The sequence below is a fragment of the Podarcis muralis genome, chromosome 12, assembly GCF_964188315.1.
Source record: "Podarcis muralis chromosome 12, rPodMur119.hap1.1, whole genome shotgun sequence".
Lineage (NCBI taxonomy): Eukaryota > Metazoa > Chordata > Lepidosauria > Squamata > Lacertidae > Podarcis > Podarcis muralis.
The window spans coordinates 27,641,840-27,765,563 of record NC_135666.1 but is presented as its reverse complement, the minus strand read 5'-3'; the positions used below and the strand labels follow the sequence as shown (position 1 = coordinate 27,765,563).

General features: G+C 39.8%; 3 protein-coding genes across 16 annotated transcripts; 2 read left to right on the top strand and 1 right to left on the bottom strand.

Moving 5' to 3' along the window:
- Positions 1-2,797: 2,797 nt before the first annotated feature.
- On the top strand, positions 2,798-10,553 carry LRRD1 (leucine rich repeats and death domain containing 1). The gene is made up of 5 exons (XM_028751147.2): positions 2,798-5,212; positions 6,675-6,873; positions 7,425-7,586; positions 8,473-8,593; positions 9,106-10,553. Exons 1-5 carry the CDS (start codon positions 2,837-2,839, stop codon positions 9,284-9,286), a joined length of 3,039 nt encoding a protein of 1,012 aa, XP_028606980.2. The 5' UTR covers positions 2,798-2,836; the 3' UTR covers positions 9,287-10,553.
- A 477-nt stretch (positions 10,554-11,030) lies between these two features.
- CYP51A1 (cytochrome P450 family 51 subfamily A member 1) lies at positions 11,031-21,282 on the top strand. Its single transcript, XM_028750230.2, has 10 exons — positions 11,031-11,276; positions 11,770-11,868; positions 13,029-13,205; positions 14,195-14,321; positions 15,447-15,621; positions 16,781-16,900; positions 17,283-17,478; positions 18,376-18,471; positions 20,132-20,300; positions 20,748-21,282. Exons 1-10 carry the CDS (start codon positions 11,112-11,114, stop codon positions 20,933-20,935), a joined length of 1,512 nt encoding a protein of 503 aa, XP_028606063.2. The 5' UTR covers positions 11,031-11,111; the 3' UTR covers positions 20,936-21,282.
- A 787-nt stretch (positions 21,283-22,069) lies between these two features.
- On the bottom strand, positions 22,070-122,868 carry AKAP9 (A-kinase anchoring protein 9). 14 transcript variants are annotated; one of them, XM_028750218.2, is made up of 51 exons: positions 122,497-122,863; positions 108,344-108,598; positions 103,546-103,590; positions 98,471-98,524; positions 97,931-98,101; positions 95,467-95,622; positions 94,619-94,816; positions 91,041-93,461; positions 90,334-90,544; positions 89,237-89,316; positions 88,836-88,941; positions 87,807-87,904; positions 87,020-87,122; positions 86,159-86,357; positions 84,024-84,114; positions 83,313-83,387; positions 81,706-82,059; positions 80,846-81,070; positions 79,121-79,261; positions 78,549-78,649; positions 77,121-77,329; positions 65,432-65,658; positions 58,635-58,797; positions 53,963-54,175; positions 52,221-52,259; positions 50,505-50,737; positions 49,293-49,412; positions 47,254-47,430; positions 47,043-47,147; positions 45,545-45,697; positions 45,144-45,323; positions 41,265-42,332; positions 39,784-39,930; positions 39,029-39,490; positions 38,104-38,161; positions 37,832-37,953; positions 37,100-37,291; positions 35,835-36,023; positions 34,968-35,112; positions 33,702-33,897; positions 32,757-32,907; positions 31,252-31,920; positions 30,314-30,519; positions 28,439-28,550; positions 27,799-27,975; positions 26,578-26,778; positions 25,436-25,668; positions 24,619-24,704; positions 23,887-24,010; positions 22,790-22,929; positions 22,070-22,637 (listed from the first exon to the last, which is right to left on the bottom strand). In XM_028750218.2, the coding sequence occupies exons 1-51, from the start codon at positions 122,542-122,544 to the stop codon at positions 22,594-22,596; spliced, it is 11,673 nt and encodes a 3,890-aa protein (XP_028606051.2). In that variant the 5' UTR covers positions 122,545-122,863; the 3' UTR covers positions 22,070-22,593. The 14 variants fall into 14 exon arrangements, with proteins under 14 accessions (XP_028606051.2, XP_028606053.2, XP_028606054.2 ...); XM_028750220.2 differs by having other exon boundaries at positions 98,492-98,524; XM_028750221.2 differs by lacking the exon at positions 122,497-122,863 and adding an exon at positions 109,610-109,729.
- Between the last annotated feature and the right edge of the window lie 856 nt (positions 122,869-123,724).

Below are 123,724 nucleotides of genomic sequence, written 5' to 3'. Positions count from 1 at the left end.
AATTCTTAGTATTCATACTTTCCTCACTTTTGAACTTCCTCACATCTTCCGTTCCTGCTTTCCAGGTTTATAAAATTCTAAACAGCAAATTATCACCTTGTTTCAATTTCTTATTTATGTTTTCCCCATATTATGTCTCTAAATTTAAGTTTATTTTCCAAATGCTTGAATACTTAATTAGGCATAATATTAACCAAAAAATATTAAATACTTAATTAGGCATAATATTAACCAGAACATATTTTCCATATAGGAGGTCCCAGGTTCAGTCCCTGGCATCTCTAGTTAAAAGGATTGGGTCACAGGTGAAGTGAAGGATCCCTGCGTAAGACCTGGAAAGCCACTGCTAGTCAGTGTCTTTTCTGACAGTACTCCGGAAGATAAATATTCTGACCTCATATAAAGCATCTTTTGTCCCAGATCTGTATATCTAAAGAAGTGTGCGTGCACACGAAAGCTTATACCAGAACAAACTTAGTTGGTCTATGTGGTGCTACTAGACAATTATTATTATTATTATTATTATTATTATTATTATTATTATTATTATTATTTATTATTATTATTTCAACATATACATTGTCAGACTAGGAAGGGAGAGGAGGATTTAAAAACGTATCTCATTAAATGACTGGAATCAGACTAAAGCATGGAATTAATCTCAATGTGCCACTGAATATATAGCCATACATTGTTGTATTATATTTGGGTTGGCTTGTCTGAAAATATATGGATAATTACAATATCTCTTGTGTATTCTAAAATGCATATACTTACAAACAATTATCCTCTTATTTCTTAACTTCAAAAATGTTGAAAGACTTAACTTCAGCACACAATTATTCAAATGGGACTTGAGCAGCAAACGTAACAAGCAGCTAAATGTGAATGTGTGTATGGAAGCAGGCCTCCCTATTTATATATCCAACTAAATGAGCTGTTACTCATTTTTGTTGTCCTGCATTCATTTGAGAACCAGGAAACTACAGTGCTACAGACTCTTTCTCTGTTTGTTTGTGTGTGTGTGTGTGTGTGTGTGTGAGAGAGAGAGAGAGAGAGAGAGAGAGAGAACGCGCGCCCTGGTAATGTTTAACTTTAGCTACTTGATTAGAATTTTCTTATTTATTTTCAAATAAATTTAATGGAATAATATCCTGGCTGAGTTCTTAAAATTCAACTGACAACTATTTGCTGCTTCCTAATTTAAGATATCTAATGCATGCGATATAGAAAGTATTATAAACTTGTGCTCCCTATATTCAGCATGCCTTGCTCTCTTCATATATGCAGTCAAACCATGAATCAGGATGATCTGGACATGCAAAACTTCAAATTTCTACCGAGCCATGAATTCATAGCAGCTTTTCATAAGACGCTCTGTCCCCCTTCAGACATTTTCTTACTCACTTTGGTTAACTATTGTATAATGTAAGAGTGGATGCGGGTGGCGCTGTGGTCTAAACCACTGTGCCTAGGGCTTGCCGATCGGAAGGTCAGTGGTTCGAAACCCCGTGACAGGGTGAGCTCCCGTTGTTCGGTCCCTGCTCCTGCCAACCTAGCAGCTCGAAAGTATGTCAAAGTGCAAGTAGATAGGTACCGCTCCAGTGGGAAGGTAAACGACGACATGACTCGGGAAAACTGTCTGCGGACAACCGTCGGCTCCCTCGGCCAGTAAAGAGAGATGAGCGCCACAACCCCAGAGTCATTTGCGCCTAGGCTTAACTGTCAGGGGTCCTTTACCTTTACCTTTACCTTTACCTTTAAGAGTGGCTGCAGAAGAAAGGAAACCACAGCAGCCACAATTAAGCACTGCACCTGCACTGAGCTAATCCCAGTTATGGCAGTTTGTGTCTACACTGAACAGACATTGCTGATTATCTCAGAAGCAGAACTTCACGTATTAAAAGCATGATTTCAGGGAAACTTTGAAATCTTAACCAAGGTTAGATCGTAGTGGAGCTAACTGTGATTAAGCACAAGACTGGCCTGCCTCACAAGGTTGTAAAACTGAAGAAGCCAAAAATGCTAAAGCATCCTGGAGACAATGTGATCCACATTTCTGTTGCACAAATAAGCATTTAGTTCCATTTCTCTTAACCGCCAGATGTTTTGGACAACAGGTCCCATCGTCCCTGAGCACTGGCCAAGCTGGTAGCGGCTGATGAGACTGTAGCCCAAAACATATGGAGGCTGAGCATAAGGCTGAGCTAGTCATTCAGAATACTTGGATTATTACTGCGCTGAAAGTCTACAACACCTACCAAGGTAATTTTAGTGGGCTAGCAAAGCAGAAGAAATATATGGAGCAGCGGTAGGGAGCCTGTAGGCCTCCAGAGATTGCTGGGCTGACTACAGCTTCCATCATTCCTGACAACTGGCCATATTGGCTGCAGCTTATGGGAGTTGAAGTCCAACAACATCTGAGTGGCCCTTCTCCTTAGATCTGGCAAAATTGGTAATCCTCTCAATTATGCCCACAAGTGGCAAAACTGTATTGTAAATATCTGCCACACTTAAGCATAACTGAACTTGCTGAATTGCTTTTCAGTGTGAGGAGAGAAATGGGCCAATCAGGATTATGCTGGGACGGAACATCCACTTGAAACGCAGCGGCAGTTGGGAATTCTGAGAGGTGAGATAGGAAGGGAATGTTTTCTAACACATTTGTTTCACAAACACTGCCGCTTTATATGACAATTTCATCAATCCTGCTTGATCTCAATTGTTTAATATTTAAATTCACTGCACATTTTTCATGCTGTTGTCTGTTGTTTCTGTTTCCTTTTTCTATAGAAGGCTGGAATGAGCACATACTTTCCAGAATAAATCTTCCATCATGTCTGGGGGGGAAGAAGAGCAGCCCCCCAATATAAATCCAGAGGGAGCAAATGAAGAGGAGCAGCCCCCCAACACAAATCAAGAGGGAGAAAATGAGGGGGAGCAGCCCCCCAATATAAGTCCAGAGGGAGAAAATGAGGGGTTGCAGCCCCCCAATATCAGTCCAGAGGGAGAAAAGGAGGGGGAGCAGCCCCCCAATATAAGTCCAGAGGGAGAAAAGGAGGGGGAGCAGCCCCCCAATATCAGTCCAGAGGGAGAAAAGGAGGGGGAGCAGCCCCCCAATATCAGTCCAGAGGGAGAAAATGTGGAGCAGTCGGCCAGTTTAAGTCCAGAGGGAGAAAATGTGGAGCAGTCGGTCAATATAAGTCCAGAGGGAGTATTTGAAATCTCTCCAGTGATTTCTGAAAATGCCATAATGGAATTATTAGAAAATCTTGATGCAACTGAAGATTTACCAAGTCCAGTTGATGGAAATCAGAGTGAATCTAGTCCTGATGACACTACACTTAAAAAACCATCCCCAGAAGCAGATTTGAAACCAGATGCATTACAATCAGGTATAATTTCGTCCACAAGCATTTCCGCTGACGAAAAGCCATGTGTATCCAAGGAGTGTCTCGTGGAACAAATCATGGAAAGCTCTTTAGAGGTTTCTGAAAAGGTTATTTCACGTTCCACAGAGAAACTGCAAATGCTTAAAAAGCTAGAGGGAATTTTGACGCCTGACACAATTAATGCTGAACTTCTTGCTTATCTGTATGCTGAAGGATTAAGTGAAATCCCTTCATCTTTTTTTGAAGGGCGAGCTAGGAGAAGTTTATTACAATCTTTTGAGAATGCTACGATACCTGAAATGGGATTAGCAGAGAGGCTGTCTGAAATGATTGATGACGGCACCGTTCAGCTAAATGCTAAAGGGCTGCTTGAAATTCCTTCAGGCCTTTTTGACATTCAAATGTTAAAGTATTTGCATTTAAACAATAATGAAATCAAAACCATACCAAGAGACATAAGATTGTTTACAAACCTGGAAATATTATCCATAGAAAGAAATCAGTTAACATCTTTACCTACTGAAATTTCCCTACTTCAAAGTCTTAGAACTTTAAACCTCAGTCATAACCAAATATCATACCTCCCTGATGGAATTTCGAAACTTTCAAGACTTAAGTGCCTCTTATTAAGATATAACAACATTGAAATGTTTCCTGCTGCTTTGGAAAAACTTGAAAAATTAGAAATTTTGGATCTTAGTGGAAATAAACTAACTCTGCCAGACACAATGACTACCATGAAAAGTTTGCATATGTTGTACTTAAATTCCAATAAAATGTCTATATTCCCAAAGGCTCTCTGTTACCTTCCAAATCTATATAAACTCAGTATGTCAGATAATCAGATCCAGAGTTTACCAAAAGAAATTAAAGAACTCAAAAATTTGAAAGAACTTTCGCTAAATAACAACAAGCTTATATTTTTGCCTGTACAGCTCTTTCAACTGATAAATATAGAAAAACTGAGACTGGATGATAACCAGTTGGAAAGTCTATCTGATAAAGTGGAGAATTTACAAAAGCTTCGGGAACTCAGTCTTGCAAAAAATTTATTCCAAAATATTACAGAAAATATTTGCAGGTGTACTAAACTGGAATATCTGAACCTAAGTGATAATCAGCTGAAAATCTTTCCTCCCAATCTGTACAAATTAAAATGTCTGAGAGAACTCTACATAAGCAGAAATAAACTGATCTTCTTAGACGAACAAATAGCATACTTTAAAGACCTTTCAGTTTTAGAGATATCAGGAAATGCTTTAATGTACATCCCTGTTGAAATAAAAGGCTGTACAGAACTTATTAGAATTGATTTGAGTTGCAACAAGCTGTCCTTGTTTCCAGTTGGACTGTGTGCACTAACTGCTCTTAAACACCTAAATATCAGCCAAAATTATATTTCAGAAATAACAACTGAAATTTCATTAATTAAAAACCTGCAGCATTTAAATTTTAGTAAGAACAAACTGCCCTCATTTTACATATACTTGTGCACTCTTACCAAATTAAGCTACTTAGACCTAAGTAACAATCAAATAAGTAGTGTTCCAATAAATGTTCAAAAAATGAGGTCTCTTCGGGTTCTGCTGTTACACCATAACAGATTCGTTTTGTTTCCCAGGGAGTTGTGTGTGCTAAATTGGCTTAAGGTACTTGATCTTTCAGAAAATAAGATACAGGTCATTCCTTCAGATATTAGTCAAATGCAAGAACTAAAAGACTTAAATCTGTCAAACAACCAGTTTGCATCATTTCCAAATGAAATATGTCAGCTTTCATCGCTGCAGAAATTAATATTGTGCCAAAAAAGTGGATTGAAGGTAAGATGGCATTTAAAATATAAGTTTGTGTTATACATAACTTTGTACTGTATACCAGTCCTTTGTAACAAAGTTTGCACTCATCATGTGTTTTTCAGACTCATCACAGCCTGCATTCAAGCTGTGCACACGCAACCTACATTTGCCTTTGAGTAAACCCAGGTTTCAGATGTTTTTGTATTGCTTACATACTTGTAAATAAATAAATAAAAACATCCTTGACTGGAGGCAACAAAGCTAAAGCGACAGAACAAATCCATGAGAAGCAATGCCTCTTTCAAGTCATTTTCTGCTCTCATAAAAGCTATTGCCTGTTGTTACCCCATGCAAAAGTAATTCAGGAAAACGTGGTGTGTTTTTTTACATAGTTCCATGTTGGACCAAGGCAGAGCAATAAAGTCCTGAGGAGCTAAGGAAATCAGGGGCCAAGAAAATTAAATCTGTAGCAGGGATTAGCACCAGGGCTACTTCCCTTATTATTCAAACCATATTCCTGAAACCTTTAGTTTATGTTGCTGGTCTGGGTGGCTATTATACAGTTCCATCCTTTGACCAGAACTTAGTTTGCATATCTACCTCAGCGGTTAGAATGAGCAAGTTCAGTTTCACCAAGTTCACTGAATTAGTTTAAAATCGCTGAACTACCCCTGAAAATAGTTCCTGTAATTGCTTACTTTCAACAAGTTCCAGCTCATCTTCAGGTTCATTATATTATATGTGCATTTTCCTCTTTAGACTTTGCAGGGCTTTAAAATTAAAGACCGTAATTGTTGGGGGGAAATAAATTAAACAATTCACATTCCACTGTGTGTACATTGGGGTATTTTCTTAGTCTTCTCAAGTATATTTCATACTTCAGCAGAGCAGATCGTAACATTCTGAATGCTGGGGTTTTTAAAATGGGGATCGTTTTGATGAACTTGAATCAAACTGTGAATCGAACGCGAACTGAACTAGTTCATTTTGTAAAGGGACAAATGAGAACTGGAATTACTTCCTCTTTGGACATGTTGAACTTGAACTAGAACTAGTTTCTTTGTTAAAAAATGAACTTTCCCAGCACTGATCTACCTGACACACTAGACATTCAGTACCCACTGTGGGCTTGAGTCATAGGAACATAGGAAGCTGCCTTATAACAACTCAGACTCTTGTTCCATCCAGCTCAGTAACATCCACACAAATAGAAAGCATCTATCAGGGTTTTAGGCAGCAGCCCCTCTCAGCACTATCTGGAAATGCTACGTTGCATATTCTTGTGTTTTTCTATTGTAAACTGCTCTCTGATCCTTCAATGAAAGGCAGTATAGAAATTTAATAAAATTAAAAATAAGTGCTAGGAGTGACCTTGGGACCTTTCTGCATGCAAAGATGTGTTCTGCCACTGAGTTTCCCGAATAATGTAAAAAGCCTCTCTTTATAAATGTGTGTTGCTTAACTCTTTTGTACTTTTTATTCCCAGTTGAAATCACTTTCAGAAGAAATATCAAAGCTGACCAGCCTAAAAGTGCTTGATGTATCTCATAATGAATTACAAGAAATTCCAGAAGGCTTAGGGGAAATAAAAAGTTTGGTTACTTTAATAGTGAATAACAACTGCTTAAAAAAGCTTCCAGTGAATTTTTCAACACTCCATAACTTACAATGCCTGAATCTCAAAGGTAAGGATTTAAATGTTTAATGTCATAAGAAAATTCAGGCATAAAATGCTATAGTCCCAGTTCCAATGTCAGCAGTACCTGCGCAAAAATAAGTTTCCACTCCAATCAGATCAGGTATAGTGAGTACACAAACGGCTTCCTCAACTGGAACATGTGCATGTTCCATCAACCAGCTGCATGTGTTATTCCATTCTCTATGTATCAACCTACATGCAGGAGTTGCAGGAGTACAACTGAAGGACTCTAGCATTCTGCTCCTGTTATGGTCTTCCAGGCCAGAGCAGATGAGAACAAAAATGAGAAGGAAAGTTATAAAATTATGATTTTCTTGAAGAGAAAACATGCACCTTGAAAACATGTTATTTTTTTGTGGTTGCTGTGCTTGAAGATTGTGTACATCCAAGATGTTTGTCCTCCAGGTGCTTCCTAAAGAGACAAGCCTTTTACATAAGTTGCTAATGGTACTATCTATAAAGTGGGACAGTTGCCTGTTTGTGTCCAGAAATGCTCGAGATTAACATAATGCAAACATTATCCATTTATTTTGCCAGAAAATAAAATGCTACATTTGCCTAGCGATCTGCACCTTCTTCTGGAACTGAAGGATATAAATTTTGATGAAAATACTCTGATCAGACCTCCGCTGGAAGTCTGTAAAGCCAAGCAACTGCTCCCCATAACACGCTACTTAGAAAGCGCTGATGAAAGAGATGGTAAGATTAAAATAAGTTTCTCACACCATCACTAGGGATCTTAGATCAGGGATGGGGAACCTGTGGCCCTCCAGATGTTGCTGAACTGCAGCTCCCACCAGCCTCAACCAGCATGGCTCACCTTAAGGTATTCTGATACCCTGAGCAAAATATAGAAAGACAGGTCTGTCCAGGCCTCCTGAAATCCTGGAATTCTTAGACTTCATTGCCCATCCTTGTTCTGTGGCATGTCTATTCTAACAGGGTCCAGATCACCTTCCATTCTATTATCAGAAATGCACAAAACAGCCAGCTTCACTTTGCAGCTCTCAGTAAGTCCCTTCCCAAGGTGGTCCATCAGCTCATCTTGTCCACTGCCTATCCAGGTCACTGTTGCCTGCCCTTTCCTTGCTTCTCCATACCATGAGGTCTCTATCTTTTCTTCACTCCCGCATATTCCACAGCAGCAGAAGCATGTGGTGGGTGCATGCAGGGAAGTTAAATGTCAAGCATTAACAAAAAAGATGGCCTCATCCAATTTCCCTATGCATCCACCTAAAGTTTTGTCTGTTACAGTTAATAAACCAGGGGCAGGTGTCTGTGGCCCTCCAGCTGTTTTGGAGTACAACTCCCATTAACCTTGAGAATGCTGGTGGGAATGCGGGGCTAATAGTTGGAATCCAGCAACCTCTAGAATGTTACAGGTTTCCCACCTTTACAAACTGCTAGCTATCTCTACACATTTCCAGGTATGTTAAAAAACCAGCATTTTGGCTCTATCCTCCCTGCCCATCAAAGTATATAATTAACACTGCCACCAGTTGTTAAAAGAGTAAAGTTCCTTGGATTCATGCATAAAATCATATGAAACTGCTGTTCTGTAAAGTTTATGATTTGCTTATTTTAGAAAAAATCTTGGAGAAAGTTCTGAAGACCATTGCTAGCAATATCGCGTTTGAACATTTTGAATTTTTTTGTCAAAAACTCCAGCTTAACAGTACTGTAATCAAAACAATAGAAACTGACAGGTTAGTGATACGTAAAATTTATTTTTTTTCCCTTGGAACAGGTTCTGCTAATTTCATCCATTTGGTTTTTATGTTTTATGTTTTGTAGATTCACTGATACACCTCCCCGTTTAAGGGAGCAATCCTAAGCCCCAATTCATGCTCCTGGAAGGTGTTCGGTTTGGGTGGAAGCCTGTACCCACTAATGGTGCAGATTGCTTGGGAGTTAAGCATGCTGCTGCCCCCCTCTGGTTTTTTTTGGGTGAGGGCAGAACACGGCCACACAAGGATTTTCTGGATCCTAATCTGGCCCACTGACAAGCGAGGGGTCCAGTTTGGTCCCCTCTGCTGCAGCCATCTTGAGCTGGCACAGCACACCCTCTGAAAACTCTTGACTGCCCACCTGCCACCCTGACCTGCAGGAGCCAGCAGGGTTGTGGGTGTCACCATCATCCCCAGGGCCACGTGACCCAAAGTTAGGATTGCTGTGTGAAGGAGTTTAAGCATCTTCTCTGTATATTTTTTTCTATTAGGACTCTTTTGTTGGAAGAAAAAGTTACTCAGGCATTGAACCACTGGAAAACTGCAAATCAAAACCTGTCTCCGGCAGCCATGACAGACCAGTTGATCAGAATACTAACTATGGCTGGCCTGTATTACCTGACCAACAAAGTGAAATCTTTAAAACTCTGTTCAAGACTGGTAAAGTTCTAAAGAGCAAATAATATTGGTATTTTCAGTTCTGTTGCTTGGGCACATAAAATAAGCTGAATAAAACTACCTTGTCAGGAGTCAGTAATTTACTGTGTTCAATGAATTGCTATTGCTGCTTTCAGTTAACTCTGATTCCAACCAGGCTTTTAAAATTAATTTTCCTCTCATGTTTTTTATTACTTACACACACACACGAAACAACACAAACAACAAATAATGGGTTTCGGTCACCAAGTAGAAAGCAAAATCCATTCATGACATGTATACAGCAGAAAATAATAGCAGCATGTTACGTTAAATAACCAGGCTAAAAAGATGTAGGAGTTACAGGGAGTCTAGGTTGCTCTGGATGAAAGTTAATAAACAAACATCAACTGATCAGTACCGAAAGCATAACAGCGTTGTGCAAGTTTGTCAAAGTAATGTTGTTTGCGAAACGCAAGTGTGGCGTTTGCCTCCTAGATGGGTTATAAGGAAAGGGTTAAAATGGGTGTGATGTGATTGGCTAGTGAGAATACAAGGAGGGAGTAAAAGTTAGAGTGGGAGGTTTTGAAGGTCAGCTGAGGTTTGGGAGTTGGGAGTTGAAGAAGGAGGATTAGGTGTGGGTTGGTAGAGTTGTATTGTGAGAGAGTGAGAGGAATTGTTAGGTTGAGTCAGATAGATAGGTGGAATAATCAGTTTGGAGTTGTTAGGAACTAAGATTAAGAAACTGACAAGAGAAAAATAAACTGAAACCATACGCTTGTTCCTGCATTTAAAAATAAACTTGATTATTTGTTAATGTTAACAACTGTCTGGACTCCGTGTGTCCCTGTGAGAAGCGGGGTGGTGGCAGGGAAGAAAGCAATCACAGTGGTGGCACAGGGCCAACAGACCGTCAAACGTCCGGGGGCCCTGTGTGTTCGTCACAGCAAGCTCTATAAGTACATGAAGATCTTTAGAATTACTGGGCAAGGTTATTTCTTTGCACCACAGGCTGTATCAGAAGAACATCTTTGCCACTGTGCCTTTGAACTGTTCCCATTATTTTCTCCCACACATCCTAAGTCATGTCACACTCTTTACTCTTGACTCTTTACTGGGTCTTTACTGCATAGAGTTTGACTCTTGCGTCTAGGAGCTCTATAGACCTTGATGCAAAAAGCTTTTTATTTTCCTGTATGCTGTGGCACTGTGCATGATAACAGAACAGCAATACGGTGGTCTGGAGGAGAAGAAAACCCACAGCCTGGTCTGCTTCTGTCTGCTTAACAGAGACTGGATATATTTCAGTGTATCTGAAGAAGTGTGCATGCACACGAAAGCTCATACCAAGAACTAACTTAGTTGGTCTTTAAGGTGCTACTGGAAGGAATTTTTTTTGTTTTGGATATATAAAGAAAGAATCAATAGAAGCTTCTCACAGCATAGAGACGAAAGGTTTATCAGGACTGCAGATGAAATAAGCCACCCGGGTGGGGGTGGGGGGGCTCCTCCGCCTGTGCCCTTTTGGCTACTAAGCATGGCTCCGTCTCCTTTTCTCCACAGGTGCAGCACCCCGACCTCTTATCATGGGGTTGAGATTATTATGGGAGACAGTTTGGGAAAACGCCCGCCTCACCCTACCTCAGGGCGCCTCAGCGTCCGCCTCCTCCAACCGCTGCGCCGCCGCCGCGGTCACCCTGTGGCGGCGCGCTCGCCGATTGGCCTCCGCGCCGCGTTCGTCAGATGGGCAGAGATCGGCCCAGCTCCCGCCGGCGGAGGATAGGCCACGCCCCTCCGCCCGGCTTCTCTCGGCGTCCGAGTCCCCGTCGGTCCTGGTCCTGTGTGCCTCAGAGCCGGGAGGATGATGGCGGCGCCGAGCTTGCTGGAAGCGGGCTACTCCCTACTGGAGAAGGCGGCTGCTGGGAGCCCGCTCTCCCTCTTGCTGGCCGCCTCCGCTTTCGCCCTCGGCTTGGGATATTTGCTGCAGCTCGGCTCCCGGCAGAAGAAGATGCCCAGCGCCGGCCAGGTGGGTCGCGGCGGGGGCGGCATTGGGTGGGCAGAACTTGGACCCGTGCCGGTAGTTTGGGGTCGCAGCAAACCTGGGCAGCGGGAGGGGAAGCGGCGGGTCCTTGCAGCAGCTGCATCCAAGCCCAGGCAGCCGCCGCCTTGGAATGGGCAGCCAAAGGAGGAACAAGGGCCCTCTGTGCTTGTGCAGAAATCCCCCTTCCTCAAGCGCCTTTGTTTTGTTTCCAGAGAAGAAATCAGAGTAAAGAAATCAGAGTAAAGATTTAATTTCTTTAATTTCTATAGATGCGTGTAGGTGAAAAGGTGGAGATTCATAGGGGCGGTGCTGTTTCCTGATTCCCATCCAAAGCGGAGCATTGAATATCTGTCATCCTTTTTTTTAGAGCCAGCCTTGCTGGTTAGCTCAGTTGGTTAGGTCGCGGTGCTGAAAACAGTTTAGTGAGAGCTGCTTTTTGCTAAACTATATAACAAAAGGCTTTCTTCTTCTTCTTCAGAATTACCCACCTTACATTTCGTCGAACGTCCCCTTTTTGGGACATGCGATTGCATTTGGGAAGAATCCTATCGAATTCTTGGAAAACGCCTATGAAAAAGTGAGTCTATAATCATTTTGCGGTATAAGTGTAAGGGCTCCAAAGTAACACAACTATTCAGAATCCTTGAGCTCAAATATTCAGCTGAATGAAATTCCAAGACTGAAGTCTCATAGGCCAGCCATGCATCCCATGCAAATATGAGAACCTTGATGCTACTTTTAAAAAATGAAAAGCTGTTTTAGAAGATTTTAGAATGCAAAAGTGCAGTTTGAGTTCTTTCTCTGTATCAGCTCCTAAATCCTCCTCCAAGTGGCTTCACCTCATCTTGTGTTGGGGTTTCTGTGGTTCATCATGGAGGTTCGAGATCTGAGTTCTTCTCATGATTGGTTATGCATTTGAGTATATTAGCCTATTGAGACTAATATTTGGTGCAGAGTGATAATAATGGTCTGCCCAAAATCTTAACTAAAATAACAGTAAGTTACCGGTAAATCAATATTCACATTAGTAGTAAATGAGTGAACAGGGATGTGGTTAACAACAACACTCTTTTCAAAACCAAAGCTACCATAGGGTAATATCCAACTAAGTCATGCTTGGGGTATTGATAGAAGGAATCTAAGTACTGGTTTCATTGGGTATGAATAACCTTGGATATTAAATGACATGAACAGATGCATATAATCTACATGTGGTTAGTATAACTTTTTCTATGGGAAGAAGAGTGGGGTAGAATTATAATTGGGTGGGCCTGGTGAATCCCTGGCCATTGTCTACTTTGTCTGGCCATTGCCCATCTGTCTACTTGAACAAGTTTAAACATTATGTGCAATTCAAGTCTAAGTGTTTACTTGGAAGTATTTACATACATACATACATACATACATACATACATACATATATTCTGCCTTCCAAGAAGCTCAAAGCACTGTGTAATCCTACTCTGATTTTATCCTCCCAACTACCTCGTGAAACAGTTACCGTATATTGTGCCTAAGGTTGCAGCCTAGACACAGTAGATGTCTAGGTAGATGCATTTTTGTTTTTGTTTTTGCTTCTTATATACAGCTATTTATGTTTTTTAAAGCAGTTACTATACATTTTATGGATTTCAGTGAAAATTCTCACTATCTTTGCTGTATGATAATAAAGTCACATTCTTGTACGCTTCTGTTCCCTGCCCCTTCATTTCCTACCTTCTCGGTTTGTCTCCACAGTACGGTCCTGTATTTAGCTTCACAATGGTGGGGAAGACGTTTACATATCTCCTGGGTAGTGATGCTGCTGCTCTGCTGTTCAACAGTAAAAATGAAGACTTGAATGCAGAAGATGTGTATTCACGGCTAACCACACCTGTCTTTGGCAAGGGAGTAGCTTATGATGTACCCAACCCAGTATGTGTTATTTCCATTTCAATTTATTTACAGTGGTACCTCTGGTTGCGAACGGGATCCGTTCCGGAGGCCCGTTCGCAACATGAAAAGAACGCAACCCGCAGCGGTGCATCAGCGCACACGCAGGTTGCGATTTGCCGCTTCTGCGCATGCACGTGACATCATTTTGCACTTCTGCCCATGCGCGAGCAGCGAAACCCGAAAGTAACCCTTTCTGATACTTCCGGGTCATCGCGGGATGTAACCTGAAAGAATGTAACATGAAGTGCACGTAACATGAGGTATGACTGTACTTTCATGATACATATGGAACACAACAAGTTGCTGCAATAACAAAACAACAGAGTTAGCTTCAATTACTGTATTGTTGCCATATTCAATCTAATACAATTAGCCAAACTAATTAAAGAAGATGAAATAGGAGATAGTACAATTTTATAGCTGAATACCCACTCCAGGACTGCTGATACACTCTATCAGGGTGCATTGTATCACTTTATAGTTTAACTAAAGCATAGGCAAACTCGACCCTCCAGATGTTTTGGGACTACAACTCCCATCATCCCTAGCTAACAGGACCAGTGGTCAGGGATAATGGGAATTGTAGTCCCAAAAATATATGGCGGGCCAAGTTTGCCTATGCCTGGTTTAACTTATGGTTCACTTCAGAAAGAAGTTATTAGCCTGAAGGCATTTTATATAAAAAAAGGTTTGGATAAAGACGGTTTTTTTGTGCATATGTAAATGCTTCACAGTCTGTCTTATTATGTCCTGAAAAATTGCCATCTTTGCAATTAGTTCTATAATGTATTATTGGCACAAGCCAGCCAAAGTGAAACTGATTCTGATGTGGGAAGAAAGTGGAGCATGTGTGCCTTACTTTCTCCTACTAAAATTAGTGGCAAACAAGACCTTACCTTTTTGCTAGTTCATGCCTAAAACATACAAGTTGAATATTTTGTAAATACAGCATTCTTTGCTTTTTAAAGGTATTTCTGGAACAGAAGAAGATGCTTAAAACCGGGCTGAACATAAGCCAGTTTAAAAGCCATATACCAATAATTGAAAAAGAAACTATGGAATATTTTAAAACTTGGGGGGAAAGTGGAGAAAAAAGTAAGTATATAGGTTGAAATGTTGTGCTTCTATTTGACCTGGGTCATTCTGGAACAAGCGTTGGTGTATCAGGTTGCAATCCATTATTTGTAACTTCTTAGGTGTATAGAATCCTATATCAATAACTTCAGGGCAAATAAAATACCCAGTTGCTATCTTATGGGCAACAAATAATGAAAGAAAAATGGCAGGAAAAATAACACTATGTGCTCAGTTCCAGACCTATTTTTGCATAAGGCTTTGGTGCTGGTATGGAAAAGGAGTTTGGAAGGTTTGCCTCCTGCTTTTCCCTATGCACGTTGCTTGAGTAAAAATTGTAGTGAATGGCTACTCATTGGCTCCATCGTGATGGATGACTGTTTTTGCTTTTTCCTCCTTGTTATAATGACCTGAGATGATTGTTTGAAGGGTATACTTTAATTTTTTTTAAAAAATATTTTATTGAAATTTGAAAAAGAATACAAAGATTAATATCAAATATCTTTTTATCAAGGCCAAAAACCGATCTAAATAAAACACAAAGAAGAAAGAAAGAAAAGGGAGTACTTTCAGAACCTATTCTAGGATTAATGTGAGCCTTGTGTGATGTTTTCATCCAATTTGAGCTATTTCATCCCTATGTAGGACTGAAAATACACATGCAACCAGTTCTGTTCAAACAACCTGATGGCACATTTCATTAAAGCATGTGGTCAGGAATGGATTTACCGGTAGCTCATGGGTCTGAAGTTTCTAGGTTGTAGGCTCTCAAGTTAGATGGGATTTTATAACCCTGTGGGATGGATAACTCTAAATCTGGCTTCAGCACATTTCGTCTGGCCCATTCCTTACAATGTATTTTTAAAAAAGAAATCTTCAGTAAATTCTGTCACACAACCTCTCCCACAGACAAAGGTAAGATACTCACAAGATAACAGGGTTACAAGGTACTTTTACGGCTGCCTTTTACTTTATTTTATTTTCCATGTAAAAACCATTTGCAGCATCTAGAAACAGTAGCTTCTGCCACACATGGCGAAAATGGACTGTGTTCATTTATTTTTGAGGTTCATTTTGATGGTAAACCTGAATTCTCCCTCTGATTTACTGAATTCCCATTAATGTACTCTTTCCCTCTATGCACAGACTTGTTTACAGCACTTTCAGAACTAATAATTTTGACAGCAAGTCACTGTTTACATGGGAAGGAGATAAGAAGCATTCTTGACGAGAAGGTAGCACAGCTCTATGCCGATTTGGATGGGGGATTTTCTCATGCAGCTTGGCTTTTGCCAGGCTGGCTGCCTTTGCCCAGCTTCAGGTACTGAGAAACGTGATGAACAGGGAATTTAGTTAATCAGATATGCATTCTATAGATTTTATCCTGCCCTCCATAAGGAGTTATGGGCTTTTTATGCAGTTCTCTTTCCTTTGTTACACCATCACAGCAACCCTGTCAATTAAATTGGTCTTAGTGATGTTGTACTTCAGGGTGGAGCAGGGATTAACATTAATTATGTTGTGCTGTAACCTGAGATACTTAACTAATGTTTCAGTAACCTGAGATACTCACTAATGTTTCAGTTCAATTCCAGTTTACGCTACTATACTTCTTGATGTTTTGTTTCTTTACTGAGTGCTGCTAAAACAGAACACTTAGTATTTAGCTTAAATATTAATTTGGTTTCACAGCATTTATTTTCGAATCTATAGCCACAACATTCTACGTATGAGTCAGTCCTGCCTAAGGACCTCTTTGCTCTTTATGTGGTGTGGGAGCTGCTTCAGTGCAGCCCCTTGCCAGCCCATGGAGGTCCGCCAAATTCCACTGTTTTCTATGCCAGTTTTGCCCTGGTTTTCAAAAGGGGAAATACCAGCATGAGAAGGGAGCAATCTCCATTTAAACCAAAACAAAGCCTCCATTACTGTTGGTGCTAGAATAGAATGTGGCTTGTTTCTCAGCATGCCAGTGTTTGTCAGGTATTGAAAGAAAGTCCCACCTTTCAGGTAGGAGTATCACATTAGCCCAGGGGTCAGCAAACTTTTTCAGCAGGGGGCCGGCCCACTGTCCCTCAGACCTTGTAGGGGGCCAGACTATATTTTGGGGGGGAAATGAACAAATTCCTATGCCCCACTAATAACCCAGAGATGCAGTTTAAATAAAAGCACACGTGTAAAAAGATGCTGATTCCCGGACCGTCCACAGGCCGGATTTAGAAGGCGATTGGGCCGGATCCGGCCCCTGGGCCTTAGTTTGCCTACCCATGCATTAGCCTCTCAGTAAGTACACTCTTGTATAGAATTGTAGGGTCAATTTAGTCTTTTAAGTTTGTGTAAATTGATACAGCCTTTTAAGGAGCAATGCAGGCAACATGCATGCGTGTTGAAATTGGAAACTGATATGTAGAATTCAAACCCTGTAGATAAATTTTTTCCCCTTCTAAACACGCTGTTACTTACATGGATTGTTTTAATTTCAGGCGCAGAGATAGAGCCCACAATAAGATAAAGTCCATTTTTTATGAAATAATTCAGAAACGACGGAAGTCTTTGGCAAGAGAGGACGATATGCTTCAAACACTGCTGGATGTTACCTACAAGTACGTGATGTAGCAAACATGTTGCTGTTAGTTCCAGGAAGGTCTTTTCAGCTCTGAGTTTCCAACAACTTTTTATTCAGGAAGATAAAATAGCAGCAGAGCAACTAGTAGCCTGACTTATGCGAAGCAGAGCAGGCTTTTTTGCAGTGCCAACCCTGCCCCTCACTGCAAATGCAGTGGAAGGGCACAGTATGAATATTTCTAATAAATTGTCCTAGCAATCCTGAAATGATTCTATGTATTTTGCTTGAATTAATTTGAATTTGTTTTAGCAGAAATGGACAACAGCAGCCACCCAGAGGATTGTGTCCATGAAATCTGTTTTTTGACTTCCTTGTTCAAGTGGCACATATGACCTGTGTTGTCTGTTTTTAAAATCTAGAGATGGCCGTTACCTATCAGATGATGAAATTGCTGGGATGCTTATTGGGCTGCTGTTGGCCGGTCAGCACACATCTTCGACTACAAGCACTTGGCTTGGCTTCTTTTTGGCTAGAGATAAATCAATCCAGGAGCGATGTTATGGGGAGCAAAAAGCAGTGTGTGGGGAAGACTTGCCTTCATTAAGCTATGACCAGGTTTGTAAGTTCTGTAATTCCTTTTAATCATTTCTGTGTGAATGCATGCAAGTTCCTTAAATGTTTAGGTGGAATTAGTTGAGAGAACAGGTTTTTAGAGGGCTTTTTAGTTCTTGGTTTTTAATTATGAGTGAAGTTAAATCCCCTAAATTGGGGGGGGGGGGGCAAATTGGGGGGCTTTGCTATTTGGCGAAGCCATGTCCACCTTCCCTGCATGTAATATATGATGCCAGGTGTGGGGCAGGTAAAGGTGAGTCATGGCTGAAAGGGAGCTTGCAGGCAAGACTGATTGGCAATGTCTGCAAAGCCATTTACAAAAGTGCTATTTTCCACAGTTCTTTGAATGGAGTTTCTGAACATCTGACAATCAGCTGCTTCTCAGATCTTCAGGAACCTCCTTGAAAGCCTTGTGTAAAGTAGCAGGCAGAAGAGGTCACTTGCCATCGGTCAGAATAAGGATGAGTGAAGATAATTATCTGGCCCGCTGGGCTAGAGAGGTTCCTACCCTTGCCCTAGCTCAGTCAGTAAAAGCATGTGACTCTTAATCTTAGGGTCATGGGTTCAAGTTCTACTTCGGGCAAGAAGATTCCTGCATTGCAGGGGATTGGATGGGAAGGTCCCTTCCAACAATTCTATGATTCTAGGTGTAATGAGAGTTAGTTTGGACCAGAGTTAAGATTGAGCAGTATTATGGATGCTAATGTAAAATTACACGCCAACACGTAGTTTCTTTTTCTCCAATTACATAGAGGAAAATGTGTTTTAAATTGCTTTAGTTCTGCTGGAAGATAATGATCTGCTGTTTAGCTTCATGCTAAATTATGTTTCTTTCGCTAAAGGACATTATCCGTATAGATATGCACAAAACCGACAAGGTTTGTTTTTACTCATTTGTAGCTCAAAGATATGACTTTCCTGGAACTTTGCTTGAAAGAAACATTAAGACTTCGACCTCCTATAATGACTATGATGAGGATGGCTAAAACTCCCCAAGTAAGAATCTTTGTTTGTTTCAGCGATATGTTAAAGCAGAAATAATACTTGATGAGGTGGTAAGTGGAATGTGTGGTGGGGCAGAGCCACCTTCCTGCCATTGCTGCTTCTTCTTCACTCCTGCTGGTGAACTGTGACTCTGACCTCACCCCTTCTAACTAGGTAGCAGTGATGTCAAGGTGCCACTACTGACCAGAAGGGTACGCTCCAAAAGCAATATGAAGTTGCAAACATTACTTTTATTGACAAATAACAGTACAAAAGGTGGAATAGTTCTAACCTCTTGATTTCTCCCCTTCTAAATGATGCCATCAGTTAAAGTAACCGGGCAGACACAGTTATGTTTGAGGTTGTTGTAGTACCTAAAACTTAATACATGGGCAAAGTAGTCCTTGGAGACAGGGTTGAAGAAGAAGGGAGTTTGTGGCAGATGAGTTAATGCTTACTTCCAAAGCCCTGCTGTGTTTATACTGGCCAGGGTGGAAGGTTGGGGTGGAAATAATCTCCCTCCCAAACTACATCAGCTTGAGGGTGGGAGTAGGGTTGTGGCTGGTTTGAAGATTTCTAAGTAAAAGAGGAACTAAGGGTTTCCACAACATGCCCCCTTTCCATTCAATACCATCCTTGGAGCACTAACAGCAGAGGAGTGGCTATGGTGGAGCTTTTAACTCCCACAAGGAAGGCTCTAGTGCTGGACCTCCCTTTCTGACTGCAGAGAAGAAACCCTGTGCTATCCTATAGCCTCTCTGCTGCTCTTCCAGGAGTTCAGGACTGCTGCTTGCCTTAAATTATTTCCAGCAGTTGGCCGATTACTGATGTGCTAAGCAATATCTTAAGGACATTTCAGCATCTTTGTTAACTACCCTGGTATAAAGTAACAGCTCTGCATTTAGGCCCCAACATACTTGCGTTGGTTTTTGGTTAAGTAATAAAATATACTAGGTATACAAAAAGAGAATTCCCTGGATGCCAAGATTCAGGTTCGGGATAAGTACTCTTTGGTGAAAGAACCCCAGCAGAGATTTAAGACCACAAAACACGCAGCAAAGTGCTGTTGGGTCTTTAAAATATTCCATTCTAAGTTGCTTCCAAAGTTCCCCACTTCACTTAACACAGAAAAAGACTAGACGTTTGGTAAATAAAAAATGGTTTACTAATAAACTCTTCAATAGACAGATTCATCTGCTTTTCCATACAGTAGTCAGAATAGGGGGTAGTAAAACTTAGGTTCTAAAGTAGTGTTTCTAAATTATTTGGTATAGACACACCAAGGCGGCTGGCTTAAGCCATGTGGTCTGAGCTTGGAGCATCTAGCTTAGACTCCCTTATTGGTAGAGTTCACATGCTGGAATGGAAAGAACAAAGGCTTGATCCCTTCCTCCCAAGGTGAGAGGGGGAGTGACCTAGCTAAGCCAAACAGGACAGCTTAAGCTATGGTCTTAACCCCAATGCATTAATTAGACTTAAGCATATTGGTTATAGGAGGCTGGATGTCCCACAACTTGAGCAAACATAGAGAATTGCCTTAGCTGGGATAGTGATAATACATTTCTGTTGATGATATGAGTGGTACATGAATAGTATTAGTAAATCAACTATCCAAACTTTTGATGGGTTGGATTTGAATGTACACTTGATAAAAGTGTTTTCTTGCTTTTAGACAGTTGCTGGGTATACAATTCCACCTGGTCATCAAGTTTGTGTATCTCCCACTGTCAATCAGAGACTTAAGGATTGTTGGACAGAAAATGTAGATTTCAAACCAGAGCGTTATCTCCAAGATAACCCCGCAGCTAAAGAGAAGTTTGCGTATGTGCCGTTTGGTGCTGGTAAGTTGGATGTAGTAGATGTTCTGTAAATAAGGGATACAGTCATTGCCACCTTCAGTCATTTAAAAACAAGCAAGCAAAAGACTTTAATTAAAAAAATTAATTTGCGGCATGGACACCTCTGTCGGTCCTCATGTTTTGAAAAGTAGAGTATCAGTGTCTCTAGCTAATCTCTTGAAAATGCAGGCACTTGGCTAATAAACAGTAACTGAGGATCCAACAGGTTAAAGGCCTATCCCACAGCAACCCGTTTTTGTCCCCATGAAGCAGACCTTGTTACACCCGCATGGGTGGGTTTTGTTTGCAGGCATCCAGTTTTGTGGCATCCTGTGGCCCTTCAGCCCCCCCCCCAGGAATTTAGGATTGCTCCCTTATACAGATCTAATTTCTTGGTGGTACAATAATGTTTGCAAATGTAAAATAAAGACACTTTTAATTTTCTTTTAGGTCGTCATCGTTGTATTGGAGAGAACTTTGCTTATATTCAAATTAAGACAATTTGGTCAACGCTTCTGCGTTTGTATGAATTTGATTTGGTGGACGGTTACTTCCCTACCATAAATTATACAACTATGATCCATACACCCACTAACCCTATCATTAGATACAAAAGGAGATCAAACAGCACTACATAGCTTCTTGCAGCTGAACTGAAGGGACATTTCTGTACAAGTTATGTGAAGACAGTTAAAAGAAGTGGCTGTTCCTAGCCTATAGTATTGTGAAGAAGTGTGGAAAGTTTGTGCTATTGGGAGTACTAAGTGGGGGGTGGGGATGTTTGCTTTTTATGTTCCTATCATTTCTTACCCTGTACTTCTGATTCTGTAATGTGAATGTGTTCTAATATATGTGCCTTTTAAAAGAAAACTATTAATCTTTGGTAGGTTTAGAAATACAAACCACAGGTTTTTAAAATGTAAATGGATTAATGAGAATGTATTTTGGTTTCTTTAAAATGTTGGGATAAAAAAATAAGATCCTGCTTCATTGACTCCAGTAGTTTCACTCTAAACTTGTAAAAAAACCTCGTCTAGTGGAATGCTGATTAAGCCAAAGATGACTAATCATGAGAGCTGTAGATCATAGATGTTACTATTTTCCAGAGGTGACTTTCTGCCTGTGGCAAAGTTCCACTTGCAAAGCACTGGATGCAACCCTTTGTTTTTAAATTGGGCAATGCCAAAATGACACCTTTAATGTAATTTACAGTTAGGCAATTGGGTTGAGATTAATACTTTAGATCTTTATCATATGTTACTAGCGCAGAACATTTTTACTTACACGGTGTCTTATCTTGGTGTGCAAGCAGTTTTGGAAGAAAGCAGAAGGCTCTCATGGGTGTAGTGCCCTCAGTATGGACTGGGAGTAGAATAGAGGAACAACCAGGTGACTTGTTCACACCTGAGAATCAGACATTCTCCCCCTTCCCCACAAATGCACAAGCAACTCCCCATATTCTATTTGTGCGTGATCGTGCACACACAAGCTGGGCGGGCAGCTGATGCGTAGGGAAGACGCTTCCCCTCCGACTCACGAGGAGACCACTGGGGCAGGTCTCCTGAGCAAGGACGACTCTCCAGGGTGTTTTCCATTTTGCACATTTTCATGTATGCATGTGGGGGCCCGGAACATAACCCCCGTGTAAATGGGGAACCACCTGTAACAATAAAAATGTTGTAGCGCCTTAAAAACAGTATTCTTGTAGCTAGTCAGAAGAATGGTTTTTTTTCCAGCAGACATAAAGTTTCAAAATAAATTTTGAACACAAGTCACATTTAAAAGGATGAAATCATCTTTATTTCAGTACTTTGACAAAATACCCATAAAATTCAAAACTTCTACCTTTACAAAAATAGGTCTCTACGGGTGATATTTTTTCTCTGCAGTGCCAGTAGCAAATAGGATAAAATCATGAAAAGTCCTTCACTTATAGCCTTATCAGAAACTGTTGTGCACACTTGGGAGCTACACACTCGGCAATCTCAAGACATAAACATTTCAACCTCTCAAACCGCCTGATAAATACACTTTAAATAATTTAATTGTTTAAATTAGCATTCCACAAATATACATGAAATTTAATGATCGGTTTCAAATGTCCACAAAAAGTGCCTATATACATAAGTTCCAGTCTTGGTGAAGATGCCAGCATGGTGAACTGCATACAATCATTGAGCTGTGTTCATGTTGGTCCCACAATATACACATACGAAAAGCACAGCAGCAGCAGCAGCAGAGTTGCAAAAGGCATTTCATCTGATATCACTACCAGCGGTGAAAAAGGTCACAAGGATTATCTTCTGATACCAGAATGCAGTTGAGTGTATGAAGCAGGTGCTGTGGGCCAAAATGAAACACATTAGTGGGTGGTGGTGGTGCGGCTTTGACACTAACAGACTTCCTGAAATTAGCACAACGATCGGTGTGAACAGCAGTTGTTTACAGAAATACAAACTGGAGTGCAATAATTTCAAAAGAGCAACGTTTACCTGACTGTACACTGCCAAGCCGCCTCTGCAGAGCCTCCAGGCGGTTGATATAATCTGTTAAAGCCCTGTCAGGATCATAATTCTGCAGCTGAGAACATGCGAGGGAGACTGGGCTTAAATCGGTGTGGATGCCCTGGTACCTTAGAATGGAGAGAGAAGCAACAAAAGAGGTCAGCTGGTGTTGTAAAGTGCCTTCAGGTTGTAGAATGCGACAAATACTGCAAAATAAGCAAAACCCTGTTCATGATTACTGAATCATACAAAGATACGATACAGAAACTACGCCAAACAAGTGCAACGGGTATGTCAATATACAATCCTCAGGCATTTATGCTGATCCTTCTGTAAAAGCCATAATAACTTCCCTGCTGGCTGTGAAGCACCAGGCACTCTGACGATGCTATATAAAATAACAAGAGTACAAGAGGGCAGCTCCCTCCCCAAGCAGCTTCCAATCTAAATTCTGACACGGAGTATTGGGTTGATCAGATCAAAGGTCCAACTAGCCAGTCATCCTGTTTCCAACTGTAGCCAATTACAAGCCACTGGGAAGTCCATAAGCAGGACGCAAAGGTCAATTCTGCCTTCCCGCATCTGGTACTGAAAATGTGCACAGACTTTAATGGGGTGTGTAGATTCCATTTATGAATTTGTCTGATCCCTTTTAAAAGCTATGGAAGTCACTGGCCCTTGCCACAGTAGTATGTGGTAGGTAAATCCATTCATTGATTATGTGGTGCAAGAGAGCATATGTTCAATTGCTCCGATTCTACTACCAATACATTTTGTTGGTTGAAACCCCCCCACCCAGTTCTAGTGTTTGAGAAAGGGACATGCATTTTTGGCATTTTCTCTCCTTGTAAGCCAGTATTCATCCTTATATCCTTATATATGCATGACAGCCCGAGGAATGGCTTCCTTGGTCAAGTCAGGATCCAGCATTCCGTTTCCAGCAAAGTTCACAAAACATGGCATAAAGATGACAGCCTCTCTTAGCTTGCTTTGTACCCAGTACCTCTGAAAATAGAAGCTACATGCTAATTTGCTTCAGCAACCCATCACAGACATGCAAGTAAAGAACAAACACTGATATTTACCTATGCTGATAGCTTAGAGGAGATCTAAGTGATTCCAGCTCTGATCTAGATCTGTAAGATGAATGCCTATGTTCTCCAAAGAGCTCCAGACCACCAGGGAAGGAATCCGGTCGCAGGTCATTACCTATGTAAACAAACAAATTAACTTTCTGCTAAAGAGAAGCAGCAAATTAAAGACTCCCATTTCTGCACACCAGCAGCATTTAATGAACTTGTTTCTTGTAGCTTATGGGTGAAAATCATTGAAGCGGGTGGCCTTGTTTACAAATCATGCTGTCACCGTTCCAGCCTATGCTGCAGCCATGAGGGCTTAGAAGTATCACCTTAAACCCGCAAAGCTTTGTTTAATTTACAACCCAGAAGCTGAGCCTTTCCAAAGAGGTCAAAGTATAATTTCTGGGCTTTGCTTGCTGAGCATTCAAATATTGTGTTCAAAACTCTCTTCTCAAATCAACACTATAGACACTCTTCTCTCTCTCCAAAAGATGGTCATGGTAACACTGGTGTGGTCACTTTAAGATCACCTGAGAACCACCAACAAATGATTTCAAGAAAGCTATCCTTATATATGCATGACAGACATACACACACACCCTCTTCTCTGAATTGGTTTTTGAGGGACATTTCCCCCAATTATTGGGGAAAAATTATCTCATTGCTAACCTTAAAAATGAAACACTGGTCTCTAGGACTGCCAGGCCTTAAAAGGGAATCTGTCAAAAAAAAATTTACCTGTGTTCTGGCTAAAACCATCTCTGTTGATGCCTGTTAAACTATAACCAGTTACTCGGTGCCATCGACGAACTAGAAACTTCATTCTGCAATTTGAAAATGAACAAAGAAAGACTTGTCTAAACAGTTCTGATGCAAACAACAGGATTAGAATTCTCCATAGACACATGAAACAGTCTACATAGCCAATCTCTAAATCAGCTAATGCAACTTGCTGGGCAGAGCAAACCAATGGCAGTGGGAAAGAAGTGCCAAATCTGGAGGGCTGTCAATCTCAGGCCACCCAGTGTCAAAGGGAGGGGGCTGTGCTTTCACTTATCAGGAGAGCTGAGGATTCAAAGCCGCCTCTTGGCCTGTCTCCCTGATCAGCTTTGGAGAAGAGACAGCCACAAAGGTTCCTGCATGAAGAGGCCTCCAGGAATTGAGTTCTTTCTCTGCTTTCAGAGAAAGATCATAGGTCCCTCGGGATGAACTTCTAGGGACCACAGCACTGCACCTCAACACTGTTTTTCTAATACATTTTTAAAATAATGTAGGCTTGTTTTTTGTGAATATAAACATAGATAAACTAAATAATAAGTTGTACAATTAGTGACATTCAGGAGAGAAAAATGAATCATGTTTCCTTAGGTACTGCAAGTAGAACACATGCCAGAGAATCTCTTGATTTGTTTTCTGTCCGTAATGCGTAACTTTGGAGTGACACAGGGGCTCAGATTTAAATTGAGTGGACACCTACTTTCATCATTTTATTTCTTTACACATGCAGGTCATGTATTTGGTTCACTTTATACAAAACAAGTGTCCTGTATCATACCTTGAAATTGCGATTAATACTCTAACTGCTGAGCGGAACCGAGTGAAACTCTTTGAACGGCGGGTGATCACCTCTAGGTCTGTGTAGGAAGGCTGCCCACCCATTCTGGCAAGGAGGGATAAGGTGGCGTCTTCACACTCCTGAAACCCGCCCAATAAGAGCAGCAAATATTTCTTCTGGTATATGAGAGCCTTCCGAAAGCTCTCTGCTCTCAGATATCTGCCATAAATTCTCTAGAAAGGAAAGGAAATAAAAAAATGTATTAAGAAATAGCACTCTCTGTCATGTCTGATGTCCGAATGGAGGTCATTCTTTCCACCTATCCTAGGCCAGGAATGGGGAATTTTGTTGGACTACAACTCTCACCAGCCCCAGCCAGTATGGCCAATGGTTGGAGATGATAGGGCCACAGCTTCCCCAGCCCTGTCCACTACCCATGCAGCTCCTGAAGTTCGTATTGCAGTTTGAGGAGCTGCAACTTCAACCTTAACTGGCAAAGCGAAAAGGCTCCACTTGAATGCAGGATCTTGTTCCTCTGAACTTCAACCAAGTGCAGAATGGCCTTTTCCTTTCATTTATCCGAAGGAAAAATCAGAAGAAAAACAAAAGAAAGGAAAGGAAAGGAAAGGAAAGGAAAGGAAAAAGAATTTGGATTTGATATCCCGCTTTATCACTACCCTAAGGAGTCTCAAAGCAGCTAACATTCTCTTTTCCCTTCCTCCCCCACAACAAACACTCTGTGAGGTGAGTGGGGCTGAGAGACTTCAAAGAAGTGTGACTGGCCCAAGGTCACCCAGCAGCTGCATGTGGAGGAGCGGGGAAGCGAACCCAGTTCACCAGATTACGAGTCTACCGCTCTTGCAGACTAGGATGTGACAGGCCAGGGCTCAAATCTCCACAGCCTTGAATCGAGTTTGGGCCAGTCACAGTCTGTCAGCCTAAGCTACCACACAGAGTTGTTACAAGGATAAAATGGCGAGTGAGAGAATGATGAAGGCCACCTTGAGCTTCTTGGAGAAAAGGTGGGATATAAATGCAATAATAAGCATTTTGCCTCAGATTAATGCAAGAAGAAAAAATCAAGTAATATTCTTAACAATAGAACAAAATGTCCAAACAGCAGGCGATGAAAGGCCTCTTACCTTTAAAGCAGCATTTTCTGAATCTGACCCCAGTTCTCTCAGAAAAGCCTCATTCCTTAATTCTGCCCTCAGTTTGGCCAGCTCTGCTTCGGCCTGCTTCAGGGACTGTTGCAGAATCAATTTCTCTTTGTTCCAGAGCTCTCTTTCAGAAGCAAGGAGAGTATCGACACTTCCTCCATTGTTCAGCGACAGTCTGAAAGTCTTGTGAAATTTCAGAAGAAATGCAGAATTAAGTCCACCGCTACCAAGAAGGCAAACACCAATTTCAGGGAGGCATCTTCCTCAGGTCTAGGAGGGGAGTAAAAGTTTAAATCTCCCCTCCAGCAAACGACAGTAGCTCGGTGGTACAGCATCTTCCTTTGTGTGCAAAAAAAGTCTGAAGCTCAATCCCCCAGCATCTCCAGGTAGGGCAGGGAAAGAACCCTGCCTGAAATCCTGAAGGTATTGCCAGTAGGTATAGACAAAACTCATGAGCTATACAGACCAACTGTCTGACTCTGTATAGGGCAAGCTTCCTAAACCTGCTAGGATCCTAAACATTGTTTACCAGCCAGCTAATGAGTGCAGAGAGAACGCAAGAGAGCTCCTCAGCTGGTCGGTCATTTGGTGCCCATGGAAACACAGCCAAGCAAGAGGCGGGTGGGGGAGAGAAAGCAGCCATTGATCTGGTTCATTTCCTGGACCTTGTTGCCCGAGACAAGGCAGAAGGGCTTCAAATCCTATAGGGGACTCTTAATGATACAGTCTGAGAAAGATAGGAGCATGGCCAGCTGCTAGACAGCAGAATATAGGAGACACAGGAGAAGTGGGAGAAGGTAAGGGCAGGGATGGTGAAGTTATTTAGTCCCAGCCATTGAGGGAACAAAGCTGGGTGTTATGCCCAGAGGTGAGCTGGCAACGGAAAGGAGTGACCTAGAGGAAGAGCCAACAGGCATCCCTGTGATGAGATGGGTCTTGATTCCAGTAGGGCAGGGTTTCCCATACTTGGGTCTCCATCTGTTGTTGGACTACAACTCCCATCATTCCTAGCTAGCAGGTCAGGGATGATGGGAACTGTAGTCCAAAAACAGCTGGAGACCCAAATTTGGGAAAACATGCGTTTAAAAATGTGCAAGTTAACTGCAATGCACTCAGCTTAAGAGATGTATGACTCAGTCCATCTGGAGGAGTACTTAAGGTGAACTGAAGGATTATTTATATTCAAATTAGGTAGAAACATACCGAGTCTCCACACGCGCCTCTCTGCTGGTATCGTCTAAGCTCCTCCTCCAGTTTCATGACTGCATTTCTCAGATTGTTCTTCTCCTCGCTCAGTCTGCTAACAAACCCAGTCAATTCAGCATTCTGTTTTAGTAATCTTTCAGTCAATGAAGCAGAGGGTGGCAAGTCTGAACTTATCTAGATAGAAAAACAAGTAGTTTTCGAGTAGATCAGTTTGGCTCCCAAGAATTTTTTTTTAAATTATACAAGATCAGGAAAAGACTACTCACAATTGTTCTTTAAATCAGCTTTGGAAAAACTTGCATGAAACAATGTAACAAAATAAAACAAATTAATATACCTATTTTATTATTTTGCTAAATTTTGATCTCTTGGGAGCCACCTTGACCTCCCTGTATGGAGTCAGAAAGGCAGGAATAAATATTTTTAATAAATTAATAATAATTTTTAATGGATAGAGTCCCATACTAGGGTAAACTGAGTTTCAGCAGAATTCAACAGGACCTATGTCCACAGAACGATGTGTACAGAATTCACAGAAAATGTAGCATGTTTTGAATACACACGTTAATTTATCAGGCATACATACTTATGACATTTTGTATCAGAAATGTCTTGAATAAGTGCTAATTTCTCTCACCTCTGCTTCCAGGTTGGGCAAGCCAGACAGCATTTGTAACTGCAAGATAACTTCTTCAATGTTATTTTGTATTCCAACAAAGCCATCATCATCTGCTTTTTCAAAAGGTAATCTGGAATAAATAAAAACAACTGTTATTTAGGTAGAGTAACAGTATGCATATAGGTATAAATGTAGCATAATGCAAGAACTGGTACCTAGTTTTCATTTCTGTAGTCTAGCTTTCAGAATTCTTTAACATAAAATTAATACAAAATAATTGCAAATCTAAACTGTGGCTAAACGCTATGGCATCTTCATGGTCTACATCACTGTCCTGAAGATTAAAACTTTTATTCAAGAATTTATGCCATTTTCTCCTGGAAAGCTGTTCTTTAACTTATACCAGGGGTGTCCAAACTTTATTCAAAGAGGGCCAGATTTGATGAAGTGAACAAGTGTGAGAGCCAACCACAGTTGTTGAGCTTTTTTAAGGGTTTTACCCCAGGAGATTGCCACAGGGACCGGATTAAACCGACCAGTGGGCTGGATTAGGCCTCCAAAACGGACTTTGGACATGCCTGACTTATTTCATATATAAAAAAAGGATAAAGGACCCCTGGACAGTTAAGTCCAGTCAATGACGACAATGAGGTTGCAGCACTCATCTTGCTTTCAGGCCAAGGGAGCTGGTGTTTGTCCACAGGCAGATTTCTGGGTCATGTGGCCAGCATGACTAAACCGTTTCTGGAACAACGGAACATCGTGACAGAAACTAGAGCGCACGGAAACACTGTTTACCTTCCTGCCACAGCAGTACCTATTTATCTACTTGTACTAGCATGCTTTCGAACTGCGAGGTTGGCAGGAGCTGGGAGAGAGCAACAGGAGCTCACTCCACTGTGGGGATCCGAACTGCCAACCTTCCAATCAGCAAGCCCAAGAGGCTCAGTGGTTTAGACCACAGCGCCACCTGTGTCCCATTCCTGGTTTTGATCCCCATCATCTCTAGTTAAAGCATATGGGGCAGCAACACAGGATATGATTTCTGCATGAGATCCAGAGAGTCATTGCCTGCCATGGTAAACCTCCCTGGGCTACACGGACCCATAATGGTCTGCTTCTGCACAAACCGCTTCAACTCAGGCAGTTTATTTGGGACATCATGAAAGGGAAGAAAACTGTTACTTTTAAAGTTATTACCCCTGGAATTTAGCGGCACAAGTCCGTTTGACTTCCAAAAACGTTCAAAAACCAAGGTGCGGCTTCTGATTGGCTGCAGGAGCTTCCTGCACTCAACCGGAAGTTGCGGGAGCCACTCGGACATCAGGGTTCCAAAGAATGTTCGCAAACCGGAACACTCACTTTCAGGTTTGTGGCGTTCGGGAGCCAAAACGTTTGACTCGCAAGGCATTTGTGAACCAAAGCATGACTGTATTTAGCTAAGTTGCACTCAAAGGAGATCTATTGAAACTAATGGACCCAACTTAGTCATGTTTATTTATTTCAGTGGGACTCCTGTGAATAAAATGTACGACTCTGTGCATCTTGGAATGGGCTGCTCCACCTCAGTCAACAAAATATTTTACCTCCTCGTATTTAAGCAGGCGATTCATACATTTTGGCATTGGTAGGTAGCCAAAGTTTACATTCAGAATGACCTAACCCCAAAAGGATAGCACTTTTCTGATGTCAATCACAAAAGCACGTTATCTCCTTCTGAAACAAAGGGAGGATCTTTGTCGCAAAGTGAACACAGTCAATTAAATTCCACAACCCCCAAAGTGTGGCACGCTGCTAATATAAAAGAGCCGACCACCTTAACAATAAAAGGGTAAGCTGAGTCATTGGTTTCTGAACATCCAGTTATTGTCAGTAGTAAGAAATCACTCTAACCTTTGGGCAGCTTTGTTAGCCAGATGTTTCAATGTGGAAGACACACTTATAAGCTTCTGTCCAATCATCTGCAGATCTTGAGATTCCTTGGTAGCATCTCCTATGCCAACTAGGGCAGAATAGGACAATTCTTTTGTTTCAACTCCTCCAATTTTCTGCTGGAAAACCCACTTTCTGGTTCGCTCATTAGATGTATCCCTAGTAGTCTGTACATGCAAGTGTGGGGGGAGAGATTGAATTTCCTTATTTAGTACAAAATCCTATTATTGAATTAAATGAAAGGACTGATAGGACTATCTTAGACATGTAACATTAAAATATACCAATTTGCATAATTACAAAGAACAAATGGTGATTTCATTTAAATAAAGGCTGCATAAAAAAAAACCAACCCAACTATTAGTAGCTTCAAGCTGCATTCTTCATGACGCAAGGCTATTTAGAAAATAATTTTCAAATAGGTATACAACATGTACAAGGACATTAGCTACATAACAATATATGAAATATCCTTGACCACTGTATAACTGGCTTAGATGAAGTTAAGCACCTCACAAACTTTTAGGTGCTGTTTTTAAAAACGATCCTACTTATTTTTGAGCTATTGTTATCTGTAACTGTTGCTGGCTTTTATTGGTCTTTTCTTTTCCCCTTTTTAGTAGATTTAAACTTCTTGTAAGCTGCCCTGAGCACAGTGGAAGGGCAGAGCATGAATTATCTTAATGAAATTTATTAGCATTCGCCATAGCAATTTTTGACAAATGCTAGGAGAGCTTAATGAAATACCTAAAATTTTGCTTTCATTGTCCTTCATTCCCCCCAATGAAAAGCAATTTTGATTCATGCAGTTAAGACTCAATGATCTAGAAATTACCAATTTTATCGGGCAATTAAAATCACTTGCAATTTTGAACTTTATGTTCTAAAAGCTACCATACCTCATTTAGATTCTGACATACTGCTTTTTCCACTTTTACTCCCGGCTCTTCTCTCTGTTCTCTTTGCTGCAATTCTTGGATTGTTTCTTGCAATTTCTTTTCCTCACATTGCAGCTGATGAACCTGTTGTCTCTTCTCCCCAAGCTGCCACTGAAGATCTTCTACCTTGGATTCCAATTCGTGTACTTTTTTCTGTGCCAGGATGTTAGCATCTTGCTCAGTCTGTAGAGCTTTTCTTTGCACCTGCCTCTCCTTTTCCATCTGTTGTTTCAATTGCACAACTTCCAATTTATATTTCTCAGTTTCGCTAACCAGGGCAACTATACAGTCATGCTTTTCGTCCAGTTGTTTTTGCAGATCCTGGAGTAATTCTTCAGCTGGTGTAAGAGTTCCATCCTGACTTTTCTGGTCAGCTGCCTGAAGCTGGGCACAAAACTCTTTCTCCCTTTCTAGGGCACTGTTTATCTCAAGAACCCTGAATCTCTCAGATTCCAGAAGTACCTGAAGCTCAGAGTTACAGCTGCGCTCCTGGGACAACTGGGCTGCATTCAACGTTTCTTGGGACTGGATCTTCTTTTGCAAATCAGTTGACAGCTCTCTCTCCAGCTCCAAAAGATTACTCAGTTCCGCAACTTTTTGTTTCTCATTTTCAAGGGAATATTTCAAATCCTTCCAAAAGGAAAAAAGAAAATCATACACAACTGTCTGAATGAATCTGAAAATACAACTTGAATGTTGACACTACTGGGGCTGAAGAAGATCTTACTAGATGTGATTCTAATTCAGGGCTTAACCTAATGCTGGAGTCTCTTCATTAAATATCCCCCCGACTCCAATAAAAAGGATTAAGGTACATATTACAGATGCAGACCTGCAAATATCTCAGCTTAAAAGTCTTGTTAAAAGAAGAAAGTCCTCTGCTGTCTTTTTGGTGCCTACTGAGAATGTGCTGAAATGTAAATTTATTTCTGACAACTTGAAGGGATTCAGACTCCCACCTGCTGGCATATCAAAAAACCTCAGGCATCATTTGGCAGCCAAGTAGATTTAAACTTGGTAAAAAGGAAGAGGTGGAGGAATAGTTCACATACTTATTAGAAGTATACGGTCCATCATGGGAGAGACTAGCATGCTGGAACACATTCCTTGTATGCACAAGGTCAAGGGCTTACTTCCAGGCATCACCAGTTAAATGGCTCAGATATAGCAATATAAAAGACCACTGCCTGACACTCTAAAGAGCTACTGCTAGTTAGAGTGGACAATACTGAATTAGATGGACAAATAAAAAGTCCGACTTTGCGTAAGACTGCTTCTCATGTCCCTAAAAGGATGAACATATGGCTTCAGGTACTGAAACACACAAGGCCACACACTGTCAGTCAGTGCAACGCTTCTACTTCCACACCTTGCTTGCTGCATCATTATTTAGTTAGATAAAATCTATAGCTCTGTATAACTACATTCCGCACGCTCAGAATGTTTTAAGGGTCAAGAACTGTTACCTCAAGCTCTTCTTTTCCTCTTTCTTCACTGCGTTCTATTTTAGCCCTTTCTTTCTCCAACGCCCATTGAAGCTCTCTTGATTTCTTCTGTTCACTTGCCATGGTGTCCTTGAGCAAATCTAATTCAGCTGCTTTCCCCTTAAGTTCGTTTCTGACAAAAGTCAAGACAAGGTTGCCTTTATAAACCTTTTTCAAGAAAGTAACTAGAACAGGATAAATTATTCACACGTGTGTGGACACTAAGTGTGAAACTACATGTTAAAAGGGAAACATTAGGTTGTCAATTTCATCTTTGCCTCCTAATAGTAATGGGGGGTGGACATTTGTTTAGGATGTACTGAATCCTTCCTTGTCCACTAATTCGACATCATCCCAACCCTTGGTGTTTGTGGAGTTAACATGTTGTTCCTTGTAGAATATTTTTTCTTAAGCGTCAGCAAAACGAGGCAAGTCAATCTAAGGGATTATCCACCCTTACCTTTTGCCCCTCTTTCCAGGGTTTTTTGTGCCACAGATGTTTCCCCATGTAAACCCGCTCTTTAGTGGTCAATCATAGCAAGCGTTAATTCAGGTATCTGTGGATTGCTATTTTCTCTGATTGACCTTTAAAGAGTAGGTTTTCGCAGGCAAAGCTCTGGAGTGAAAAAAAGAAAAGAAAAGAAAAAAAGGATGCTAAAACATGGAGCTTTAAAGCACAGACTGTGCCTGGAAAGAGTAGAAAAAGCTCAGTGTGAATAAGCCCTGATTTAAGTAATTAAACAGATTAAATAACCAACCTCATACCACATTAGCTATTATAGCTATTACAGTTAGAGGTCATTGGTTTTTTCTATAATTAAAAACCAGAGAAGTCAAACTGACTTTGTATAAAAACTTATGGATATATAATTTATATTGACATTAAACTTCAGATTTATTATAGGACCCAGCCAATGAGAATCTCACCTGATGGCTTCCAGATCTCTTAAGTGCTTATGCTGGGCTTTCAGTGTAGTTTCCAGTTCCAGTTTAGTCTGTCCAAGTTCATTCTTCAGTTCTGCAACCATCACCCTCTCAGAATTCAGCTGCTCCTGAACCTCAGCTGCTTTGTCCTTTATATTACTAAGCTCCATTTGCACTTCCATGTTGTACCCCAACAATTCTAGAGAATATACAGTCAAACAATAAGTAACTGACTATACACACTAATCCTTTATGATCGGAAAAAACGCCCTGAGCAAATGGCTGTAGCAAGTCCAATATACCATTTATAAAACACGTTTCAACAAATGGTAGCAAAGAAACAGGTACACATACATATATGTCAAGAAAGGCAGCATTAGCCTGAAGGAACAGGAAGAGACAGTTCTTCCATGGCTTTGGGATATCGCCAAGAGGGATTTGGCTCTCCTTATTGCTCAAAGGCAGGAAACAATGTAACTTCACAGGAAGTTGTGGACTCTCCCTCCCTTGAAGCCAGTTCCTTTCATGCCTTCACTCAGAACAGACCCTTGACATTCCTCTCTCATCTTCAGTCTTCTCCTTCCTTAAGCTTTTTGGCAAACAGTACTGTATTGTGACTGTTTACCTATCAGTATGTTAGATTTCTTTAGTTAGTGTGACTGTCTCTGTGCTTGCCTCAGAATTGCTCTTAGTCACAAACAAATATCGGCTTTATTTTGCCCTATTAAGTAAGCCACCCTCTCCTCAGTCTGTTGTCTATTCTCTGCTTTTCCTTGTGCCTCTTCATCTAGGCAAGCAGCCTTCAAAGATGGGAAAGGCTTTGGGGAAAAGCACCACCTCACCCACCTCCAAGGCATGCGTGCTTCAGAGTCTGTCATCCAGATTCTCAAGTGTTGCAAAGGTCGAGACGTAAAATGAGGGAGAAGGTGCCTAATGAGGTAGACCCAATGGCACTTGAAATACAGCGCTCCAACTACTATCTTGCAGGTACAGTTCAAAGCGGTAGCAACTGTGTGCATGGCTCAAATTTGTCCCACATTAGACAAGTTTCTCCTGCGGCAAGGTAAACAGTGTTTCCGTGCGCTGCTCTGGTTCACCAGAAGCGGCTTAGACATGCTGGCCACATGACCCAGTAGCTGTACGCCAGCTCCCTCGACCACTAAAGCGAGATGAGCGCCGCAACCTCAGAGTTGACCCCTAACGGTCAGGGGTCCCTTTACCTTTATGAATATATAAGCATACACAGCAACACAGAGTCTTATAAATTACCATGACATTTTGGCTCCATTTCTAGTTCTCCCCTTAGATCAGTTCTTCTGTTGTTCAGCTGAGCACGCAATAAATTGATTTCCATTAACAGACTTCTTCTATCCGCATTCTGAATGCAGTCCACAGCAGTTCTCTGAAATATGTGCTGTTATCAATTAGAAACAAAAGAACGAACAAGAACACCAAATGAGTGAGCAATAACCCAGATTATTAACTAAAATGTGTCTTCAGTAATCACAATTTAGCAAGTTATTGTCATCTCAAGCATTTTATACGGAACATTGTGTTTGCCGCTGAAGAGCACATAATGCAAAACATGCAGGATTTCATCAAGGGATCAGTAATAACTATTAATGTTTATAGTTTTATCATTTCTGTGTGGTGATCTTCAGTAACAAGTCTTCTACTTTTCTTAAACTATATTTCTATAAAATAAAAGCATTGTGGTATCACAATAGCATGACACTACATCTTTATAGAATGCTTTTCAATTTACATTTTTAAATGAAGGAAATATTCCTGTTGCAGTGCAATTCTATATATATCTACTCAGAAGTAAGTTTCAATGGAGCTTAGGGGGTACAAAGGTATAGGTGTGCAGTCAAAGATGGAAAAAGTTTATAAACTACAATTTTGGAGTTGACTCTCTGGGAACAACCTTAGCAACATGGAAGGCATTTTCAGATGAAGCAGTATATAAATTGTTCCCCCAATAAGCTTTTGGACACTGGATTGACAGGCAAGACTATGGAGCAACAGGCAAGACAATTGCTAGGATTTAAAACCGCAATGTGAAGAGCTTCTGTAGTAATTTAAAAGTTTGTCAAGAGAGAATCACAATTTTTGCCATACATAAGTAAGTCTTACCTGTTCTTGAAGTCTCTTTTCCAACTGATCCATGATCTCCATTACATCTCTAATGCCCATTTCAGCCAATTCCATTTGAAACGCTGCTAGAAGAACATCCTTTTCTTTTTGAAACACTTGTTGAACAGCATACAGAAGTTCAGCTCGCCAATCTGAGACACCTTCAGAAGATTCAGATCCTGCATAAAACTACAAAGGCATGAATGCAATTAAGTAGTCATATCATCACGTCAAACTTTTTTGTTGTTAACTTTCATTGATCCGGCTTTTAACTTATGCATACTATTGTGGTCATCAGTAATACTCAAAGAAGCTGCATATATGTTTTGAGGTGGTCCAAATTGCTGGAACAGATTCTGGGCTAGCTGTGGTGGTGACTGGAGTAAAGCTTGTGGTAAATGTTGTAGCAGAACATTTGGAATCTGGAGACAACTGCACTTCAGTGTGTTAAGTGTGACAACTGGGGCCTGACGCCTCCAATAATATGTGTGAGTGCTAGGTCCAGTTTTTGTAAACAACTGAGAAGCTGAGTAAACTCTCAATATAGTTGTTGTTGGGTTTAGTTTTGCTTAGAGGGCCAGGGAAGGTGAGCCGTATTGCAACCTCCCGTTCATTTTAGGAGTACTATTGTGCTGGATTCTGCATTAAACATTGTCATTCTTGACCCTTTTGCCCTTTGCTTAATTAAAATAATAATTAAATCCAACCAAAACTGTAACAAAGAATATGACCACATTCTCAGTTTGATTGCTTTTGTATATGACTGGCTAGTCTTTATTTTTTGTTATTTTGGTCTTGGCTCTTCTGCCTTCAAAGCCACTTTTGAATCAAAGGTATTTGAAAAGCTGCTTGTGATTTTGGTAGGTTACTGTTCAAAGCAGAAAAATCAGAGGTCCTGCTGAGTGTGTACAAGCTCTCTGGAGCTTGCATGACTTGGGCTGTAATTCTATATAATTCTATATAATTCTATATACAGTCCCACTGAACACAATGAGATTCACTACTAAGTTGACCTGTATAGGATTGATTTACATATGGCAAGAATTAGATCAGTACTTTCTTATCTCTGCTTGCAATGGCCAAACTTAAAAAATCACTTGCATACGATTTAGCAAGGATCTCAAATTTACTTGCAGTCAATTTTTCGCCCTTCACAGCCCTCTTCTATCAAAGAATGCACAATGAATATTTCACATTAACCTACGTAAAGAAAAAGGCATCTAGTACAAACCATGAAGACTAAGCAGTTTTGCGGTTATAATTACCTCAGTGTCCCTGTGAATCTGCATTTTTGCAATTACATCCTTCAAAGATGAAACAGTGCCCAAGAAAGCCTTACGTTCTTCTAGCCAAAATTCTGGGCCTTGTTTAAGGGAATGTACGTTACTTTCCTTATAAGGAGATTCTGAAAGAGAGATAATCTGTTCACCTTCCCGATGAATAGCTCTCAGCAATCCCTGTTAAAAAAAGAAGACAAAAGCTGTTATAAAATCATGCTGTTTGCTGTTTACCATTCTGAGCACATCATATCAAATCAGCCATGCAAAGATAAAGGGGCAGACCAAAGACAATGGGGAGCCACTGTCCCCCTATGTGCTCAAACTTGCACGTGCCTTGGGCTTGAACACTCTCTCCCTACCTTCATGGCTGTAAAGAAGAGATTGGAAGCGATCACTTTTCAATAACCCAAAGATCCTCATTTTGCCCTACTCTTTGAGTTTATGACTTGCTTTGAAACCATAGTTTTTTTAAAAAAAAAACAACACCTCAAATTTGGAAATAAGGGGGAATTGTGATTTATTTAAAAATGGAAGTGAAAGATTATAATTTTCTCCTCATTATGCTCAAACTGGCCCAGAGCAATGGCTATAACCAAGAGGAAATGTTGGCTCCTCAAACAGTATGTATGTTTTTCTGTTTCTACATCTCCCCTCTAATCTCTGTAATAGTTGTTGCAAGGATTCCAGATTATACTGGTATAAAATCCCTTTATTTACCTTTATTCCCTTTGGAAGAATATCTGTTGATTCTTCACCTTCATCTCCTATTCCTTCTGATACAGCATCTGATCCTTGGCTTGGTACAAGATATGCTCCTTGGCTCCAGTCTGAACTAGAGTCTAAAACAGGCAAATCATTGGGACAAATCAGCATGGCTTCTGGAAAGGGAAATACTGCCAAACGCAGCAAGAGACAGGGGACATTCTCAACCATATTTGGAGATAGTGGGAATTGAATCTGCATGCGGAGAAAAAACATTGTTCTCTTACCACTGGAGCATCCATCTCTAGCGTTAGAAGATGAGGGTTGCGCTATTCCAGGGATCCCCTAAAATTCGAATAAATAAATAAATCTAAAGATCAAGATTGAGTTCACTGTAATAAACTGATGAACAGAAAACAATAACAAAAGCAACCAGCACAACTACTAGTTGTTGTTGTTGTTTTTAAAATACAACCACATTTCATTATCATCTACAAGGTCAGCACAAAAGCAACCAACTTTCCCAGCTTAAATTCAGCCTGCTTTCAACAATTTATAACATCTCTGCATTCCAATTTACACCAGCCACTGAAAGTTAGAGGAAAAATTATTTGAGGCCCACTTTAAAATGTTGATTCCATTAAATCCCTGACTAGCACTTCATTTTATGGGAATCCAATTCATGTCCCAATAAGCTATCCACAACCTTTCTATAAAAAGAATAATAATAATTTATTATTTATATCCCACCCATGGAGAACTAATCAGTATTCCTCAACAAGGGCAGATTCGTTCCCCAAGGGCCTCCAGATGGCGAGTCCTACCATAAACCCTTTCAAAGCCCTCCCAGACCCCTTTCCTTATACCCTCCCTCTCCTCTTATCCCTATTAATCCCCAGGGAACCCTAAATAAGGCAGCTATTTCCTATGAAGAGTGCTAGTTTCAGAAGCACCATATGTGCTCACTTCTAATAGCCACGAGTGCCACAAAAAGAACATCATCATCTGCACCATCTATGGAAGCCCGCAAGAAAAAGGTTGGACATTTTCCCCACATATCACTGGATTCCCCTGGACTGATGAGAAATTATGGAAATTTATCTGATAGTGATAGAACTCCATGAGGCTATGACTGCTGCAACACCCTTGTAGGCATCCTGCAAACCCTCTTATTGAAAATGGAAGTGTTGTGACATTATTCATAATACACACCTCTTTATCTCTCAGGGCTTCTATGACATCCTTCAAAGTGTTACATTCCTCCGTTAATTCCTGCACTACAATAAACTGCTCTCTTTTTAGTGCATCCGATTCCGAGATATGCCGGGTCTCCATATCCATTATTTCAGCAGCATGTAGCTCCTGCATTTTGTCAATTTTTTCACTGAATTCTTTGATGATTTCTGCAACTTCCTCTGCAGAACACCCATTCTGTAAATCAATCTGAATTTCCTCATTTTTGACAAGGAGCTGTGAAGTTTGGTTGCAGCTGTTGATATGCAGAGCTTTGTCAGTCTGACATGATGCATCACTTCTATTGATACAAACACCCTCTGACTTTTCAATGCACTTTTCCTTTCTCACATAATTTTCAATTTTCTCTTCTGCCTCAGCCAGCTTATCTTTGGTTTGCCTTAGATCTTCTTCAAGACGAAGTAAACTTGTTTCTTTTACCTAGAAACGGATCAGAATTACAGGTGTTTCAAATGCCTTTTTCAAAGCATCGAGTTTAAAACATCTGAAGTGGTTAGGGCCTTGTCAAAAAGTCGGACTTTTATTGTTGGCAGCCAGTGGCCATTACAATGTAACTCACAAAAACAAAGAAGGGAACATTTATGTGGAAAAACATCGTGTATATTGATATAAGAATAAGAATACCACTCTTCAACCAAACAGTCTTTTATGAAAATATTACAAGCAATCATTAGCTCAAAAATGAAATAATTATGGCAATGTTCAGTTCTTACCATTAACTGCTCATTAAGTTTTTCTGCCTTTTCTCTGTAACTATTAAGCTCTTCCTTAGCAGCAACAGACTCAGCTCTGATTCTCTCTAGTTCAGGATCATCAGACAGTATATTTCTTTCTTTGTTTTCACTCAATTCTTTAGCCACCTGCACAGCAATGTATAAAAAAACCCCAATTTTGTGACTATAAGCCCATGAATGTTTTGCTATTTGCTACTACAACCCTGATATTATGATTCCTCATGACATAAGCTGTGTAACAAAGCTTTAAGTAGTTCATTAGGTTGCTAACCAATGAAATCAGGACCATGCAGCTAAGATGTGGTGTCTCTGAAGCGCTCTGGATCATTAAAGAAGTCCACCGAAGCATTTGAAAAGGCCACTGAGTACTACAATACAGATATTGGCCTAGTTAGGTGTGCGCATATTCAGCAGGTCGTGGTGAGTCATAGCTTTCCACAGGCTTCCTCAACCTCGGCCCTCCAGATGTTTTTTGAGACTACAATTCCCATCATCCCTGACCACTGGTCCTGCTAGCTAGGGATCGTGGGAGTTGTAGGCCAAAAACATCTGGAGGGCCGAGGTTGAAGAAGCCTGACTTACCACATCATGTATACCAGGCCAGTATTACCTTTAGCACTTAGAGCACAAGAGTATGGCATTAAATGGAATAACCTAAAGCTACGATTCCAAGAGTCCATGCCTAGCAAAGTGCTTCTTTGAGTGTGCTACAACTTGTCTGAAGCTACTTTCATTGAATCAGCAAGAGAAAATGTCTACTCATTTTCAGCAGCGGTTATTTGAAGGGCACAAGCAGTAGTAGTTGGTGGGCAGAGCAGGGTGGTGTTGCGTATCTTGCGTCCCAATGATGGGGTCACTGCCCACTACTGGCGGGCAGCGGGGAAGCTGGCATATAGCAGGTGATGCAGCACCGTCAGTCTGGAACTCCCACCACTTGCCTGCAATGCACAAACCTCTCCACTGCCTTGTTCCCTCCCCATCTCAGAAACTAGCAAGAGACCCAGGTACTGGGAAGCCAGGTAAGCAGCTCATTCCCACTCCATCCTGCAGATTGCTACTGGCTACAGTGGCTGGGGCACAAAAGGAAACCAAAGTATTTCCAGCAGGCGGGTCTTTGGAACCCATCCTCAGAAACAGTAATACTTAACTGGATGACCTTTTAGAATTTACTGAAGTATATTGATGGGAGGGTGCTTCTTTCTACCTTGCACAGTTATGCAGCTAGTATTATTATAATCTGCTAGAACTGGCAATAGTTCATGATAAGCAATGCGAAAAGATACAAGTTTCCTTACAACTGAGAAATCTGCTCCCCATTGTGCAAGGAGACTTGATGAACTATTGCAGAAACATTTTTGGTCATGTATATGGTGTTTTCCAACATCACCTCACCCATATTTTGGGAAAAGTCACCTACTCCATAAAAGAAGAATGAGCAGCCATTTTCGGGCCACACAAACCTGAGCAGTAAGCGTTTTTTCTTGCTTAGAACTCTTTGCTTTCTCCTTTTTGTGCTTTTCTTCTACTTCTGCTAGTAGTTGATGAAGTTCAGCAAGTCTCTCTTCCTTCTCCTTTGCTTCCTTCTGTGCAATTTCCACCTTTGCTTTTTCTAGCTCCAGGCTGCTCTGTGCACCTGCCAGCTGGCTCTCCATTTCCAAAAGTTTGTTGGATAATGAAGATAATATAGAACCTGCATCTTCTCCAGGCGTGCTGTTTCCTTTCTCCGCTGAAATAGTTTTTATAGCTTCTAAGGCGTCTCCTGAAACCACCTGCATTTCTTGGAGAAGTTTACTTTGCTCCAGAACTGCTTTCAGCTGAGCTTGACTCACAAGGGCTGCAGCAACTTTCTGCTCAAGCGTTTCTTCCAGCTCTGTTATTTTCTGTTTAAGCACCGCTGACTCAGCCTGGGCTTGCTCTTTTAAAGCCGTGAGCTGATTGCAATGTTGCTTTAGCTCTGAATCCTTTTCCTCCAAAGCCTCTTGAAGCTGCTGCAACTTTGTGCTGGAAGAATCTTTGGCATTTTCCTCCTCATAGCCAAGAGGGGTTTCATTTTTTAACATCTTAGTTTTCTTCTGACTTTCAGTTTTCAGTTGGCTTGATCCTCGTATTTCTGCCACACCACTGTCCATCTGCATGTTTCTGTGTATTCCTTCCTTTTTCTCATGTTCTTTCTTGAATGCATCTACTTCTTTCTCCAACTTGCCCATCTTTAATTTTGTTTCCTCAAGTTCATTCTTCATGACAGAGACCTCTACATCTTTATTTTCCACTTGTTTCACCAAAGCTTCCTTTTCTGCCAACACGACATCAAGCTGGTATTTTAAGTTATCTGCATCTTCCTGAGTCAAAGAAAAGTCCAGAGGTACTTTGTGCTCAATATTTGCCAACTCCTGCTGGAGTTTTTCGATAACGTCATTTAGCTGCTCGAGTTCCTGTTCGCTGTTTTGCTTCACACGTTCCTGATCGCTCTTTAAATATTCTATTTGGGCCTCCAGTTCCCTTATGTGCTCATTTTTGCCCTCAATCACCTAGGTGGTCAAAGAAATAAAAAATATTTAATTATCCAAAAGAGGTAGACAGTTCTGGAATTCATTCCAACAACTTGCTTACATAAACAACAACTCATATTATCAATATATGATTGATTGCATAGTGCCAATCAATCCACCTTCGCATGGAAGTTTTAAAAACCAAATGTTTCTGACAGTTATTTAAGAATTTTGGTTTGTTCAAACATACACTTCATAGTATTTTCCACTTAAATGTTTCAAGTTCTGGAAAAAATAAAATTCACTGTGTTCAAAGGGACTATATGCAGGACCAAGCCGCTTCATAGTGCTTTTTGATCAATTATGTCTGCAGATATACAAGCAGCTTATAGAGTAATTTGTGTAACTCTAATTCAGCTGATATTTTCTCTGCCAGAACTATTCCTATATCTCAGCTCCTCAGCTTCATTCTAGTTACTGAACTCCCATTTGCCATTTGCAAAAAAGAACTCTCCAGAGTGCTGGTTATTTCAACAAAACCACCGTTATATCCCTAGTCACTAGAACTTAACATTCTTTTCCACAGTCCAAACATACAACAAAAAAATGAATAAGTAAGGATCCTGATCGGTCTCCTAAGTTACAGAATCATAGGGTAATTTCCACATCTTCCTACACGGATGAAGTTGCTATATTATCTAAGTACCGTCATACCTTGGAAGTCAAACGGAATCCATTCCAGAAGTCCGTTTGACTTCCAAAACGTATGGAAACCAAAGCACAGCTTATGATTGGCTGCAGGAAGCTCCTGCAGCCAATCGGAAGCAGTGGAAGCCCCGTGGGACATTTGGCTTCCAAAAATAGTTCGCAAACCAGAACAGTCACTTCCAGGTTTGCGGCGTTCGGGAGCGAAAACGTTTGAGAACTAAGCTGTTCGAAGACCAAGGTACGACTATATATGGTTGGAAAAAAGAGAAACTCATACAATCAACACCTCATATCTTTTTTCTTTTTTTAAAAAAGTGGGATACATTTAACAACGTAAGAAAAGCCATGCTGGGTTAGGTCAAAAGCCCACCTAGTCCAGCATCTTGTTCTCACAGTGGCCAACCAGATGCCTATGGGAAGCCCATAGCACTCTCTCCACTTGTGATTCCTGGCATGCATTCAGATGCATACTGCCTCTAATAGTGAGAGAGAACATAGCCACTGTGGCAAGAAGCCATTTGACTGAGGGAAAAAAAGAACTGGGGACTATTCAAAAGCTGTGAAATCATGACTTTACAAAACAGATGTAAGAGATTTTGTAAGGGGGCGGGGAAGGACACTATGAAGTAGCAGAAGAAATAAAAATAAAAATAATAAAGCATATTATTTCACTGGTGTATTACTATGAAGAAGGCAAAATGATCCAAGAGATAAGTTGCCAACCATACAAGGACTGTTCCAGAATTTTATCTAAAAGAAATCTATTAAGAAACAGGGGAAGGTGTAAAGACCAAGTAAGAAGATTCAAATTATTCAGACGAATAATTTAGAGGAAGATAGAAGTAGCTAAATGGGGAAGGTGTGCTTTAGAAACCTCAGGAAGTGTTTCAATGCTAGGAATTCAAAGTCAGAAACAGAAAGAGGAGTATAAATAGAATGAGTTCAAAAGACCAATGTAGAATAGCTGAAATATTGGTTTTGAATAGATGACAGTGATTGATTTATAACAACTTCAAGAATAGAGTTTTGGATGGACTTTGGCCTCACCTAGTAAAACTCTTTCTTTTTGCTTTCTCAGCAAAGGATGCAGAAAGCATTTATTAGCCACCACAAAAATCTTAAAATCAAAAGAAATACAAAAAACAACAACAACTAGATGGAACCAGAAAACTCAGAAGCTCTAGATATTTTACATCTTAATGATACAAGATAAAATCACAGGATTTATGGGAAGCACTACAAATAATTGTCTTCCTCTTTCCAAAAGATATAGCAATTCCTGAAAAGACATATAAATAAAGCTAGTGAATTCTCTCTATTGCTAATGCAAAGGAGGCTGTGTGGAGGACTGGCTACGTAACATAACTTGAAGAACAAGTAATATATCTATATGAGTAGCAGCAGTAGTGATTTTAGGCATGTAGTCATGAATGGAACAGAAATATGGGATCCTGAAATTGAGGGGGGGGGGGGAGATCCAGAACAAGTTTCTCTTTTGAAACCTGAAAATAGCAGGAATACTATTATAACTTGGAACAGAGAAATATTATGACTCACTAGATTTTGCTTTTCGAAGCACTTTGTTTCACAGTAACTGGCATCAGCACTCTGAAAACTATTAAAAACTGGTCTGCCTTTTGTGTTTTGCTGTAAAACACACACTGACACTCTATCCTAAGTTTGCAAGAAGAATTCAGCAACTTTCTAGAATCACAATTTCAGTTATGAAACGTATTTTTTCTGTAAACCTCTGGCAGAAATTAGGCAAAATCCAGCAGATGGCATTAGAGTACAACCCATTGTATAAATACTTATACTGGAGATGATACATTTCATTAGCATCCTGATAATCACTACTCAGATTATGTATGTTTATATTGCTCCAGTTATCCTACAGAGGAATTGTGACTAAAATTGCACAATTATCTACCACTACACAGAAATTAATATTTCAATAAATATATCAAGAGAAAGCAGAATTCATGAGAACTGTATTTTGAAAATCAGGACATGGGTTTCTAAATGCAGTGTGACCTAACCCACGTTCTAACACCTTAAACTATTTGGCTTATACGGAAGTCTTGATTTTACATCTCACAATGAAAAGAGAAGTTCCCACAAAAGATTCCAAAAACCATGTACTTTGTTATCTGTTGTAATTTCAAGTTGCTGTTGCAGTTTTGAAATTTGTTCATGAAGTTCATTTATTTCCTGTTCCTTTTCCTGTATGATCTGCACAAATTTTCCAGCAACTGCATGATGACCCTTTATAGAAGTATCTTCAGGTTTCTGGATAGCTAGTCCCATTTTTTCCATATCCTCCTACAGACAAAAAAACAGCGGCAAATAATGTAACTTGTGTTTCTCTCATTCTTTTCCATTTACAAGATGAATATACAGATATATATTAATATATTCTTTTTAAAAAAGAAGAAACCAGGATGTTATGTATTAAAAGTTTTAAAACCTCATGATTTGCAGATGTGTTCATTCAAGAGAAGAAGATGTGTGGGAAATACCGGATTTCCTTTCCAGATAATTACCTTGAAAAATTTATTCTCTTGCTCAAGTTCTTGTTGTCTTGTAGTGGACTCTTTGTGCTGGATTTCTAATTGCATGTGCAACTGTTGTACTTCTTCGTTTTTGTTTTCTAGTTCCTCACGAAACTGCTCTAATTGTTCTTCAAGATTTATGATCTATATACCCAAGGTAAGTGGCAAAGGGATAATATATTTTAAACAAACAAAAACCATAAAAATAAAAACTGTTCTGCAATCTTACGACCATACTTATTTTCAGAAACAAATGTTTGTATTTAACTTCTAATTTTAAAGTCTTTTTAAAAAATACTCAATTTTACAGTGAACGTGGAAAATTATGGATGGATGCTAGCTCATTTCTTCTATTCCCTCATTCTCAATATAGCACTAGATATACAATGGCTACACACATCCTGAAGATTATTCCAGAGACGTTGTTCCTTCAGGAAGGTGACAAAGGACCTACAAGAGCTGGTGGGGCTATCTGTCTGTGGCTGAGGGCACAGTCATTCAGCACCCTGAGATTTTAAATGGGCATCCACAATTATATCAGGATGGTGATAGCACCCTGTGGCCAGAGAACATTGCAGTGGGCTCAATAGTAATACGAAACACCCATCAAGTCTGGTGATGAAGCTGGATAACTGCAGATGACTCAGGTTTTTTAAGAGGCAACTGTGATCTCCAAGGCTAAAAGTATCCAAACTGACCAGGTGGCTGGGTATGGGGAGACCACAAGTTGTGTCACAGGGTCTGGAAAAGGGCATGTGCTGGCCTCTTCCAGACATCATTCCCCTCCACAATGAGCTAAGCAACATTTGAGCTGGCTTATATCTAAGGGACGCGGGTGGCGCTGTGGGTTAAAGCCTCAGCGCCTAGGACTTGCCGATCGAAAGGTCGGCGGTTCGAATCCCTGCGGCGGGGTGCGCTCCCGTTGCTCGGTCCCAGCGCCTGCCAACCTAGCAGTTCGAAAGCACCCCCGGGTGCAAGTAGATAAATAGGGACCGCTTACTAGCGGGAAGGTAAATGGCGTTCCGTGTGCTGCGCTGGCTCGCCAGATGCAGCTTGTCACGCTGGCCACGTGACCCGGAAGTGTCTGCGGACAGCGCTGGCCCCCAGCCTATAGAGTGAGATGGGCGCACAACCCTAGAGTCTGGCAAGACTGGCCCGTACGGGCAGGGGTACCTTTACCTTTTTATATCTAAGCAGCAGCAGCCATAGCATACCATGGCCCTGCCTTTGCCTTGGGGCTCCCAAGCTATGTGGTCGCATATACATTTGCCATGAATGTGGTATGTGGCTCTCTTTGCTCCTCTTACCTCCACTCAGGGGGGACAGTTTCATCTAGGCCACATGTCTGGCCCGCAGAAGAAAGCCAGGCTCATACAATGGAGCCATGTGACTATTCTGACCCTCTGCACACTCTGCATCCTGTGAAGTTGGACTGAAATGAATTATATGAAGTATTAACTTATCTGCATAATTGAAAGGGATACTCTACCTCTTTTTCTTTCCTGTCTACAGCTTCTTGCTCAGCCTGTAACTGTGCTTCAAGGGGCAATTCTCCCCTTATTGTTGTAGAGCCAAACTGCTTCCTTTCCTCCACCTTTAAAGTAAGGATATTAGCTATCACATCTCTTTAATTCACAATTAAACAACTGAATGTTCTTGTTGATAATAAATATATAAAAACATTGTCCACAAAAAAATACCTTTTGCAAACTGTCTGCACTGATCATTAAAGCTTGTTCCAGTTCTCTGATTCTGCACTCTAATTTCTCAATTTCTTCGTTCCGTTCTTGCACATCTCTCTGAAGTTGCTCCTTAGAGAGCAAAAGCTCACTGCATTTGTCTGTTTTTTCTTTGAGGTGATTTGTTAACTGCTCAACCTGGTGACAATAGGCAGGAACGATATTTCAAACCTCTTGAAATATTAAGGATGAAGAACTCGTTTGATGAAGGCTCCAGAAGATGTATGCTAATGTAGGTCATAAGTTCAAACACAAATTTACTGTAACGTTAACCGAGTTAAATTGCGTAGGAGAAAAAGAGGGAGGAAGTAAGAAGAAAGCTTTCAATCTCTGAAGTATTTAGGTACAAGGAGCTACTTAGTAACCAGAAGCCAAGAGAATAAAGGCAAGTAAGATGGAAGACTCAAGAGAAAGCACATTGAGAGGAAAGAGAGGATGTTGGCCGCCACGCATACTGAAATGGAATGTTCAGTTATGAGGCAGCCAGAAAGACCTCATTGAGAAAGAAGTAGTAATTGGCCAAAGAAAGATAGCAAGTGAAAACCAATTAACAAAACACTCCCCAGTGGGTGGACAGCTACCAGTTCAAACTGTATGTACAACAGACAGAAATTACGCAGAAGCTCAAGCCTGCCAAATTAAAAAGGATGTTGTTTCACAAACACAAATTAAACAAAACCCAAGAGTGAGTTCTTGAACTCTTAAAAGATTTATTTCAGCTTTCACAGGTGGACTATTTCATCTGATGAATGAAGGGTTATCTGCAACTTCTTCCAGATTAGAGACTGATGTATGGATAAACATATAGACAGACACAGGTAGGCAGGCAGGCAGACAGTTGAAGGGGGGAAAGAACACTGGAGTGCAAAACCACGATTACTTCCTGAGATGATATGGTTGCTGTGATTATTTTATACGAATTTGAGATTTGCACAGAAACATCGTAGAACCACCTTTGCCAAGATACTGCTATAACTCTGTAGATTAGTCCCATTGCTGGGGCTAGTGGCAGCTATAGTGCAAAACATCTGGCAAGCACCAGGATGTTTGTGCTGCAGTTGTACCCATAGACCTTTGGGTCCACGGTTTGCACTTCCCCCACTTTATCTAGTCTCTCTGTGGTGTTAGCTGTGAACCTGACAAAGTGGGCTCTAGTTCACAAAAGCTTATGCTTCAATAAAAGTCTTTAAACTTGCTTCAAAATGTTTTGTTTTTATTGAAACAGGTGAACACGCTTCACCCCTGGAATGTGTCACAAATTAAAACTATGTCAGCTATGTCTGCCACATGGAAAAACACTGCCCTAATTCAAGAAAGAAAGATAAACAACCATAAAAGATGCATATCTTTCTGTATTAATGATAAAAAGCAAATTTACAAAATTCTAAGTTTTCCCTTTCATTATCCCTGTTCAGTAAATAGAAATCGTTTATTCAATCTTCCCAGTGATTCCCACAGAGCCTCTGCTCCAACCCAGTTTGCATACGGCCTTTGGAACTCACTTTGATTTTGTAAAGGGTGTTGACTGACTGCATTGGGACTATCATTAGGAAATGAATGAACTAAAAACCACACCTGAAAAAAACCTGTGGTTTTGGCTATTAATTCTACAAATAAGTGGTTATAATAATGTGTAGCCCAATTGCATACAATAGACCTTAATTGTTCGAAGGAAATATGTGAAGGATTGCAGCCTTTAGCTTAATTCAAATCTTATTTTTCTGGTTTGTTAACTGACATTAAGACAGAATTCCCCAGTTTGACTGTAACAAAGTACTCTGGCTTACTGCGAGACCAGATCTTTGTGCCAAAGCTGGCATGCAATTGGGAGGTAGGAAGGGTGACAGAGGAACATGTAGTCATGACACTTGTCCATGGTCATAAACAAAGGATTATGAAACCTTGGACAATTGTCCAAACAGAAGACTTTATTTTTGTACATTTTCAACATTTCAGTTTATGTATTTATGGTAAAACAAACCAACAAACCTGTATCTTACCTCTCTGTTTTGGTGTTCATTGACTGGCTGAAATCTCTGGGGAATCTTAAGCTGGTGCTCCAGTTTCACAATCTCTTGCTGGAAAACATCTCTCTCATGCTCCCTATCAATTGCCTGTTCCTGAAAATGTAACCATTATATTTCTTATGGCAAACATGTTCAAATGAACTTCAAAATTAACTCATGGTATCTTGTGTAAATGAGTGTAATGATACCGCAGTGCTTCTGCTTTTATCAATAACACACACACACACACCTCTGTTACCAGTAAATAGCAGAAGTCCACAGAAAATCAACTTTCTAGTTGGAACATAACCACTGATGTTTTATCAAAGTACTGTAGTCAGATGGCTTATCTTCCTTATGACTATGAAAATGTGACAGGCACTGGGCCCAAGAAAGCAGGTAGATATTTGGCACATGCCTGATTGTCTATATAGATTTGTGGCAGGGCTGATAGCAATACATTTTTATACACAGTATAGTGCCATTGCAGACAGCCAAGGCAGAAACTAAATATTGTAGATGCTTGACAAAGCACTGGCAATTCTTTTTCTGGCACAGAGCTTAATGTGCTTGCTTGTACTTTAGGCTACTCTTTAGATATCAACTCAAATGGGCCACCTTAATAAATACACAAACACTTGGGGCCATCTCTAGAATACAGTCATACCTCATGTTATGGATGCTTCAGGTTACATGTTTTTGGGTTATGGACCGTGGGAAACCTGGAAGTACCAGAACGCTTCAGGATGCGAACGCTGCCAGTTGCGGACGTGTCTCTGTCACAGATTATGTCCGCAACCCAAGGTTCCACTGTACTATGACTAATGATTCTCTATTACTCATCATGTCTGGAAAAATACATCTCACACATTGTTTCATAAGATGGCAGGGTGTGGCTATGTGCTCTCCTAAAGTATTTTTCAAGGTCCGAAATATTTTTTTATTATTATCAAGTCTACATTTAACAAATTTTAAATTCTGAAATTGTGATCAACGTTGTTCTTCATTCCTTTTAAGAACACCTACATTTTTAATTTGCATTAAAAAAAAAGTAATCTGCATCAAAATGTAAAAACGCACAGAAAGCTTTTTTAATGTGCAGTACAGTATTAACTAAATTAGAGTATGGTCTTTTTGTCTCTCTCCCACTTTTAAAAAATTCTGTCATATATGGCTAGCAGGATTTGCAACCCATCTCTTACTTACATCTAGAAATTTTTTTGTTTTCTCAAGCTGTTTCTCCAGAGCTTGGTTTTGTTGCCTTAGATCCATCAGTTCTGCATTTTTTTCATGCTCCAGTTCCAAATATCGGCTGACTTGCTCCTCTATATCAGTTTCCAGTGCCTTCACCTGCTTTTGAAGGTAGTCATATTCTTTTTCTGCTTGCCGCTGCACCTCTATTTTTTCCTTCATGAGCTTTTCTGTTTCCGCCAGCAACTCTGTTTTATAAAGGCATCAGTTGTTGTTTCGGATAGGAATAGTTACCTTAGCCTATCAGAACAAATTCACTCCCAAAACAATGTATTCATGCTATAGTATAATAAAGGATGGAAATAGGTTTGGGTTTTACCAGAATTATGTGGTATCTCTCAATAAAAGGAGGGAGGTATGGAAGGAAGATATCACAAAAAAGTCATACAAAACCCCAGAATGAAAGCTGAAACACTCTCAGTTTACTTTAGGACACACCAATTTTAATGATTAATCACGTATATGGGTCACCGTAACAAATCATAACTGCATATATTTCATTCAGTACTGGGGAAAATGTATGATGGCATTAAAACCCAACTGTCTTCTCATCCAGTAGGACTGATCCAAGTAAACAAAAAAAATGGTCCATGAAATGGCACATACAACGTTTAAATGTGAAAACACTATAGACCTTCACCTGGTGAGTTATAGAAAGGACAGCGAAGGAAATGTCTTACCTGCAACGGAGATTTTCTGTCATCGGTGTTGTGTTTAAACACCTTACTTCCCCCATCCCCTGCCCTTCAGTTTTAAAAAAATGCTTTTCACAATGTGGGAAAATGCTATCATATTTACGGCCTACAGTGGCATGGGGTTACTGGAACAGATTGCCTTCCAATGCCACTCCAGTCACATTGGATTTTGGAGGCCATATTGGACTATCTGGTGACACTGATACTTGCTGTGTCGGCAACACTCGTTCTGGGATTTGGGCTACATTAACGTGAACAGGAGGTACATTGTGATCTCTTCCCAGCAGAGCTAAGGCTTCCAATACACAGAGTGGACATGCTTAGTCAACTCCCACTGAATTGGGCTCATCATGTACATATCTCCTAACATTTTGTATAGCCAGAAATAATATCAGGATAAACGCTTTATAATGTGATTCACCAGTATAACAGATACAGATACTGCAATCACAAAATGCTTGTTGATTTTTTAAATGAGGAATACTGCAGAGTAATGGACTTATGGATAAGGATCTTTTATCATATAAATGAAAGAAAAAGAAAGAAAAAAGTCACCAGATAGTGGCCATTTTGCATTACACAATACAGAATATTTGGGGACCATCATCTTACATCATGCTTGCTTGCTTAAACATCGTATGTCAATACAGAAGTCATATTTGGCAAAGGTATTATCAACCAATGTATTTGCAGCTTTCAAAGCAAAGTATTACTACTACCTGTGCTCGCAAACTAATCGACTAAGATGATGGTTATTAAATGAATCTGCTTCACTTTACTAATGTATTGCACTTAGAAATTGTGAGCAACTGTCAAAAAGAAAGTTGTGAGTATGAAACACAGTATCAAAGCTGCAGCCCAGTATAAGTTAATGTCAGTAAGCTGAAAGCCCAAAGAGAGACCATGATTAGCAAGTGTCAGTAGCTGTTAAATCTGCCACCCAATGAAAGATTGGCCATGCAATATACAAACACACCTGCTTGGGAAGCTGCATCGACTGCAGCATCTACTAGGCCTAGGAGAACAGAAAAAAAACAAGAAGCAAAGTAATTCACATGCCATCTATAGCTTTCTTAAGGTGTAATACTGTATAAGAAAAATGAAGTTGAAGACAGAATGCTGAGTTCAGTGAAAATGCCTGATGATGCAAGAAATGTGTCATTAATCTGTTAAGTACGATAGTTACGTGTTTTTCTACTATTTTAATGTGGAATATCCATTTATTTTTCCACAAAGTTTCATGAACACACTATAGATGTTCCACTGAAAAGCCCAGGTAACATACCTGCTATTAAATGTACTGATTACTAGATTATTGCAAAATAGAAACCCACATCCTAATCTTGATAGTTTTACATGATACGTTTATTCAAACGTAATTCACTCACAACTACCTGTTTTGATCATTATTGCTTCTTCGGCTTTTTTAAAAAAAATCTAAAACTTCACATGCTCCTTATAGAATAGAGATGATATTCTTAAGTTAACACCTTTAGCATGTCAATGTACTCTTTACAATAAACACTGTTTCAATAAGATGTCTCTTACTGGGGGAAAAGAGGATTAAAACATTAATTTGCTTTATGAAGGCAAATATTAGTTGAACAAACACTTAAGCACATTAAACAAGCTTTGTGTCTTCTTTTTAGAAGCTATCCAGCAAAAAAAAAAAAAAAGCACAACAGAATACAAAATTTAAAAAATTAGGGGTTTTGCTTCCTGAGCAGTTTCTTTGTGGGGGGAAAAGAGACAGTATGAGTATTTTTATATAAAAATCAACTTATACACAATCTTCCTACTCATCAGTTTCTAGCAATCATCTAGTGAATTGGAACACTCTTCAATATCTATATGTATTTCTCTAGTTACATTTAAATATTCTATTTTTTGGACAAATGTGGTGTTATAGTTACAATGTTGGGTTTAGGTAAAGGAAAGCCCATCTCAGTTCACTAGGTGGCCTTGGGTAAATACAATAATTTAAGCTACCCTATTTCACAGAATTTAAAAGGTAAAATGTTGTTCTGAAGGAAGAGGCAGCTGAAAACATAACTAATATATTTTAGCTGAAACAACATTCTGATTGGGTTGGACTAGATTACCCTTGGGGTTCTTTGCAACTCTACAATTATATGATTCCATGATTGCACCCCAATATTCCTTATGTATGTTAACTGGACCTAACCATAAACCCATGTGAAGATTCAATTCAGCTTCCCCATCTGATTGTAAATGCCTTCATCCTTTTGGAAATGTTACTAAGAAAAGGTACATGAATCCTTTGGGGTGAGGAGTTGGGTTGTTAAAGAAAGCTGATATGATCTCTTAACTGAAACATCCACTTGCGATAATAAGAGTTTGGATTGTTCTCTCAGTGGGAAGGTGGCATCTATTGATATGTGTGTGTGTGTGTGTGTGTGTGTGTGTGTGTGTGTGTGTGTGTGTTTCAAGATGGATTTAATCCCACCAATACTATTTTTTAAAAAAATATTTCTATAGGCATCTTAGCATGGTGCCCTTGTTCTCTGCTTAAGGCAAACTGGTGGATTTTTCATGTTTCTTTTGCGAAGAATGTAAGGTACTGTTGCACAGAGGTCAGCTGACCTGATAGGAAGACATACCCTCCCAACCAGTTTTACAAAAGTGAAGTGAAAAATCTACTAAATAGTAAGTGGTAAAACCAGATACGATCTTTGGAAGACTGAGGGGAATACATACGTTGTTCTACTGGTCCTGCATCAGCTTTCATAGCATCCTTTTGTCTGAAGAGTAACTCCTTCTCTTCTTGAAGCTGCTGTCTCTCAGCCTCTAGTTCCTGCAATTTGTTACCTGTACAGAGTAGCTCTTGCTCAAGATGGTCTATTGCATCTGTTTTTTCCTGGATTTGCTCTTCCAGAAGTGATTTTTCATCTGCATAGCCATCAATAAGATCTTTAGGAACAAGAAAAATACTGAAATTAACCACAGTGGTTTCCAAGCATATATTTCAAAGAAAAGAAAAGTTTTAGAAAACATGTTGACAACTCTGACCAGAATATCAACAGCTGTTGAAATAAGTGGAAGAGCTTTATCCTATGTGATTGAACCTAGAGTATTTTTTGCCTTCAATTTCAGCTTCACATTCCCAAAGTGCCATATATTTAATTAAATTTGTGAGACAGCTTCTTCATGGGGTGGCAACATAACTGTATGTCTGCATGTATGTCTGAGTAAAATGCGTGCATGTGTGTATTTGACTGTCATGTTCACACATTCATAGGTGATGATGGGATTCAACACACCATCCGAACAGGCCTAAAGATCTTAAATTCAATAAATTCCAAAGAACCCTACTATGTTAGTGGGCATAACTACATACTAATAAAAGTTGCTTCAAGGTGTTCATTTATCTGTAAAGTGTTTGGGGGTGATGAATTTTTACTAATAATTTCTTCCTGAAATTATGTATTAAAACTTCATAGACATAAAAATAGGTAGGTCTTAAATTGGTATGAATTATACTAACCCACTTGTTAACTGTTCATAATTTTTTTAAAAATACACGTTTACTTTTCCAGCTGTTTTAACAGAATTAAAAAACTAGTAAATGTCTTTAATTAATTATTTCAAAGGTTTTGCATATTGTATACAACAAAATGGGCTTTGTCTCAAACACCTTACAATGCCTATTGCAAACACAATGGCTGCATTCACACAAGAATGCACAGATGGCTCCCACTTCACATCCCCCCTGGCGGGAGCAACAAATCACAATTCCTGGCTTAGCGTTTCACTGAACAGCGGTCACTGTTCCGTTCCAAACTACCATGTGAGGGCAAGGTTTCTTTAGTATAACGTGTGTCTGTGTAGTTATGATAAATGCAATGTTCTCAAAAGGGACAATAATTAACAATATGCTCATACTGAATCTATTATTATACTTAGGAAAATATAATTAACCAGCAATTAGTCACCCGCCACAGTTTAATGCATCACTACTGCAAATTAGGCCAATGTGGGGTTTTTTGAACCACTGAATTTCCCCCAGCATAAGATTTGTTGATTTATGGGCTCCCAGATTAGATGCATCAATAAAAGGGTACTTCAACAAGTCTTCACATGTTAAAGTTGGTTGTTTCATAGTTGAACAAACCTGAATTATGAGACTACAATGCCAGCAGTCCCTTAAAATGATAACGTGAAGATTTATAGAAATGTAGATAATGTACCACACCAAAACCCAACTCAGATGAAAGCCCATTTAGTATGTTATGCATAAAAAAGCATGTTTGGCAAGCCTTGGTATTTTGAGGGAACACAAACCTACAGAACTTTATTGCCTCTTCACCAACACAAGAGCTAAACATTCCAAGTACGGTACTTTGCTGCGTTATTTGCCCTTTCCCACACTTTAGTCCCACTGAATTTTCTACTGAGTTAGATTTCTTGTAAACATGAGAGAATTTGAATTCCTGTACTTGGTTAGGATTCAAAGGAATACTTTAGTTATGTCCAAGGAGCTATGCTAGTCTGGTGGATATTTTCCTTTTAAAAAGCTGATCCCCAACTCAAATCAACCTTTGCTTCTCTCTCTCTCTCTCTCTCTCTCTCTCTTATTTTACAACAGATATGCTTTTTGATGGTAGTGGTGGGGTGGGAGTGTTGATGCTAGGTACATCAAACAAGTTGGGCCTGCCTTTGAATCTCAATCTTTTTCATTACTTTCTGAAAGCCTATAAACTTGCTCTTTAAGTAACAGTGGCACCAGGATCTACCAGCCCATGTCAGCCAAACTGATATACCAATGTATAGCTTATGCATCTGGTTACTTGTCCTAGGATGATATTACCATATGAAAAGCAAACTGGACATGTCATAGGACGTGTGGGGAAATGGGTGTGTTTTATTAACAAAACCATTCGATACTATTCAACATAACTCAGGTGGTCAGAAAGGCCCAACAGAGACTTAGTTGGTCAGAAAGGCCCAACAGAGACTCCATTTCCTCAGGGTCTTGTGAAAGAATAATGTTAAACAACAACTGATCAACTCCTTTTACTGGTCCACAATAGAAAGTGTCCTTTCATATTGTATCACAGTGTGGTATGCTGGCCTGACAGCCGCGGACAGAAAGTCTCTACAGAGGGTGGTGAATACAACACATGATATCATGGGCTGTCCCTTAAGTCCGCTAGATGACATCGCAAGGGATCGTTGCCTTAGGAGAACGAGAAAAATTCTCAGGGATGACTCACACCCCGGCCATCACCTCTTTAATCTTCTCTCCTCGGGCAGGAGATATAGAAGTATAAACAGCCATACCAACAGGCTAAAAAATAGCTTCTATCCATGGACTGTTTGGCTGTTGAACAGAAAATAACATAGTAAAATTGACTTGTGAGGTGGTGTGTTGTTCGATAAGAGATTGAGTATTTGGGGGGGAGGGAAGCTCAATTAATGTTATTGTACACAGGTTGTACAATGACAATAAAGGCATTATTATTATTATTATTATTATTATTATTATTACTATGTGAAGCAGGATTGTGTATATGTGCACATACTTTAGAGCTGTAGACACTACTTAACATGTAAAGAGGGTTTTAAATCTTGATGACAGGACAGAAGGCCATAATTTGGACAATTTTTTGTATGAGTGCACATTCATCATTAGAATTCTACCAAATGAGAAAGTTTGCAGTAACTTTTTTTGAAAATCAAGGTGACAAAACCAGAATTTAAAGGAGTTGGCTGCTGTAATGTCAGAGGCTGTAAATACTGCTCCCAAGAAGCAGTCATGAATCAGATCTTTTTTTAAAAAATATGGCACGCAATTTCATGAGAACTGCCCAAGGGCACATTAGTAAATCACAAACCCTCATTAGAAAGTAGTGTTTATCTTAAGGAAAAATGCAGTTCCACAGATTTCTTTTGACAAATTTTGCAAGTTTGATGAATACTGTTTGTTTTGTTGTTAATAAATAGTCTGAAGTAAAGGTATTTCTAGCACAATCCTATCAACGTTTACTCAGAAGGAAGTCCTACTGAGTTCAATTAATCTTATTTTCTAGTAAATAAGTTTAGGACTGCAGCTTTAACACACAGTTTGTTTTTTTGTGCTGCAGAAAGCAGCTAATAAGCAACAAAAGAATACTTTTAAAGAACAATTCTAAACATCATTTTTTTTAAGAAGCAAAGCACAATTATCCAAAAATTAAAATAATTTATTTGGCTTTTAGTACAATGTAAGTAATCTATTTTTGTATCAGTCAGAATTTATTTATTAAATGCCAATGTACAGCCTATTAAAGGACAGGTTCATATGCTGATTTCTGTGAATGGTTCAGTGCTGCCAAATTCTGGCTCTTTGATTTATCAACTAAATCATTGACCCATGACTCAAACACCTGTTGATTAATTCAAAGGCTCATTCAAAATCTAGGATCAAATGCATTTCAAAGGAGAGCTGGCTGAAAATTTGAAGTGCTGTAAAAGAGAGGCCATCCACCAGCTATAACATGACTTTCCTTGTATTTAACTTTTTTATAATTAGTTAACAAAAAAGTTGTTTTAAGTTGAGCCCTAGTTTTTGAATCTTGCCTTTATGCCTTGCTCAGTAAACAGAACTTTTCACAAATAATCTGTGTCTTACCCTGCACTAATGTCTATTGAAAGAACGAGTACAATGGTGATAGGTTTCTATGGCAACGGACATCCTGTTATACAGGTTTAACAGATTCTGAATCATACACAAAATGTGATATTATGAGTAAAGAGCTCATTACTCCTACTGGTGGCATGCAAATTGAGAATATTTACAATGATGAAAGCATCGTCTATAAAATACGCCAGAGTTGAACCAACCATGAAAACCCTCATTTTGCAATTTTCTCATCAATAAATGCTCAAGACACTGCTGCTGTTCATTACAGAACAAATGAATGATAATGATGGTCTTAGGATATAACCTTTAATGTAGTTTAACTTGAAGCACAGGTTGAAAAAAAAGAGGTTAGATTATACACTGCAGAAGATTCTGAAGATCCTCTCCCCCTTATTTCCCCCTAACCTTGGCACAAGATACTCATTTTTTATTTTATTCTTCATTTCTGCTCTCTGTCTGTCTGTTTCGCATTGTGGCTGCTTTCCTTTCTCTCAGAGAGGTATGAATTAATTTTGTTTTCTATTTGCTTGCACCTTCCTTTTCTCTACTGCTGAAAAAGAAGGATAATTTATCCATAACTACCTGAAAATTTGACATGGATTCAAGAGATCACTAAATCAGTTGCTCTATGATTCTGGCAATTTTTTTGGGCGAAGAATGCAAATACTGCAAACACTGACATAACGAAGAGGATTTGCTATGCCTTAAACATTTAAAGCCTTATACAGCAGATGAATCATTACTTACTCTCTGCTTTGCTAAGCTCCAAAGCCAACTGCTCTCTAGCTTTAACCTCTCCATCGAGTCGCTCTTGCAATTCCTCCTGGCATCTGAGCAATTCAGTGGCTTCTTGTTCCTGTTTAAAGGACTCTCGCATCAATTCTGTCTGTGTAACTTTAGCATGTTCAAGCTGTGCGATAAGAGAATGAAAAAGGTTAAAAATTTGATGGTTTAAAAACCAGGTCTTATACTGGAAACTTGAAATTGTTGTGGAACGATAAATAATCTGGAAAGGATCGGGCCCTTTCATTCATTTCTACAGACTTCTAAATTAGAGGTTTATTGGCCTTACACAATATGGTCAGTAAGATAAGTAAATACCTGCACACTGCAGTATAATCAATCAGTGTCACATGACCATATCCGTGTCCAAGTGCCGGAACTTGACACTTCCTAGCTTACGTCAACTTATGAGAGGCTCATTTTAATGTTCATTACAAACTTTCCAGAACGTAATGGAATCCTCAGCACATACTACACATATTAGCTTTTGCTACAAATTTTATACGACAGTTCCTAATTAGGATGGTTGAAAAGGAATGTGGAGCAACGGATTTCATGTTGCAAATAATAATTCTACTTCATAAGAAACTTTGGTGTTTTCCACCAAGCTCAATTAATACAACAAGACATACTACAGGGTAATATTTACTGTGCAACTCCCTCAGATCAAAGGTCGGAGAACCACAATGAAGCAGAAACAACCCTATAGGCAAGGTTCATTAGGCTCTAAAGCTCTTAAACACATATGAATTAGTACTTGAAGGGAGATGTTGTTTCCCATTGTATATTTTCCATCCATTGTTTAATTTGTGGAAATGTCACCTATTTAACTAACATAATTTTAAAAAACAAACATTGAAAAAGTTCATTTGCCCCCCCCCCAAAGCAATTCACCTCAAAAACCAATAGCTCCGAGTCAAAAATCCTGCCTGTCTCTTTTGAATAAATCTTTGAGAAATGATGAAGAACCACCTGCTGTAATTATCAGACCAGAATCACAGTATAGACTTGGGGGAAACAATATTTTTCAAGCCATGTGCTTAAGGTAAGTAAGGATATAGCATGACTTTACTTAGAATTTGTAAAAAAATAAAATTCTTAGCTCAGTTTAACATGTGAAAAAGTTCAGAGTCTAGCTGTTAAGGGCAGGTAAGGCTGCTGACATTTCACGTGCTACTCAAATTACAAAATGACAAAACACATATTTGTTTAACTGCAGGGAAGGAAAGAACCCACACCCATGTTTTTATAAGTATGGTGAATGTGTTCACATATTATGTGTCTTGTAATACTATATTCCTCATAGAGCATGGCTTTATCAGGGGGAAAAGCTCTTCTATTTTTATCAACTGTTTTAGCGTTAACAAAGCTAAGGTGGTTGTCGCTGGTTAACAATGAAAACATGGGCCAGCAAGCAAAATGTCAAGCAATCCATGCAAACAGAGTTCTAATGCTAAAGCTTCCTGCAGCAGTATATACTTAGGGTTAATTTTTTTCTCATCCAGCAACGTGGCTTGGCTGTGTGGAAGGGCTCTCAAAATCCAAATAACCGCTGTCTGGATGATGACAGCTGCACTCATGGAGAACTTCTAGTTTCCTCCACCACCATCCCAAGGAAGGGGAGAAATGTAGGTATCCCAGCCCCATCACTAAATCTAAAGGCAGTAAAACTATACCAATATATATAGAGAGATAGAAGTACACCTCACAGTACAGGTCTCAAGTCACCTAAGTCTGTGCACATATCGTACATTTAAAGCACAGGAGTCTCCCCCCCCCCAAAAAAAAATCCAGGAAACTGTAGTTGATTGGGGGGGGGGGGAGACACGTGCTTGAAATATGCTTCAAATGCATAGTATGCACAAAGCCTCAGTCAGCACATTGTGCCAAAACACAAAATAATATTTCTAAAGGTTATTTAAATTGTACTAAAGATTTCTCTATGCTTGATTACATGGCAGATAACGATACTTAGGATTATCAAAAATTCACAGGTGCATTTTGCAGAATATACCATTGCATCTTAGTTTAAGTATGCATTTGATATATCTTATTAGAAAGTGACATTAGTATTTCCATTACTTTCTGTTTCTCCACTCTACACTGAAGCATGGCCAAATTAAACTATTCACTACTAAAGCAGCACATGCAACACATTGCCCAATGTGGACATTTGATCCTCATTTTGTTATGTGCCTCCTATTATCTATTATAACAATGTTGCATTCAGCTTTGGGTGCAAACAGAACCATACATTCATTGGAAACGGTCTTTTTATTATTAAAGTATGCTTTTTGCTACTTTGCAAATATATTTTACTGAAAGGCATGGAGGGGGGAATCAAATAAAATCAAATAAACAAAGAGAATAAATGTGATTGTTAAATAATAGCATGGCTCAGATACACAGCTGTCATATCTTAGATTTAAGTGGCAAGCACTAAAATAACAGATACCTACAAATATGTTACATCTGTGCCTGCTTTATAATGTCAGTACTGGCACTGCATGCTGAATTCAATTCTACTGTAGTGTCCATAATTTAAGAAAAAAGTTTCATTAGCTTTGTTTACAAAATAAAAAACTGCTTTAGATACAAAAATATTATCAAGTACAGTATATAGTTTAAAACTTTCCCATTACCATTTCTGCCAGCATGTAACACACACACACACACACGTGTACAGCAAGATTAAAATTCCTTCAGGTTATTTCATACTTACTGAATAAGGGGGTGTAGGCAAAGAAATTTTGGAAACAACTCTTACTCTATGCTCATTTTTCCTGCGCCTAAAATGAAAAATGGAAGTATTGACAACTACAGAGTTATTTTCATCCAACTCTTCGGCGAAAGGAAAAGGATATGGTAAAGGCACACGAGATTCAACTTCATATGTATCTTCTTCCTCGCTTTTTTCTGACTTCAAGCCACTGAATAGATTTGATGCCCAATATGTACGGTAGGAATCCATTCGAGAATAACGTTGCTGCCCTCGCTCATCAGATAGGGCTATTTGCCTTAGCTATGAAAGGTTTCAATATACTGACAAAAAATTGCAGAGAAGTTCACCAGTTGTCTGACTGCTGCAGAGAGCCAGGAACTATCAGTTCACATCCGGATAAGTAACCCGCAAGTAAGGAGAAGCCCAGGTAAATATCAACTTGAGAAGAAAAGAAAGTGTCAACATTTGCAGACTTCACTGAACTACGACTTTCCCCCTCAGAACCAAACTCGAAAAGGTATTTCAAACAAAAAGAATTAGTAATGTGAGGCAGGCATTCATTGAGGGAACAAGGTATCTTCATTATTAGACCATGTAACGACAAGCAACAGGCAGTTAATCAATCCATTACAGCAAAAAAAATTGCAGCAATTGTCAATTGAAAAAAAACAAAACAAAACACCTGCTACAGTGAGGTCAAAAATACAAAAAGTGGCATACTATTTGGCTTTGATTACTTTCTTGAAAGAATTCTCCTGACGTTAGATAAAACTTCACTGTGCAAAGTGAAAGGCTCACTCTCTCTCAATGCCTCTGTTGAGGAAGAGGTCAGGACAATGGGAGTGGCTTAATTTCTTTACTGCAGGTACACAAGCCGATGGAATTTGAATTAGCACACCCACAGTAAACCTTGCCCGACAAGATTCAAAATCCAAGTCAGAGAAGAGAAGCTGTATTCGTAAGGGAATAAAACAATAGCTTCAAGACTAAAAGACTATTTTCAATGCTTTGTAAAAAAGAACATTTCTAAAATACAGTTGCATCTCCAGATCTTTAATGTTGACAGCCTGAAAAATACTCCTAGCAAGGTTTTTCTTTCTATTAGGATCAATGTGCAAGTCCATGAATTAGATGATAGGTCAAATTCATACTGTTTCTAGATTCTTTTGGCACAAAGATCACCTTATCATCACAACATAGTTCCTTTGGAAGTTTAAGGGAGATGAGGGAAGATAGAAAGGAGAATAAGATTTTGATTACATCCTTTGGAGAAGCAAGTTGTAAAATGATGCACTTATTGTCCATTAGAAAATAAATCTTTCATTTAACTTGCTGGGCATTTTCTGCTTGTTCTCTTGCAAGAGAGTCTTGAGAAACTAAGTTGACAAAATTAAACTTGATAGACAGATATGAAATAGAATTGTTGTTGTTGTTTAGTCGTTTAGTTGTGACCAACTCTTCGTGACCCCATGGACCAGAGCACGGCAGGCACTTCTGTCTTCCACTGCCTCAAACTCATGTTGGTCAAACTCATGTTGGTAGCTTCAAGAACACTGTCCAACCATCTCGTCCCCTTCTCCTTGTGCCCTCAATCTTTCCCAGCATCAGGGTCTTTTCCAGGGAGTCTTTTCTTCTCATGAGGTGGCCAAAGTATTGGAGCCTCAGCTTCAGGATCTGTCCTTCCAGTGAGCGCTCAGGGCTGATTTCCTTAAGAATGGATAGGTTTGATCTTCTTGCAGTCCATGGGACTCTCAAGAGTCTCCTCCAGCACCATAATTCACAAGCATCAATTCTTCGGCGATCAGCCTTCTTTACTTCACTTCCATACATCACTACTGGGAAAACCATAGCTTGAACTATATGGACCTTTGTTGGCAAGGTGATGTCTCTGCTTTTTAAGATGCTGTCTAGCTTTGTCATTGAAATAGAATAGTACATTTCAAATTCTAAGATGTATCTGATCCATTCACCTGTTTCTAAGAGGGATGGAAGAGCTCTCATTTGAACACAGAGATTCGTTTCAAATGCATTTAACAGACTGAGGCTATAATACTATGATGCAGGTTCCAAGTTCAAATGTGGCACCATTTTGAGGCATGCAAGAAATGTGATTTCTTTGTTGAGTACTAAAACTATGCATGCTACAATTTATTGCTTTTTCCAAAAGTCGTTCTAGGTTTCAGGTTCAAAACTAACCTTTTTGATACGGACTATTTTTGAAAGGGAAATATTCAGCACTGAAAAACTGGATTCAAACTTGGTGTGCACATTCATGGCACCATTCTAAAAGTTCAAAGTATTTGAGGAAGAGGGAGAAGAGATGGGTAAACACCTAGGTGCAATGACTCAAAATATTGCAGAAAAATATTGAGATGGAAAGATAAAAGGCTTCCAATAGGATAAGCAGGTTGAAACAATTCCAATGAAACAACGTTAGGATGCAAGACCTATTCAATCCTACGATTCACTAGTTTTTAAAATGAAGTATTTGCTTTCTAGGAAAGCCAACACTGAAAAGACTGCATTGCAAATGAAATCCTATTGCAAGTTACACTGGCATACACATATCTTTCTGGAAATAATAAGAATTGTATAAACACTAGTTGAAACTGGGAACAACTACACATTCCACACTTTGAGGGCACCGATGGTATACGTCTGAAGGAATCCAATTTACTTCCTCACTTTGAGGTACTAGACAATGTTTGTGCACAGCTTCCCTGTACCCAAAGAATTGGCCCTTCAACTAATTGATACACACACCAGCCTATAAGAGTTTAAATCCACAGAACGAGAAATATCTGCTCTCCCAAGGAAGGAATGATCAAAGTCATGGCAACCAAAGAAACAACTTTCAAACAATTTGATTTAGCTTCTCACAACTTTGAACTGTTTACGTCATTGTCTTAAATACAGTTAAACATTTAAATGAAAGAAACCTCTGAAAACATAACAGAGACTTCAAAAGATCTGAAAAACTTACCACAATCCCCCAAAAATCATATACAATTGTAGGTGTACCACCACCAGAAGGGGAGATGGAGGTGGAAAATCTATACACCTGGCTCAACAGACAAACAGGTATCAGGGCTATAGATACCTTTTAAAGAGATGCTAATGCTTACTTTTCTAAAACTATCCTACAGCACTATATAATATATAAGGATGTCATCATGCTGTGGTTTGCATGGCCAGCAACAGATGGCTCTGTGAACTACAACGTGAAGAAGGAAAAGCAGTGTTGGCAGTTGAGGATGATGGAAATAGAGAAGGGGGCAGCCCATGTAAGTGAGTGAACAGGCAGGGGACAGTGCAGGTGAGCAGGTGGCCCAGATGATCAACACAGGTATCAGGTAGCCTAGGCAAGCCACAGAGGAAAAGCCAGGGCAGCTCCCCAGCAACCATTCTCCCCAGGAACCATGCCACTGCCCACTGATATTGCTGTTTTGGCCTCAGCAGCATTGGAGTAGAGAAGGAAGTAAGCAGATGAACATGGGAACCCCAAGCAGGCAGCTGAGGAACAGTCGGGACAGCACAGGGGAGCTGTTGAACAACCATCCTACCACTTCACTGCTCCTCAACTTCTGCAGCTAAGGCCAAAGCAACCATGTCAGTGCGAGGCAGGGAGTATAAGCGGGGGGGGGGGGGGTCTAAGGGAGAAGGTGTGGTTGGGATAAGTTGCAAGGAGAAGGGGGAGTGGAGCTTGGGATGAGATACAAAGGGAGAAGATTTTCAAAACCTATACTGTCTCCAATAGCGTTTTGCAACCCGCTCCTCAATACAGTGGTACCTCGGGTTACATTCGCTTCAGGTTACATATGCTTCAGGTTACAGACTCTGGTAACCCAGAAATAGTGCTTCAGGTTAAGAACTTTGCTTCAGGATAAGAACTGAAATTGTGCTCCGGCGGCGTGGCAGCAGCAGGAGGCCCCATTAGTTAAAGTGGTGCTTCAGGTTAAGAACAGACCTCCGGAACAAATTAAGTACTTAACCCAGGGAACCACTGTAATCTACTAAGGATATAATTAAGGAGTGCTACCTGATTGGTGGTTTCGTTTATTGTTTCCAGAAGTTTTTTAACGGCTGCCTGAAGTCGAGAACTGATATTTAAAACCAGCTCTTCATTTTTGGGGTCTACTTCCACTCCAGCAAAGCCATGCTCCGTGAGGTACTGTGAGAGTTCAAGGCCTTCATCTGTGACTTCTGACCACATGCTAGGGCCATCACCTTCTACATCGCTGCCATGATACGAAGACGATGCCTTTTCTACACAAAAATAATAATAATGATAATAATAATAATATGAATAATGGTGTCCTGTAAAGCTTTTTGGTATTAAAAATGGTAAAACAGGTTCATATATATACAGAATGAATTATGATCAAATAAATAGTACAAATACACATATATAATAATATATGGCTATACTTACAGTGTAAAAGCAGGACATCACAGCAACAACAAAAAATACATTTTGCACTAAAAGTTACACAAATAAGGTAGAGAGAATGTTAGCAAGCAGAAACAGGCAATAGAAAAGGAGATACTAACAGAAGAAAAATATTTTTGTAGCATGCTATAGTCTATTCCTCTTATAGCGGGTACATAACTGGAAACTAACCTTATTGGCTTCTGTTAGTGTGTCCCAGTTTGGAATAAGCAGCTGCACATTGCAAGCATATAGAATGTAAGCAGACTGCACTTCAGTACCACTTTGAGCCATAACGTTCAGATTATGCCCTTAATAAATTACTATTGGGCAATTAAATCAGGGAACTATTCATGTTGACATCAGGGTTTGTTTTTGTGTTTGTTTGTTTAAAAAGATATACCAAGTGGGCTGCAATTCTATGGAGGGATATATGGGTTGGGAAAAAATTATTCCTGCTCTCAACTGGCCTGCTTGGGGCCAACTTTATCTCTCCTTAAGTCTCCTCCTGGGAAGTCTACTCCCTTAGATTTCCCAGCAAACGAAATATAGTGTCTGCACCACTAGTGTAAATTAAAACAAAACAAAACAGCACCCTGCCTCTGTGTTTACCCAATGTTGCCTTTTACTCAGATCTCAGTTTTGATCAGTATTTTCCAGTTTAAAATTAAAATCCACTGTCAGTAATGAAGCCAGCAGCAGCAGTTTTGCAAGAGCTTTCATGTCCAAAGCAGCAAAAAGGAAGTCCTGGTTCAGATCTATGATTTCACGTCATCAATAATAGTCAAGGACTAAAGCACAATTTCTCCATTAGGTTGCAATGTGAACCTGTCATTAAAAGAAGAACTGGAGGCAGCTGGGTAGGAAGAGACAAGAAGGGAACGCACAGGCACACTCTCTCAGGCCTTTAGGACTGCAGTTTTCTCAGCTCTGTCTGAATCAGGACCATGGCAAGATATAGGAATAATTTATAGTGCCCTCTCCTCTTTGGTGAACTAGTCAGTATGAATTGAAGTAGGCACCACCAACACATCTTGCTTAGGCTTTCAGAGCCTTGGTGTACCACTTTTTATAACATCCATGAAATATTTTCCTTAATATGAATTACTGTTACATATCTCCTTTTATAGTTTTCGTAAGGCCAACGTAAAATTCCGTAAAACTGCAACACTCCATGAACAAAAATAAAATAACATAGTTTTTATATGAATGGAATGAATAGCTGGATGAGTGTCAAGTTTACATTCACATGGCACCTTTCATCTGCACAGGATGTCAAAGCACTTTACATGCCCTGCAGGATTCAAACTCAGAGCCATCAGCGTGCAGTTCCCTTAGGGATTTGCTGGCAAATGTTTTCGGCCAACTCATTGCGCAACATTTAGGATGGATTTGGAGAAAGGAAGAGTTTAAAAACTTTCCAAACCCTTCTTAAAAAAAAAACAAAAGCAAAAACTTTCTACAGACTTAACCGCTCACCCTTTTTACAATATGCAAAGTGTTACTATTCCATCAGGAGGTGAAGGGCCTCCTGGTGTCAAAGCGTATTTACTGCAGGAGCTTTAATATCCTCAGAGTAGAAAGGACCTTTGAGATGCACATCCAGGATACTGTTTGGTCAATGTTAATACATTGGTTAAGGCTGAGTCGAGGGGAAGCATAACCCCGTACTGAGCCACCGACACCACTTACGGACGCAACGGATGCTCTTTGAAGTTCACCCATCTTTAAGTACTGACCAGGTAAGAGACCCTGCTTAGCTTCTGACAAATAAGAACCTGGAGTACAGTAAGCAGAGCTACAGAAAAGATACAGTCAATTACAAAGATATATTAGTTACTGCGTATTCTAAGCTATGTGCAAAGTCCAATGGGTATATATTACTCTGGCCCAATCCACAACTTCATTACACTGCATGCCATTGCACAATGCCCCCTCTGACCCAGGAAATAGAGGACACCCAAGCTTGCAGCTTTGGCCATACGTCCTCACTATTAGTCCTTCTGGGTAGGGCATTAACTTCAGAAGGTGCATCAAGTATCTGTAGACCTGAGGAATGGCTGTGGGTTAAGAGTCTAGCAGTGCCATGTAGTTCAGCAAAGCTGACTCCGTTGCCAGTTTAACTCTTGTCTTCCAGCTATATCATGCTTTTCATGGAAACAGAAATGCACCCTTGGTCATTTAGGTTGCAGGCTGTAGGTTTGCTTGCTTTTGTAACCCCCCTTAAGTAACATGAGATTTTAAAACTGTTGCTAACTAAAAAAAAACCTTTAAACTTATCCTCGCAGGGAAAATGCATGTAGTTCACATTAATCTACCATACCCTATAATCTAAGTCCTGACAGGAATTTTTTGCTGAGCTTGTATGGCTGGATGTATTGTGCTTCAGTAAGCTACTTTAGAATACAGGATGCTATTTTCATAGAATTACACAGATGTGCAAGAACATTTGAACTTCTTAAGGTCTATGAGGTTTTCATGCATCAAATCAGCAGGTTTTGTGCTGACTTAGCCTTTGTTTTAAGCAGCTCATGTTTTTTCAAGTGTTTATACATACAATTATGAAGTAAATCTCCCTTATGTATTCCAGTGGCTGAGGGGCTGTGAAAGGATTACAAATATTTTGAAGTTACGTTTCTAAAGCCTTGTGTTGGCTCTAGCTATTTATTAACCAAACAGCTCTAAGATTGTGACAATTGGTATGGGGGGCAGCTCCTGTGATTACATGGGACCCGTTTATGCCCTGTCCTAATGGAAGCTGAGCCAATGGTGGGCCAAGAGCTCATACAATCATGCTTGTTCCTCCATCTGGTACCACACAGTGGTGCCAACACAGAGGGAAGAATTATTTTCTTTGGTTCACCTCAGGCTATACTTATGGGGCTGAGATGTAGACTTTGCCTCAGTTTCTGTCAAGTCTATGCAAGTGGAGGCTGAATAGCAACAGTGGGGTGAACGCCTTGGTGTGAACAGGGAAAGTGTCAGTATGACAACAGACCTAAAACAACTTCCCACTCCTCCACACCTTTGCAGTTTGATTCTGGCTGTTAGTTCATAGAAGCTGTGAGTGAAGGATGCCATTTTAGGTGGTTCAACACCAGAAGCTACCTTCCATTCCTAACTGTTAATAATGCACAGTCTAATCTACTGCACTAACAAACATTAAACCTGAATAATGCATGTCGGATGGCCAACTACTCTACTCTTTCTTTTTTATAGAATATTTAGCTAATTTGTGGTAGAATAACACCAATTCCAATGAAACCTGTGGGGTGTTACAAGCTTTTATCATTCACAAAGGAAAAGCTGAACAGGGACACTGTAAAATAACTGAATCATTGAATGCATCATGAAGGTTTCAGCAGTCCATGACATAAGCTCTCTATAAATAAGCACGAGTTGCTGGACGTCTTACATTAATGTCACTTCTATTTCATAGGTTATATAGGGGGACCATACCTTATCAAATATGATCCTTTCTGTGTTGCGTTTGGTGCTCAGACATAGCCAAATCCCAAACTTTCCCTTGCCATTCCGTCTATCCTGTTCTTAAGCTTGCTAATCTTTCCAATTTATTTACCTGTCACGAGTTCAGAATAGTTTTGCAACATATACGTTCTGTCTACTTTCCTCTGGCTTACACATACAGCTTCACCCTACACCAGTGATGAAGACGGCTGTTTCTTTACCTATCTATAGTTGCTGACCACACCCAAAAGCAAGCCTTCCTTGAAGAGTCCAAAAGAAGGCCTTCATTCACACACCCTCTCCAAGAAGCATCTCAGTGAGTTACAGTACATAAAACCAAACAAAGCATGAAGTGACAGATTATGCTAAATATATGATAGCATCTTAAAATCAATTTTTCAGATTAAAGACTTATGTTTTAAATCCGCAACTCCTAACAACTAGTTTTATATGAGAGGGTGTTTCTTTGTATTTCGATGCAGATTTAATTAATCACACAATTTTTGTAAAAGCTTGAGATTTCTCTCTTCCTGTGCAGTAACTTTTATGCTGTTGACATCTTAACAGCACTACTCTTTCCCTCTTATTCATCCATGCCTTTAGGAAGCAGAGTCATGGCACATTAACCTGGCTTGGACGTATTCCAAAGTTATTGTATTGCTACATGCATAAACACGAGGGCTTATGTACATACCACAGCTGCAAAGAGATCAGAAGGTTTTCGCTTCAATTTGCAACAAACTATGCTTACTTATTCTGTCCAAACCTAGACAAACTGTGGTTAATCTTAATTATGATTAAGGAAACAAACCAACTGCAAACCATGGCTTATGATCTGGGCTTCTTTCTTAAACCTAAACCACTAAGCACAGGTCTCAAGTTGAGAAAAAAATAGTTGAAAACAGAATCAAAAGCTTCCAATCTCATCCCTGAGAGTTGAGATAAGCTTACAGACCCATTTCTGTAGCACTAAATAGTGGCCTAGCATTATGTCAACATACAGCCACTGTCTCCAGATACCCTTTCGTGCTTAAAGGTAAAGGGACCCCTGACCATTAGGTCTAGTCGTGACCGACTCTGGGGTTGCAGCGCTCATCTTGCTTTATTGGCCGAGGAAGCCGGCGTACAGCTTCCGGGTCATGTGGCCAGCATGACTAAGCCGCTTCTGGCGAACCAGAGCAACGTACGGAAACGCCGTTTACCTTCCCGCCGGAGTGGTACCTATTAATCTACTTCACTTTGACGTGCTTTCGAACTGCTAGGTTGGCAGGAGCAGGGACCGAGCAACGGGAGTTTACCCCATCGTGGGGATTCGAACCGCCGACCTTCTGATCGGCAAGCCTTAGGCTCTGTGGTTTAACCCACAGCGCCACCCGCGTCCCTTAGTCATTCCTCATAAGTGATGCTTCAGATGTGATATCATTCACACGTGCAAAGCATTTCCATCTATGAAACAGCGCGTAATCCATGTGTACACAGTTGTATACGCCTGAATTTTTCGACATGAGTATCACATGGTTTCCAAAACAACAGAATTGGAGGGAGGAACTGAAGTCAGAAAATATGCAACCAAGAGAAACTAGTTCCCCCAAGTGCCATTTACCAAAGCTTATCACGTTTCAGAACCAACGTTTTATCTTCAGGAACTCTGGTTTTCCTTACGTCAACAGATAGGCAGTGAAGTGTAGGTGGGTTCCCACAAGGCAAGACACAGGGATAACAAGAACCTTTATTGAACTAAAAGAACTTGACAACAGGGGCAAAGCAACTGCTTATATACATTTATGAAGGCTTGGGCGACTCCCACTCCCAATGTGATTGGCTGTCTAAACTTCCAAGCTGCGAATCATAACTCAGAGTTTAAGGGCCAATGCCAGAGGCCCAAATCCTGAATTGTTCTGTGATTGGATATCCCGTATCAAATCAGAACACGGGCTCAGAATCCTTAGTCCAGACTCAAGCTCAGGCAAACACAGACCACAGCAACACCGGTGTAAGCTGCTTCAGAAAGTCTAAGATTGCTCCTGAACAAAGAATTTTGCATTAAATGTCAATAGTTAAGAATAAATACAATATGTTTACATAGCAAATGTTTGTGTAGGTGCACCAACACAAATCATGGTAGCCTGCATATGGCTTATATGTTATGTTTTACTAGTATTTGACCCAATTTTGGGTCTTCCTAAAAAAAGCTCAACTTTCGGGGTGTCCTAGTTTTACATGGAGGCACTTTCTGCATTGGAGTTTTGTCTTATCTGAAAAAGTCTTCAGTTCCAGACCATATAGCATTCTTGTATAATACCACATGCAGTTCTGTACTATTGTGCAAGCACAGTGGTAGATAATTATTTGCAGGCACAGCAAGTCCTTGATTATATAACCATCTCTGACATTAAACCCCCAAATCTACTGGGATTTATTTTTTTAGCTTGGTTGACATACTACACCAAAAGAATGAATGACTTAGATATATTCCTTATATAGAGTTGCTTACTAAATTCCAGTCAGCTGTGCTATCTCAATTTATCACCAAATGTGTATTTTGGCCTTATATACCATTTAAAATAGAGAGGGTATTTTATAGGAACCGATGTTTTTAACTATGTGAGTTCAGCTGACACAGTTGGTCAATTTAAGGAAACAGCATTTAACTTAATATTCCAAACCATTTCTTATAACATATACTGGCTGTGTTTGTCCATCACAGTAAACCAACCACAGGTGACATGGTCAAGTCATAAGACTCTTTTACTCCCACATGGCCAGGAGGAATTGGAAGCTTTTACTTGCCTTTTGCTTTTCCTTAACCAAGCTTAATAATCTGGTGAGACCAACTATGGCTAACACGATTTTTCTAATCTAAAAAAATATATCATTAAATCAGAGTGCATTTATAATTCACACATTGGAGAAACTTTAGCATAATTCTTGTTTAAAATTCATTTACTGTAGTGTCATGGCACCTACCCTTTGAAATCCGCCCCCCTCCCTCCCTGGTCACATATTAGACAGCCTGTCTCTATTGTCCTTTTGGTGCCTCCAGAAGACCATACTCTTTCATCAAGCCTTTTAAGTGGAGATCCCAGTCTGTATCTGTACTGGAACTATTTTAACTGTTTGCATACATGGAATTGTTTTTAAAAGTTTGTATTGTTTCATACAGAATCATAGTATCATAGAATTGTAGAGTTGGGAGGCACCAAGAGGATCATCTAGTCCATGCATACTCAACAGGTCGATCTGGATCAGGCACTTCCAACTCCCAAGACATTGCAATCTACTGGTCGATCAACTTTGGCTTCCTAAGAAAAGCTCAACAACTTTGAGTAGATCGCAATGTCTTGGGAGTTGGAAGTGCCTGATCCAGAGCCTCAGGCTCTACTGAGTGAGCCATGTGATGAGGGCATATATGAAATTGTTTTGAATTGTTTATTTTCCTCGCTTTTTTGTTTTATGGCTGTAACAGATTTATTTGTTTTTATAATTGTATATTTAATTGTTATAACTTACCCTAGGATCTTGTGACGAAGGGCAAGTTAAACAAACAAACAAACAAACAAATAAAATACAAACAAATAGTAAGCGGGGTTCGTAATTGGAGCCAAGGATTAAGGAAGATATTGAGAATGGAAGGGGCAGATTTCTTTATATTTCTTTATATTTAACTATGATGCACTCTTACTCTTTCTGCTCACAGAATGAACAATTCATTTTTGTGATAAAAATTAGAAGCCTTCGTGCTGAAACAGGTAGCGAACAAAATGTCATGTCATTAAATTCTATACTCTATAAATCAGTATGACAAGGTTCATCAGTGTTTATTTTTAAATACTGAGACAAGTTAGTACAAGTTTAAGAAGGCAAGTATAGTCTTGTATTTCACTGCACACATTACCTATGCTCCAAAGAGCAGAATTACAACAAATGACTAACTGAGGGCCAACATAGATGAGACATGGGGAGTCCAGGGCTGGAAGTTGTTGTAATACAACTCCCATCAACCACACCAAGCACGGCCAGTAGTTAAGGTACTACCAAGAACTAGAAGGAGTACCAGGTTGCCTATCCCTGCTCTATGGTAATGTCAAACAACAATCACAAAACAGTTTCAAAATCATTTGGTAAAACAATATACCATATTGGCCTGAATATAAGCTGCACTTTCCCCCCAAATTCTGACCGTGAAAAGTTAAAGTGTGGCTTATATTTGTGACCTTACAAAAAATATCCAGCATGCAGCACAGGGCAAATAGCACCAGGAGCACAGCGAAGGGGCACTAGCCCCGCGCGTAATTCCCTGTCCTCTCCCCCAAGGCTAGGAAGGGAACAGCTTATATTCGGGTATTGTCTTTTTTTCTTTCCCCCCCTTGACTTTTAAATGTGCAGCTTATATTCGGGTGCAGTTTATATTCGTGCCAATACGGTATTAACTACATAATACTGCCTGAGTGATCCTAAAACTAGCTTTTTCTCCTGCATAGACACAATTCTTTTTTATTTCTCATAAGATTTTATTAAGGCTTTTTCATAATACAATACAATAAAAAACTAACATAAATAAGAACAAAAACAGAAAAAGAAAATAAAGAGAAAGAGAAAAGAAAACGCAGATTTTGTCTCTCAAAGGTAAATCTGCGTCCTACACAGAAAGGGGTGGACCCTCCCAGCTCTCACCTGGGAGCTTCCCCATCTTCTTCCTGTCTCTCACCTTGGGAGATCTTCCCTTCCCTGCCTCTCACTCTGGGTCATTCACCAACCTACCATCACCTTCATGTTTGTATAATTCCAATAATGTCCCAGATTAGAGGACACCAAGGAAAGCAAAAGAGGAAAAAAGAGAGAAGGAAGGATATAAAAAAGAATAGAAGGAAAAACGGGGAAAGGAAAAAGAAAAATCGATAAAAAGGACTTCTGATGTTCCTTCTGCCAGTTATATACATAAAAAATATAAAATATTCACTCTGGGATGACATCCAGCTGTTCTATCTTCTGCTAGGCAATACTTCCCCAATCTTCAGACCCAAATGTCTCAGGTTCATTCATTTTGTCTTCCACACAAAAAGTAATTATTATTAACAAATGCCAGCAATATTTTTTCTCCACTAACTTCAACAACCATTCATCCATACTGGCACAACACAGCGCGGGGACTCACTTCCACAGCGCCATAAATCACATCTCCGCAGGCGCTGGATATCGCGTGATCTGGCCCATGGAGTAATCTCTGTTGGAGTGAACCTTGTAAGGTAAACCTTGCCTACCCCTGTGCTATGGGGTTAGGAAAAGGGGAGGGAGAGACACAGGCAGGTAAAATAGACAATGGAGAGATTCCTACTCTTCCTCCCAACCCCACCCTACCAAAAAAAATCTTGCAGACCTAAATCTGCCTAAATCTACCTACTCAAACTCTCATACCAAACATATACAGTTCTTCTCAATGCAACACCAATCATAACAAAAATACAGTGTCACCCCATCTCCAAACACTATGTACAAGGAAAGCTGATCAGCCAGGGGTTCTTGAGGAAAATGCAAACTGAATCCTCACAAACGTGTTAGAGCCTTCTCTGAAAAACCTTCCATGTCACCCTCTTCCAATGTCCTAGTATCTTTTTTCTTTTTTAAAAAAAGGCTTTTGAGTTTTTCTTCTTGATTACACAATCTCTTCCCACACCTCCTTTCTTGGTCTCTTTCAAGTGGCCCTGTTGATATACCCCCAGAGGCACTAGGTCAGTCTGCCACTAGGAAACCAGGCACAACGTGCAAATTTCATATCACCATTGTGCCACATGAGCAAGCAGACCACAGTGAGTGGAGAGAAGAAGGAAAAACAACAGAGCAAAAGACAGCATGATCTTTCTCACAGGAAGACTAAATAATGTAGAAATGCCATAGAACAGAGATAGTGTTAACAACAAGAGAACCCCAAAGCAATTTGCAAACACCTAAACTTCAAGAGGACTGCTGATACTAGCTGGCAACCTCCAGTCTACCTATTCCACAGCAGTCCCAGGCTTTTAAAAAGGCTATTAAATAGGGGAAAAACCTATGGGAATTGCTTCATTAGCATTTTTCATAAGTCCTATTTCACTGTAATTTGTAAATCTCATCGGCATGAGTTACATAGAAAACATTTAATTAAAATTTTAAAACGTTTTAGCTTCAATATTCAGCAGCCAAGCATGCCAGTTCATTTCCAGAAGCATTTTTTCAACAAACTTCACTTTATTTCAGTAATAATGTAGGTAGGAACATTTCCTTAGTGGCCCTGTAAAAGCACTCATAATGTAAAACTAAGAATGAGGTAAGACCGCTGGTCAACATATTACAGTGTTCCATCTCTGACAATGCTCACACAAGACATTTTAATGCTGAAGTGTAACAAAGGATACTCTACTGCTTAACATTAACTCCCAATCTCTGTATGTTTACAGTACCATAGTAAATATAGACAAGGATACATGTTCTAAAGTTCTAAGACCTACTGGTGCTCCCATCTTCTGGTAATGTGTGTGCTTGTTTTATTTTGACTGTCTGATTAGCCATTACTAAGGTCTCATCTGGTTGCAGTATTGTTAATTATGGTTAAGAGACTGGGAGTGTGCTATGACCTGGAACACTCCCTCTTCTGCACAAATTATTCCTTTTCTTCCATGGTCTTGTTAACTAGCATTTAGTGTTATGTCTAAAATTAGCCATCAATGCAGCCAGATTTCTTTAACTAAGGTCTGGAAATCTACTTCAGCATCTAGTTTCAAGCACTGGTAATCAGAAATGAATAATCATCTGATGCCTAAATATACATTCAGTTTTCTATTTTACTTATTTATTTATTGCTAATGCAACACAGAAGTATGTGGAGATCCTCACTGATGCAGAAATATCATCTTTACAATGGAATGGAATAGGTCAGGAAACTGTGATAAGCCAGGTTGCCATATTAACGGCTGAACATAATGTCCTGTCTACTTGAAAATAAGCTGAGCAAATGAAGCTCTCCGCACAAACTTTGAGATTGCTGCTGCTTACAGAAGAGACACATAGCTGCCAACTTTCCCCTTTTCTTGCAAGGAATCCTATTTGGAATAAGGGAATTTCCCTTTTAAAAAGGGAAAAGTTGACAGCTATGATTGGAGTTGTCATCAAGCTTGTACTAAGATGTAGTTGTTGCCTGATTACAGTTAATTTACCTGCTGCAGAATTAAAAATGTTGAGCATCAATCAACATATTGTTCAATCACACTACTTCAAACACACACACACACACACACACACACACACACACACACACACTCTTTCAGCCAAATATCAATATTCTCACAGCGGGGTAGTGGGTTTTGTTTATCCAGCTCCCTGTCTTTGTCTGGGACGTACAAAAGCACATCCTTCAACATAGAGCTGTGTTCTACATCCCCAGTTGGTGGCAGTGATGCTTCTGAATACCAGCTGCTGGAAACCACAGAAGGGGAGAATGCTCTTGTGTTTGGATCCTGTTGTGGATTTCCCACAGGCTTCTGGCTGGCCATTGTGAGAAGAAGATACTGGAAGAGATGGACTACTGGCCTGAACCAGCAAGATACTATTAAGTTCATAGAAATTTACATCCCATGGAACCAATGGCATCATGGAGCCCACTCCATTCCATGGAAAAGATCCAATTAAAATTAAAGCCCTAAACTATATAAATTCAAACTCAGTTGTAGGTTTCTTATTACAGAATTAGTTTTAGAGCCAAATTTTAGAGTTCCCTTAACACACCTGTTGTTGGCAGTACAGATTCCGAATAGCTTCCACATAAAAGCAACAGAGAGCATGGCCTCATTGCAAGTACCTGCTTCGTATGCCACACAGATGCTTGGTTTTGTGGAATCCTCAGCTCTGGTCTCCCATGCAAGACTTTTAAAAGGCAACTGACATTTAGATGAGCGATCCAGAAGTCCTACAACATGGCGGCCAATTGTTTCTTCTACAGCTACAGTAGTCTTCACGACTTCCAACAGAATCTTCAGCAGTCTGTTATTAGCTTTCTGCAAGGCACATCTGGAAACAGAAAACAGAAAGCGAACTCAATCAAAATGTGTGCATTGAGAATTACACGCTACACAACGGTAACAGAAATATTAGATGCAGGGTATAAAGATGCAGACAAAACTTAACAAAATCCAAATAAGCAACAAACGGTAGAAAGTTGTGTGATTGGCGTATTAACTCAAACTGAACCAAATACCACTTACTGCCACATGAATAAAGTTAATGATTCAAAGCCATGGATAAGGGAACATCAGAACTAAATGACTCCCCCAGGTAGCGCAATAAGCAAAGGGGTTTACTAGCATACTCAATGGTTCCAACTCCCAAAGATAACAGGATGTTGGATGAGATGAAACTTTGATCTGATCCAGGAGGGCTCTTACAGTACTTTGATGGATAAAAAAAAAATACTTGATCCTGTGTATATTAAGTTCCACTATGTTAAATGGAGCCAACCCCAAATAATCATGCATAGAACTGATATTTTGAGCACCAACTTATGCATGTTTAAGAGATTTTTGGGGCACCTTTGGGGACATGTTTGCTCAGAACCAAGGCCCCATCTGCACTATACATTTAAAGTAACATTACACCACTTTAAATAGTCCCAGCTTCTCCTAAAGAACCATGAGAACTGTAGTTTAAGGGTTCTGAGAGTTCCTCGGGAAGAGGGATTGACTTTTAAACCACTTTGAGAATCGTGCAGAGAAAACCACAAGCGACATTACTTGGTTCTTTTTATTGTAATCACACAGCTTGTATCTGTCAACCAGAAAAATCACTGTTACAAAAAACCAAACTGTAAAATGTAAGTTAGAATAAAGGTATAATGATATCATGGAGCTTAATGCATATGGACAAATCAGTTTCGCATATAGAGCACAGCCATAGATGTGGCACAAGGCACTAACGATCACTACAAATTCCAGTGATAATACAGCTACTTATTTAATTCAGTAATTAAATTTTAACACCCCACCCTGAGTTTTTAATGTGTAAGCATTCAAAGTAAAAAGAGACAAGGATTCAATCCAGGCTCATTTTAGTCAAGCAATGCCTTGAGATGAAAACATCTACAGATCTGTCGTCACATTACATAGCTTGACTGCTAGCAAAGTGCTGACATATCATTGACATTGACCTATCAGCCTCAAAGTTATGCAATTTCTTCCAGCTGTTAGCATAAAGTTTCTCAGGCTGAAATATCTCAGTCTTCTTAACAGCATACCTTTCTTTGGAAAGGATATCAGGAGAAGTTTCTTCATGCTTTCCTTCATCTTCACCTTCACCAATTTTCTCTTTGGATTCATTCTGACTTACATTTTCACTCTGGGTAAGTTTTGGCAATGGCAGAGAGGAAAAAAGATACAAAAATCCCGTCATATTGGAATCAGCACGCCTTTCTGCTTCACAGTCATGTTATAAAAACGGGAGGGGGGAAAACCCCACACCATAATCCACAAGCTTTATATAGATTTAAGTAATAGTTAACTATCCTGTTATCAGATACCTCAAGCTAGAGATTGAAATAGTTTAGTCACAGCCTATAAGAATCAAGTTTGCTGTGCTAAGTAAACAGTTTCTTAGTTCCTTGTTGGGCGTTACTACAGCAACATTAAAATTACAGTCTGCTTTCAATATCATGTCAGCTGCCTATGCCCCACCTTCTTGTTTAATCAAACCCCATTTAAGTAAATATGACACCTAATAGGAAAACGTCCTGTGCTGAAAAGGGCAACAATAGCAAGGCTACTTCATTTACATTCCGCAGCTTCTAAAGACAGCCAGAGTCTACACTACCTGTGTCTGAGTACCACTGGTTTTTAGCTCACAGGGTAGCTTCTCTCTCCCTGGCAGGAGCTGCTCCTTTAGTGCTTCTAGTTCCTCCAAAAGCATTTGTTCTCTTTCTGTGATGATGCTTTCACTATCCAGTGTGTCACTCTAAAAAAAAAAAAAAAGAAGAAGAGCACACCACTAACATATTAGAAATACCACAAAAGGAATCAGATATATACTGTATCTGACAATCGTAAGGCTGGGTCCCAGATATGACACCGTTAAAAATTCTGTTCACTTTGGTCACAGGATTAAAGAGAAAACCCAGTCTAAAATTAGGACACTAAGATAAACAGTTCAGTAGTTAGTGTGTGTGTGCGCGCATGTGTACACGCACAAAAATATTTTTATGTGTATATGGGTTGGCTCTGGACTTACATTCATGGAAAGAACGGAGACCCAGCGGGCGCTCTCAGCTGCAGGAGGACCACAGTGATTTTTGCCCATTACAGTGGTACCTCGGGTTACATATGCTTCAGGTTACATACGCTTCAGGTTACAGACTCTGCTAACCCAGAAATAGTACCTCAGGTTAAGAACTTTGCTTCAGGATGAGAACAGAAATTGTGCTCCGGCGGCGCGGCAGCAGCAGGAGGCCCTATTAGCTAAAGCGGTGCTTCAGGTTAAGAACAGTTTCAGGTTAAGAACGGACCTCCAGAACGAATTAAGTACTTAACCCGAGGTACCACTGTATTCTTTTCCCTTGCATCCACCTTCTATGCTGTTCTTGAGGGTTCTGTAGCCCTCTGGAGTAGCTTTCCAGGTGGCTGCAAGGGCAAAGGAGAAATTGGGGCGGGGGGAACCCAGCTCCCCTTCCTCTATGCAAATAAAACTCCACTGAATGCAAGTCTGGATAGAATATCTCTTTCTTTCTTTCTTTCTTTCTCTCTCTCTCTCTCTGTACATACACAGAGCTTTTAACATATATTGGCAAACAAAATGTATTCATACTGCTTAATCAATTCCGCCATAAGATTGACACAAACACCCCTTTATTTGTATTCTTTATGGGGTGGTATTATTTAATCTCAGGCAAAATGTAGAACCTTTTCATTCTTATATCAAAGACATCTATTGAATTTCTGTTCACGGGTTGCCTAGAGAGAGCTAAACCATGAGCCTGGATTCGGACGACAAACTAAGCCAAATCATGACTTAGGTTCAGTACAGTGCAGCAGCAGCAGCAGAACTGATGCTTGTAAAAGGCAAGGACCACTGTTCAATTCATGAAATATCCCCAAGGCTCTTTGAGTTTATGAGAATTGCCAATACCGCATTGGTAGTGACAAGAAAGCTACTCAATGTATCTGTATTTTTTTTTTAAAAAAAGTAATAAAGGAAATTTCAAGCCAAACAAGTGAAAAATGTATCCTTCACACAATATGCATCTAGATTCAGGTAGGTAGCCGTGTTGGTCTGAAGCAGTCGAAATAAATTTAAAAATTGTCCGGTAGCATATTCTTTAGATACCATCTGAAGAAGTGTGCATGCACACGAAAGCTTATACCCAGAACAAATTTAGTTGGTCTCTAAGGTGCTACTGGACAATTTTTTAATTTATTTCAACAATATGCATCTGTTTGTGCATGTCATAAGTCTTATAGAAAACCATGGGCAGGGGAAGGTTTTTTTTTGGGGGGGGGGGTTGCCCATATTTCCAGATCGTTCCTGTCTCAGGGCTCACATTACCTCTGCTAACTGTACTTTAAGCCTATCAAGCTCTGCTAGGAGGATCTCTTGGTTTTCTTTCTGCAGCTCCATCTGTTTCATGTGACCCTGTTTCAATATTTCTGTTGCCTGCTGATGTTCCTGATGCTGACGGACAAGCTCTTGACGCATATCTTCCAAACGCTCTTCATACAATGATCTCTGACTTGAAGATACTACGCTGGAGGTTGAAACTTCATTTTTAATCTGTAATTTTTGTTGGCAAGTATTAAAAATGGCATGAGTTCCATGAAGTAAAATTTTTATCTTACATAGATGTACCTTACATTACCTGTATACCACCAACATCAGATTTTAAAACTCAAGAAGTTTAAAGCCATGCTTTGCTAATAAGAACATTTATGGTAATAAAATGTTATTTACAGTGCAGTCCTATAGATATATACTCAAAGTAAGCACCATCAAGTTCAAGAAAACTTACTCCAAAATAAGCATGCAGGATTGCAACCTTAGTGAACTTTTAGTCTTTTATGTCCTTTTTTGCATTATTTTGTTTGAACCAGGCTTCCTCAACCTTGGCCCTCCAGATTTTTTAAGACTACAATTCCCAGCATCCCTGACCACTGGTCCTGCTAGCTAGGGATCATGGGAGTTGTAGGCCAAAAAACATCTGGAGGGCCAAAGTTGAGGAAGCCTGGTTTGAACTATACAAGCTGAATATCAACCACCACAATTACAGGATATCCACCCTACCCCCATTCTCAAGCATTATTGTTCACAACAGAATGAGTGGTTTGCTAACCATGCACTGGGAACAAAGAAAATTCACCAAATTATGATTTTCAAAGTAATTTTTTTGAAATATGTTTGATTGTATTTACCAGAGATGAATTCTGCATAAGCTCTCTATCATTTAAGGAAGAGATTGTTGAATCAAAGTTGTGTAACCCAAATGTTTTAGCAGGCTTAACATCTGGTTGAAATTGTCCTTCAAGTGATGAAATTTCACCACATTCTTCACTGATCTCTCTGCTAAGTGATTTGGATTCTTCATAATTAGGCATCGAAATGAGAAGAGAAGCACTATCGAATTTTTCAAGACAATCCTTTCTAGTGAAATTATTTTCTTGCTGAGTTTCTATTGGTACTACCGATAACATTTCTTCTTCCTTTAGATTTGCAATCCTTGCTAGTTCATTTTTCTGTGCAAACTCAACGCTCATGGTTACCACCACCTTAATAAATAACAAATCGAGAGTGAGAGAAAGAGAGGAGGTACTTTAGATTTTCATATGATCAATGTATGATACATTCCCTCCATCAGTGACAGCGTAAAATTAAGCTTGCATTATACATATTAAAACAAGTATTCAACAAAACAAATTATTTTTATTTTTAATCATTTGTGACATTTGATAAATGGCAGAAATATACATGGGTTAACAGGAATTAACTAAAGGAATGCTGAAGTAGTACAAAGGGAAATATCTATATAAGGACTTGCTTACAAGGCAAGACGTACTCCTCAAAATATTCCACAATGCACACAGCACTGACAGGAGTACTTCTTGACTCAGTTCAGTTTATACCAAACCATGATCTGTGCTAACCATAGTTGAGAAGCCAAACTACAGTCTGAATCAGGTCTGGAGAAAGTTTTCAAGACCATGAGCTGCATTTCCTCAGGGACAACTTGTGGGGCACAGGGAATCACATGCCAGTGGTCAGCTGACACAGAGGCAAATCTGGGTGAAGTAATGGAGGTACTCTTATGTCTGGACAGTTGGCTACATTTCAGCCACCCAAAAACCAGAGGTTTCTACACTCCATCACCCACTACCATCACTCCTTCCTTCATCGAGGCATCACAGTTCAAGGAGACATTCAAGCTAGGCAAAAGGCTGTGATGAGAGTCCAGGGCTGATGAGGGGTATGGCCCTGGGAGACTCTCAAGTGTGGAATAGAAAGGCTTGAAGGGATTCATTTGACAACCCACCCCCCAGCCTTAAGTTCCCCAACCCTGTTTGAAACTACCACACAAGAAGAAGAGAGAAGAGTTTGGATATGATATCCCGCCTTTCACTCCCCTTCAGGAGTCTCAAAGCAGCTATCAATCTCCTTTCCCTTCCTCCCCCACAACAAACACTCTGTAAGGTGAGTGGGGCTGAGAGACTTCAAAGAAGTGTGACTGGCCCAAGGTCACCCAGCAGCTGCATGTGGAGGAGCGGAGACACGACCCCGGTTCCCCAGATTACGTGACTACCGCTCTTAACCACTACACCACACTGGCTCTCAAATGATGCTTTACACTGTTTGTCAGTCTTGTTTGCTCAGCACTCCTGTATTTACAGGCAGTTGGCTCTCTGGTTGGCCTATATACACTGTCTGTCAGTTTAGATGTAATGCCAAACTATAGTAAACCTTCCTTAACCTTGTTTTCGCATGATTCTGAATTAAGCCCCAATATATTGCCCTAGAAAGATGGTACCTTTGCTACTTCTTGTAGTAATTTTTCTTGGTACTGTTCTTCCAGAAATTCAGTAACAGCAATGTCATTAGTGAGCTATATATACATTAAAAAAAAAAAAAAACAGAAATAGGAAATGTATTCATTTTTAAAGATTTTTTTTAAAAAAGAAAATCACTTTTGACTATTCTAAAAGGTTAACTGTACATATTATAAACTATGCCTTCAGCGTGAAGCAAGGTGATGGCCAGGCATAGACTTTCAAAGTTGTATACAACTCTGATTTCTACAAGTAATATAATAGCAGCTCTTTTACTGGCTAAAGCACAGGTTTTTGTAGGGGCTCAGCAGTGACTCATCCTGCATCTCATATTGTAGGTAATAACAGCCCATACCACAAAGCCCTGTTTTTTTGCTGCAGCAGAATTAACACAGCACATTACCCTTTTGAAACACATGCTGAGTGTTCTATCTCGGAATCAAATAGAAGTTGTTAAGAGTGAGGAGAATCTCCTGACCAAGTATGGAATCACTTTACAGTGTTATCATTTGCTCAAGAGGCCCAAATCTACTTAAATAATGCTAAAGGTAGTTCGATCACTGCAAATCAGTTAATCCCAGATGAAATCTGTTTACAAGTTTTGTGTGTGGTTTATGTTGATGAGGATCTCTTATTTGTAAACACTAAAAAGTATGCTGAAAAAAAATCCAGAGTAATCTACAGTACCGTACCTCTTCTGGGTTTTCTGTACATTGTTGACGACTACTTTTGGTGTTCTTCCCATTCTGCTTAACTTCATTTTCCTGTGATTCCACAGAAATACTAAAAAGAAATTTTTAAAAGGTGAAGCACTAGATGACATTTCCTCTCCTAAGATGTGTCCATTGTTAAAAGAAAACACCCATCAGAGTCACAGATACAATGAAACTTTCCAAAGCAATCCAATATTAATAGATAACATAATCACCATTGTTTCTCAAAAGTGGCAAGTACAGTCGTACCTTGGTTTTCAAGCAGCTGAGTTCTCGAACATTTTCGCTCCTGAACGCTGCAAACCTGGAAGTGACTGTTGCGGTTTGCAAACTATTTTCGGAAGCCGAACACCCGACGGGGCTTCCATGGCTTCTGATTGGCTGCAGGAGCAATTTGGTTTCCAAACGTTTTGGAAGTCGAACGGACTTCCAGAACACATTCCATTTGACTTCCAAGGTACGACTGTACATGAAAAGGCAGCCGTATTTCTTACAACTATAGAACATAAATGTCAGAGGTATCTAAACAATTTCACTGAAAGATAGCAGAAGGGTGATCTGTATCAAGTCTGGGAGTTTCCAAAACCTAAAAGCACACTGGTTGGGACCTTATAAACAAGCTGCTCACATGCTTGTCAGGGCGCCTCCAGTTAACCAAACCGATTCCCCCTTTCTTACCGGGAAGAGGCGCACTAGTATATTTGCCTCGTCTCCTCCCTTCATGCTAAAATAGTACATGGTACCCTCATCCTTGTCTCATACTGCGGCACCTAGAGAAGACCAGGGGCTTGATAGTATGAAGGTTTTCCCTGCTATCCCAACTGCTGCATTCTGCTTTGCAGATGATCTCTCACATCCACACTCTCTGCCACAGCTCTTTAGTGCTCAAGCAGCAAAGACACACGAGGGAGGGACTGGTGTTTGTTGTTGATATTCAGCCACATCCCTTGTGCTTTTATGTTCCTGCTGTTTCTCTAGATCCTGCGGAAGCTGGAAACCAGGTGTTTTCAATTTCCCCAGGGCCAGGACTCACCCTGCAGCAGATGATCTCTCTCATGCCTCATTCATTATCACTCTGCAGTTCTTAAAGGCTCAGAGTCTGGGTAGGAGTGATATTTAAAATTTCCCCCAGTGCTCCTTTTCTCTATGATCAACATGCAACAATGATAGTAATGGCATTGTACTTGTTCTGGTTATCAGCTGTTTTGTGGAGCAGGGAAACCATGATTATCTCCCTCATGTTCTTGTACCTTCTTGATTCTCAGGCTAAGCAATACCACTGCTGAGGATTTGAAAACAAGTGGAGTCAGATAAACCCAGACTTTCAATATCATATTATTATTACTATCATCATCATCATTATTTTAAATTTCTTACCCATCCTTCACCATGAGGTCCCACAGGGCAGGTTACAACAATTTGTGTTCAATTTGCATTGCACAACATTGAATTTGATGTACTAATGTTCTGCCTTGGTGTTCAACAGTGTTCTATGTCCCTGTAGTTTCCCTGAATAGGGTGTTCCTGGACCCCTGGGAATTCTATTCCTAATCTACTAGAAACTGATTTGAATATCATAGTTTTAAATTGTAACCTGGCCTGTAGGACCTCATGATGAAGGGTGGGCAAGAAATTTAAAATAATAACCATAGTAATATGATATTGAGTGAATCTTAGACTGGAAAGATTTACTTTTCAGAGTTTGGGTTTATCTGATTCCAGTTGTTTCCAAGTCCTCAGCAGTGGTATTGAAGGGTTGCAGAGTTTCAGACAGGAGATGCCAGAGACTGAACTGGGACTTTCTGCCTGCAAAACCTTTGTTCTACAAACCACGTCATGGCACACACCCCTTCACAAATCATTCAGAAACCATGGTCTGAAGTGGTGGGGGCAGCCTGCACTGTCATTCTCCCAACAGCAGTCTCTGTTCACTGTTCCTATACAGGTGAAGAAACCATCACATTTTCTTTTGCTTATAAGACAATATGGTTGCAAATGGGAAAATCCTTGAGGAGAAAGCAAAACGCCCCCGTCATATACCAAAATGGTGGTGGGGAGCAAACTCATTTTTAGCTATGGAACAAAATTGCTTGTGTGATCTCTGTTATAGGTACCTGAAGCAATCAGAAGCCACACTGGCATCTTGGAGTCTGCTTTGTAAGTGGACTATCTCTGCAGTATATCTTTCCTCAGTTTCTTTCAACTGCTGATGGAAATATGATCTGAGGCGCTTCACTTCCTGAGCATGTTGTTCTTCAAGTCGAGTTTTAAAGTTATCCATGTCTTCCCAACAGGGTGACCTCACTTTAAGATCTATGTATGAACAAATCATAAACAATAATTCTAAACATATCATCAACCGGGGTGGGGAGGTGGGGAAGCAATGATATCAGAGCAACATTTCCTTTTACAATGAATACAATTTGTTTGGGGCGGTACTAGCAATCACTCCAAAGGGTTTAGGAATTCACGTGAGCTTCTCACTAGCATCCGACTTTCAGGATTCTCAACCCGACAATTATAACTGAGTGGGGCCTTCATCAAGATGGGCCAGCACTACCAGCAGTGTCAGGGCATGTTCTAAAGGTAGAAAGATACTGAATCAAGCCCAGATTCAGGTCAGTTCAAGTTGTACAGAGGTACCTTCAGAAGAAAGTGGCCCCTGGTCTTCAGTTGTGGGGAGAGCTTTCTTTTCTCCCCATTCTTGCTCCTCAACTAGCATACATGCAGTACCCAGATCAAAATGGTACCTCCATATTTCACATGAGTTGTCAGCGTTATTTTTTCATTCCACACCCCCAAAGCACTAGCCAAGTTTATTCACTCTAGAAGTTCTTCAATGTTCCCCCCACCCCATGTACATTTTGAGATTTGCCCAATATGGGAAGGGTCTGTGGCTTTGTAACCGACTTAAATGGATTTGTTTGCTTATATTACACAGATCTTCTAATTTGACTTTAAATGTATATCTTTACCAGCAAGATCCTGTGACGGAGTAGGTAAACATTCTACACTCTGTTGAAGACAGTTGCTTTCTTTTCCATTGTATTCTGCAAATGATGCCTCTTGCTCTTCAAGCTGGAGAAAATTAAATAGAACCAAATGGGAGACATGGAACATTAACTTTCTTTCTAAAATTGCTGCTAACATTTTACTTTTTGTATATCCTGCTGAATTCTGCATAAATGTGGACAGTTTCAAAGTTGTGATAAAACTATATTGCCACTGAAATGTATATATATCTAACTCATAGCTCTTTGGTTGTGCTTAAGTTATTATGTCAACAGTCTTGGGTGCCTTCATTTCTATGAATGTATACTCAGAAGTAAGCCTCATTGAGTTTCCAAAAATATATATTCTATCCTTAAATAACATAAGAGAAGATGCATCTAGCTCAGCAGCCTGTTGTCAGTTGTCAACCAGATTCCTGTGAGAATCCCGCAAGCAGCACCTATGTGCAACAGCACATTTCCCCAGGTGGTTCACAGCACCTGGTATACAGAGGCATACTGCCTCCCATAAACGGAAATATAATGTAGTATTCATCAGCATTAGCCATTAATTGCCTTGTTTCATTCTCCTTAAAGCCATCCAAGCTGGTGACCATCACCACTGGAAGCAAGTGCCATAGTTTAACTATGCACTATGGGAATAAGTACTTCCCTTACCATCAGTGATATTTACAATGCAGTGTTATGCATGTGTAACTCAGAAAAGCGGCTCGCTCCTTAATGTCTAGGATACAAGCAAAAAGCAACCTACCTTTTTTCTGTCTTTCACAAACTTTGAATGATAGTCCAGTAATCTGTGATACTCTTCTGTTATCTTGCTCAGAAGAATTTGCAGGGTTCCTTGCAAAGCTAAAGGCAGAGAATCAATTAAACACAATTATTGTGTTGCTCTTGTGTATTCATTTCTTTTCTTTCTACAAACATTACATTAAACAGCATTCTACTGCTATGTTCTTGGAAAATGTAGTATATCCTTTTTACCTTGCCACAGATGATGATTTTTCTCCTCTTTAATCAGCCAAATGTGGCATATTCTCTACAAGCAACTTATTGCAAAGGGGAAATAATCCTAGCACACCATAGCCATTAAATTGTTTCCTAAATATCATTTTTTGTTTTTACTGTCCCTGTTAGGTTTTAAAGTATTATGGAGCAAAATCTTGGACTTGGTTTCAGTTACTTGCTAAATGTTAAAGAGACTTTAAAAAAATATTCCCATGACCGACCGTGCTGTTGGTCCTGCAGCTCAGACTTCTGTCCCTCCAATTCTAATATCCCCTCTTTTCCAGTGAGCTTGGCTCAGTTTCACCTCTCTTTTTTATTCTCTCAAGCAGCTCTGATGATTCACCCCAAGTATTTTACCATGGAGTCAAGCTGCTTACTTTTCCCATTGGACCATAACAATTTTTAACTTGCTGTAGAATTCTCATGGTCACAGAACCCTTTCCTAAGTCCACTGTCTTGAGTCTCCCTTTAGACTGCTCAAGCCTCTTTCTAGCCCCTTGGCCCACAGCTACAGCCTCCAAGGCTTCCTGAATCCAATCTAGAAAGCTAACATTCTGCCAGAATATCACTGCTCCAATTGCTCCTGTGCCATCCACTGCCATGCTGAACTCTGGTAAAGAGATTTCTCTAGCTTTTCCAGCCATGCTATGATCCTGCCAGTGCTAGCTTCAGCTCCAAGTTGCTCCTCATATAAAAGCAGCATTTCTATGTTTACAACTGCTACCAAGGAGATAAAAGACAGGGCTATAAAAGTAAGATTTGTGTTTTTTGTTACCTTGGGCTTCTGCTCTTGATATTAACACTGAGTTCGATTGTTCTCTCTCCCCAGCACCAGATTCAACAGCAGGTGAAACATTTTCAAGTTGAACGCTGCAAAGGGACTACAAACAAAGGAAGAAAGTTAAACATATTCCCATTGCATCTGACTGTATCAAGCAAACAGGACGAGGTCAATAAAACCATTATAACACCTTGATTCTTCCTCCTAAAATGGGCATGAAGAGAATTTAGCAAGAGGTAGATCCACAATTCAACAATCCTAAGAGATTCGCCCATATCGTTCTCATGTGAGATGTAGGGATCCACAAGTGCACACAATAAAAGAACTTTTGGTTTAATTTTAATAGATGAAAGAACACAGGATTTGCAAGTATCCTGTGGTAAAATGCTTCTCACCTGAGTGAGCTTAGAACATTCTTCAGCTACTGTTTTGCTAAGCCTTTCTAGATGCACCCATGGAGACTGGCCTTCTTCATCTGTGAAGATAAACCATCACTGAAAATTATTTATTTTAGAATGCTTTCCAAAATTTTGAGAAAGGGAGACAATAAAGACAGATATTTGGGTCTGTTTTATCTGTACGCTATAATAAAATTTAAAATACAAAGCAGAGCAATCAGTTGAATGATTTATTACAGTCAACAACCAGTGAAATTAGAAGACAACAGTGGAGGGTCAAAGAAACATAGAGATGCCTCCAAGCAAAGGCAGGAAATGAATTGAAGCCTCTCAATGTTGGGCACCTAGATACTTCTTCTGAAGTTTGGCATTTCCTAAGGAGCAACCAAATCCCACATGATAACCTTTCTCACTCATGAGAAGAAGCAGAAAGAATAAACCACAGGGTTACAGGGAACCAGGCAGAGGGCCTTCTCGGTAGTGGCGCCTTCCCTGTGGAACACCCTCCCACCAGATGTCAAAGAGAACAACTACTACCAGGCTTTTAGAAGACATCTGAAGGCAGCCCTGTTTCAGGAAGCTTTTAATGTTTGATGTATTATAGTATTTTAATATTCTTTTGGAAGCCGCCCAGAGTGGCTGGGGAAGCCCAGCCAGATGGGCGGGGTATAAATAATAAATTATTATTATTATTATTATTATTATTATTATTATTATTATTATTAAACCAACCGCTTTGCACAAAGTAAAATCTTGAGATAATCTGCTGGTTGGAATTTGCTAAACCAAATGCCTGCCTCAGATTGGGAGTCAGAGTTCTGCATTTGTATACCTTAGCATCTTATGTAAAAAACAAACAAACTATAGCATTGCTTTTTAAGGTCAATCTGTTTAAACCGGATACAAATGTTAAATCAGAAATCACAAAATTAAAATAAGAAGACACCAAAAACCTGCTTTACGTGCTACATCATGAGCACCATAATAATGTATGCAATGGTCTACTGCTGCCAAACTAAAACCAACTACTAATACAAAAGTACTGCCTCATATTTAAAACTTCAAACTAATTTTCCTCCACTTCACCACTTTACCTATGTTTTGATTTTTAACGTTCTGAAGATCTAGTTGGTTTTTCATAAGTTCATTCAGTTCTTGCGCATGATGAGACTGGAGCTCTTCTTTAAGAGCAGAAAGCGCATTCTCCTTTTCATTTTCCATGCATTCGCGCACTTGGTCCACGTGAGCCGAGTAAACCAAAGACAGGCAAATGCGCTGGGCTTCCATCTGCAGTTTTAAATCGCTCTAAGTAGAGATGGGCATCGTATGAGGGTATCAATAATTTTTTTCTAATCAACGGCTTTAAACGTAGCATCAAAACATCGGCAAATCAGCATTTGAGCTTATTTTACAAGACTTCAATCAATCATGCAAAATAAAAAAACACCTGAATACCAAAGTTCTCACTAAACATTGCCACATCTCTCACGCTCCCAGCCCCACTTCTCTGCCCATTGTTCACTATGTACCATACTAAGAAACCATGTTTCCTTTGCAAAAATTCAAATCACACTTATCCCCAAGGCTGTAAAGTTTGCCAGAAAATGCTGACTCTTTACTAGTCTTCATAGTGACTGGATTGATTTAGAGGGAACGTTCTCAGTTTCAAAGCACAGCCACTCTTTTTAATGAGTTCAGTAGGACTTTTTTATGGGTAAATATGCATAGGATTACACGGAGACATATTAGCTGCTGAGCATAGCATAGCGGAAATGTTAATTGTGTGGGTTACCATAAATACCTGTTCAGATTTCAGCATATCCAACTGCTCCTGAAGCTCGCTTTCACTTTGCAAATGGTTCAAACATGAAGAGCCTCCTGCTAGCCCATCGTTCATTTGGTGAAAGTTATCCAACAGTGATTCTGGCTCTGATATTGATAGTTCAATTGTCTCTTCCACTGGAACATGATGGACCACACTCTGGTTTGCGATCAGTTTCTCCTCTCTTATAGCTTTGTCGTAGTCTTTGTATGAATCAGGAACAAAGCCTGTGTGTTCACAAACTCTGGGGTGGCCTGTCTGTAGCCCCCCATTGGGGTATTTTGTCTCATGTTCACATGAGTTCATATTCTCTTCCAGTCTGTGGCTAACTAGCACTTCTAGTTCTTTACATTTCACTGACATGTGCTCTTTATCTTGTTTTAGAGATCTAACTTCTTCATTTAATTGGCATATCTGACTACTCTTTAATTTCAATTGTTCAGAAAGATCAGAAAGTCTCAGTGAAAGTTCTAGCTTCTCACGCTGAGTGACCTCAAGCTTTTCCATAAGCTCTGTTGTGTCTTTTTCAACAACCTCCTCAACATCAAATGTTTCTGATCTTAGGATCTTCTCTCTCTTACCACAAACAATCGTACTTTGACTTTTCAGTACAACTGATGTATCTCCTTGTAAATGTTGGATCTCTTCTGTCAAAGCCCGGAGCTTGGCTTCATATTCTGCTTCTCGCTTGTCCTTGCTCTCTTCTAAATCCAATTTTCCCTTTAGTAGAGAAGCATGGGTTTTTTGGAGTTCCTGGTAATTGTGCTCAGCAAATGAAAAGGAATTCTGTAGCCTCTCAATCTCTTCTTTAAGTTCAATATCTTGTTTTACAAGTTTCTCGTTTTCTGCTATCAGATTGTCTATTCTGTTTTGCAAATCAAATTCTTCTGACTCGGAACTAATGCCATCAGTGAAGCTTTCTTCTGTATTCTTTATAGCATACTTCTTTAGCTTCTCTTTCAGAGCATTGCTTTTGTCTTCAAGAAAATTGTTTTGTGTTTCAAGTAAGCGACATTTTTCTTGAAGACTATCCTCACGTTCTTTCATTTGCTTTTCTAATAATTCTGTTTTCAGCTGTAACACCTGAACTTCCTGCTCAAGTGTACCCTTTTCTTTTTCTCCTAGTCTAAGCACTTCTATCTCTTTCTGGAGGTCTTGGATCTGAAGCATCATTTCTTCAGATTTAGAATTTACAATAGACTCCTGCAAATCTTTTAGCCTTGATATTTCTAATGTGAGCTCATTCTGCTTTGCTATTAAGTTTTCATTTTCAAATTGCATAGCTTCCATCTTTTTGCTCATTTCGTTTTGTAAGTCATCCAACTGCTGTTTAGATTGCATAATCATATTATCTTTAAGATTTTCAGTGTTTATTCTGTGCTCTTGCTGTAGATCATCTCTAAGTTTTGATAGCTCTTCTTCATGACTGAACAAAAGATGAGTCCTCAGTCTCTCTAGTTCAGCTTCTTGAGACTCAGCCATCCTGCCCAAAACTGCATCCTTTTCTCTTTCTAGCATTTCAAGTTTTATTTTGTAATTTGTAACTTCTGCCTCATGTTTCTCTTCTAATTGTTCCCTGATCTCAGATGCTGCAGCAAGTTGTGCTTTTAGTTCTGCAGTAGTGATTTGTAACTGGTCTACTTCATGTAACTTTGATTCTCTCTCATTTATGGTCTGCTTGGCTCTCTGAATTTGCTCTCTTGCAAAGTCCAGCTCTTGACAAAGATCTTCAACTTTATTTTGCAGAGCAGACTTTTCTGAGGATAATATTTCAAGCTGTTGTGATAAATCTTGCCTCACCTTTTCTTTCTGGTAAGTAGCTTCCTGAAGCATGAGGTTCAACTCGTTAATTGCAATATTCATTAAATGGATCTGGTCTTCATTAGTATTACCAGAGTGTAAACTCAACGTTCTCTCCATATCTGCTTTTTGTTGGGCAAGAAGCTTTTCAATCTCCATTGTATGTTCCCTAACCAACTCTTGCTTCATTTGAACAATCTGCTGCCCATGAACTTCCTCCAATTCTGCTCTGAGGTCTGCAAGTCTCCTTTGTGCTTCAAGTTCTATTCTTTCTACAGTATCATTGTCATGCTGGCTATCTTTGTGATATCGCTTTTGTAGCTCTTCCACAGCTCCCATTAATTGCTTTATTTCATCAGAACATTGCCTTTCCTTTTGTTTAGAGCTGCTTAATTCTACTCTCACATTCTGTATCTCTTGATTCTTTTGCAAGATCTCTTCTTTTACTTCTTCAAGTGATTTCTCAGCAGCTGACAGTTTTTTCTGAAGAATAAATATATTTTCTTCCTCTTCTAAAATTTTTGCCTCCAATTCTTCAATAGCTGTTTCCTTTTCCCGTAGTTTCCTCTTAGTAAAATCTTCCTCTGTTTTGCATTTTTCCTGTAATAGAAATAAGTTGCTTTATTTCTTGAATTACCATATTTGACTTACTGCTTTATAAAAACAAAACAAAATGATTTCAAGTGGTATGGCCCATTTTCTGCATGTTCTGAGGACAGCATATAGAGTGATTTCCAAAGCATATACACATTATTTTAAATAGATGCTTACTGTATGTACAATGTGCTTCTTTTTACTTTACATTATCAAATTTAACTTAAAGCCATTAACTGTTCATGTGCCTGTCCCATTGTGTGTGTGTGTGTGTGTGTGTGGTGGGGAGATAATCTAATATTTACTTCAGGAAGAGGGAAGTGAGAGAAATGAGCAGAATCCTTTCCCTGCATCATCTCCCAACTTGTTTTGATATCTCACTCTGGGTCACTTTTGTGAGGAAAATGACCAATAAATATTAAGAATAAGCATACTGGAAATGGCCCAGGTTAGGAATCTTATGGTGAACAGATTGGGAGCAGGAGCAGAAGGAGGAGGAGGAAAAATAGCAGTAGTGATAGTATCTGAGGTGTGAAAGTAAGGTGGAGGAAGGTTCAGCTACCCACGCAACCATTTAAATGTAAACATTAGACTCCCTTTGGTCCCCACCATACTTTTTTATATGTAATCGGGAGCGACACACAATTTAACTAGCATGACTATACGCATCACATCTATCTTATAAGATCCCCCCCCCCCCCACAAACAACATGTATTATTGATATATTACAAAAAGACACAAAAACATGAAAATCTAGTTCAACACTGGTTTGATGGTTGTTAATTATTTAAATCTTGCATAAGAACTGATAAATTCTTGACCGTTTATATAGCATCAATGTATCTTCCATATATGATATTCTAAGAGGTCCAAATTCATTTCAGTTTTTTTGAGGCTGCATATATTTAATTTGTTTATTTAGTTGTCAACTTATTTATATACTGCAGTACCATAGAAATATATCACAGCGGTTTAGAACAATACTTTCAATAATTCTAAAAGGAAGCACTTTTTCATAACACTCACACAAATACGCAGTGTGTTCCCGTGTTTGCATGCTGTAACAATTAGATAATCCTATACACTTGATGCAAAGAGATTATATCTCTTTTCAACCATCACCACATGCCTCTAAAAAACACAAGCTTAATGAGAAATATACCGTTTCGAAGGCAGTGACTCTCTGCTGCAGAAGGGAAACTTGCAGTTCAAAGTCTTCATTTTTCACTTGATAATTCTTCAATAGCTGCTCCTGTTCTTCTAGCTGTTGCTGATATGCAAGGATCTGCTGTTTTGCTTGCAGTAAGTCAGCAGCCGTGCTGCTATGACTAGTGTTCCTTAAAGCTTCACTTGCCTGCAACTTATACACAGAATTACTTATTAAAGATCAACTGCTTGAATAACAATTATCAAATTATATGGTGGTTGGAGCCAATTAGTATTCTTCATTTCTTTTCCATTAAAGCAGCACATGCGTTGTATTCTAAGAGAATTAATGTTGTTACTCTCTGCAAGCTTGGAGTACAATATGGGCCCACTCAGCCTTTCTGCCACTGTATTTTTATGGGTCATTTTTGTGAAGCAAACTGTCTTGGATGCAATGAGACAAAATTATTTGTCCCAAGAAAGGTTGCATTATGTCAGATATACATTCTCTTTCCGTAGTGCCCAAATTACAAGGAACAAAATGTATAAGCCAAGCTGTAGCAGTTAACCTGTAGTGTGATGAGGCAAGCCAATTTATTGGCCACACCTTCAGAACAACCTCATAAATAAGCCCACAAAATTTATTAGCTTTAACAGAATTGCAAATAGTTTGCACTGAAGTAAGTCCCACTTTATTCACTGGGACTAATCCCTGCACAGTGTGGGGGGTGGGCAGTGGGAGACATCAATATATCATACTGATCCTTCAGAAGCAGGACTTCTCAATGGAAGAAGAGACAGATTGCCGTTTATGTATTTTGGCACTGCCTTCAAGGCTAATAAATTTTGTTACCAATAACTTACATGTTGAAACTGAATTTGCAGTTTTTGACTCTGCTCAGTCAATTCCAAAAATTCCCTCATTGTTTCATCCTTTTCTTTCCTTGCTTGTTGCAGATTAGCAGTGAGCTGTGTGATAATGTCGTCTCTTTTTTTGATAGCAGCCTCAAATTCTTGTAACTAAAGGAGGTGAAATTGTACTATTAACATGGTTCATATCAGCAGCAGCTATTCTGGAGAAACACTAAAAGATACATTCTGCTCCTGGTGTTTCCAGCCTAGCTTTCCAAGTACAATTGTGTAAAAGAATACATATTTATTCACTAGGAATATTGTTTCCCTAATTAACATTTTAAAAGGCGAATATCTGATTCTGTACCAATATTTGATGGTCCTTTAAAAGTTCTATTCTTAAAGAGGCTTAAAGTGAACTCTCCCGTCCCCCATTCTAAAGCTTTTCCCCAGAAGATGATTTTGGAACTACCGGTATCTGTTTAATAAAAACTGGACATCCATCAGAATTGCAGAAATAAAGCAGACCTTGTTGCAACCCTTTGCTCTGCCAGTTCCAATGGCCTCAGTGATGAAGGTAATGGCGACTGAACAGTAATGGATTTGGGAAAGGACTGGAACCTTCTCCAGGAGAGATCCAAAGCCTCTCTCCTCCTGTCAAACTTGATGGACCTTACACTTCAAGGTAAGATCTAGAGTCAAACTGGTAAAAGGTTGTATGGTCTAAAGGAGCATCTAAGATAAGTAATTAGCACAGCAGTACACAGTGTTTTGAAAATCTAGATCTTTTTTCATTCATTAAAAACTATTCTTAGAAAAAAAATCTGCAAATGTGAAATCCTTTCAGAGATTTCCTATAACTCAAGATTGCAGAACCAAGCAAAAAGCTCACAACCTATCCAAATAATCTCCATGTACAATTCTACAATGCAAAGCACAAATGAATGCTCACGCATACAATCTAACAGCAAAGTATCAAAGGAAAAACAAGACAAGCTAACATGAAAAACTGACAATTTTGCCCAAGGTACAATACTAAGCTAAATTTATCTGGTCCAAAAGCAGCTTCAATTAAATGCAGGAAACAACTAAAGCTGTTCATTTATTAATTTTTATTTAATCAAATATTTATCCCACCTTTTGGCTCCAATGGGGCCAAGGCAGCACATACCATTTCCTTGATTTAAGGTATTTTTAAAAAACCAGGTGCTTGGTAAGAATAAGAATTATCTGGCCTATCAGAACAAACAATGGTCAAGAACCAAAGAATCACGTCCCACCTCCCAAGTGCTTGAATACACTCCCCATCTCCTGGTTCCTCTTCCACTGCTCCTTGCTGCATCAGGTTATCTCTACACTTTCTGGAATAGTTTTTTGGATGGGATTATGGGGGATACAAAGGGAAAGGGGTTGCACAGAAAGCTTGGACTGTAAAGCACTCTCCCTAATATAAAGAAGCTCCTCACTCGGGAAACAAGTAGTGACTACTGCCACTGATAAAGACTTGTCACACTCAAAACACATTATGAAAACTATTTTTAGGAATGGAGTGGGTTTGCAAATAGACACAATATTTTTCTTCAACATATTTAGAACTTCCCCTCCGGATTTTGTTTGGTTTGCAGTTGGCACTGTCCTCTGTCAGCTGATGCACAGAAGCATCAGGCCAAAGGCCAAATAATAATTTATAATAATTTATTTTTTGTACACCGCCCGTATGACTGGGTTGCCCCAGCCACTCTATACATCTGCATCTATAAATCAGATGCACATGTGTACATTGCCCATTGACACACATGTAAATTATCTAAATGTGCATGGCGTGCATGCAAATTACCCAGCAGTGAATCTACATGGCTGTCTGAAATCTTGTTCCAGTATGGATGCACAAAAATTCCATGACTGGGCAGATTGCTCAGCCATGCTGTTCCCATGGTCACCCCCATCTATACCGTGGGCAGGGACAGATGAGAAACCAATGTGGACTATGGTCACATATACACATTACATACATAGAACCTTTAATAATATGGGGCAGACACAATTTTAGCAGTCATTTTCCTTACTTAAGAACTAGGCAGGTGATTTCATTCTGTTTGTAGTATAACTCGGGTAACAAGGTTCTTCTTGTTTAATAGAAGGAACAAGTGCTATTTTGGCACTGTCCTTTTTAAAAATAAAAACACAGAAATAGGCTGCAAGGGGGGCAGGCGACCCCATGTCTTTTCAATAGAGGGTCAATGTTTCTACTGCTATAACTCACAGAGCCAAGAGCAAAACTCATGAACACAAAACCAAAAGAGATAGAAAGAGTTACGACATATGGTATTCTTTCATAAAGCAAAATGATAATGAACATGGACACCACTGACATTCTTCTCTCTCACATTCAATGCCTTTGAATTACGACAAGCAATACTGAAGGACTGTGTGTACGGCCACAAAGCATGCAGAAAGCAACGTAAGGTAATTATACCTGTTGCAATCCTTCTGTACCATATGCTGCCCTCATTTCTTCTAGCTCTCTGTTTAGCTCTTCAATCTCTTGCTGTTTTCCAGCCAATTCATTCTCCATCATCTCCAGTCGTGCTATAGAATGCTGTATCCCAAGCTCAGAATAATTCTCTCCAAATCCAAATTCTTCTTCCTAAACCAATCCAAGTTCCTTAGCGTCTCAGCATTTTATAAAATTTGTTCAAGGTGAGGATACTTAAAACATTTCCTTCTCATCAGATAGCACTTTAGCACATTGCTATGGAAACCTGTTTTGTTAGTATAATTTGCTCAAGAAGAGCAGTAACAATACAGCACTGCTGTGACATCAGTTATAAACTGAATTTTGTCTTCCAAAGATTACTGGAGAAGCAATAGCATACATGTATAAACTACATAAGGTAGTAAACTTTTATGGCATGCAAGAAAATGAATTTCTGTTAGCAATCCTGATACATTCCCCAATGCAAAGCATCAAGTGTGTTTAGTATTGAGTGCCATGATTTAATTTTAAATACTATACCCTAATAAAGTCTGCAGGTACCTCTGTTCTTGTCAAAAAACTGCAACCATTTACCTGTATAAAAAGAATTTCTAGATGCATTATAAATTTAAATTGTAACTTACAATGCAACCCTGCACATATTTACTCACAATTAAGTCCCATGGAATTCAAAGGGGCTTATTCCTCAACAAACATATACAGGATTACAGCCTCAGATTCTAGCTTTGCCTGATTATATTTTATTCCTTCCTCAAATTATGCAAATACAGCCAGTAAGTCCATAGCTTTTTGGACAGTAAGATATAACAAAGAACACTGCCGTTTTCCATGGCATGTTTTCCATACAAAAATCTGAACCAGTTCAGATAAACAGTTTGTATATTTATAGGGTTCCAAATCCACAGTGTTCAGATTTACATACCAATTTGCCATGTAGCAGCTTTTTATGATATGATATTAATATGCTATCCAAAAGTAAGATCAGCAGAAAATAGATCAAAGTTTCTGTAATATACATACACCAAAAGACAGACTTTAAAAGCTGGCAGAAGTAAGTTATCAATGTATTTTTGGTGTTTCAGTGGGAGTTAATTCTATTAATTATTGCCTTATGAGAATGAAGGGGCATGAAAGGGCCAAATATCTAAATTTTAAGTGACATGATTTTGAAAAGAATACTCTGCCATGATTTCCTCAAGATTCCCATAAAATATTGTGTATGGGGGGGGGGGGATCTTAGCACCCACAACACTACTGATATGAAGCACCTTCACTGTATTCTTTTTGGCACCTGCTAAAAACATTCTTATTTAGACAAACCTACGCAGATGTTTAGAAAGTTGATGACAGTTTCAATTTGTTACAGTCTTTTGTTGTTTTAACTTTTTGCTGTAAAATTTTAAGTGATAATTTCATTGTTTTACCTTTTTAGTAAACTGCTTTGAGTTTTTTTCTGCAATCAAGCGGTGTATAAATGTTACAAAATAAATAAAAGCTAAGTAAGTAAGTAAATAGGTAAGTAAATAAGTAATTCACTCCCAAAAAGCCAGGCTCTGGGCTGAGAAATAGAACACTATTAAAATATAGGAACCTGCAATCTAATGTCTATGGTTACAGCGCTGAACAGCAAAACACAGAAGTCATTAACATTACTGTTCAATAAAAAGAGCTGCAGAATTTGTCTGCTGAACTAGTCCGTTATTATTCCAGGTCATCTCGTTCCAACTTAAAACTTTGTTTTAACTCAACAATTTTGTACTGAAGATTTTCGCCACGGTGTAAAGGCACACAGAAAGCATGTGAATTCTTAAGCGCTACTGAAAATAAACTGGTGGTTTGAATTAAACATTAAAGCATTAAACCTTTTGCAGCATGTGCAGATACCAATTCTAAAAAACCCTCCAAGGTACAATATATAAATGAATTCCCTGTCAGGACATAGCATACGACATTCCCCATCCTTTTCATCTCATATGTGAATTCCATCCTCCCATATTACCCTTGGTCCATCTTTATATTATTATTATTTATTGAATTCATATACCGTCCTATATCCGCAGGTCTCAGGGCGGTTGGAATCCAGACAAATAGATGCTACGTTTCCATGCAGAAACTTGTCCCAATACTGAGGTTATCCAGAGTGGGCTACCATGCCTTGCAAAGTGATGCCTCTGGGAGGCATTTTTGCCTCTTTCTCTCCTCAAGAGTTCAAGAAGCACTTTCCGCCTGTGCAGGATGGTGCTTGAAACTTGCCCCATGTGCTAACTCTGGAATTGTTGCTCAGTGAAAGGAAAGAGGAGGTCTCCTAATAACTCTCAGCACCCTTAAGAAACTATGGTTCCCAGGATTATTCGGGGCTGGGGAGCCATGAAAGCTTAAAGTGGTATAATGCTGCTTTAAATGTATAGTTCAGATGGGGCCTCTGGATACAAAAGTGCTCCTAAACTCCAATGTGGGTGCCTAGGATCCCACAGCCCTCCTAAACTATCACTACCTTTCCCATGTGGAAGCCTGCTATGTAATTCTCAGTATGGTTCTGCGTGTTTCTTATAGATGCACAACAGAAAGTTAAAAGTTTAAGGCAAACGTGCTTGAAACACATTTCCTTTATATAGGGTTGCCATGTTTCAAAAAGTGAAAATCCAACACAAAATTTGTTAAGCTTTTTATTGGGGGGGGGGGAGAGCGAGTAAAGTTGTTTCGCTTTTATGGCAAAAACACAAAACAATTGATGTTTTTGAGCTATTTTTAAGGAAGGTGTCAAAAAAGACACTGCCAACATGGGTTGCCATACATTTGGATTTTCCTGGACATCCCCCCCCCCCCATTTCCATCCGGATGCTGCTTCTGACTACAGTATTCTGGATATGTTCAGGAAATTCCGGACGTATGGCAACCATATCATCCAGCATACAATATATGCTCAAGACTTAAAAGTAACAAAACAATTCAACGTATGAAATATAGTACAGTCGTATCTTGGTTGATGAACGCCTTGCGAGTCAAACATTTTGGCTCCCGAACGCTGCAAACCCGGAAGTGAGTATTCCGGTTTGTGAACGTTATTTGGAACCCAAATGTCTGGCTCAGCTTCCAATCAGAAGCTGCACCTTAGTTTCCAAAGATTTTGGAAGTCGAACGGACTTCCGTAACAGATTCCATTCAGCTTCCAAGGTACGACTGTAACACCTTCTACCACAAGAGGTCAGTATCACATTTTTACTTTAAATTAAGTAAATAACTGGCCCCAAAAATGTATCAATCTCCTAAAATTCTGAAAGCATACCACAGTTTTAAACAGCAACTAGTCCCATGTCAATACAGTAAAAGTCTTACTTGAAGCTGTAAATTCTCCAAATGATTCTCTCTAGGAAACTCACAAATGCTATTCCACTCTTGCTGGGTTATTTGGTCACAAGCATGGGCTCCAATAATTATTTTACATTTGTCATGACTCAAGTAATTAAGCAAAAGCTTAATATTATTAAAAGTGGCGGACAGTTTTGCTAAAGGTGGTGCTTTAAGCAGATAATATTTTCCTTTAAAAAAATGTCTGCTGCTGACATTCTAGATTCTCCCAGGTAGGATCCGCTAAAACAATATAGTAGTAATAATTTATCAGGGGGGTGGAATCACCTGTTTTGTTACAATGGCTATATGAACTCAGTACAAAAATGTATTCACTTTTGCGTTTTTCCATTGCAAAAACAAAACCGTTCAAGGTATGCAACTGTCAAACAGTCCAATTCTATACATGTCTACTCATAAATAAACCTCACCGAGTTCAGTAGGACTTAATCCAAGTTAAGTGGGCATAGAATTGCAGCCTAAATCAAACTTTATAAGTAGCCGATATTGGAAATACAGCTGGGGTTTTTTCTTTTTGTTAGCTTTGGGGTGGCTTGTGTTCTGGAGGCTTCCTGCAGACAGCCAACAAATGAACAGGAACGCTGTAACAATTCACTGGCTTAGGGCTAACAACACAAGGAAAATGGGAACTTTTTTTAAAACCATTATCCTATTTTATAGTTCTATAGCAGAGATGGGAAACCAGTAGTCTTCCAGATCTGGCTAGACTACAGCTTTCATAATCGACTATTGGTTAAGCAGGCTGGGACTGATGGAAGTTAAGTGTTCAGCAACAATTGCAAGGCCATAGGTTTTCCACCCCGGTTTATAGGATGGTAGCACATTCTGTAAACGAATACTGGTATAGGGGGAAAGATTTAGTATAATGTGAAATCCTGCAAACTTTATTAACACATGCACAGGCATGGGTTTTCTTAAATCTCTGCCATTTACAAAAAATATTCAGGTTCTGGGAATTGTAAAAACACAAATATATAGTCTTCAAGCACACCTTGTATTGGAGATAGATCTGGGAGTAGAGGAAGCAGATCTAGGGAGCTGGGATGGAGTTGCTATTATTAAGATTATAAACTTTGGAACAAGTATCTTCTGCAAACCTTAGCTGTAAAACTACACGTGTTTGAACTACACATTTGTGTCCACCATCAAATTGCAATAATTACTAGGAGTTTTCTACTCCTGCTAAGTGTTCTGTGAGAATATCTGGATTTTTTACTCCACTTGATTTAGTGGTTTGGGAGCAATCTTCCATAGTCTGCACTTGCCTGGGGTTTCTTCCAAGCAATGGCGTACTGGCACCAAGCCAGTATAGGCCTTAGACTACTACTGCCACAACCGAGGCAAAATAAAGCCTTTTTGACAATGGAACAGCCACTGCTATTCTCTGCTGGTGCTTGCCACAGACAGACACACAGCCTGTATATTTCTCACTTAATATGCACGGTATGTACATGAAACAAGACAGAAGTAATAGCTGTTAAGTGAAAATGGTTCATTTGGTAGTCATAACTAAATATATTTAACTTAAATAAATCAGAAGCTCATTATACATAAAACATCTAAGATATATACAAAACTAGAAGCATCATTGCAGCTGTAACACTACATCATGGTTAGCAAGAGATGATGGGAGGAAATGTGCAAGCCCACAACCCATTCTAATCTCTTAACTATAGTTATAGGGATCGGAAACATTACATTTCTCTGTATATATGCACTGAACACAGACAGACTTTTCCATGAGCAACTGAACAGAGTTGCTGACCAAGTTTGCAAATAAATATTGGCACTATAGTCTTGCTCATGCTGAGTGTTTCCTTCATAGACATTTTCTCACCAAAAAACTTTCCTGTTAATAATTTTAGCTTACTCACCTTGGCATTTAATCTGCTATAGAAAGGAAATAATGATATATCCAGAACACTAAAAAGTATAATGAAATAACAGGTTGCAACAGTAACCGACAAGCTGTGATACAAACATTTCCCTTTCAAATTTCAGCATGGTTCTAATTTCTTATTTTTACATACCTGCACAACATAGAACTACTTTTCATTTCTAAAGATTTTACATGACTCACTTTCTCTCAGCAAACATTAATGTATCGTTTACAACATTTTAAAAAATACAAAATGTTATTAAATATTTTATTGTTGTCTTTAAACAGAAAAACAGTCAAGTATGAAAACCCACTGCAGCACATGAAGCATCAATTTTGCTCTTACCTCAGAGCTATAATCATCCGCTGTAGTGGAAATCTCACTTTCCAGCTAAAAGAAGATAAAAAAATAAAAGGACAAAAATAAACACACCCATTTCAAACAACCAAATCCTTTTATTTATATGATTCCAAAAAGTATTTCAAAAGCATAACAAACACCACTGCCTCTCAAGAGAAATTCCCCCCCAGCCACAGGCACCAAATCTTTATCCTTCCTTTTCACTCTGCAATACTCAAAACACGAGAGGAACTGCAACAGTCATTACTTCAAGTGGCATAAACAAGCACCATTTATTATTGCTAAGAGCACCTAGAATTAACAATGTTCTGTACAATAATTAAGGTCCTTTACAGCAGGGTTACCAAATCTGAAGACAACTGGGTACACAGACCTTTGTTGCTCTCTGCAGAAAATATGTTGCATAGGCTCTAATTAAATGGTGATTATAGCAATTAGTTGTTTTGTTCCACTGATTCTTCCAAATCCACACACCATTTGGAACTGGAACGTGTGTGTGTGTGTGTGTGTGTGTGTGTCTACACACACACACACACACACCCCTACACACCCCTACAAAGTCAGTCACCAATGCCTAAATTGTTGTGGTCAAGCTCTCCCAGTCCAGCAATGGTCATAGCTGTCATGCCAGGAGAAGCTGGTAGAAGGTGCTTCTAGCCACTGAGGCTATCTGGGCCTCCAATAACAAAGCTGAATCCAAAACACCTCCAAAACTCTATCTGCTCCTGCTACTTCAAAGGAAATGCATCCCTGTCCAGAATAAGCAATTGACAAATTTCTTACACACGGGTACCATTCACGACGCCTTCATCTTGCCAGGATTCAATCTCAACTTACGTTCCCTAATCCACCCCACCACTGTGACCTCCACGGCTTCTCCTGATTCAGATGCGATGGAGAAACAGAGATGAGTGCCATCTATGTATTGACGGTACTTTGCTCCCAAACTCCTAATGACCATTCCCAATAGTATAGTCATTGGGAATGAATGTGCTCTGCAGCATGCCACATCATAACTTCTAGGCAGTTGAAAAGAACTCTCCCAACGCTACTTCCTCGACTCACAGTCCCTTAGGTGCCCCCACTTCCCAGTCCATGGAGCCAGTCCAGGAGGATGGCATGGCTATCGGCACTGAAAGCTGTAGAGAGCATAAGAAGTAGGAGCAAGGTCACATCCCCCATCCTCCTTTCTACAAAGGGCCACCGCTTTAGGGCAACCATCAGGGTGACCATGGGTGGGTCGTCTCAGTCCTATGGCAAGGCCTGAACCCAGATTGGAAATGGATCTAAATAATCTGTGACACCCAAGAATGCTTGTAGCTAGCTGCCCCACCACAATTCTCTCCACTAACTTCTCCAAAAGGAGGATATTTGCAGTTATTCCAATGCAAGGCGCCCAGGATCAATTTCTTGAGGAGTGGTCACACTACCAACTCTTCCAAGGCAGCAGGGAACATCCCATCATGCAATGAAGCATTGCCCGTGCTCTGGACCCAGCCAGTCAAAGCCCCTCTGCTAGATAGCCACAAGGAACAGGTCCTTGTCCAACTCCAGTGGCTCCTCTCATGCATTAAAACTGCAGAAACAACCAATTACTGTGCAAACTGTCCTTGTTCTCTTTGATGATCAGCTCTGTTTTGGTTACTGAAATTAACACTGGCACCACAGCTTCCCTCTGCTGCCATTTATTTTTATGCTGCATTTGTATTGTTTTCAGATTTTATTTTATTTTAATTTTGGCTGTGAGGAAACCCATCTTAGAAATGACAAAAAGTAAATTATGGTAAGTGAGCAGGAGTCATAATGAGCAGAAGCTAGTCTTAAAGCCTCAGAAGAAGTTTCATTCCACTCACTCATTAAGACTATTACAGAGACAACTGCAAAAGTTATGAAAATGTCTCCCTGACTACAAGGAATGCTGGCAAGCTAGGAATTTGAAGAATCCCAAAAAGAAAACTCTTCAAGAAAGTTCTCAGCAATCTTGGTTGTAAGACAGTCAGAAAATAAGTAAGCAAAAAGGCACTTACCCCAACTCCTGGGGCATGTATACAGTATTTTCTCTACATGGGAGTGCCAGCTCCCTAAGCAAAATGTTATAACTTTCTGAGGACATTCTGTACAAGCATAGAACCTAATTGCAAGACTGCACAGAGAACCACGTTATTGGTTTTAAATGTTCTAAAAAAATAAAATAGGTCAACTTTGAGGCATAATGCTTGGCTACAACTGGCTATTTGCTCTGCCAAGAAATATAACTGAACATTAAAACCCTAGCCAAACAGATCAAATTAGATTTATTCCATTAGATAAACACAGAGATTGAGATCCAAATAACTGCGTGCCCAAGTGTGCTAACTCAAGAGGAAACTCTTCTAGAAATGAGGCAAGTAACAAATGGATATTTAAAAGAAGAAAACAATATAACCCCTTTTTGTGTCCTCTTGATTTGAGCTTTACAGAATACTGTGCAAAAAAGTGATAGGGTGAAAGAACAGGCAAATCCCAAAGACTGCCTTGCAAATCTTCATTTTACAGATTTACTAAAACCAAACCAACTTTTTGCATATCATTTTTCCTTTTAAAAAAATGTTCACTTTGTCCTACCTCTGTAGCCTTATGGTAAGAAAGAACAATTACTCAGAGATGTAAAAATGTAAAAGTATATTTTGAAAGGACATTATCATGCAGTCATCTAATACATGCATGGTTAGGTATGTACTGTACATATAAGGTGCCAGTCCACTACATTATTCAGGGAAATCTAGCTATCTGAGGCTTTCTTCCCATTCTGTTTTACTGTGGTGTAAATAAAATACATACTGCATGGGCCTGATATATCAGTGCTTTTCATTACTTCTGTTCTTTTGGTTTTTTTCCTACTCCTTGAGTTCCATGAAGCAAACCAAACTTCCCTGTTCAAATAAAGAGAGTTAGAAGTTCCACTGATTATCGTCATTATTTTTGTCTGGCACCTAAAGATATGTAACAAAAGCACCAGGCAAGCCTCCCTGGGAAGAAGTCTCCCTGAGTGGGGAGCCACCACAGAAAAGGCCTGTTCTTGTGTTCCCACCCTCCAGACCTCTCATGGAGGCACACAAAGGGCCTCAGGTGATGACTGCAGGGTCTGTTGGTTCATATGGGGAGACTGAACATGCCCAAACTCTTGGTACAGTCGGTATTTGAATCCCAATCACTGAGTTGTCTGCTTATTTGGTTGGGTGAGACAGTCCAAAAGAACACAAGCTGTGCTACATTATTCCTTTCTTTTAAGAGGCCTAGTTTCACATCCATTCGCAAACCCAAACATCAGCCCAGAACATCCTTTGCATGTCTCTCAATTTCCCAGACTGTGGCATTGGAATTTGCTTCATCTCAAAAAGATTATACAGAAGAGCTCTTTGAGGTCAACTCATATCACTATACTGATAGATGAGAACACTGATAATACTCTCAAACACTTTCCTGAAGAGGTACTAAATTTCCCTATATATAGCATCTCAAAGGATGTTAAGTGAATGATTACAATATTTGACAGTAGAGACAAGTTCTAAAGTGAAAATCAGAAAAATGAATGAGTGCAAATTACACTTTATAGTAGCAACACTTCTTGAAGAATTAGCACAAGTATTCTTAGCTTGCACAATCACCATGAAGTAATAATCTGAATGCTCCATATTTGAAATACTCTAAAACTCATAATTCATGTGCTATAAGTGGCAGTCTGCTCCAGGAATTCTATCATTAGATTGAGGAAAGCATAAATGAAAATTAATAGATGTGTTACCTGACTGGCAACCTAGACAGCAGCAGATCTTCACATAGTGCCTACGCTTCATGAGAATTGGAAATTTCATATTCAAACTTACATTAATGAGAATCTGCATATCTCAATGTCGTCATCCTCAAAGACTATTATGAAAAACCTGAATATGAGGACAACATGATGGAGCTTTATCATCTAAAGTTTATATTTAGTTATATTCCTGGTAACTAGTTACTTGGCTGACTCCTTGACTTTCCACGTATATAGACAGCCTTCTTTGCCTCTTACACATTGGTGGACATTGGTGGAGTTTTTGCATACGCCTTGATGATCTATAGAGGCCTCGTGAGAGATATTTTATACAGCAAGCAGACTGCCTGCCTACCAACATCATTTCAAATGAATAACAGTGCATACCCTGGAATTGCCCAGGACAAAACAGGGCATCCAATTTCTTCACGTGAGAGCACGGTGACCATCTTGGGTGTCATGATCTTGTGTGACTTTGTACAAGTATCTCACCCTGAGAAAAGTATGTCTTTTGGGCTCCATAATCTCACATGGGAAGACACAAGTCCCAGTTTTGGGACTCAAGATGTTGGAGGATATGACCATGAAACACTACAAATGGAACCCCAAATACCAAACTAGTCTATGATCAATTATTCTTTTGCATAGGTCATGGAATAATCTTCAAACAGTTACATGCTTTTACGTTCTAAAGTTATTTTCCATCTAATAAAATGCAGATTATTTATCAGCACTTCATAAACCATTCAGTTTCCCTCCTTTACAAATTAGATTAGAAATTTATTTATAGTTGTAAGTACAGAAAAATGTATGTGTTACAAATAGCGCTTTGTTTTTAAAATGTGCATGGGAAACTACATTAATGGACACATTCAAATGCAAAGTTTCACCACTGACCATTACTGTGGAACAGAGAGATAGCCTCCTCATTCTGACTTTAAAATGCATGGTAATAAAAATTAGTTTTTCTAATCTCACAAAAACACTTACTTCTGTGGTATATATTTGATCATGCTTGATCAATTCATCACTGTGCAAAGTCCTCACAATGGCAAAGTCAGATGCAGCAGCTGCTCCTCTTTGACAGCTGTGGGGGGATGCATCTTCTCCTTGAGACTGGTCAATATCCAGACCTTCTTGTACCGATTCTTCATCTTTGGTGTTTGATACCTTTTTCTTTTTCTTCTGCTTCTTGGGTGCATGCTGCCCATCAGAATGTGCTTTCCTTTGTCTAAACTGTGCAAGCTGAACACAAAAGAAAATCCTGTTAGAGTGAAAGTTTTCTTCTTTATTGCAAATGACACTGATTAGTAATGCTCTGCATAAACCTTCAGAATCATTGCAGGTGAAAACAAAGCTCAATGTTATAATGCTCTACATACTACAGTAACTCTGGATAGAAAGTATGAAATCATCATCACAACTGCAATGTGTAATATGATCAGCACATCAACATGAAGCACGATCAGATGAATATATATAACTTGCAGACTTCACACTAGCAAGTGACATACCTACTTAGAAAAAACTAAAAACCAGTAAACTTGCATTTAAAAGCAGATTGAGCCTTTAAAGCATGTGATGTTCTTTTGCTTTGAACTCCCTTTCCACAAACTCACAGCTTTTATTAATCAACTTAGTAACATCCTATGAAGCCATTTTGTTAGTTTAAAATGCAACTTTTAAAAACAGGTCATAATGTTAAAATAATAAAGTCCCTCTTAATTCAGAGCATCAAAGGGAATCCCATAATAGTGTGACAGAAGGCAGCAAGAAATTGACCAGACACCCTACCTTGTAGCAAAACATGCCTATGAACATAAAGTCGCAGGTGAGTCAGACAAAGAACAGCTGAAAACCAATTAGTACGTAAGCTATTCAAATACTGTAAGTCAATACCTTTTGCACAGCTTAACACTTTTAATGAGATAGAAATGGATTTTCACAACTAAACCAATACAATACATTTTTCTGAGCAGGAACCAAATATAGGCTCTAGTAAGAGAATGACAAATTTCCTACTTTGCATTAAAAATTAAAAACCCCATGAACTATTCAACATCCGTTTTTGTTCCTTAAGAAGCCTTTCTTTGTGACAAACCTTGTTATTTTGTATGTAATAAAAGTACACAGAGAAGCAAACACCTACTTCATATACTAACAAATGCAAAAGTATTGCTCCTTTTGGAAAACAGATATCAAGAAACAATATTAGCAGATTATACAATACAAGAATGCTGTGCTCGTGATATTCACCAGTCCAGAAAGCCAGGCCTCCATTCAAGCTCTTCGCAACTCCCAACTGAATAAAAAAAAAGGATTCAGACTTTTGACAAAAAAAGATCCCAGTTGCTGTATGCTGGAACATGAGCTGTTTCTTCCAAATATCAGCCAATCTCAAACTAGCAGCAAATACCACTAGCAAAAGAGAAACAGTACTTGCAAATCAGCCACAGCACGTAGCTACTTTTGTCCTTCAAGTACAGATATTTCATTTCCCCAGCAGGACTTTGCAGTCTCTGAATCTCGATGAGACTGCTGACAACCAGGCATATGGCTCCTGCTCCTGCTCCACTCACAGAAGGACCTTGAGATTTGCTGAGCCAAAAATGTTCACCTACGTATTTAGCACTTGCCTCCCTCCTGCTCTCCTTTGGCTGCTTAATTAGCTTACCCAATTAACATAGCCTTTTCCACTTTTAAATTAGCAAACTTTTTTTTTTTAAAAAAAGGAAAGTAAATATTTAATTTGTATCCTAACAAAACAAAAAAATGCAACACCTCACATTGACTAGAGATTCTCCAACTATCCAATTAATTTGTTGCTATCCCCATCAAGTTCAGGTAAACAATAGAAAGCGCAAGAGCCTTATCTTCTTAGCAGAGGAAAGAATGGCTTTCAGCTCCATTAGCCTTCTACACAGCCCATATTGACATACAACACTTACTTAAAGCTGCAAATCTGCCCACTTACATGCATTAAAAAATCCTATGGATTACAGTGTGGTTTTTTGTCCATACAGAAATATATTCCGTAACTGCAATCAATGAACAGAAACAAAGGAGGGAGAAGGAGTGGCTTCTTACTCACTGAACACTTTGATGAGTGACCATAATGGGGGTTTTTTGGTCAGAAACTATAAAATTTTGAATGTGTGGCATTTGTTTCACACATCACATCTGAAAATATATTGTTTTGTAAATCAGTTTATCATTAAATGATGTATGAGCATGGTTATATGTATGTCAAAAAAGAACAGGGAAATGTATCATGTTGATGAAATATTCAGTGCTTGTCAACAAAGGAGATCCTGTAAAAGACCCTCCTCAACGATATTTCTCAAACGTTTACAGTGGCTGGGAGCCAGTGAACTGCACAACTAGTTCCATGTGCCCAAATGAGCTACAGGATTATGTTTCACAAACAGCAGTTCTTCATGCCACATGATAAACCATTTCTAAAACTGAGGGGATATGCAAGAGCAGTTTGCCATATGATGCAAAGGCCTGTGGCTTAAAGGGGGAGAAAGTGAAAAATCTGACTGGGCATGCCTAAAAAGCAAGCTTTTTGGACCCAAGACTACATGAACATCAATTTAACTACATCTTAACCGTTTAACTGAAAGAACTTAGTGGAACAGTAATATATTCCATTATGGAATAATATCAGAATCAAAAGACACTATGTATTTGATTTTAATTACACAACACTATTCAGACACTAAAGCGATTGTCAAATCTCCTATGAATCTTCATGCATTTAGATTGCATTCTGCTTTCTCAAGTCTCACCAGCTGAGTTTTAGTCAGAAGAAAAAAGTATAAACAACTAAAAATGCATGTATTACAATTTGTAGAGGAGTTGCATCGTTGGTACGAATTTCTAATATGAAAAGTGCAGGCAACTCTCCGTTTCCATGGGGGTTGTGTTCCAGGTCAACATGTGTGTCAGTGGAGTGCGCATAAGTCTGCTCCACCCCATTCCCTATCGCCCTTCTCTCATTCCTCCCTCTTTTGGGTTCAAAAGGACCCGCCTGTCAATGGTCATGAATCAACTGGACGTGCCTAAAATGATATTTCTTTTACTGATATTTTTTCTATATTACAGCACTATTCATGTGTTCTTAAATAGTTTCTCAGGTGGGGCTGCAGGACTTGCACACACTGGCCTCATCCTTCCACCCAACCCATCCCACGCTGAGCAGGAAGGTCTAGGAAGGTATTGTCAGTATGTTTAGCTGAATGCAGAGTCCTTGACTATCAGAAGCCTCGATCATGAAGCGTTCCTGATTGCAGGGAGGCCAGTAACAGTGTTCAGCCAAATACAGTTACAATCCCCCTTCAGATCTTTCTACTCAACAGAGGAAAGTCCAGGTTGGAGGGATGGTGTGTGTGACCTCACTGCCTTTCCACATATACAATTCAAGAGCATCTGAGTAGGAATTAAAATTTAAATGAATTCAGTGAAGCTAAATAGTATCCCAAAGAATAGCGTTACTTGGTCATATGTAGAGCAATCAATTTAATTCAGCCTTACGAATCGATTATTAATAATATTCCACAATGCATAAAGAGCAAATATCACCAAGACGTTAAAATGTTATTAGACTAAATATGAAAGGTGTTTGCAATGTGCTTGAATCAATACAAATAGTGATATATTGAATATAACGTGTCACAATTTATAACGTGGCACACACCAGGTTAATCAGAAATGTCACTAAGTATGCCAGCTTCTTGTCACAAGAAAAATTACTGACAGTCCTAGCACTGCTTGGGCAATTATTTCACTTCATGTCTGCTGTGAGGAACAGGTGCAAGTCCAGTTGGCACGACTCATCTGCTGGACATTTAACCACTTTAAGCCCCTGCCTGAGCAGCGTTCAGTTTCCATTCAGCATGGGGTTGATAATTTGCTTCCACAGCAACACAAACTATGTCTGTGTATACATTACTGGCTAGACCCGTTCATTTTCTCAATTCAGATCAAAGTTGGTTTGCAGAAAAACACATAAAAACGCAGTATTTTATGGGAAACAACAGGACAGATACTGGATAGATATGGATTGCGGCTAATGTTGTGTGGACCCTGCTTCCCAACGCAGCAGTGAGAGTTCAGTGGCAGCAGGTTAAATAGGAGTGTACACAACCTTATTCCTCAAATGCAAATGAGCAGGAGTAAATTGTTAGCCTGATAGCATGACGTATCTTTAAGCCAACGACAACAGAATTATTTATCAGCATCGGTGCTCATATAACCAAGTATCAATGATTTATCCAAGCACTGGATAATTGCCTTTGGCATCTAATGGGAAGAACAGGAAAAGGTCCTTCAGCTGCATTCTCTCCCCTTCTCCAGCCTCTTCCCCTTCCTCTGTATCTTATACAGTGGTACCTCGGGTTAAGTACTTAATTCGTTCTGGAGGTCCGTACTTAACCTGAAACTGTTCTTAACCTGAATCACCACTTTAGCTAATGGGGCCTCCTGCTGCTGCCGCGCCGCCGGAGCACGATTTCTGTTCTCATCCTGAAGCAAAGTTCTTAACCTGAAACACTATTTCTGGGTTAGCGGAGTCTGTAACCTGAAGCGTATGCAACCCGAGGTACCACTGTACTGGTGTTGCCAACACTCCCATCGGTAGGGTAGTATTTCTAGAGGATTACAAAAAAAAATATAACGCTGTAAGTTAGCTATTTTAAAGTCAATTAGCATTTTTTTAAAGTTTGGGCTCAATCTAGTTAGATTACTACATTCCCCATTATGCAGTTGCAGTTGTACTCCACTGCTGACAGGGAGAGTGAGGCCACATTTGCACATAATGCTGAACCATGGTTTGGTGCCATATGGGTGAGCCTGAACGAGCCTATGCAAAGCACCAGGCTCACACACTTCATCCACTGCTCCTTCCACACAGTTTGGAAGTTTACTTCCACTTTCACAAAATCCCAGCCTAGCATTACGTTCAAACCAGGGATAGTGTTTTAAAATGAACTGTGATAGATAAGCTTTGTAACATGCTTACTTCAAACCATGAATTACAAAGCTGGCTTGTTAAACAAACCCGTGCTTATTTTTAGCTATGTTCTCTGGTTCATATTGCTAGACTGGGATTCTATGAAAGTGAAACTAAACTCTGCCAAAGTCCTTCTCATATTCTGCCAAAGTCCTTCTCCTGTCTGTGTGCGAGGTGGGAGAAGTGCGGATTCACAGTTTAGTGTCATGTGCTATAATGGCCAGAGAGTCAACAGAAGGAAATGCCCTCACACAGAGCAGTGAAGAAGATGCAAAGGAGAAGTGTACTGGTTTAATTTCAACAGAGGTAAAAAATCAAAATCATGCTGCACCTAAAATGCCAGTATAAAATGAATCCTATATTGCAACCTAAAAATCTACAATTATGGACTTGAAAGGGGAACTCTAATTGAATTCTACAATGCAGGTATCACAAAATAAAAGTGAGCATCCCTAGCAATGCCCTAGCTAGCTAGACGTGAAGCAAAGCCTTTTCCGAAGATCACAAGAAGCTGCGTATACCTGGGAAAAGATGGTCCTGAATGCATGTCATTTTATTAGCAATTCAGTTCAGGCTCTCATGCAAGGTGAGTCTCCACTTCCTATTCCAGCAGAAGTATACAGAGATGTTGGAAGTGGTGAATCTTCATGGGTGTTAGGCAATGCTTGACTGGAAAACAGGCTGGTGTAGGGTTGCCATGTTTCAAGAGGTAAAAATCCGGGGATAAAACATTGTTGAGCTTTTTTAGAGCCACTGAGCCCAAGCAGCCCACACAAGAGCCTGAACCAGAACTGCCTGTCCGTGCACACACACAAAAAATTTAAACCCAAAATCTAAGATATTCACTTTAAAAGGTGAAATTCTCCCCGAATGGGCATGTAGGACCCCCAAAAGAGGACATGTCCAGGAGTTCCCGGACGTATGGCAACCCTAGGCTAGTGCTGTCCTGAGCTGCAATTAAAACTACAATTAAAACACTGTTCCTGGAGCAGTCTTTTTCTGCTAATAATAGATAAAATAATAGATAATTTTGAGAAATTATAAAATAAGGATTCAGCAGATATCATAGAAATTTGTTGCTAGAAACAAATGACTGGATTACTCTTTCGGTTATATAAAATGTTTCTCCCCCTTCCCAGGCAGTCTTATGATGTTTTGGCTTGGTACACCATGCCAAATCTGGAATTTAAACTCATATACTGTAATCTTCAACTACAAAGGGCCACGATAAAGTGTGTACACCATATTTTGGAAGGAGTTTATAAGAGGGTGACTTGGGTTCAGAAGGGGAAGAAAAATTAAATTGCTGAAATCCTCTTAATCCTGTTTTGTAGCATCTGAATACACTATGCCATGCATCTCTGCCACAGGTTTTCTGTTCTCTTGTAGACTAATCCAAATCCTTGAGAATCAGCAAAATATTCATTGGAGAAAATCCTTTTATTGTGAGGATAGAAGAGAATCCTAAGTGACTTAGCGTGCTTATCTGTCTAATTTATTATGTATTTTAGATTAAGGAGAAAGATGTACCACTTCATCACAGATTGGTGATGATACAATTGATGCATTTCTGTTCACTCCGAATATTCCTGCAATTTCTAACTAATTGGTTAATGAACCATGATTATTATTAATGCTGCTTTTTATGTGCTCAGTTCTCACAACTTTAAATAAATGAATAGAACAAACATTACATACAAAACTATGGTTTGGATATACAGACGTTCCATCTGTTGGAAGCTCCTCCAGAACAGGGTTGGGGAGCATATGGTCCTCCAGATGTTGCTGAACAACAACTCCCACCATTGGTCATGTAGGCTAGTGCTGAAGTGAGTTGGAGTACAACAACATCTGGGTGGCCAGACATTCCCTACCCCTGCAATATATGGATAGTATGGTTAGTATGGTAGCAAATTATGAAAATGCAGCTCACAAATTATTAGATTTATTCAACTGAGACCAAAGAAAATAGAGAATACCGGTAATCATAATCAAAGTCAGCTCGCCTTCTAAATACTGTAGTACCATTGCATGCATAAGTTGATTTTTTTAAAGAAACGACACAAAGCGTAGACATCTCTATGGACTGATGAATATCAATATGAGAAGGCCACAGGGCTTCCAGATTAACCAGTCATCCTGCATTCTAATTCCAGTTCTGGTCCGCAACTATAACTAAAAGCTGGGTGAGTGGGAGGATAGAAGTGGCTGGAAATGGAGAATGGAGGAACTGAGACAAAAGGGCACCTGCCCATTCATTCACCAGCCAGCACCATCCTGCTCACTTGCTCCAGGCAGTTTCTTGGCTTTGAAAGCTCTGCCCCTGTTAACATACATATCTGAAGCATTTTGTTGCAGTGTCCCATGTGAATAGACTAATAGCGAATTCAATTCTCCAACTTGGGGCAACCCTGAGATTTCAAAAGCACTTTTTAATATAGAAAAACTGCTAACTCCACAAAACCACCCAATAAAAACTGAGCATGCCCAGCTGGCACAAAATGCTGACTATTTTGGGTTGGGTGGAGAATGGAAAATTAAGAATGAAAATTGCATTTTCTCAACAATAGCAATCCATGCTTTGTTGTCAAGTGGAAGACCTACATGAGGAAGCCAGCCTCATGCCGAGACAGTAAACTTTATTCAACTATTTACAGGTAGGTAGCCGTGTTGGTCTGTCGTAGTCGAAACAAAATAAAAAAAATTCCTTCCAGCAGCACCTTAGAGACCAACTAAGTTTGTTTTTGGTATGAGCTTTCGTGTGCATGCACACTTCTTCAGGTATTCAACTATGTGTGTGAGCCACTTTAAAGACCTAAATAGTGGAAATGCAAGCTATAAATCTATTAAATACGAAGAAAAACAACAACAACAAACCTGGACACCTATTACAAAAATAGTTCCAGTTCACATAATTAAATAAGAATTTAAAATTACTAGTTAAACACAATTTGCTCCAACCAAAAACATATGGAAAGCCAGAGTCTACACCATCTGTGTTTTCCATATAGGAGCCAATTATAAACAAGCAAATGTATGCAAGAACTGCAACAGTTGCTGCAATCTCCAAGCAGTACATACCAATCACTCCGTACATATTAGATGACTGAAAAAGTCCAGACTTGATTTAAGACCTTGATTCCATTCAGTGATTTAAAGAATAAATCTATTAACTACTGTAAGAGACCAACAGTCTCAAAGGAACAGTTTTTGAATATGACATTGTTAATACTGACACTGTGTGATACAGATTTAACCTTAAACATCATGATGACAAAGTGTAAATTCTCCTAAATTCATTAAATGATCCCAATGTTTTAATTTGCACAGAAAAAAACCTTTATTTACAGGCATAATTAGTAGAAAGAATATCTTGGTGATGACATCTAAATTAGAATTTACATTGTACTGTTTTGTTTTAAATTAGTACCAACATATTTTAATACTGTATACTTTGTTGTTGCTCCTATGCATAAGATTAGCTCAAGACATTTAACTATTTTTGATGTAGTTACTAGGACAAAAATTAAGAAAAAGCAAGGTTAATTTTGTTTAAACAGTAATATGAAATAAAATCAGAAAGTTAAGAATAATTTCTTTGGCTGACCTGTGTACACTAACTCATTTATTTAAAGCATTTATAGCCCGTATTAGTATAAAATATTGAAGGCAGCAGGATTTGACAAAACAACACCCACTGAAGTAGAAATCTCTGTGTCTAAATGTGGGTTTTACTTATAAACCAACACAGGATTACTAGTCTCTTCCAATCTATGAGCACTAAAAAGAAATTACTGTAGAAGAGGATAGCTTAAGTGATTGGAAATAGGATATAGAGCTTTTCAGCTCTAGGTCACAGGTTTGTGTAAGCCACTGAAGATATGTCTTCAGACACATTCTTCATTCCTGGGATTCATCCACTGGGGAGATGTGTGTAAGGTACAATTTCTATGATCCAAAAATATTTTTTCACTACTGCATTTGCCATGGCAGAAGAAGGAACCTAGAAGTGTATAGAATTGCTCAACTGCAAAGTAATTCTATGACCTCTTACTTGGAAGTAAACCTTACTGAACACACCATGGGGCTCGTCTTAATCTGCACACGCTTGCACCTTCACTAATACAGACCTTCAAGTATAAAACAAACCATGGCTGCAAACCTCTTTTTTCTTTCTTTTTAGCATTATGAGAAAAAGCCTAGACTCCACTCAGACTCTCACAGTTCTCGCTCCCCTTTCCTTCTCCAGCAGGGCCACAATGAAGTCAGAAGTTAACACTCCCATTTTAAATTTACTGCAAGTTAATCATGTAATCTAAGGCCCAAGATGATTAATATTAACTACAGTTAGTGGAAACAATGAAGCTTTTAACTATGGTTTGGAGCTGGCTTCTTTCCACTAACCATAGTTAAGATTACCCACAGTTTGTCCAGGTTCAGACAGCATGGCAAGTTCAGGTTAATCAAAAACTGAAGCAAAATAATCTGAACTCATCCTTGCAGCTGTACTGGTGGGAAGGAAGACTCACACAAGGGGGAGAGAGAGGGAGACACACACACACACACACACACACAGAGAGAGAGAGAGAGAGAGAGAGAGAGAGAGAGAGAGAGAGAAGGCTCATTCTCACCAAACTAGGATTTAGTCCAAACCAGCTCACAGTTTATTACAAAAAATCAGACATTTATTTTTCCTGCACCTACCAGAAATATGCTTTCTAAGAAAATAGGAAGTTTACAACCAAGAAATTCTTGTATTTCTTTAGTGCACCAAACAACAGAGCAAGTGCTGTGATTTCAGCTATTACATTGGCTGTAGTTATTCACTACTACGATTCAGAGACATGCAAGCCCCTTTCTTTGTTCTACAAACAAGATTACTATTCACCGCCCCCTCCCCATTGGTATTGTTTGGAGATGTAGACCTCCCTATATGCCATATGCATAATAAGTCCAAACGCTTAATTAAAGCTGCCTATTCATTTCTTGGAATGTCACTGCTTCTGCAGAAGACTTGGCAGGGCTTGAATAATAAAGGTAACTGCTGGTGATGGTTTACCCAGTCAGCAGCTGGTTGTGCTAGACTCTTAACGCAGTGATCAGTGAAAGGGAGACACACCTATGCATGGGAATGAGGATTAGTACAGGAACAAAGGGGAGGAAGAAGACAGATGATCACTGCAGCCTTGCACTTGCCTTTACAGATGGCAAGGAACAGAAAATAAGAAAATACATTGATTTGGGAAATGAAAACCAGCTTAATAAATAGTCCATGAAATAAATAATCAGACTGTAAGGAGCAACTGCTGAATTCTAAGGTAGTAAAACTACGAGTGTGTGAATATATATTGGGGGGTGAAGATGGATTCTGGCCATTCTAGAAGTTAGCGAGCACAGAAAAACAACAATAAAAATAACTGATGAGGTCTCTTAATGGTGCAGTATGGCAAGAATATACACGAGGCTCTGCCATCAAGTTCATTCTTGCAAATATTCTATGGTTCTCTATTTCTCTGTAACCAAATAGAAAGGGGAAGGACCCACAGACACCATTATACAGACAAAAGAGTGTAGAAATTCTCAGGTTCGGCTTGGTTCTGCACAGTGATCACTTAGATCATTGTATCCTGAACACAGCTGAACTGTCCCAAAGTTCCTCATAATGCATACCTCTTTATCAAGTACAAGTTTGCAATCTGTCAGACGCAGCAACAAAATTTACCACGCACAGATCTGTCAGGGCAGAAGGAAGCCCTGCAGCTCACCTATAATCTCTTTCAAGAGTCCACATCACTCCCCAGAAAGGTGGAAGAACATGTGACATCCAGTAATCCTGCTAGATTGACCTTACAATACTGTCTCCTACAGGAAGAATTTGGAAATCTTGTCTAACCTTTTCTACTTGTGATCCTACATAAGACACACAATGCAAATATGGTTCAGCCAAAGTCTTTAATGCTGCAATCTCGCACTCACTCGCCTAAGGCAGTGGGGCTTACTTCGATAGGACTGTGTTGTAAGGGGATGTGTTTTTACACATTTCTTACACAGCAATCATCTGTGATCACAATATATGCTGTCAGGATACTTTATGAAGACAGATCTGCTGCTTCATTAGGCCAGTCAAGAAAGAAAATCTGCCCGAAATTGGACATTAGTAACAGCTGATTTGATGGAAGAGTGGTATTCCAGATTTAGTTGGTGGCCCTTATGGAAAAACTTACTTGTCAATTGGGGGGCGGGGGGGCAAGTCCAAGGAGAAAAAGAGTGGCTGAGGAAACTCAGCCAGATGGGCGGGGTATAAATAATAATAATTATTATTATTATTTCATGTGAAATGCTTTTGTTGTTTTAGTCAAAGAGCATGATTGGCTTCCTCCAGCAACTCATGGGGCTTTATGGAGAGATATTATAGGTTAATTTCCCCCCTTCTCTTTATGCTTGGCTAGCTGATTACTTCTTATGATGGTTCCCCAATTGCTTTGTGTTGTGTTTATATGTTCATGTGTTATGGCGTGTATCTTTGCGGGAGATCTTTTGCAGTCTACTTGCTTTGTTCTAAACATGCATAGCCACTTTAAGGAGCTTTGTATGCATTCATTCAAATGAGTGGCAAGATGCGTTGAAGCCCTTATGATGACTTCTTGTAAGAAGCAAGTAAATGATCACCAGAATGTGCTGCTTGCCACATTATATATGACAGGTGTGGGTAGGAGACTGAGAAGCAAGCTTCTATCTTTGCTGTACATTGGGGAAACAAGGTGGAGCAGAAGGAGAAACTGGGTGCTTGCTATCCACCTCTCCTCCAGTGTTGATGCCAAGAAAGGATGGATCTAGGAGGGACAAAGGATGAGTCAAGACAGGCTTTATCTAAGCCTCCCTGCCAGAGCTGGAAGAGCTCTGGAGCAGCCTTCCTCAACCTGGTGTCCTCCAGATATAGTTGGGAGTCAGCCCCAGCCAATGGCTAATGATAGGGATGATGGGAGATGTAGTCCAAAACAACTGGGGGGCATTAGGGCTATCACAATCTCCTCACCCATTTGCCTCTCTATTCTCCTACAGAAAATGAAAATAGGGCATGGAGAATACAGAAAATAATACTTTGGAGAACTTCTCTATCAGCTTCTTCCTCCAACCTGAATTTAAATAAAAAGCTTGCCTGACTTTCAAAACAGAATAGGAATTTGATGTGTAAGTTAAACACAAGTAAAAGATCAGGCGAGGAGAGGAATCCTGATCAATAGTTCCAAGGAGGTTTGCTTGTTGCAGACCCTATCCCTTTGTATCTACTGATCTGGGGAGGGGTGAGTATTTTAAATTAGTTGATTTTAAATGATTTTTATTGCTGCTTAATCTCTTGGTTTAGTGTATTTTACCTAGATAGTTATGATTTGTTTTCAACTTTTTGTGGTCCATTTTGAAAGTTTTGGCCAAAGAACAATTAATTCATTTCTTAGATTAATAAACAAATATGTTCTTTATACTCAGCGGTGTCAAATGGAGTTTCGTGTTCACCATTGATGGGGTCTCTAGATTATGTACTCTATATCAAAACTACTGCAAATGTTAACATTATCCAAATCTATTTTCTCTCCAAATTCTGTTATTTGGGATAAATTGTTCACTTTGGCCTTTCACAGATTAAGAGCTGGCCTTTCACAGATTAATTGGTAGCCTGATTTACAGCGTGACAGACTAGCTCTATTGTGCTACATTATTTATAAGCATGGTGTGAAGGCAATTTGAGTTGCGTATCTGTTTAATGCAAATTGGTTACCCATTAGCACCAAAAAACCCTATCTATCATGGTGCTAAGGATACAATAAAAATGACACTTATTCCACTTTTTAATGCACATCTCCAGATTTTAAGAAGAAGTGAGGTTTAAAATTCAAATCCTTGCAGCCCAAGAGCTCATTAACAGAACTTCGGCAAGTCATTATGTTTCTAGCCCTAACACAAGCGGTCAGAATAAACCAAACACGTCTCCTCCTTTTTATGTATTTTTACATTATGATAAATAGTGATGTACTTATTGCAAGGATAAAAAGTATCTTGTTTTAGAGCACTATGCAAGTCAAAAACATTATAAAGATCAAACTAGCAAGCACTTTACACATAGAAACGTCCCTTTTCAGCTATAACTAATGAAAGCTGCAGAAAAAACCCTAAGGGTTGATTATTATTTCAAATGTCACTTATTCGCTGAGTTTATTTATCCCACCACCAAACATGACACAGGCTAGATTCCAGCCATCTACTGCAGTTGAACCATCAGAGAAATCAGGTGTACAAATGTAAGCTCCACACCACTTCTTTACACGCATGAGGGGTAGAGGTAGTGATCGCTGCACAAATGACCGATAGCTGGTTTCACATGTGGGGAACATGCATGAAGTCTTAGTTTATCTTCTTCGATTTTGGACTCTACTGCTTTTCGTCTACAACGTTTTCAAGTATGTGTGCGTGCCTCTTTCTTTATTGTACTTCTGATTTAATATCACTAGGCCTCCGGAATATGCATTCGAAAAGCGAGATCTAAACACCTGCAGCAATTAATTCAAGCCAAGCCAAGCCAAGCCTGGGACGTCCCTTCCTCCCCTTGGACCAGCTGATCCGGCACGAGAAGAGCCACACACAGCCCTTCCTCGTTGGCACCTGTGGCATTTTCCAGGCATGTGGCCGCTTCTGTCCAGCAACAGCTGTCACGAGCCAATCGCATTACTACACATACAAATAGGAAGGAGGCTCCTCCGAGCTGGGTCCTGCATTTTCAAGAAGGGGAGGGTGGGTTAAAAAATAAAAATAAAAAAGCAAGAGCAAACCCGCGGCGATCGACGCCGCGCAGGGCGCGCGCACATACACAAAGAAAAGCGGCAAACAAAGAAAAACGCAGCTCGGGAAGGATGCCAGGGCCCGCCTCGGAGGCGCACGATTCTCCCCCGGAGGAGCTTTAATATTCCGCTCAGTCCGCAACGCATGACAGCCAGCAGAGGGGCGGGCCCGGCAAGCTTCACCTCCTCTCACCCGTTAAATCCAGCCCGGAGGCGGCCGCGCATTTCCCCCGACGGCAGCCCCCCGGGGTCGGACTTGGCCCGCGGCTGCCCAGCGCCTTCCCGCCCCTTCTCACCTTCGCTTTACCGGCCTCCAGCTTCTTCTGCCTCTCCTCGTCCTCCATGGCCCCTGCGCGGAGAGACAACAGCGTTACTGCGCGCCAGGCGGAAAGGCCAAGGGGGCCGCTCGCCCCCCAGGCGCCCAAAGGGGACGGCTCCCCTCTGCGGCTCCTCCTCCCCGGTTCCTCTGGCACCCGGGACGCGCTCAGGGCGCTACGGGGACCGGGGACTCCGTGGCGGATCCACCGGCGCCGCCATCTTCATCTCCACGTAAACATGCGGCCGGGGAAAGTGACGTCCGCGCCGCCGCCGCCGCCGCCTCCTTCTCCGCCTCCTCCTTCCCACCGAGCTGCCAGAAAGCGACCCCCTCGAGGGAGTTGCTTCTCCCGCGACGTCGCGCGTCCCAGGGCGGGAGGTGGTTGCCATAGTGCAGGCTTCCCGACTCTTGGCCCTTTCGCAAGCCGTTAGGGTTTCTTTCTGAGTTAAAGAGCTCAGTTCCGCGGAAGCGACTGGTTGGAAGCTGCCGCTAAGACGCCTGTTGGATCTTGTAGATGTGGGCGTCTATGGACATGCACAGAGTGCGTTGAATGCCCCCCCCCCAATCCAATGTCCAGCACGTCCAGGCTAAAGGGCATGACTTGCAAGCCAGACTGAAACGAGAAAGGTGCCCTGTTGCAAAGGAGAAACATGGCTCCTGCTTCTTTAACCTTTGTGCAGTTGAGGGAAATTTGGTAGATGTAGCTGAAATTCCCTCTTCTACGCAACTGTTAAAACTAGTGGAGACTTGTCATTTTAGTCTGGGCGGAGGCCATCTCTCTCATTTTTAGAAATCAAGCATAGGGGTTACTCTAAGTGATGGACAAAATCGGTCAGCTTTGGTTTCTCAGTTTCTCATTTTCCTAATCTGAAGTACAGTTCTCCACATTTCCACATCAGTTTGGAAATGTTTCCTCTAAAAGTTCTCATGAAAATCCATCAGCACTTTAGTGCAAATTTACCTGAATATAAACATTTATGTGTGCAGTTTTGTCTAATATCTGTTACTTTCACAAATATACTTTCACTTAGACACACACTTTACCCTAGCATATCCATTTTTGTACACAATTTCTTGACTGGATAACTAAATTGCAAAATTTAGAGAACACTGATTTTGAAGGATGGCTGCGTACAGTTTTATGTTGTGTTTAGGAAAGTGCAAACTGGGTAATGCCACCTCTGAATGTGAACTGAATCAAATTTCTC

Bases quoted from the DNA above. Each gene is read 5' to 3' on its own strand.
- LRRD1 (XM_028751147.2), top strand. From the start codon at position 2,837: ATGTCTGGGGGGGAAGAAGAGCAGCCCCCCAATATAAATCCAGAGGGA. The intron at 5,213-6,674 runs GTAAGATGGCAT...TTTTATTCCCAG, and splicing joins GCCAAAAAAGTGGATTGAAG to TTGAAATCACTTTCAGAAGA. The intron at 6,874-7,424 runs GTAAGGATTTAA...TTATTTTGCCAG, and splicing joins ACAATGCCTGAATCTCAAAG to AAAATAAAATGCTACATTTG.
- CYP51A1 (XM_028750230.2), top strand. From the start codon at position 11,112: ATGATGGCGGCGCCGAGCTTGCTGGAAGCGGGCTACTCCCTACTGGAG. The intron at 13,206-14,194 runs GTATGTGTTATT...TGCTTTTTAAAG, and splicing joins CTTATGATGTACCCAACCCA to GTATTTCTGGAACAGAAGAA. The intron at 17,479-18,375 runs GTTTGTAAGTTC...ACTCATTTGTAG, and splicing joins CTTCATTAAGCTATGACCAG to CTCAAAGATATGACTTTCCT.
- AKAP9 (XM_028750218.2), bottom strand. From the start codon at position 122,544: ATGGAGGACGAGGAGAGGCAGAAGAAGCTGGAGGCCGGTAAAGCGAAG. The intron at 49,413-50,504 runs GTAAGTAAGAGA...TTACATTTTCAG, and splicing joins AAACAAAAAAATTTCTAGAT to GAACAGGCAATTGATAGGGA. The intron at 30,520-31,251 runs GTATGGTAGCTT...TTGCATGTACAG, and splicing joins TATGTCAGAATCTAAATGAG to ACTACTAGGGATACATCTAA.